The following is a 113,636-nucleotide window of genomic DNA, read 5'->3' as shown; positions in this document are numbered from 1 at the left end:
TTTCCTGCTCTTAATTTAAAAGGCAGATCGATAAAATGCTTTATATTCTTTGCTTAAAACAAAACAAAGCTAAGTTAAGTTGTTCTTTGTTCATGTGGTTCTTCTTGCTTCTTTTTTTTTTCTTTGTAGGAAGAAAAGGTTCCGCATCCCCATTCCCTTAATTGACAAGAACACTTAATTCACTCACTGGCCCATTCATTCAGTTAATTATTCACTAAGCAGCTACTGAGCCCCAGGTGTGTGCCAGGCATTTTGCAGGATGTGGGGGACATGTAGATACACAGAGCATCATTCCTGCCCTCAGGAGACTCCTGTTTGGTTGGACAAATGGACTTGGGTACTCAAAAGTGCCAGAAATGTTAGAGGTACTGTGTCAATGTGTAACAGTGTTGGATGTGGCACGAGGGAGGGAGTGGGGCAGGGTCCTAGGTGGAGAACAGTTTGGGTTGAGAATTAAAAAATGAGTAGGTGTTTGATTTGGGGTCACCCAAAAGCAGATCCTAAGATAGGGAAAAGAATGTAAATAGTCAATTCTGGGGGAATCCCAGGAAACACTAGTAAGGGCGAATGGAAAATAGACATGGAAGGAAGGGAATCAATGAGCAGGTTGCCACTGAGCAACTGGGGCTCACTCCCTCTGGGAATCTTGAGGAGATTGTGTAGAACATGCCTCAGAGTTGTTCCAACTGAGTGGTGAAAGAGCCGGAGTATTTATACTCCTCCAGTCTCCCATCAATCATTGCCAGGAGGGCTGCTTGGGAGTTACTCACTCCGCGGTACACCTGGCCTGCTGTACAGACGGCAGACTGGACTCTGGTGGTGAGAGAGAACCTTCAAGCCAAGATGCAGGTTCTCAAGTTGGGAGTCAGGCCTGTGTGCCCTGAAGCAATCAGCACAAAGGACACAAGATCATCTGCTGCTGTAGGTGTTGGGGATGGGGAAGGGCAGGCCAGACAGGTGGCAGGTGTGAGCAAAGCAAAGGGTATAGTGACCCCAGGAGCTCACATCTGTTTTTGGGTGGTTCCAAAATTCAAGTCCAGGAAGTCTGTCTTTGCCTTGTCTGGGCCCCAGTTTCCTTATTTATAAAATGGGGGATAAAAAAGACCTTCTCAACTTACCAAGGTGATTTGCACAGACCACCCACCCACCTCCAACTTGGACCTGAAGAGCCAACCCCAATTCAATCCTTGCCTTGAATTTCTCCACCTTACCTCCCGCCAGCCTCTGAAGTCCTGGATATGCGAGGCTATTTATGATGCCCTGTCGATATCTGTCTTGGCGGAGGAGCGTGGAGGGGGACGGATGGAGCCTGGGGTCCTATCCATCAGTCACTTGGCTGCAATCTCTAAAGAGATTTTAATTGTGAGCTCAGATTTACTCCAGTCATCAGGAGCGCCCGCCCGCCTCTTTACTGGCGGAGCTCAGGGCCTGCAGGCCCGCTGTGGTTTGCCAAATGGACGTCTTGCAGCAACGCTGAGGAAATATTTGCTGCAGTGAAACAATGTGCCTGGCGGAAAGCAATCGCCCTAAATCGCCCCCTGACAGCCTGCCAGAGCTCTTCCGGGGCTCCTTCCGCTGTACTCACAGCTTTCTTTCTAGAGTTCTACCCTTGCTATCCACCTAGTGAACAAGGGTGACGCCCTAAAGAGAAACTGAGGCAGAGAGCTACTTCCCCTTTTCTGAGGCATTTGGAAGGGGGCCAGTAGGAGAATAAGTTGGTAGTTTGGGATGGTGTGGTGTGGGAAAGAGAACCTTGGGGTAGGAAGACCTGTGCCAGGCCCACCCTGGGCAAAATGTACAGTAGACATTAGGCCCGTTCACAACTGCGGACCAGAGGCTAAGGGAAGTGGGAGATGGGCCTGAGATAGCATGGCAAGTTATGATGGAAGCGGCTAGAAATCTCAAGCTTTGGTCTCTGATTTAATCATATAGGTTTTGTCATTGGACTCCTCAGCATTTCTTTCTTAGCAATATTTCCTGTGTCTCAAGGTTTCCCAGGGACCCGTCACTCCCAGAATTTGCTTTGGGGAAATAACCTACTTCCAAGGACTTGATCCTCTGAGATTAAGTGACTCCATCTCCTAGAGGTAGCCGAAGTCTTCTACCTGGGGGTAAAAATACTTGTATCCTGATAAAAACAGAACCTCTGGAGGAGAGGAAGAGGAGGGACTTTCTAGACTATGAAGTCACTCAGATAAAGGGCCTTCTATTCTACCCTTGCCGCTCAGGGCTCAGGAGCAGATATGGCCTCCGTGTCATACCTAAACCCTGACGCAGGCCTGTTTTTGCAGAATTTATCCAACAGAAAAAAATAAAAACAAAATTGAAAGAAAACCACTAACTCCTAAAAACCTTGTACTTGATGTCTATTGCCACATTGCTGATAGCAGTAGAAAAAAGGGAAACTTAAATGCCCACAAATAGGAGAAATGGTTGAATAAATTGTCATCTAATTTTGGAATATTATGCAACTCTTAAAAGGAAGTAGACCTAATTTTTGACTTGGAAAGTTGCAAATGAAAAAAATCAGTTTGTATTTGGATTCCATGTAAAATAAATCTGTATATGCTTGTATTTGGGGAGTAGGTAAGGAAAAGCACATGGAGGGGTGAAAGAATTAGCTTTGAACACGGAAACAATAGCATCTTTTTGTTTTTTTTTTTTTTTTTTGAGCGCTCGAAGTTAATTTAAAATGGAACCAAGGAAATGAGCGCACTCCTCGCTGGATGTCAGTTACCTAAGACTGGGGCGCTCCACAGTGCGCGCGCGCAGGCGGCCAGGGCAGCGCCTCAGTCGGAGGGCGCCTTGAAGCGGTCCTTCTCGCTGCGGATGGAGCGCATGGCCGCCACGGGGTCCGACTCCCCGGCGTGCTGCTGCACCGTCTTCTCCCTCACCCGCATGAAGGGGTTGTAGGTGAACTCCTCGGCGATGGTGGAGGGCACCGTGGGCTCCCCGACGCCGTGCTTCTCCTTGGCCCAGGCCAGCTTCTCCCGCACGGCGCTGTTGTTGGGCTCCACGTGGCGCGCGAACTGGAGGTTGCTGACTGTGTACTCGTGGCCGCAGTACACTCTCGTGTCTGGAGGGAGCCGGCCCAGCACCTCGAGGAGGGCCTTGTGCATCTGGTCCGCCGTCCCTTCGTAGAACTTCCCGCAGCCCGCCACAAACAGGGTGTCGCCTGTGAACACGGCGGGGGGCTCGGCGCTGCCGGGCTTGCTCACGAGGTAGCAGATGTGGCCCGAGGTGTGGCAGGGCGTGGACAGGCACTTGACGCTCAGAGACCCCACCTGCAGGGTGAGCAGGTGCGTGGCCTTGTGGGTCAGGGCCCCGATCCGGTCATCGCCCCCATACACCTTCAGCCCTGGCTCCAGCTTGACCAGCTTCTCGTTCCCGCCAGCATGGTCCCAGTGGTGGTGGGTGGTGAGCACCGTGGTCAGCTTCACGCCCTGCTTTCTCACCGTCTCCACGACCTTCTGGGGCTGCACAGGGTCCACCACGGCGGCCTCCCTGGAGTCGGTGTCGATGATCAGGTACATGTAGTTGTCGGTCAGCGCCGGCAGCAGCTCGACCTTCATGGCGCCCTGTGCCACGGTCAGGCTCTTCCTCGCTTCCATGTGCTGGAGCAGGCGTCCCAGCAGGGCTGGACCCGCGCCCAGGCCGGCGCAGGCGGCTCCCAGCGCGGCGAGGCTGCGGCGGCTGGGCAGCCCGCGGCCCAGCACCATGACCGGGCCAACAATAGTATCTTAAACAAGGTAAAGTTTGCTTCTCTTTCACTTGAAGCCCTAGATGTTAGGGGCTCAGGGCTGGAACGGTAAGTAACTCTACTGCATGTTTCCTGTATCCACCATGAATAGCCCAAAGTCACCTCATAGCATAAGATGGCTGTATTAGCATCAACCGTCACATCAGCATTTCAACCAATAGGAAGGAGGAAGGCACCAAGAGTGGCATGCCCCCCTACCCCAAAAGGTCATGTCCTTAAAGTCTCATAGGTTCATTTTGGTTACATTAGAACCTAGTCCCATAGTCACCCTTAGCTGCAAAGGAGGCTGGGAAATGTAGTCTTCATTCCAGTGGCCATATGCCCAGCAAAAAGTCTTTGAGGAAACAGAGTGTGGATGTGGAGGGCAACTAACTGTCTCTGCCCAGAGGAAGGAAAAAAAAATTTTTGTATTGAACACTCTAGGGAAGGAGTTTGGAAAAGGCCATGGGGAGTAGTTAAATATTAATTTTTATTTTACTTACTATACTTCCGCATTGCTTGGCCTGTTTGAACTATTCTCAGATGACACTTTGCAGATCCCCAGATGTTCTGCACCCTTGCTGTGGCCACACTGTTCTTCCCACTTTTCCCCATGGGCTCCCCACTTCTGTGATTTTGTAAGTTCTGGTTCCTCTTCTTGAAATGCCCAATTCACCTTTACAGATGCCCCTCAAAAGTCATTTTGTAGGAGACATCTCCTCTCCTTGCCCTGAGTGGGGCACTTCTCTGCTGCCTTCCGCCATCTTTTAGAGCACACTGTGCCATCTGCTGGCTTATCTCCTGTCTGCCCACTCTCCCCTTGCAGGAGCTCCTCAAGGGCAGGGACGGCCACTCATTTGTTCATATCCTCTGGCACTCACAACAGCGCTTGTTACACAGCAGGTCCTGAACGAATGTGCCAGATGCTCCCCGGGAGCAATGTCTCTGTCAATCTTCACATTAACCTATGAGGTCACTACTATCATTCCCCTTTTACAGGAGAGGGTGGCAATACTGTGTAGTCAGGTAGGCTGGGGTTCTAGTAATAACACTAGGGTGAATTACCTAATTTCTAAAGTCTCTTTATAGATGGTTTTCCCATTTATAAATTGGAGCTTATGCTACCTGTATAGTAAGCACGCAGTAAGCACTCGATAAATGGTAGTGATTGTTGACTATGCAGTGTCTGGGGCTAGAACCTTTCCATCTTCTTCCTCTCTTTAGCTCTCCTCCAGTTAGGGAGAGTCACAGTGCCCATATACTCTGCCCAGTTCTATGGCCAGGTCCAGGATAGGTCAGGTCAGCTCCAGCTTATCCTCCTACCAACCCTGACATAGAGGCTGCAAGAATGGGAAGAAGGAGGACAGTAATTCGATTGCTACGAGTGGTCATACCTTCCAGTGTGTCCTCCCGCTGCTCCTCCCAGGCCTCCAGGGTCTATACTGTGCCTTTGCCACTGGCTCTGGTTCCCTTCCCAGTGATCAGTTCTGACGTTCTTTACACACAGGTCTTGGGTCCCCTTCTGGGGATGGGGTGGGGGCACTGAATAGATGCAGCTCTCTAGGTCTCTGAAGAGAACAAGTACCAAAGGAAGGTGACCCCCAGTACCATTCAGTACTCACCTCGGTAGGAGACCCCTACAGCCTTTGGCTGGGAAGCCGATACCTGGGTACTCATTCCCTGGGTCTGCCACCCCACGCAGAGAAATCATTTTGAACTCTGGGGAGGGTCACACAAAGACTTTCCATGAGGAGGAGCAAGATTCTGGTCTAGGTGAGGGAATCCTTTAAATCTAGCCTATAGATAACTCTAACTGTAAAACACACACACACACACACACACACACCCCGTGTGCACATATACACTAGCAGTAGCTCCCCCAGGGATGCTGAGTAGTAACAGGGCATCAAGTGTCCCATCCCTCTCCATGATTATAGGCCATGGGGAGAAAAATAGCTTTTCTTCCTCTGGCTTCTTCTGTGTCCAGAGTCTGCAGAGTCTAGTTCAGCGACATCTCCTGGATCAAGTGGCAGCCAGAAAACCATTGCACCAGGATCAAGTGCTGATCTCTCCCACGTGCACACCTCAGACAAAGAGTGGAAGCATCTGGGAGGTAGGAGGTAGGGACTAAGAAGATTCAGGAAAGCTCTTCTAGGTGTCTTCTGAGGTGGATGTTGGGCTCTGTAAGCTGAGGGCTGGGAGGCCGGCCCAAGGTTTATTTTCTCCTTTCCGGCGTGGGGGAAACCAGTGAGCAGAGGCAGGTGACCTGTTACGAGGTAGACCAAGTGACTCCTGGGTACTGTGTTCAAAGGCCTGGCTTCCATGCCAGGGAGTCACATGTTGCCACATGTTTCTCTGCTTCTGAGACTGTGTCTCCATGGCTAAGCCCTGACTCTTTCCCTAGTCTCCTCTCTCAGATGGGTGGGGTTGGACAGCAGTGTAACCTCAGCCTTCTTTACCAGGAAGGGGCCTCCCAAAGGCCAGAACCTGTGCTTCCAGAAGATAAGGAACTTGGAAAAGGCTGGGAGAAGGCCACTCTTCCTGAGGGCAAGATGAGCACTAATTCCCACTAAGTCCCCATCAGACTGGGCACCCAGTCAGTTGGGGAGAGGCAATATGGGCAGGAAGGGCAGGAAGAGACCTCCTGTCCCTGCCCTCTGCCCCCAACCCAAATTGCCTCCTTCACCCTTCCCAGGCTGTGTTTACTTCGGCCTCCTCCCCCTGCCCTGTTCTCCCAGCCGATCTGATTGCTGTAATTAGTTAATCAGTAACTGGCATAATTTCCCCCTGATTAATGCAGGAATAATCACCCGCCAGGGCTGCCAGCAATTTGCTTATCAGAGTCACTCTGAAACAGCTTTGAAAATGAACGATTGGCACCTTCCTCGGGGTTAAAATTAGAGCCCAAGGAGGCGCCCTCTGCTGTGGGCGTCTGGGATGTTGGGAGGGGCCCACAGGGGAGCCCTCCCAGGGTTCCCTGTGTCAGTGTCTCTGGAGGCCTGGGATGGGGTGGGGGTGGGGCCTCATAGCCTTCCTGGACCCTGAGCAGTCAAGTTCCTCATGTTAGCATTGGACTCTGCTGCACCCCAGCCAGCCCTCAGCCTCGGGAGCTGGCAAGTGTCATGGATCCTACGTGAAGGACTCGAAAAATGTTTGCTGGATAGACAGAGGAGAAATGCTCCCTCTGGCCCCCTGTATGGCCTCTACATGGGGATCCCAGAATCCAGGAAGACAGGGCACGTGTCCTTGCTCAATCCTTAACAGCCCGTAGTCATTGTATGGGTGGTGGCTGTGCTGCCTGTGGGCCCTGGGTGGAGCTGGCGGTGGGTGGGACCAGGTTTGTCCCAGTGTAGGAGTGGAAGGGACGGGCTGGGTAATTGGGTGATACAGAAGTCAGAGGTTCTGTTCCAGGTCATAATAATGGTGGTAGCACCAGTGGTAAGAGGCCTACCAACATCCTGACCTTTCGTGGAGCCAGGAATCACTCTAGGTTCTTTAAGTACATTATCTCATTTAATCCTTAGGAGATCATAATAAGCCCATAAGGAGCACTTGCTATATGCCACTTCTGCTGCTTTATTTTTATAATTTATTATTAATTTTGGAAATACTCCAACAGACACGAAGAAAGAATTGTAATGATGACCTCTTATGGGCTTAACACCCAGTTTCTATAAGACAGGAAGGGTCCAGGACAAGGACTGGACACGACTCGAGGACAAAATTTTGCTGTTCCTACAGGCTGGTAGACAAGAGGTTAAATACCTGATGATGCTAGGCCTGGACACTTGCTGCCATAAATTTTCTTGACTCAATTTTTTTTTTTAATCATTTCCAAGTCATCTTTCCTTAGCTTATCAAGTTGGCTGCTATGGGAAGGGAGTCTTGCAACCAGACTGGATCACATGAGCTGTGAGCACACAGCTTCCATGAGATGCTCGCCTTGCAGATGGTCACGACCCTGGACGTCCACCCAGCTGTCCACCCAGTTGTGCTGCCCATGACTGACAACAATAAATGGATTTTAACCAAGTCTACCCTCCTTGTTTTCTCAGCCAATAAAGTCGAATTCTTATGTTCTTAAGCCTCAGGCCTAAAACCTGTCTAGACCCCTAGTCCAGGCACCTTGGTGAGTCTCTCTCAAGCCCGGAGAGGTCTCCCCAGAGCTCTCCTTCCTTCCTCTTTCACTAGTCGATAAACACTGATTCCTTGCCTGCCCTCTGCAGTGTCTATGGAGTCCTCTTTTCAATCTTGACAAGAGGGTCTCAAGGGCCCTCTCCCAGGCTTGGGAGCGGGGCCCCCAGTCCATCTTTCTGATTTCCAGTGGATGGCACAGGGCCCAGTGGCTGGTTCACTCCTGGCTGACCCCCAGGTTCACTCTTGGCTGACCCGCCTGTTAGAGGTGGGATCGCACTGAAGGGCCCTGGGCCCACTCCCTTGTTCACTAACAATATCAGCATTTCATCTAATCTTGTGTCACTTTTCCACCCTCCATTCCTGTCCTTTTTGTTCAAGTTTTTTAAAAACCCGTCCCAGACATTCTATCATTTCACCTGTAAAATGAGATGCAGATCATCACAGCATTATCCTCACGGGGTTGTTGAAGGATTTAATGAGCTCACGTAGGTCCTAGGACACATGCACTCCGTAGACCTTGGGTATTATTAATATAGAACTGGGGAGTGTTCATTTGTTTGCCTGTTTAAATCTGTAAGGTCTAGACGGGAAGCATCTGTGGGATCTGGAGGGCCAGGATGGGTGAGTCTCCAGGTGCTGGTGCAGGAGCTGTTTAGACAGATCTTGGGGGTTATTAACATGATTGTTGTTACCGAGTCCTGTGCCTGTGAGTCACCTATGGAATTATGCTTGGGGACTCAGAGAATGGCCATGGGATGCTGTGGCTTTACAGCTGAGCTCAGGTTCCTGAGTGTTCTATTTGGCTCATCAAGTATATACCTTTCTCTCCAGCTCTCCCCGAGTGTCTGCAAGAGTGAGGGAAAGGGGCAGGCAGGCAATCAGGGGCACTGGAGGACCAGTTTTAACTCCCTCAGAAGGTGGAATCAAGTGAGGGATCAATTCAGGGAAAATCTAGGTGGTCCCTTGAGTGCCCCTATGCATGGGGGTGGAGAGTGGGGGTATGTCTGTGCAGCTGAATTGATTCCAGGCACACCACTGGGTAGTAAAGGCTATAGAAAGAGATGGTAGAAGCCACTGGCCCTGGCCATGAAGAGCTCACCACCTGGTTGGAACATAGTGCGTTAAGCAAAGATTTATAACAAGACACCCACTATCACACATTGGGGTGTGATAGTTCAGATCGGTCCCTAGACCTGACTTTGAGCGTGTGCATGTCCATGTGTGCACATGTGCATGCATGCATGAGACCACACATTTGGATTCACGCTCCTGACTTGCAAATGAGCTGTCCTGTGCACACATTGTCAGGGAACACCTGTCACAGAAAAGCTTTTGTCAGGGTGAGAAATAACAAGAAGTTAATTTAGAAATATTTCTCTGTCAAATGGGTGAGGCTTTATGACTAGCTGCATTAAGGTAAAATAAGCTTCATAAAATGATTTTAAAATGGACTTAATGTAAAAGGAATTGAGCTGTTTTCTGTGCTTGGGCAGCTGCCTTTGACCAGTTTGCAGAGGGTATGGGTAAACAGCTTGATGGATTAGTCATGGAAGAGAATATTTTTGTTTCTGAAGGTGAGACTACTCTTCATACCTCCACGTGTTGTCCCCTGTCTGGACCCTACCTTGGGTAGGTCCCACTTTCTGTGGGCAGGAGCTGGGTTAATCCCCTCCTTACTCCCCCTCACCCAGCATAATATTGACTCTGTATCCATCTCCTTCCTTATCAAAGCTTTCACTGTGCTGCTTTGCTGACATTGAGCTTCTCCTCCCATCTCTTTTGTGGTTCCTCCTCCACCTGCTCCTCCTGTCTTTCTCTTAAATGCAGGCAGCCCCTCTGAGACTCCATCATCAGCAGAGTTCAATTCTGGCACCACATTCCCCCCTTGTATGATCTTTTGTCTTCAACATCCTGATTGCCACCAAGCAGACTCCCAAATCCATCCTTATTCCTCATCCTGATTTTTCTCCAAGGATGCTGGCCAGCAGTTCCCCTTGGTACTGGACATTTTCACTACACTGTCCTGTGGGAACCTCTAATTTAATTTGTCTGTATCAATTTGTCAGTCTTCTCTTGCAAATTAGATTATCCTTCTGCAATCCCTAAACCCTCCACCGGCACCACAGCCCTTTTTAGTTCCTTTGTCCAGAACCTTGGGTTCTTGTGTCAGTCCCCACCACAGTGTGTGGATCCAGGCAGTTCAATCCTGAATGTCTCTTCCTTCTACTGCCTCCTTGTGAACCCCAGTGACCACCCTCCTGGCTGGAGCCTCAGTCCTCTCAACAGGGATTCTGCCTCGTGTCTTGTTCTTCTCGTATCCATTCTCCCACCCCAAACCAGATCACTCAGGTGAGCTCTCTGTGATTGGTGCCAACCAACTTCTACCTCTTCTTCCTGTATTCACCCCCTTTTCCTGAACCCTGCTCAAGCATCACCCTGGGTGTGACAACTGTCCCAAAACATGCAAGACACTTGCATACATTTGTTCCTCAACCAGGAAGGCCCATTCCTGATTTCCATCTAGCTACTCACTTCACTACCTAGCATTAATTTGAGCTGCAAATAATAGCAATTCCAAGTAATAGTGACTTAAATAAGATAGAAGTTATTTCTTTCTTTGTAGAAGTCTAGATAGTGCTCTGGCCCATAAAGAGTTCAGGGCCCTAGACTCATTTCTGTTTACTAATCTCATCCCTAAAGATGTGGTTCTTATCCTCATAACCCAAGATGACAGCTAGAGCTCCAACCATCACCTTTGCACTCTAGACAGCAAGGAGGACAGAAGGCACGTGTGACTACTTTTGTGGGAGTTTACAGGTCTTATTTCTACTTACATATCATTGATCAGAGAAGAATAGAAAATTTGGCCTTTATTTTGAATGATGTACTTGGCTAAAAATCTGACCTCACAAGTCTTACTACTATAGACGAAAGGGAGGGAGGGTATTAGGGAACAAGTAAAAGTTTCTGATATCATCTGACAGAGACCCATTCAAATGCCTTTCTCTTCAAGTACCTTCTCAGATCCCCAGATGGAATCTACTATTTCTTCCTAGATCTTTGCCTATAGTTCTCACCAGAAATCCTCTCTGCTGTCCATTGCAGTTAGTTCTGGAGTTGGTCTCCCCTCCTAGACTGTGAACCTCTGGGGGTTCACAGAGAGGCAGTGTCTTCTACAATGTTGAGTCTCCTCATACCCAGTTGCAAGTGGGGTGGAGAAGGCACTCAGTGAGTGCGTTGACCACATTGATCTTCTGAGCACTTCAGGCCCCTCCTCCCTAGGGACTAATTTCACGGCTTTGGAGGTACCTGTCCAGGATCACAGTCTGGAGCAGGTGCACATGTGGACCTACCCTGTGGCTGTGGGTTATTTGTTTTTATTTACAGTACTGTAATGAGACATAACTTATATACCTCAGTGTGCCCTAATCTGAAGTCTAAGTCAATAACTTTTGACAAATGTATGCATCCATGTAACCACCATACAAAGCAAGAGAAAGAACATTTCCAGCACCTCAGATGGCACCCTTGTGTCCCTTCTTAGTAATAACCCCTACAGAGGTAACTACTGTTTATGCTTTTTATGTGGCTACGATTATTTGATGCTTGTATTAGCTTCAGCAACAACTGCCTGCTGGGTGAGTGCAAAAAAAGCAAGAGCTTGGATTGGGCAATATCAACCTCTTCAGTCCAAGCCTTCTCCCACTGCTCTGTGTCAATCATATTGATCTTTAAATTTCTTTAATGTACTCAGCTTTCTCTGGCCCCAGGGCATTTGCACATAACACTTCATCTTCCTGGAACATTCTTCTCTACGTAAGGCCTATCTAATTCCTATTTGACCTTCAGATCTCAGTTCATCAGACTGTCCCTACCTCACTCAGATGGGGTTTAACATGCTCACTTATCTTGTGCTTTTTTCTTTTGTAACAATCACCCTTATAATTCCTTAATTCCTGCTGTGGCACACACCCCCTTAGATGATCTCTCCATGAGTCACATCAGTTAAGTGTGGGTGGGACCTGTGATTTGTAGCCCTAAAATAATTGACATTGAGTTAATCAAAAAGATTATCCTGGGTTGGCCTTACTAGATGAATGTCCTTTAAAAAAGGGACAATGGCCTTCCTGAAGTTAGAGTCTCCCCTGCTGGACTGGAATGAAAAAGTCACCTTGAGTTCTACCTGAAGGAGGAAGTTGAGGGAGCTTAGAAGCACACCTTTCTCAGTAAGCCTGTAATAAAAATGCTGAGATGACATCCTGGTGGAACTATAAGCAGAGGACCTAAATAAGCTGCTTCTGAACCCCAGAAACTGTGAAGTAAGAAATATATGTTGTTTTAAGCTTCTTAATTTGTTACACAGCAGAAGATAATGAATACATTTACCTTTTCCTTGTTAAAAAAAAGAAACAATTCAAAAATGGAGTTGTTCATGCCAGATCCACCCAGACTTAATACCTAACCTAAATGCAGATTCTGTCTCTCCCACAAGTGTAATTTTAAGCCAACCAGTCTGGAGTTTCCTAGTCAACACTAGCGAGGTAATCTGTGTGATAAGATCCCCTGCCTCCCCCTAGTGGAAGGTAGTTTTGCCTGAAGTAATTCTTTTCTTATGCTAATGACTACATCCCACACCCTTTCTGACTATAAAAACCTTCCATTTGGTGTAACTTTTTTCAGTGCCTTCCTTCTAGATAGGATACCATCAATTCACGAATTTTATTTTTTTCAATTCATGAATGTTTTAATAAAGCCAACTGGATCTTTAAAATTAACTCAGTTGCATTTTCTTTCTTAACAATGCTAGATGATGAGCTCCTTAGGATCAGGGAGCTCATCTTATTCTCTGCTGTGGCTATCCTTGTCTCTGATATAGAGGTTCCCAAATATCCTGGGTTTACATCATCCTTAATGGCTTAATATTTTTTGTGATGCCCCTAGATCAAAAGAAATACCTAGCACTTACATTTATTAATATAGTCATTATATTTATATGTATATATTTATTATATTCAAATAACATAATGTGTTTATCTCTTATCTATTTAGTAGCCATTTGAAATTTAAGATTCAAAAGAAAAACTACTTTTAATTGTTCTCTTAATTATAATTACTTACTTGTAGGATGTGTGTACCTATTGGGCACTGCAAAATTTCTTGGAATCAGTTGCAATCAGGTTGAACACCACCACCCACATCCTTATTTCCTGTTGTATGTTGATTTTCACATTTGTGAAAATCTATCTTCATGAAGATAAGACAATATTAAAAGAAATGTAACGCACTTAATATTTAGTGTTAATATAAAGTATCTCAAGGTAGCAATTTGTATGGTGTACAACAGAAATTGCGGAGATTCCTTTAAAAACATAAAATATTTCACAGTGGCCCTGTGAGTTTGTTACAGGGCAGGGAGAGGGGCACCCCAGACCCCCAAAATCTGCCTGCTCTAAATAGGTTTTGCCATCCGCCACATTAACACAAAACATATGAGACTTTAATGGGAGGGAACTTTAATACAAATAGGAAACAATACAGGAAAGACAAAGATGATAGTTTCTAAATCAAGCAACCAAAGTTACCCATCCCCTTGTGGGTGAAAGTCCATCCAAATGGGATTGGCCAAGAGCAAGGCCCCTAAGCCTGCCACAAGTCTAAAGCATTTTTCAGTGGGGACCCACAGAAAAAGATTAGAAACAACCAGACAAGTCTGGAAGGAAAAGAGCAAAATTACAATTAAGATAAAAACTGCCATTGTCACCTCCCCACAGGTCTCTCACCCACATCTGTGTCACCCAGTCCATGACCAAAAGGCAAGTGCAGTATTTTCACAAGTCTCTCGGCTCCATGTGCCTCCTCCAGGTCTCCTCCTGCTCTCCATCCTGCTTCCTTCCTTCCTCAGTCTCCACTGCAGCTTCTTCTCTCCCTGCTCAGCTCCACCCTCCTTTTGGGTGGGGCAGGAAACCTGGAACCTCCCCCTTTCCTGGGGACCACCCTGTTAAAAGTTCACTGAGTGCCCCAGGGACACTTGTCTCACAGTGTAGGAACCCTGAACATAGCAAGGGACTCAAAGAGTCATTAAATGGGTGACTGCCTGCCTGAATGAATGAATGAATCAACTGTGGTCAGAAGGGAAGCACAGAGTAGAATACAGATTGCTTTGGCGTGGAGAGGCCCCGCATATTAGCATATTAGCACTAGAAAGCTATCTGAGTCCAGAGTCCAAAGAGAAAAGCAGAAGCTGTTCTAGATGTTTCAAACAGGAGGAACTTAATATAGGGGATTGATTATACAAATTATTGAAAAAAAGAAGGTAGATAAAGGATGGTGAGGTGACTCAGAGACTATTGAGAACAGATAACTGCTCTTACCCTAACACTATAAACAAAACCCTTACTTTTAGACAATCTAAGTAAAAGAAATTGCCAGCTGGCAGGATGAATTGCCCCAAGTCCTGTTTGAGCAGGTGGATTAAATCATGGGTTGGCAAACCCTGTCCAAACAATTTGGCCACCACACTGACCATGAGGGGCCGTGCTAGACAAAAAAATTAGTTCCTAACTAGTGATTATATCACAAGTTCCTGGAGGAAGAAGGCTGAGAGCCCACGTGTGCAGCTGGATGTAGCCCATTTGTACATGCCTGCAGGTAGCCCATCCCAGAACAAGCTATGATGCTACTCTCATCTGCCCTGCCTCATGGACCTACCCTTTAAATATCTCCTCCTAGTTTCCTCGGTCTATTAAAAATGGAGCTACCATATGACCTGGTAATTTCACTCCTAGGGATCTACCCAAAGGTCACAAAAACATTGATTCAAAAGAACACCTGTACCCCTATGTTTATTGCAGCACTATTTACAATAGGTAAAACCTGGAAACAACCCAAATGCCCAAAAATAGATGACTGGATCAAGAAGATGTGGTTTATATACACAATGGAATATTATTCAGCAATCAAAAAAGATAAACTCATGTCATTCGCAGCAACATGGATGGAACTAGAAGGAATTATGCTTAGTGAGATAAGCCAGAAGGAAAAAGAAAAATATCGGATGGTTTCACTTATAGCAGGAATATAGGGAAACCAAATAAGACATCAGTGTAAAAAAATAATAACAGTACAAAATACAACAAAGCAAAAACAATTGTAAATCAGAGACATACTGCAGGGGAGGAGGGAAAGAGATCAGAGGGAGGAAGGGAGGAGCACAGGGGACTGAGGTGATGGTGCACGGGTGCATTGGGGAAAGAAACTCTATGGGGACTACACCTAAGGGGGTGGGGGGAAGCAAATATTGTTTAAAAAATAAAAATTAATTAATTAAAAAAATAATAATAAATCTCTCCTAACTCCCCTTAAGGGGTCAGGCTAAATTCTCCTTTCTGGTGCTTGTTTCCTCATGCACGAATCTCTCCTAAAGCCTTGTCTGGTTCAACTACACCTAGTGCTCTCTGGTGAATTCTTTCCCTAGAGGGCAAAGGGCCCACTCTTTTGGGCTAGGGCCTGTAACATAAAGCCAATGGGAAAGGAATTACTAGGCCTCAAGGGAACCACAGTAGGGCTGTCAGGCAGGAGTTGGAGCCATGACAAAGTAGCATCTGCTGAAAATGCCATTTGAAGTGTATATAGAGAGATGAGGCACAAAATACCCTGGCTCTCCCTCTCTTGCCTTCCAACCTCCCATTGGTCAAACCTGGCAGGAAAACCAGTTGGCATAGAACCTTTACAAGTGCAATCTGCAGGAGTCAGCACCTGTTATAAAGAAGAATGAGGGAAGGAAAACATAATGTAGATTGAGGTAAGGGCCTAGGACCTGCTCAAGAGAGATTGAATAAATTGGTTATGTATGGGCTAGCCCATACATAACTAAGGCCCTTACTCTCACTTGGGAACAAGGACCAGCATGTCCAAGACTGAGCTAGAGTGGACACTCTGTATCCTCCCTGACACTGAAGAGGCCCCTCCACCCAAACCTGGGACTGAGACCAAAGCTTTATTATAGAGTTTTGGAAGTGAACCAGGCCAGTGTCTAAGTGACTCTATCAGGCCACTCAACTGCTGTGAACTGTCTCCTCACAGAAAATGAGCATTTGGATAAGACAATCCCTTGGGTTCCTTCTATCTTCAGCATCTTTCAATAAATGACTAGGCCAGACTTGGAAGGTACAAGAAGTCTAAGAAGGCAGTTTGTAGATGAAGGAATGGGTGGGCAAGATGGTGGAGTGAGATTTCCCCCATTTAATGAAGGGGGGAATCCCCCCATATAATAAAGTTGAGACCCCCCTCACCATCTAATAAAGCAGGGGCTAGAGGTGGCTGCCAACAGATCGTACACATCTGAGCTCGCTGGCAGGATCTGGGGGAGCTGTCTTCTTGGAGATTTAGTCAGGCCTAAGACCTTTCTCTGGAGGAGAAAGAAGTCTAGACAGTCAATCCATGACCTTACCTCTTAAAGCATAGAGTTTGGCATCTGGGAGAGGGAATCATCTAATTCTGGAGGCATCGGTGATCTCAGGGAGGGAAAAAGAGTCCAGGAGATAGATTCAAGGGCTTTGAAAGAGTAGAATGAGGATGGGGAGGAGTGGACTGGATAGGAAGTTGTCAAATGACTCCTAGGCCTGGGGAAGATTAGAACTGGAAGACACCTAACACATTACCTAGTCCAGGCCTTGTACTTTACCAGCAAGGGCAAGTAGCTTGTCCAAGATGTTGCATCTATTACCAGTGAGCCTCCTGACTCCCAGCCTGGCTCTTTTGTGAACTCTAAGTATCTCCTACATTACCAGGTCACAACTGACTTGATCTGTGTCTCATTCTCTGAGGGCTCTCTGGATCATCTATGGTTCCAGACTCTGGAACATGGATAGTGATTTTTCATTAAAACGTGAGTCTTATATATGGTCCTACTAGAACATCAGCCCCATGGAGGCAGGCATGTTGCCTTTGTTATCCTTAGTACCCCCAGCACCTAGAACAGGGTTTGGCATGTTATATGATCTATCTCAAAGATACCACTTTGAAATCAGAGTCTGCTGAAGATAACATTCTAGACACAAAATGTACCAAAATGGTGGGCATTTTGGGCTTTGGCTGGGGGAGCTATTTGAGGTTTTCCCTCCAAATCAGGAGTATGCTCCCATGCTCATCCTGAACACCCACCTCACTGAACCCCAAAGAGATTGTTCTATCCTTCCTCAGTCTCCCTCCCTCAGCATTCTCATCTTAGAATTTCTCCAGCTGGATGTGCAAAATCACAGAGCCTCTCCCCTCTTCTCACTGCCAGCCTTCACACTACCCTGCGGAACCCCATGCAGATTAGAGAGAACAGAATATAAGACTCTGTCCTTCTTGGCCCAGTCTGGAGCCATCTGCAGAGCTGTTTGTTCTGAAAATGTAATTTTCAACTCTAAACTCCCATTCTCATGTGCTCATTAGGCATTTCCTTCTGGATGGTTGTTATAAATTGAATTTGGGGCCTCCCTGGTGGCACAAAGGGTTAAGCACAGCACTGTGATGCTGTCCGCAGCCTCTGCAGCAAGAGTTTGATCCCCTGGCCAGGGAGCTACCCACATGGCACAGCAGACCTCTCCTGACTCGCCTGCTGCTCCCCTCAGCAGTACATTTCAGTCAGTCTGCCTGTTCTGTTCCCCACTCTGTCTCTGGTGAATCCGCTAACCCCCTGCACCTCTGGCCTGTACTCCAGTTCTTATATGCATAAATAAATTTTAAAAAATTAGTTGAATTGTGTACCCTAAAAATGATAGACTGAGGGTACCTGTAAATATGACCCGTGAAGACAGGATCTTTGTAGATATTATCGCTACTGGATGAGGACAGGTCCTAAATCCAACAACTGGGGTCCTTACAAGAAGAGAGAATTTTGGACACAGACATAGGGAGAAGGCCGTGTGTGGCCAGAGGCAGAGATTGGAGTGATGGAACTACAAATCAAGGAGCATGAAGGATGGCCCACAGACACCAGAGGCTCAGAACAGGCAAGGAAGGATTCTTCTCCCAAGCCTCCAGAGGGAGCATGGCCCTGCTGACACCTTAATTTTTTTGAACTTCTAGCCTCCAGGACTATGAGTTTACTGTAGCTCCCTAGGAAACCACACAATGGTCTATTGGTACCTCCAACTCAGTATGCCCCAGAGATAACCCCCTTCTTTCTCAAGCTCATTTCCCTTGCAGGTGCCCTTCACCCAGGCTGAAAAAAGCTGAACTTCATCCTCATTCATTCCTGGGCAAATCATCACCAACATCTACTCTTTTGCCCCATTTATCTGCCTTTCTACACCCTCTTCCCTGCAAGTTTCTTAGTTTAGGCCTTCATTCTGGGCTTTTATAAACTCTTCTCCAATCCATCTCACATAAGATTCAATAAAGGACTTTCTGCAATACAGCTGTGGTGTGGTATCCCCAATGCCCACAGCTAAAACCCAAAATAACTTTCACCAGGGCCCCTGCTGATAGCCCAGCGAGGCTCCCTTCCCTGGCAGGTGGGCTCATCCCCAACCGCTGTGAGTGCTGACTGATCATAACTCATAGCTGTTCCTTCCTTGGAGAATCGCTCTGTGTCAATGGGAGTTATCTTTTCTAGAAGGTTATGTCCCAACCAGGGGCAGCCCACGGCCAATGGCTGACTAATGCAGAGATACGAAAGGCCAGCCCTCTTGCCTCAAAGGAAGCCTAAGTCTGTGGTGTAATTCATTGTCCAGTGCTTCCTGGGGGTCAGGCTGAAGCCAGACTCTAAGCTGAGACTACTCCCTGCTCCTGTCTTCCCCTGCCCTTTCCTGCTTTCCCCTCCCTTTCTCCTGAGAGTTTCCCTCAATAATCACACCACTTGAATACCTATCTCAGGCTCTGCTTTCAGGGAGCCCACCTAAGATGATCCCCAATAAAGCAATGGAATTCCTTAGTGAAAGCCATACTTCTTCACTTGGAAGGCCTTCTGTGAACAAGCCCAGAGCACCCACTTCCCCACCCCATCCACCATATCCCCCTTCCTTTGCTGGTGCTGGCATTGAGCATAGTAGATCTTTGAACTGCATCCTGAGTCATGTTCTTCCAGTTCCCACCTTTAATGATTTTTTACCCTTTTCCTCCTGCGGGGCCTCCCTCTTCTGCCTTCCTCATCCACCAAATTGAAGTGCTATCACACTTCAGTTGCCACTTCCACCACAAAGCCTTTGCTGCTCTCTGCCTCCCCCTTTGACCTCCCAGAATGCTTCCTGTCTCTCTCTAAGGACACGAGTCACTTTCTGTGCAGTAGATCATGGGGCAACACCATGTTAAGTGGTGCCATTTCTGTCTCAGTTGAGGCTCCAATGTCAACATTGGACCCACTAGTCCATATCCAAAATGAGGTGCAAGATCACTGCCACAGGCCTTTCTTCACTGCCCTTTCTTCACCTTCAGGCCATCAGAGAGCTTGGGAGGCTGAGGGAGCTGGAGGTCAGAAGGACAGAGCTATTGGTGAGCTTCCCATATGTGGAGGGTGGGAGATAGAGCCTGGCTTTAGGACTTGTACCTGGGAACCCTAAAATGTCAGGGGCTGCTGTGGATCCCCTGCTTTGATAGCAGATAAGTCAGTCTTTATAGGGACACAGGATGCTGAGAGTTTCTGGGAGCCAGCTAGGATTGGCTTGTCTTCTTTCCAAAGGGGTGAACCAGCAGATGCCCAGAGTTTGAGGGCAGATGAAATGACAGCTGGAGAGTGCCACACCATGTCAGGGAGTGATGACAGGTAAGAAGTGAGTTGGGGGCCTCCCCGGTGGCGCAGCGGTTGAGCGCTGGGTTGCGAAGCTGCCTGCAGCCTCTGCAGCCGGTTCGATCCCCGGCTGCTCCCCGGCCACCGGAGGAGGGTCCCACATGGCGAGCAGACCTCTCCTGCCGCCCACTGCTCCCCTCAGCAGTGTGCTTCGGTCCTTCTGCCTGCTCTGCTCCCCGCTCTGGCTCTGGTGAATTCTCTCACCCTCCCGCACTTCTGACTGTACCCAGTGCATGTATAAGCCAAACAAACAAACAAATAATAAATAAATAAATAAGACATGCCTCTAGAAAATTAAAAAAAAAAAAAAAGAAGTGAGTTGGGAATGGGGTGTCTTCAAAGAACTCATGAAGACCCCATGAAAGAAAGAGGCAGTTTTGTATACGTGCCAGGCTCAGGAAGACTTCTGCTAGAGTAGGACCAGGCAAGCCAAACTTTTTCTCTTCACCGCCCCTACCCCCCAATCCGGAGGGCCAGAAGTGGCCTGGTGAGTGAGGGAGGGGATAGAAGTAAGTGAAAACATGTCCTGCCCCTTTCCCATAACAGGGGGCTGGCCAGAGTCAGGTCCCACTTGGGGTGGACAGCCAGGGAGAAGCTTTCAATTTATATAATGGCAATGCATACACCGGGCTAAGAAAACAACCAAAACAAGCTTGAGTGTGGGGATTTTCAAACACGATCCTACGTGGCCTGAGAAAAACTGCCAACGGCCCCCTGCACCATTGCTCAGCTCAGTCACCAACACAGAGCCAGTCTTATTACTCTGCACCCCCACTTGCCCCCTCCCCTTAATGGACTGGTCATTTTAATTACCAAATATGAGATTTTTTTCTTTACACCAGGAAATGAGAACTTTCTACTGCCTAAGAGTTGTTTTGGCTCTATGAGCCCTTGGGAAAGGCATTTCCCTCACTCTGCCATAGTTCCTCGAGGTCATTATCCCTGTCCTTCTGGTCTCATGGGTGATGCCGGCTGTTTTGTTCCTCTGGGAGTGAGGATGGGGTGATGGTGAAGATGACGATGAGTTCCAGGGCCAGAGAGTAAATGAGCAGCCTGCATGTGGCTGGAGAACCAGTCCTGTGCCATTGGAGTGTGGGGGCTACAAGGTTGCCATGTGGGTGGAGTGTGGGGCCATGTGTGCTGGTGAGTGCTGGCGTGTGCGGGGTAGGTAGGTCGGAAATTGGGTGGCGTGGGGTTGGCAGCAGAGGATGGCTAGGGGGTGAGGGGGTGAGGGTGTTGGCTGTTTCACTCTGGGCTTGGGGTATGTAATGATTTATCTGACTTGCCCTCCCCTGTGTCTCCCCTCCCGGCAGTCTACTGCATCTCATACATACCAAGGTTCTTATCACATCAAGAATTCATAATCATCCCAAAATATTCAATGGGGATATGAAATATTTACACATGAGGCGCCAGACGATGAAATGAAACGAGCCCATCCCCAAATCCTGGCGGAAACCTCTTTCCTGCAGGGACAGGAGCAGGGCTGAGAAGTGGGGGTGTTTTATGGATCCCTGTTCGCCCCTCCCAGAGCTCTGTGGCCCCCAGGGCGTATTCTACATGTCCTTGCTTGATTGGAAGAAGCAGATCTCACATTTGTCCCTGCTCCCTGGACAGGCCTCCCCACCCAAGCCTTCCCCAAGGGGAAAAGGTGCCTCTGCTTGTGAGGGATGACTGGAGGAGAGATAGGAATGCAGAGAGGAGCTTGTCCTATATCGCAGGAACCCAGAATCTTGCTAAAGTTAGCAACCTCAAAATTCATTCACCCTTCCCTCCACAAAATTCTCATTTATCTGCTTGCTTAACTCCAACAACAGGGAGCTTACTACCCTCCTTTAATAGATGGTCTTTAGAAAGCTCTCCTTGTATTGAAATGCCTGCCAACCCCACTTGCCAGCCCTCTTTAGCCAGACAACCATTCAGCTCCCTCTGAGGGTCACCTTGTCCATCCCTCTGCCAGGCTGAGTCCTCAATGTCTTGAGGCCCCCAGCCCTGGCAGCGCCCTGGGATGCCCCAGAGCACAGATGGACCCCTGAGCAGCCATAATGGCCTCGTCTGTTTAATTAGCATGCAATTAGTCTAATGCATATTTTAACATCTCACCATAACTGCTCATCAATCATATGAAACCAGGGACAGACAGACAAATAGTCAACCTGCAGAGCTGGGAGGAAGAGGTCTTCGCAGTGATTTTTCAGGGGCACAGCACCCTCAGGGGGAGACAGAGCAGCCTGGAGGGTTGTGCTATGTTAAAACACCCAAAGTCCTTCCCTCCAGCTTCTAGGGCAGGAAGATCACGCTCAAGTCTGTTTTCCTGTTTGTAGCTCTATGTCTGCTTGGACCAGCAGAACTGGCTGTGACTTACTGCTAGTAATGTCAGCTCCTGAAGGATACTGACTCCCCCATCAGGCTGGAAATCCTTGGAGAACGAGAACCTTGTCTTCTCTTACTTCTCCTCTCTTGCCCCCATTCCATCCAGAATTGCCAGTTAAAGACTATGATCCGAAACAGAAAGAGCATGGGCTGGGAGTCACCAAATGTGTATGTAATAATAACTGAGCTGTGTCTTCTGGCACAATCTGTTTTCTAGGAGTCTACTTCCACCATGGTGAGTGGAAAGAGCAGAGGCTTGCAAGATAAATCAGTGTTCATTTCACCTCTATCTGAGACTAGCTAGCTGCGTGACCTTGGGGAACTGTCTTAACCTCTCTGAGCCTCTATTTGCTCAAATGCAAATGGATTTTTAAAAATACCTACCCTATAGTGCCTTGGTGGCAGAATTAAACAAGTTAACACAGTGTCCACTCTTCTAGATATACAAGACATAATGCTTTCTTCCCTCCTTCCCAGTATCTCAGATTTCTTGAATTCAATTTGTTGGTGGAGAAGGAGGATCCCTGAGGAACAACAGAACCCTCATTGTCAGTGCTGGGTGGAGAGAGAAGTGGGGGAGCGAGGCTTTGTGCTGAGCGGTGGGATGTGGCCTTGGGTGGGTGAGACAGGGTGCTCTTGATTGACATGTCTTCCATGAGGATAAACTGGAATGTGACACTGTTACTGTCAGCCCCACAGCAGCAGAACACGGAGAAGCCTAAATATTTCATGGTCAAATTCATCAATAATGGAGACTGAGACTAAATTACATAACTGTCACCTTTCTGTTAAATAATATTTTCTGCGGGGGTCTGGGAGGGGCCACCGAGGGCTTTATTGAAAGTCATGAATGATTTAGGCCAGCAAATAAAAGGGATCAGGAAAAGGAGAAGGGAGAGGGATTTTTCAGGGATCACCTCCTAACTCGCCATCAGAGGCATGGCTTGAGAGAATGTGCAGGTGTGAGGGTCCTGGAGGAGAGGGTGCTGGGTGTACCTCCAGGAAGGCTTTGGGGTGGGGATACGCCTTCCAGAGCTGGGTAGGGTGACTAACAGGTTAACCTGAGTCTCAGTGTCAAGTTGCTCCTTTTACATGGAGATGGACAGAAAGTTGCTCAGGGACAACCAGAAATTAGGGGCAATGTCTCTCCATCCAGTAGAGTGCAGGGGCTTGATTCCACCATCAGACCAGGGTCTCTTAGGCAAGGGCTTGTCTCTCATCAGTCCTGAGACAGCAACTATGTCTCTTTCCATCAGAACTGGATCCCTGGGAGGTAGGACTGTGCCATCTTCCCCCCACATCCCCGTTAAATGGACTGTTTCCAAGGCCAGGGCCTCTGCCTTCCTTAGAGCGTGCTCCCTTTTCATCAGATGTGGGGACCCTCAAGGGCAAGAGCTGTACCTTTCCATCTGACCCAGCACTCCCTGATGGCTCGGGCACAATTTGGTCTCTGATCCGATGTCAGACCATTCTGGAGGGGAGGCATTCTGAATCCTGAAGAGAGGAATTGTGTACCCTCCATTTGACTGGCGTCTTCCTGAAGTATTGACTATTTCTTCTCCACTGCACTTGGAAACCCTCGAAAGCAGAGGTCATGTCTCCTGACTCAGACTGGAGGTGCCTAAGTCCTTTCTCCTCATCTTTCTCCTTTGCTCGACAGAGGAGGAAAGGGATGAGACCAAGTGTCCCGCTGTCACGGGCCCGGGGCAGCAGGTGGGTGCTCCCCTCCCCAGGAGGGCATCTCAGTGGGCATGTATGCAAACTCCCCCTGCACCGTCAGCCCTCCGTGGGAAGGGTGAGGGCTGGGAGTGCTGTGCCTGCTAAGTGTATAATTACACAGTACTTGGGGTAATTTTCCTCTTCCTCAAGAAGCACACGTTGGCCCTGATTTTCCTATCTGCAGATTGTAAGCTCATAATTAGCAGCAAATTACCCACACAAGTGACAAATTTTTGTGCTTTCAAGTAAACAGACAAAATACCCACAGTTCATAAATTGCCTCTCGGTGCAGCAGGCACCTGGCTCCCAGCGATGCCCAGCCTGCCCACACATGGCAGGGAAGGGGGGCGGAGAAGGCCGGGGTGCAGTCAGAGGGATTAAAGGGAGACTAACTTGCCTTTGGCATCAGTTCTTCCTTCTTGGTGACCAGTGTCCACAGGTCAGAAGTCTTGGTCCTTGTCAGCTTCATGGATCCTGATGAGGATGGGGAGCTCTAGGGTGATGGCACTGGTCTTGAGGACAAGAAATAGCTAAGATCCCATGCCCCCCAATCTGTCCCCAGGAGCTCACTGAAACTGGTCCTGTGCCTTCTCTCAGCCAGTACCCCTCTTGGGGTACCACATGCCAGCAGAGCTCTGCCTCTTTCTTGCCTTTGAAAGGGGATTCTTAGCCTTTTCTGTGCAATGGAGCACACAAACATAGGATGTTTAAGGAGGTAATTAGAGTTAAATGAAGTCACAAGGGTGGGGCCCCGATCTGCTGGGATTGGTGTATTTTAAGAGGAGGAGGAGAGACCAGATCTTTCTCTCTCATTCCATGGGCACGCAGAAGAAAGGCCAACCAAGGACACAGTGAGAAGACAACAGTCTGCACCAGGGAGAGATGTCTCACTACAACCTACCCTACTGGCACCCTTATCTGGAAACTTCAGCCTTCATATGTGTCAGAAAATAAATTTCGGTTGTTTGAATTGTCCAAACTGTGGAATTCTGCTAGGCTGACACACCACCTAACTTCTCTGAGCCTGTTCCCTCTTAGGTAAAACAGGGATGATAACTGAGCTCTCACTTGGGCTTGTAAGGATTAAATGAGGCACAGAGTCCCTAGCACACAGTAAGAGCTCGATGGCTGTGCTGTCAATATTTGTGGATTTTGGTGAGTTTGTTCTCACTCTTTGCCCTTCCTCTTCATGTTCATTCATGTCATCTCCACCCCACTCCCAGATTTGATGATCATTCGTTTAATATTAAGAATCAATTTCCTGGACCTCCCCTGGTGGCGCAGCGGTTGAGCGCTGGGCTGCGAGGCTGCTTGCAGCCCCTGCAGAGCAGGTTCGATCCCCGGCCACCGGCGAGGGTCCCACATGGCGTGGCAGACCTCTCCTGCTGCCCGCTGCTCCCCTCAGCAGTGTATTTCATCAGTCTGCCTGTTCTGCTCCCCGCTCTGGCTCTGGTGAATCCACTCACCCTCCTGCACTTCTGACTGTACCCAGTGCTTGTATAAATAAAGAAATCTTTAAAAAAAAAAAAAAAAGAATCAATTTCCTGTGCTCCCCATTCCACCCAACATCCCTAATAACATCCAATGATTGTAAATGCCCCTACCCTCCTGCAGTGGAGATGCCTTGCTTCTGGAAGCAGCTAGGATCTGAGACTTACACACTTTGCCACCCTCTCTGGCCTCAGGGTCCTCATGTTCTCAGCGGGCTGAAAAGGGGTAATATTTGCAAACTGCTTGGTCCGCATATCCGGTCCCTGCAGGCACACTGTAATAATCGCAGTGATCAGTGCTGTTGTCCCTGGTACTCTTACTTGGGTAACAGTGTGCACATCTGCAGCAATCACAGCTTGGGGACTCCCTTCCCCTGTGATTCTGGGCTGGCCTGAGGACATTCGTATATGGGAGAAGTGATCTTGGGCCAATTTCTGGCCTTATCCTTGAGAAGACCTGGCAGCCCTAGTGTGCCGGAGCTGGCTTGCAGTGGCTTGCAAGAGCTAATTGTTTTAAATTTTCAGGAATTTTATGAACTGATTGACTTCAATTGGTAGCTTGCAATTAGTCTTGGTGGAAATATTTACAACCTGGAAATTGGTAAATAGTACAAATCTCCCTCCTTCCCTTCCTCCCTTCCTTTTTTTTTTTCCTCCTCCAAAACTAGTTACACACTGCCTGGCAGCTTCCAGTTCAAATTTTTGTGAGCCTTGAACTTGAACGTAAGAGTCCAGCTACCTTTCAGAAATGGCTACCACCTGGAAAAGCCCCATAGAGAGGAAAAGTTCCTGAGACTACCTGAAGGAGAACCAAGAAAACTAAATAAATGGCCCAGGCCAGCCAATCCGGCCATTCTAGCCAGCCCTCTCCTAAGAAGCATCTGACTTGCCAATGAAGAGGTCATGGACAATAAGTCTCAGGAGATGTTGCCACATGGATCAGAGATAAGATGTCCCTGCTGTAACCTGCCTGAATTCTCGACCACGGCATTGTGTCCAAGTGAACTGCTTGTGATTTAAACCATAAGTTTTGGGGTACATAGGATGCATTGATAGATAGAACTGCCATTGATCCTAAAACAAACAACCAGTCTCTTCATTATGCAGTTTCTCATGCCTTTCTGCAATACCCTGGTCCCAGGAAGCCCAAAGGAGGGGGTCAGTGCTCTTTACCCCAGCAGGGGTAGTAGCCTCACTTGCTCCTGTACCACCCTGATCTTCCAGGGACCCCAGAGGGCAAGCCTACTCACCCGCTCCTCTACCCCATGTAAGCAGACAGGGAGACTGCAGTGAAGAATTCTGCTGGGGAGGCCGGGATGGAGTGAAGAGAGAAAGACATCCCCCTCCCTTCCCTATTGACATTTGAAAAGGACAAAATTAGGAGGAAGGTAAATGTTACTCTTCTCTTCTCTGGGGATGAAGGAATAGGAACGCAGACCCAGGGTTCTGATTGTTAAATGCATGGTTTATTATTACCATGTGCAAATATTTTTGACAAGATTATATATTTCGATGGCATATGAAATTGCTTCCTTCTTGTATAGACACTTGATAAGAAAAAACATCAAAATAAAGGAACATTAACATAAAATTAATGACAAGTAAGCCATTAAAAATTGGAAAGGTAACACAAATATTAATATTTAAAAGTTTTCATTCGTAAATCACACATTGTGAAATATACAAAGCATCAACTGACCTTGACAATCTTGTTTTGCAACACATATTCCAGACATAAAAGAAATACCTTTTGTTTTGGCCTCATTTGAATTGTCAAGCAAATGTCCAAAAGTATCTTCAATTTGAGTGTTATGGCACACAATGCTTCATATAAGCTCATTTTTTTTAAGTAATGAAAATACTTTGTCTGCATGTCCTGATTTTTTTTTTTTGCCATTGAAATTGATATTACTTTTGCTCATTCAGACTTCAGATCAGTTTGTGATTTTGAGTCTGCGAATTCTACCATATTCTTATTTTCTTCTCTCTGCATTTCTTCCATAGCAAATACTCGAGCACAGGAAAATGCCAGTGACCATAACTGGGTAGTAGGTGAAGAATCTAATATTTGGATCTTAGCAAGGTTAACAGCACTACACATGCCCTAAACTGTCAATTTAAGGGGCTTATTTTGCTTCCAAAACTTATTTCCTGAAATACTGTTCATAGAATTTGTATAAAGTATACAATGCATATAAACTTATTAATATTAATTTTATTCATAAGAATGACTCATACTGGCAGCAGACAGGGCCACAAACATACTGGTATAATGGCAACAGTGACAGCAAGACCAGCTGACTAGATGGTGAGATTCTCACCTATATGGTCCTGTCTCAGTTCCTGGGCATGTTGACATTAACCTCCTACTCCAAGTATCAGGGTTTCCAGCTCTTGTTTTCTTTCTTTCTTTTTTTTTTTTTTTAAAGATTTATTTATTTATTTATGCATACAAGAGCTGGGGTACAGGCCCGAAGTGCGGGGGCGGGGAGTAGTGAGAGGAGTCACCAGAGACAGAGTGGGGAGCAGAACAGGCAGACTGACTGAAATACACTGCTGAGGGGAGCAGCGGGCGAGACAGGAGAGGTCTGCTGCAACATGTGGGCCACTTCCTGGCTGGCCGGGGATTGAACTCATGCTGCAGAGGTTACAGATAGCTTCACAGTGCTGTGCTTAACCCCTTGCGCCTCCAGCAATTATTTTCAACTTGACATCAGCTGTTCTCTTCAAGCCAGCAACATTTCTGTTGATTATGAAGCTTAAATTCCTAAAGGAGGATTATAATACTTTTCCCATTTCATAGTTTTTTGGACTGAATTTTCTTGGGATTTTGAATTTGAGCAAGGGAATTCTTGAGAAATGTAGGGAAGACATTACTGTGTTCTAACACTATGTCTACAGCTGGGCTAAGGGCCGTGAGCTCTATTGAGGAGGGTAGACTCTTGTCACGCCTGCTCCTGGGTAAGACGCTGTTGCCCAGAGGCTGGAAAGGTTATTTTTTTTTTTAAAGATTTATTTTATTTATGCAAGAGCCAGGGTACAGGCCAGATGTGCAGGAGGGTGAGAGGATTCACCAGAGACAGAGCTGGGAACACAACAGGCAGACTGACGGAACACATTGCTGAGGGGAGCAGCGGGCAAGACAGGAGAGGTCTACTCGCCATGTGGGTTCCTCCGAGGCCGGCGGGGATCGAACTGGCACTGCAGAGGCTGCGGACAGATTCACAGTGCTGTGCTCAACCGCCTGCGCCACCAGGGAGGCCCTGGAAAGTTTATTAAAGAGAGAGCTGGACTCAGGTAAAAAGACCACCCAACACTGCTGGCTCCCCCATTCCCTGCCTCCCTTGCTGAACTCTCCGAAAGTCTTGCTCTCCAGGGAACCTACTTGTTATTCTCTTCTTATCTTCATCTTCATGTTCTCTGGGATACCCCATCTGTGATGCACTGCCGAAACCAAGTTCACATCTCTAGCCCAGACCTAAACAAACTTGCAATTGAGCCTTTAGGTAAAAAAAGCAGAGTCCAGACTTCTCCTGCTCTTTTATCCAAAGACTACTTGCAAGGTTTTGCTTCCTATTCACATGACTCACAACTGTGATGGTTTAGAAGTTTGAATAACCAAGGTAGGGATGCTTCCAAAAGAGGACAAAATGGTTCCATTGACCCAGAATGTCAATGGACTTTTTGGTTAAAAAAAATACCATAGGGATTATATTGTTGATTGGAATGATTAACCCTAATTATCAACAGGAAACAATGGGGCAAAGAGCTGTATGGAGCATCTCCTAGGGCTTCAAGGTCAGGTGATGTGAAAGGACCACAGCCACCCAAACAGGCATTGCCACCAAAGGCTCAACTTCTCCAGACAGAGACTGAGACTGCCCTACCAGAAAAAGAATTCTGACCCGCTGCTACACTTGTGAAGGGCAAATGGAACATGCATGAATTGGCAAATAGCAACAATGGCCTTGTGATTGGGTGCAGAAACAAAAACTAGAGTGCCCACCCATGTTATACTCCTTGCTTTGTGGTTGATATGTTCACTTGACTCTAACAAAGTGTCCCTTTTTCTCCCATCCTTGTCCCCTATTATTTAAAAAAAATATTTATTTATGCATACAAGAGCTGGGTGCAGGCCAGAGGTAGGGGGCAGGGTGAGAAGATTCACCAGAGACAGACTGGAGAGCAGAACAGGTGGATTGACTGAAATACATTGCTGAGGGGAGCAGTGAGGAGACAGGCGAGGTCTGCTGTGCCATGTGGGTCACCTCCCTGGCAGAGGATCAAATGCCTGTTGCAGTAGTTGCGGATAGCTTCATAGTGCTGATGCTTAACCCCTTGTGCCACCAGGAAAGGCCCCTTATTATTTTTTTCAAAGATTTTTATTTATTTATACAAGAACTGGGGTACAGGCCAGAGGTGCAGGGCGGGTGAGAATTCACCAGAGACAGAGCGGGGAGCAGAACAGGCAGACAGACTGAAACACACTGCTGAGGGGAGCAGCAGGTGAGACAGGAGAGGCCTGCCATGCCATGTGGGTTTCTCCCTGGCCGCTGGGAAATAAACCAGTGCTGCAGAGGCTGAGGATAGCTTCACAACACAGCACTCAATCCATTGCGCTACCGGGGAGGCCCCCTATTATTTTTCATATAGGGATGTTAATGATGGTTGTATTTGCAATTTGTTGTAGGGATTATAGAATTGTGATGGAATTAGGAGAATGGAATCTTCCAGCTATCCTGGTATAACTACTGATATGAATTTGGGTTGCCCCCTTTTGGGAGAAAAGGGTAAGTTTCACTTATGAGGAATGGTTACATCAGGCAGGTTTTGGTGGTGGTTGTGAATTGGAGAATGGAGGAATGGTATATGTTGATGTCAGGGAGCCAAGAAGTGCACTGGAATGGACATCTGTTATTCTTCCTGGCTGTTTAGAGCCTTTAAGTCTTCTCCCTTTATTGGGAACCTCCATACCTTGTGTGTCTGTCTTTTCTTTAAGTAGAAGCCAGAGCTCACTTCCCCAGGGTGTCTCGCACCAGGTAGGTAATTTTCACAACATTGAATGGAGGGACTTGGAATAGTCTGGAGGAGCATGGCCCGGAATCCATTCGGTGATTGTAGCAGCAGAGGCACTAGCTTTCAGGGCCTCTGCTGGCAAAGGTGGACTGTGGGCAGAAGAGTACAAACACAAGCACAGGTGGCCCCCTGCAGTATAGGATGGGACTGGGGGGAAGAAAAAGAAAGGAGAGGGGGGCAGGGGCTCGAGGTTGACTCTGTGTCATGCCACCCTATGGCATGGTTCTGAGGAATTTGAGGATTCTAACTCTGAACCTGACCTTCCCAGTTAATAGAAAGGTATATTTATCAAAGTGGGAGAATATGTGGAAGCTTATATTTTCCAAAAATGCTAACAACAGTATTTCCTGTCCCTTTTGCTCTTTCAGATCTTTCTTCTTTGCCACCAAGAGACAGGGGCTATTTTCCTTCCCCTTACACCTGAGTAGGACTTGGTGGCTGCTTTCATGAATAGAATGTGGCAGAAGTAGCATTGCTTGACTTAGGATACTAGATCCCAAAATGCAATACAGCTCTCTGGGTGTCCCTTGCTAGGACTCTTGCCATCGGTACTCTTGCCATCCACCTTGCTGTGAAGAAGCCTAGCCCATGTGGAGAGGCACATGGGAAAGTCCAGATGGAGAGAAACTGAGGCCCCAATCAATTCCCAGACATATCAGTGGACACACCTACAGATGATTCCAGTTCCCAGACTTTGAACTTTTCATCTGAAGCTTCAGACATTATGGGTCCCAGATAAACCACGGAGGTTCTTAGTTCTTGATCCATAGAATCTGAGAATAATAAATGTTTGTTTTAAACCAGGTACTAAAATATATAAATTTTGACATGACTTGTTATGCAGCCATAGCAACTGAAATGGCTTTGAATATACTTCTTTAATAGGTTGTTAGCCCTATAACTTTAAAATATGTCGCTAGAATGTACATGGACCTCCATTTGCACTCTTGCCCTGGGTCCTGCAAATGTTAGAGACATCTCTAGTATTTGGAGCCCAGTGTCGTTTGTACAAGCTGCAGGATGTGTGCCTGGTTTTGGAAGTAGAGGGGTGTCCACTGCAGCAGGTCTAGGGTGTTATTTGGATACTGCATCTGGCACTGCGGTCTCTAGGTGTAGAGCAAGGAAAAATGTCAGGCTTTTCTGCCCTCCCGCCATCAGGATAGATGATGGATCCTTGCGGTCCTGAATGCATGCCTGATGGCGGGCACCTGGAATAGGCTGTGGGCATAGGTAGATGGGATTCACCTGGGCTGAGACGGTGCTTTTAAGGGCAGCATAACAGGGACGCCAGCAGAAGAGGCCAAGAAGCCAAGAACGAGCAGAAGCCAAGAGAGAAGCAAGAGAAGCAGAAGCTGAGAGAAGGCTGGAGAACCCAGATAGAGTGAAGACTTGCTGGGGGCCTGGGAGGCCTGCCAGGCCTCCCGGCCCCCCAGCACCCCTGCCTGCTGTGTACCTGGTAATCCCAATAAAAGACCTGCAAAAAAAACCACTGAGGACTCCGACTCCTTCTTTACCCGGTCTGCTGGATCCTAGAAAACCTGCTCAGTGGTCATTCCTGCCTCTGCACTAGGCCATGTCCTCTTGTCTTCCCAGAGGTTTCATGAAACACCTAATATCCATCATAAATTCCTCCTCTGCATAAAGCAGCCAGAGTGGTTTCTGTTGCTTGCAGTTAGAGACCCTGATTGAAATGGAAATTGGCTCCAGGTTATTTCACTTTGATTCAGTTCCTCAGACATTAATTGAGTATCTGCCGCATGGCTGGCCCTATTTTAGGCAACAGTGATACAAAGATGAATAAGACAGAATTTTATCATTAGATAATTATAGTTAACATTTATTGAGCACTTGGATTGTGCCAGATACTGTGCTAAGCACTTTTCCTGCTACATCTCAATTCTCATTACTTTGTGTTATGAGGTAGTAGCCTCATACTGGAGATAAGGAAACAGAGGCTCAGAGAGGTTAAGTAATGCGTCCATGACCACACAGCTAGTAAATGGGGAAGCTGAAATTAATAAGTAAATGTTGAACGTGAGATGCCCGACTGCAGTGACTGTGCTCTTAACTTTCTGCCTCTGGGTGATATCTATGTTTGGCGGCAGAACACACAGATGATGTCACTGTAATTTCAATGTGTTAAGGGCATTGCTTTAGGGAGCATGGAGGGGGTATACTTAGTGGAGGTCCAGGAAAACTTCCTAGAAGATACATTGCCTGAGCTGAGTCCTGTTGGATGAGGGGAATTGGTTAGACAAAGGGGGATGCACAGGGCACTCCAATTTGTGGGAAACAAACTGGCAAAGCTGGAGTGGCCATTTTGCCCTGAGAGATGGGGGGAGCTGAGGAAGGTGGGGGCCCGGGTCCTTCAGAGTACAGTGTATTAAACTGAGGAGTCTGAACTTATTTCTGAAGGCTGTGGAGAGTCACCGAGGGATTTTGGGAGGATTTTGCACCTTCCTGGTAGAGTAGGAGGATGGTTGGCAGAGTGTGTGGGCTGGAAGAAGGGAGCTGTGGAAGTCTATGCATAATCCGGGTGAAAAAAGAATAGGACCTCACTGAGGTGACGGGGAAGAGGAAATGGATGGGGGGAGTGAGTATGAGAGATGCGGAGGAGGCAGACTCTGCAAGACTTGAATGTGGATTGTAAGAGTGATACCGAAGGCCTGAATGTCCAGTTCCCTCAGCCAATACAAGGAACAGTTTGAGGAGAAGGAACATAGTTTAATTTGTTGACAAATTGAGGAGGGCAGCAGACTCATGTCTGAGACTACTGTTCTGCTCTTTGGCAGAACGCAGGGGTGTTTATCCAGAGTTACAGGAGAGTAAGAGGGGGGTGTGGGCAAGGGTCAGCATGTCCTTCTGTAGGGAGCGGGAATGACCACTGAACAGGTTTTCTGATCCCATGCAGACCGGGTAAAGGAGGAGTCAGAGTCCTCAGTGGTTTTGCAGGTTTTTATTGGGATTTACCTGGTACACAGCAGGCAAGGGTGCTGGGGGGCCGGGAGGCTGCCAGGCCTCCCAGCCCCCAGCAAGTCTTCACTCTATCTGGGCTCTCCGACCTTCTCTCAGCTTCTCTTTCGTTCTCGGCTTCTGCTGCTGCTGGCGTCCCTGTGACACTGCCCTTAAAAAGCCCAGTCTTAGCCCAGGTGAATCCCATCTACCTATGCCCACACCCTACTCCAGGTGCCCGCCATCAGGCATGCATTCAGGACTGCAAGGATCCATCATCTATCCTGATGGCGGGAGGGCAGAAAAGGCTGACATTTTTCCTTACCCTATACCATCCTTGCAACACAAGCATCTGGTCTGGAGGTTTCCATTGATGCCAGCTTGCTTTGCTATCATCTGGTGATCAGCAAGTCAGATGTTATCTTTTCTTTTCCCTCAGAATGTAGGAAAACAGTTTGTAAAGCCTAGAGGGTCAACAAGGGCAATGGGAGAGCTTATCTGGTGGGACAGAAAGAGAGACAAGTCCTTCTTTCGTGATTCAAGAAGAAAAGAGGAGCGCAGGTGTCAGTCCTGCTGGTGGGAAAGGTGAGCCATTCCTGAGATAAAACAACAACAACAAAACTCAGGCGGAAGAATGAGGTTGTAAGTTTTAAGCAGAGAGGTGGGCAGCCTCAGGGAGATCTGGGCTGAAGGTGCAGCTAATAGGAGCTAACAGTTACAAAGTATGTACATATAGCCTCCAGGCCCTGTGCTAGGCGAAGGCTCATAGAAAACTGGTGAAGATTAAATGAGTTAAATCTCAGATGAGGTTTACACTACTGCCTCTCACAAAGGAAGCACCTGGGAATAATTTGCTATTATCATTACTATCACTGGCCATGTTTTACAAGGAAATTGGGGCATAGAGAGATGACTTGGCCTGCTGGTCATGCTGGCCTGAGGACACACTGACTCTAGGGCAGTGCCCCTGACCTCACACCAGCCCAGTGATCAGGGCTGTGGGTAGATGAGCTCACATGGGGGGTGTGTGTGAAAGAAATAAAAGTGGGGGTCAAGAGCCAAGGCCTAGGAAATACTGTCTATGCTGCTGCCAAAGATGCTGGGTCAGACCATGTGCCCTCGGTGCCCCTCTGGTGTCGGGCTCCAACACACGCTGCTCACCCTGGAGTGGTCTTAGCCATACATTCCTGTGCTCCACCCCAGAACCTCTGCTTCAGTCATTCTGGAAGATTTAAGGTTCTGGGCTGACCTCTAGAGACCCTGGTGCTCATGGTGAATTGCTCCAACACAGGAACAAAGCCAAGAATCCCCCACTGAAAGGCGGGGACAAAGGTAGCACCTCTCTTAAAAGGCTGTGATGAAGCCTGAGATAATGTGCATGTACCACATGTGCCCCGGCAGGCTTAGTCATGGATATTATTATTATTATTGGCCACTGTCATTATTATTACTGTGCTTGGATTTGTCTCTCTAGGACTTAGTCCGGGATCTAGGATTTCACAAACACCTGTGGAATAAATGCATTGCAACGCCTCATACTAGTCTGGCTTCCCCTTCATTGGAGCCTCAGTTTCCTCATCTGCAGACTGGAAACACTAATCCCCACCTCACAGGATCCCCAAGACAAAAGAGAGAATACAGGAGGCTTGAGGCTGCGAGGCACTCTACAAACATAGTGCACAGTCATGCTCCATCTCCCCTCCCTGGAGCGGTGGTGACAGACTGATAAGGGAGAGTGGGAGGCCGACTTGAACTGGTAGGAAGCTCAATTCCTTGCCAGACAAGTGGGGAGAAGATGGTGGGGTGACTGGGAGGCCACAGGTCAGGTTGGGGCCGCCACCACCTCTCCAGGTCCAGGAGGGATTGCTGAGGCTAATGGGCCGTGGCCTCCCCTGTGCCTGCCAGCTTGTGTCTGATGGTTTGGCATTCACAGTGTTGCAGCCTGGATGCAAACTGGCTTCACACGTGTGTGTATACGTGTGTGGGTGTGCACACTTGGGAGAGGCTCAGCTAGCTCCCAGACTAAGGAGGTGGCAAATATGAAATCTTTGAGAAGCCTTCTCTTAGGTGCGGTAGAGATAATTGGAGAACTTGGAGTGTTTTGGCTTGTTTGGGTGTCTATTCTGATAGCTATAAGAAAAGTACAAGCTGGTGTGTCTTTCCAGGCTGCTTAACAGTGCCAAGGAGCCACACATGAAAATAGTGATGGGGCCAGTGGTGTTGGGGAGGCCAGCCTGGTGGTTTTATACCATGTTGGACCCCGGTGGTAATCATGGTGGTGATAGTGCTGAGGGTGGGTTGAGCGTGGCCTCGTGACACCCCTTTCACATGCTGCAGACATTTCCCTATAGCCCAGGCCTTCGTTGAGAAGCAATGCTGATGATTAGGCCCCTAGGAAAAAGAAGGATGAGAAGGGACCTCATTTCCCAGGACCCAGCTTCAACAAACAACCTCTTTCTAACAATCCAGCTCTTGAAACATCAATTTTTCCTCCAGAATGCTCTGTGATTCAGGGGGTGATGGGTGGGGCCACCTTCCTGCCATGGCGTTTTTATCTCAGGGGGACACACATGCTCTGCCTGGCCTGCCCTCGAGACAGGTCCTTGCCCACCCACCCCCAAACCGGAACACCCCCTTTCATGTTGACATCTCACCTATCCCTAAAAGTTTGGCTCAAACAAACTTCCTTGATCAAGCTTTCTTAGGTCTCAAGATAGAATTAAATTCATTGTCAGTACTTGTAGGTTGCAAAGACAACTGGATATATAGTTCTGCGTGGCTCTGAGGTCAACAAATCTGGGCAATGGGTCCATGTCCTTCTCTGCTTTAGACTGTAAGTTCTTGGGTTTTATCCTCGTGTGGCCTGAAAGCTAGGTGTGGGTCTGCTAGACTCAAGCAGCTGTTAGACTTAAGCAGCCTGTTCAGCCACCATTGTGGTTACCTACACTCCTGCATTCCTATACAAAGGTCAGAACTGTCCAGTCTCAGTCATATGAGCCAAACCTTACAAGGTGCCTTTCATATCAATTAAGAGCAGAAAGCTTGATCACTCTGGGAAGGGTATGCATCAAGAGGTATGACCGGGAACGCCTGAGGGGCCGAGGACTGATGTATGACAAGGGACCCCAGAAGCTGATCAGTGGAATGCCTTGTTGATAAGATTAGGACCATGGCTGGGGGTCTGGGGTCTAGTTTCGATTACAACACTTGGTCATCAAGCTGATAATATGGTGAGCAGACTCGTGTCCCCCAAGCCCTAGATAACATTCCTGAGTTTCACCCATCCTGCCTCCTTGTCCTCCTAACACACGTAGCTGATGCTCTATGATTATTTGATCAATAAAAAAGGCCATGATCTTGCTCTCAGCAGCATCCTGCCATGTGCAGCCTGCTCCATGACTCCAGTGTCTTTATCAGTGTGGTGTTGCCCAACACAACAGCTAGGGCCTGGTACAATAGTGTGTTGGTGATTGTTAAACAAACAGCTCTCTGGGGAAAAGGCCCTGATTTGTCATACTTACCAATTTCCAAGGTATAAAATACTCCCACTGATAAAGCCACCCACGGAACACCACTGAGGGTACAGTTGAGAAGAGATGTGCACAATCAGCAGTGTGACCTGGTTCCAATCCACACTTGTGGAGTCATGTCTATGCTCCAAAAATATTGGCATCAGCTAGTGCCTGGCACAGAGTAGGTCCTCAGTACATGTTTGAATACATGAATGAGTCATTGAATGGATGATTCAATGAATGAAGACATGAATATGTGCATGGATGAATGGGATGAAATGCTGGATGAGTGGTTGGAATTACTTAAAGTAGCCAGGTAACAGGGTGGTCCCCAGGAAAAGGGGAGCTTCCAGGTTCCCTGCCCCACTCAAGGAAGGGTGGGGCTGAGCAGGAAGGAGGAGAAGCTTGTGAGGAAACTGGAGAAGGAAGGAGAGGGAGAAGAGCAAGAGGAGACCTGCAGGAGGCACATGGAGCACAGAGACAGAAGAAGCTGCGCTTGCTTCTGGGCCTTGGACTTGTACTAGGGCCTTGGGGGCCTTGGAAGGAGACACTTGAAACAGATGTGGGTGAGAGACCTGTGGGGAGGTTAACAATGGCAGCCTTTATCTTGATTTTGATTTTGTTCTTTTCCTTCCAGTCTGACCATTTCTGTCCCTTCCCTTTGGGTCCCCACCAGAAGGTGCCTAAGACTTGTGGCAGGCTTTCAGGCCTCAATAGCTAGGCCTACTTTGTGCCAACCTGTTTGGCTGGGCATTTACCCAGGAGGGGATGGGTAGCTTTGGGTGCTTGATTTGGAAACTATTTGATCTATTCTTTCCCTTCCCATCTTTTTATTGTACACTAATTGTATGAAAGTTCCTTTCCATCTAAGCCCTTATGTACTAGAATATTTTGTTGAGATGCAGCAGATGGCAGAACCTACTTAGAGAGGGCAGGTTTGGGGTTCTGGGGTGACCCTCACCCTGCCCAGTATCAGCCAGAGCAGTGGTGACTTGTGGCTGGTTTGAGGGGCCTGGGGGGGTGGGAAGAGAGAAGAGATTGTTCTGTGTTGGGTAGGGGCATTGGTGGCTAGCACTAGGCTGATCCAAGGTATCCCTGTTCCCCACCCAGAGGGCCTTCCTGCCTCTCTCAGGCTTCCCCCAACTCCAAGGCTGCTTTGCATTCTCTCATAAATAACCTGTAATGCTGCTGAATGCGGTTTTCTTGTTGGGGCCTTTGTTTCTTCAATCATGACAAAAGCCGCACTAATGAGTTATTGGAAAAAACGAAGCCCTGCTCCAGGCCAGAGAGGCTGGGTGAGCACAGAGGGGGAGGTGCTGAGCATGGCAGCCTGGGCAGGGCAGGAGGCTGAGCAACTCCCTGAAGAGCGCTTGCAAGCTTCAGAGAGGGAATTTAAAAAGCCTGAATAGCTCACTGTGTCCAGGCTTTCCACTTCACATAGTCTTTCTCAAGTAATCCTCTCCACAACCTGCTACCACAACTGAGGTGGTCCCACCTCAGGGCCTTTGTCCTTGCCATTCCCACTGCCCAGTCTGCCCTTGTCCCCAGATAGCCACTTGCCTCCCTCCCACCCATCACTCAGGTTCCTGATTGAACTGAACGGCACCTCCTCAGAGGGGTTGTCCCAGACCACCTTGTCTAAAGTGACTCCTCTCCTTGATCTCCATCCCCTTGTCCTATTTTAATTTTGTTTTTATAGTACATCATCTGATGTGTTATGTTGGATTTCCATGGGAGAAGCCCCCCAAGACTAGGATTTAGATCAAGACTAGGATTTCCTTGGGAGAAGCCCCCCAAGACTAGGAAACACTCATGGGAGAACGTGGAAGTGATATAGGGAAGGAAAGACAACTGCATTAATTATCCAGTCACCACTGTGGGGAACTCAAGCCAGTCCCGCTGGGGAACTCTGGGAGCCAGGGAGCACATAGGCTGCTGAGACTCCATCCCAAACCACCTGCCCCATAAATACTCCTCTGCCTTGGCCTGAACTGACAAGGAGAGGCCTGAGCAGCCTTCCCTTGAGGTTCAGGCACGATTTGTACAGCCAGGTCCTGTCCTGAGATGTGATTTTGTGTTTGCCATCTCATCTGGAATACTGACAGACCTTTCCCTCCAAGAGAGGAACCAAGGTCAGTATCCAAATAAGAGATTTCTGGCCTCTAGGAACTACTCTGAGTTTTGTTTAGAGAGCAACAAGGATACCCCCCACCTCCATGTAGGCTTGGGAGGTAGAGGTGTCTTGATGGGAGAGGAAGAGCGAGTAAACTAGATAAGTGCTCTGACTCAGACAGAAAAGGGATACTGTCCAGTCTGGGAAGGGACAGAATCTTGGGGACCTTGCTTGGAGCCTTGTGTCCCCCTGGCCTGCAATGCCAGAAGGTGATATTTGTGGAGGGGATAAGCGCTGAGGGCTGGAGGGTGTCTGGGGTTCACTTATGGTCATTGAGAGGGCTGCCGTGGCGGCCTCTCAGCCTGTCCAAGGCAGTGTGCTGACTGAGGTCTGGCCCAGAGTTCAGGAGCCAGGGAGACGGGAATCAATTACCATGGCAACCACAGGACCCAAGGCCTGTTAGGTCCCAGATTCTTCTATGACCCTGGAGACTCCCCTCAAACATAACTAAGGCTGATTTCTCAGCACTCTGGCAATTGGAGACTTGGGATCAGAATTTATTTGACTTGAAAAAATAAAACAGTATGACATTTATTGCATGTGGATGTTGCCGAGTAAATTCTAGCCCACTCCAGAGCAGAGGGACCCAAGGGCCTCTGAATGAAGGGCACACACAGGCCTCTTGTATGCTAGCAAGCCTGACCACGCAAAGCCCAACCCCAGGTAGGGCCTCCTGACTGCCTGAGGGCCGAGGAAACCACAAAGGAAACACTTTATTTTTAAAAAAATGTACTTGAAAATAACATCCCTTGATTTCTGATTGAAAAAATAATTCATACTGCTTCTAGAATATTGGGGAAGAACAGAAACATAGAAATGCAAATCATCCATAATCCTATCACCCACGATAATCATTAAAATGGTATTATCTGTCCTTCTCATCTTTATTCTACACACAGCTTTTTACATAATTGAGACCATACTAATATTATTAATATAATTTATATTCTATCTGTAGCGGACAACAAGTCCCTGAGCTCTGCACGGTGAAGAAATGAGGAACACACACATACAAACACTCCCACAAACACACAATGCACTCACACTGATTTGCACAGAGGGTAGAGAATGGGGCTGGGGAAGGAACACAGAACAGTCATAATGTAATCTGTGGCTGAAGCCAAAGACTGTTAGAGCTAGTGCCCCCTGGAGAGGGGTGCTGGTGAGGATGGATAGCCCCAGGGAAAATGTGAACACAGTATTGGTGGGGGTGGAGACCCCTCTGATAAGAAATAAAAGGGACTGCAGAAGCAGCCCCCAGCATTCAGTGTTCAGGATTCAGCTTCTCGGGATTTCAGCATTTTCAGATACTCAGCAATTCCAGGGTCAACGATTTCTGCCCCCAACAAGTTGATCTTCTAGAAGGCTGTTGTGGGCTTCTGAAGGACATGGAGAGGCCTCCAACTACCAACCTCAGAGAAGAAAAGTTCAGAGGATTTGCAAATGGCAAAGAGACTGAAACTGTCCCCAATTTTGCTGCTGTTACAGCCTGGCAGGAAAGGTGAAGACCTGGAATAGGTGCCTCGCTGAGCTACATGAGTGTAGGCTGTTTATTAGGTCTTTCATTCGGCTGCTGTAGCTGCTGTTTTGAGTGTTGCTTGTCTGGTGCTGTGCTAGGGCATATAAGTAGCTCTACGAGCATCTCCTGCTGTGTCTTCTGCTGTCTTGGTGAGTTGGATCCCTGCGCCTGTTGTCTGGCTGCCACTTGCTCTAGGCCCTCAGTGGGGGGAATACGCCATCTTGGGAATGTTTGTGTTTAGACTTAAAAAACTGGACACTCCTTGGGCCTCCCTGGTGGCTCAAGAGGTTAAGACAGTCTATGAAGCAATCTGCAGACTCCGTAGCACAAGTTCGATCTCTGGCCAGGGAGCTACCCACATGGCTCATCAGGCCTCTCCTGACTCGCCTGCTGCTCCCCTCAGCAGTGTATTTCAGTCAGTCTGCCTGTTCTGCTCCCTGCTCTGTCTCTGGTGAATCCTCTCTCCCCCTGCATCTCTGGCCTATACTCCAGTTCTTGTATGCATAACTAAATAAATCTTTAAAACAAAACAAAACAAAACAAAAAAACAAAACCTGGACACTCCTTTATGGGAGGTAAATGACAATATGTGGCCTCAGTAACTTTGTTTTTCCCTGATTTGTTAAATAAATCCCATTACTGTTGATCTCTGAACCTGAGTAGTCTTGCAATTGTGCATGTGGATAAACAACTCAGAGGGTGACCAGTAAACTATTTAGGCAGTGTCCTTGGCCAGTTTCAATGTCCCTTGCTGCCTTGTATCAGTAAGTCCCTGCTCTGCTTCCAACTAAGCCTCATCGTGATACTTTACCATCTCTGCCTTAATCTGTAAAACGGGGCTGAGGAAACTTCTCAGCATCTTTAGGACCTCAAATGCGTAAGTCCTTTATCAACAGTAGTGGGATCACTCGGCCACATGATGCCTCCAAAAAGAATTAGAAGCCCCAGCTTTGGCAGTTAATCTAGACACTTTGGCACCGTGATTTTGAGCCAGTTCCTCAGTTTCTCTGATCCTTAGCTAACTACTTAAATGAAGGACTATATCACTATAAAATGAATAATTCATAGACTTCTATATGCCAGACAAGTACCAAGCATTTCATGTGCATTTTCTCATTCTATCTCCCTAAGAGCCCTGCAAGGTCACTATTGATATTTCAGGGTTTTGTTTGTTTGTTTTTTAAAGATTTATTTATTTAACATACAAGAATTGGGGTATAGGCCAGAGGTGCAGGGGGAGAGAGGATTCACCAGAGACAGAGTGGGAAACAGCAGGTGGATTGACTGAAATACACTGCTGAGGGGAGCAGCAGGCGAGTCAGGAGAGGTCTGCTGCGCCATGTGGGTAGCTCCCTGGCCAGCTGCTGTGCTGTAGTGGCTATGGATAGCTCCATAGTGCTGCAAGTTAAATCCTTGAGCCACCATGGAGGCCTACTATTGATATTTTGGATGAGGAAGCTGAGACACAGAGAGGTTAAGTAACTTGCCCTCAGTTGCGCCACTAGAAAGCAGTGGAGCTAGGAGTAGAAATATAGACTCCTGAGCACTGTGGTCAATACAACTCCATGGTGACAGAAATGTCCTATGTCTGCATTGTTCAATACAGCAGCTGCTGGCTGTGTGTGACTGTTGACCACTTGAAATGTGACTAGCGTGACTGAGAAACTGAATTTAAAATTTTACTCTACTTAAACTTAAATAGCTACTAGCAGCCAGTGGCTGTGTGTGGGATGCTAACTTTTGGCTCCTCCTTGATGCGAAAGGCAGCACCAAGTCCTGGTGAAGAACACAGACTCCACAGTCTCTGGAGCCAGCTTCTCTGGTTTGAACACCAGATTTTCCACTTAATAGCTGTGTGATCTTGGGGACGTGAATGAACCTCTCTGTTCCTCAGTTCCTCTCTTTTGAACACAAAGATGATAAAGCTCCGTACCTTGTAGGGTGGTTGTGAGGCCAAGTGGCCTAGAGACTGGGCATTTTATGATTGTTTGATTATAAAACACACGCACACACACACACACACACACACACTACACACACACACACACTCCTTCAGCTGAGCCCTGGGTTAGGAGGTGGAAAGGGTGAGAGATGGGGCCAGAGTAGGCAGATCCCTTGGGGCCCCCCCATCAATGCCTGTCAGTTGGGTGGGCATGGAGGATCCCCAGGAGAGGCAAAGAACCAGATAATAAGAGGGATTAATTTTAAAAAGCAGTGAGTCCCCAGGGTTCCCTGCCTGTCCTGAACAAGGAGCCTGGGGGGAGGGGCAGCCCTGACCAGGCCAGGGGTACCCTCCAGAATGGCAGGCCTTGGGAGGAGCAGGGGGCCAGAGGCAGATGGGGAAGGGTTGGGAAGAGGAGTGAGGGAAATGAGGTGCAGTGTAGCATGACACCAGCTTGCTCTAGGGTCTTATCAGAGCAGAGGGAGTTGCCTTTTGGCCACCCCACAGCTCACTGGGGGTGGGGGTGGGGGTGCGCCCTCCCTGTTGTATTCTATGTGCATGGCGCCCCCTGGAGTTTATGGCTCTCAGCGGTCCTCTCTTTGTGTCTAGGATTATTCCACTAGAGTTCCTGCCCCTCCAGCCCCTGCCCCCACAGTACATGGGTCAAAAAGAAGTGATGGCTAAAGGAAAAATAATTTGCTAGGGAAGGAGGTTAAACAGGGAGCATGGACAATCACGGGCCCTGACCCTCAACCCAGCCCCACCCCCCTCCCCTCCCATGAACTCAGCTTCACCCCTCCCTCCCCCTTCCTCCTTTCCCATCACACCCCAGCCTGTCTTTTCAAGCCCTAGAACATTTGATCCTGCTTTGCAAGAGCTGCTCTGAGTAGGTAAGAAAGACCAGCTCAGCGAAACCTGATGCCTTCCCTCCCCACCTCCTCCCAGCTATTGGGGCTCTAGGGGCAGATGCCTGAGGACAGAGCCACCCATGGCCAGGCAGAGCCCCCACACCTTTGGGAAGCCAACCTGACTCTCCCCTCCCGTCCTAGAAAGCATCCAAGAACCAGGGAGATCACCTCCTGCTGCCACTTGTTTATATAAGGGTTTCCTAAAAGATTCTGTCCCCCACTTGCCTTCCCTGAGAATTGGCTTCCCCTCAGCTTGTACATAACTCAGACATTTTCATATATTTATTATTTCTTTTTGTCCCTGCTGTACATATTATTTTGATAATTTGGGCCTCTCTTAGCCTGATAATTCAGGGCTTGGTCCCAGGCTGCTTTTGTTTGAGTTGGTCAGTGCAATCCAACTCACTTCACTTACTTATTTATGCATACAAGAGCTGGGGTGTAGGCCAGAGGTGGGGGGTGGGGGGTAGAGGATTCACCAGAGACAGAGTGGGGAGTAGAACAGGCAGACTGACTGAAATACACTGCTGAGGGGAGCAGGGGGGCGAAACAGAAGAGGTCTGATGTGCCATGTGGGTAGCTCCCTGGCTGGCCTGGGATCGAACTCTGCTGCAGAGGCTGTGGGCAGCTTTACAGTGCTGTGCTTAACCCCTTGTGATACCAGGGAGGCCCCCAACTCATGTTTCTTTAATGAGTAGAAGTGGAGGGCTGCAGTGTGCTGAGTCTTGCACTGGCATTGTGAGCATCCACACAGGAGGAGGCCCCACGTGCCCTGGCCCAGCACGCATGGTGACAGAGCACACTGCCCACACAGCACACAGGGGTGACACAGGGCAGCTGATCTCCAGGTGCTCTACAGGCCCCTCAGCCAGATGTGTCTCCCTAGAGAGGCCAGGGCAGTGAGGCAGGGGTGGGGTTTCTTGCCGGGGTGGGGCCAGGCCCCCAGAGAGAGTGGGTTTCTTTCCCTGCCTTCTGACTGCTGCATGCCAGCTTCACAATCTCACCTCCGAACAGCCCTGCCTCCCAGGAGCCCAGAGGGACATTTGCACTGGGAGAAAATACCCAAATAAAATACTAAGCTGCTTTCCTTCGGTTTGGTTGAAACTTGAAAGGTTGCAAACAACTAGGGTAGGGGATATTTCCTCTACAAGCCAAGAAGTCAGAGTTACCAGCCCTAGGCCTTCCTTAGCCCTCAGCCCTCTCACCCAGGCATTGAATATTTTATTACTGTTACCATGTATCTGTTCCTAGATCTATATCCTAGCTCCATTTTTATACTTGGATCTATAACTCTATAGTAGCAGTTTGGTTTGGGACTCTGAGGCTAGGGACTGTGTCTTCTCCATTAGAGTGGGGATCCCTGAAGCAGGGCTGTGTCTCCCCTCAGCCTGGGGCTCCCTGAGGGCAGGGCTGTGTCTCCCCTCAGACTGGGGCTCCCTGAGGGCAGGACTGTGTCTCCCCTCAGACTGGGGATCCCTGAAGGCGGGGCTATATCTTTATTTGTTGGATTCTTCAGCAGGGTGCCAGCATGGTGTAGTTCCCATGGCTGGCTCAGGAAATATTTGTTGAATTAACAAATAAATAGTCCAGAGAATCCAACTTTTCCAGGCCATTCACTGACCAGCAGGGAAGCAGAGCTGGGTAAATCAGCATTTCTTACATGCTCACAGGGGGAATATCATGTGTTCTCCAAGCCAGGTGTTAAAACCAAATTACTTTTGATCCACTGAACCATCAGCTCAAAAAAATTAAACAAAATCTCCCCTATTCCAACATGAGTGTGTACAAAAGGAGCCTGGAACAGCCCAGGTGACCCACTTTCACTTGGGAAATAGTGATGTCCAGATGTCAGGTCTTGACATAGCTCACTAGGCGTTGCAGGCTGGGCTGGGAGCCCTCTCAGAGCGCAGTAGGCACATCTGCTCCATATAGTAGTGACTCTGGAGCCCAGAGAAAGAAGATCACACCGGGAACTGGCTGGATCACGACACAGTGGCCAGACTGAAGTGGGGGACTCCAGTCTCTTTTGTACCCCCTACCCCATCATCCTAGAACTGGCATTTTTAGCAACTCACCCTTAAGCCGGCCAGGACACTCTCTTCACATCTGAAAAACAGAGGAGTCCATGTGACTTAACTTACTTCACAAGGACATTTTAAGGACCAAGGAGGGGCATCATGGGTTTGGAATTCCTTGAAAGTTCAAATGTGAGACCATCCTTGGTGATGGTTGTAAAACAATTTATAAGAGAATCCAAATAAATTGGCAAGCATGGTTCCCTGTCTCATAATCCAGCCGCATCAATATTCATATGATAAGCATTTGTTGAGTACCCACTAAGTGCTCAGGTGCACTGTGCCAGGTGCCAGGGAGCCTGCGGCACCCTTTCAATCCATTCCTCATATCAAGCCAGAGAGCGCCTGCTAAATTAGAGTCAGACCCTGACCCTCCTCTGTTCAAGACCCTGCCTGTTTACTCAAATCCACCTTTCTGCAAGAACCCCAACACCCATATGACCTGATGCCTTAGCCTCTCTCATCTCAGCTCCTACTAGTCTCCCCTCATCTACTCAGTTACCATCAAAGCCTCCTTAGGGCCTTGGCACTTGCTGCCCTTTTACCCTACAATGCTCCTCCCCCAGATGTTGGCACAGTCCAGCCCTGCCCTCTTCCAGGTCGTGATTTGAATGTCATTGGCTCATCTCTGGACACTCCCTGATTGCAGCACTCACATTTCCTATGCCTCTTCTTAGCTTTAGTATTTTCCTCACTACCTAAAGTTTACTTAAATTCCTGATATAGTCTATTGTTTGTCTCTTCACTAGAGTGTAACCTGTGCGAGAGCAAGGGCTCTTGTCTGTTTTGTTCACATTGAATCTTCAGTGCCTAGAGTAGTGTCTGGTACAGAGTCCAGGCTCATTAAATATTGGTTAGTGAACAAAAGGGAACAGATAAGGTCCCTGTTCTCATGGCCTGCATCGCATTAGTGGAGGGGCTGCTGGGGGTATGGGGTAGAAGGAATGGAGAGACTACGGTCCCTGGTGACAGAAGCCTCTGGAACTCCTCTCCAAGGGTGTCATTGCAGGATTGCATTATCACTAGTCTTGAGCAGCACGATTTATAACAGGAGTTAACTGCTTACTAATTAGCAGCTGGAACCATTAATTGGCTATTTGTTAGAGCCTGAATTAATAAACTGGTCTTTCAGTGGGGTCATAACTCTCCCTGCTTCTCACCCCCTCCCAGCTACCCTTCCCCCACCTGACCAGAAAATGTCTTGCCCTGAGATTGAATCGATACTTGCTAGTGTATGATTTTCAAAGACAATTTCCCTCACAAGGCAAGGACACCATCTCTGCAAAGACTCTAACTCTCTCCTCTTTGGGGCTCTGGCTTGCCAGAGGCAAGTAGCAGGAGGAGATGGGGGAACTTTCTAGTAACATGCTCTTAGAAGAAAAGCCTGCAGCTGCCCTGTTTGACTAAGGTTTGAGGCTCCTGATTCCCTGACCTGTCACCCTTTCTGTCAACAGCTAGTTCCTAAGGCGGTTTGGAGCCCGAGGGCTGCGTTTTTTTTTTTTTTTGCTCGGGGGGAGTGTTTGGCGGGGAGTGGGGGGGTGGGGGGAGTGATTTTTTTTTTCTTAGAACATCTTGGGTAGTCCACAAGAGTTGGCAGTGGGTGCTGACCACAGAGGCACAGTCTGAGCCTGTGCCTGGCAATCTGCTTCCTGGCTGCCTCAAGTCCAGTGGTTTATCTTTTATGTCCCACCCCCCAACAGCCCTATTTGGGAATTGGAGAATTGTTCTCTTCTTATGAAGAGTATAGGAAATACTTCTTGTGAAAACACTTAGACCCTTAGGTCTTTTCAGTGAAAACAGTGGTTAAGAGCCAGGTTGAACAACAAAGCTATCTAGGTCAAAGCCTAGTTCAGCCACTTAGCAGCTGTGTGAGTCACTAAATCTTTCTGTGTTATTCTATGAGGAACAGCCCTATAGAACTCATAGTTGTTATGAGTGCTAAAGAGTTAATATACATCAAGTACTTAGGACAGTTCCTGGCCAATGGTGTCATTATCACTCATGTCTCTCAACCTCTCTGTGAGACCAGAATCCTACTCACATTGCAGCTGGGGAAACTGATGCCTCCTGAGGTGAGGACTGGAATGCAGGACTGGAAGCTCCCATTGCTGGTCTTTCCCTTCTCCCAGCTTGCCTCCCACTGTCAGATACAGGATTCTGCCAGAGGCAGCAGGCAGGGCACACACGGGGAAAAGAAGACTGAATTGCAGGCACATGCAAACAGGCTGTCAGGGTATTTACACTGCATACAATTAGCTGCAGAGTATTCACAAGTGGATTAGCTACAGCAAATGCTCAATCCTAGCCTGGGTCGAATGTGGGCCTCTGCTTCCCCCTCTATGGGTCCCAACCTATCATGAATCTCCCCTCTTCCAGATCAGTGTAGGTATTCAGAGTAGGCAAACTCAAGAGAATGTCAGCTGTCCCCCAATAATATATCACAAAGTCAAAGAGGGGCAACTAACTGTTATTTGGGGTTAAATTGATTAACTGGAAGATAGAAAGGCAGTTTCCCCTGACATGGATAAGTGCTCATTCAACTCAGGATGGGCAGGGCCAAGAAGAGCAGGAATCACTATGACCACTTTCTGAGAGTTTCCTAAAGGGGGTGAGGAATTTCTAGGAATCTTCAAATAATGGGAAAAAGATGACAATAAAAGAAACTACTCATCATCACACTCTCAATTGGTGCCACTTCCTTTTCAGGAAGGAGAGAGGGAGGTGGAAAGTGGTCTGATAGCTACAGAGCTAGGGTACCCCACGTCCTCCCTCAGCTTGCCCTTTCCGGGTTCTGTCTCCCCTCAGGACCTCAGGCGCCCCCAAGCGCCCTAAGGGCAGAAAATGGGCTTTTCTCTCTGGGTAATTGTTGGAGGGATTAGAAAGGATGGCGGCCTCTGGTATCTGACCATGATGGACATCATTCATTCAATCATTTAACAAATCTCCAGCTGGCATCTGCTGAGGGCCTGCACTAACCTGGATCTGGTTCCACTTATTCAGACTTGGACCCACAAGAAATGAAGGAGAGAGAAAAGTGGGGAAAGTGAGGGACACACGACCAAGTGGATGATGTGGGTTGTAAAATAAGATTCTTCAGAGGTCTTGCACTCTCCACGATGGACAGGAAGGAAGCTGAGGAGGTATCTATCAGCTGGTGGTACCACCACCATGCCTTTTGGCATTTCTCTCGACACCTCCCACACCTGCCAATTCGTCCCTCCTCCGCCCCCCATTGGGGGTGGGTTCCCGTGGGGCGTCAGCCCCTGGAGGGTCGGGGAAGAAGGAATCCGGCGGCAGGAAATGGGCCTGGGGAAAGGGTGGTTTATTATGTCTTAAATATTTGTTTTAATTTCGGTACTGAAAAAAATTAATAGTTTTGATCTAGATTTTTTGAATTTTGACAAATGCATAGAGACGTGGAACCACCATCGCAGCCAAGATACTAAACAGTTACGCGGGAGGAGCAGTGTTTCGGGGGAGGGGGGTTTATAATCTCCCCGCTAGTTAGCTGCTGCGGCTGTCCGCGCTCCCACGGGCCGTTCTAACACAATCCCTTCGTACACGCCGAGATAAATCTTGGCGACAGGTGGAGCAGGTGAGATTAGCAGGCTCGGGGAGGGGACGCGATCGCGGGCTCGGGGGAGGTCGCCCGTCTCGCTTGCCAGCCTCCCCCCCTCCTCACAGCGCTCGGGAGAAGCGCCCCCAGTCTCCTCCTCTACCCCCAGCCCCCCAGCTCCGGGAGAGCCGGGTTAGGGTAGCTGAGCACAGAGTGCCAGATCCCCGTAGGTGGAGCGGGCCCCGCGCTTGGCTGCGGGAAAAGAGTGCGCCCTTGGGGCGCTTGGGGGCGCCTGAGGTCCTGAGGGGAGACGGAACCGGGAAAGGGCGAGCTGAGGGAGGACGTGGGGTACCCTAGGGAGCTCCAGCAGCAGGGGTTCTGCGGACAGACCTGTTGGCAACCTGTGGGCCGAGGCTAGCGCAGAAGCTCTAAGCGCGCGCTCTCCGCCCCCAGCTCCGCCAGCTGCTCCGGCGGCGGCCCCCACGCCCCACGCGGGGAGAGACGAGGCGGCGGGGCCAGGGGCGGGGGCCCGGCCGGGGCGGAGGGACTCGGGGGCCGCCGGCAGCCCGCAGCCCGACAGCTGGCCGCCGCCTCGCGCGCCCGTAGGACCCCAGCAGCCGCGGCTCCGGGCCTGTCCCTCGGATCCGCTCTTCCGTCTCGCCCTCCCCTCCGCCGCCAAAGTGCAAAACATTTACAAAGTGTGCAGCGCGCCGCGGGCGTGGGGCCCCGGGGCGAGCGGCCCTCCTCGCCCGAGAGCGTCCTGGGATCGCGCGCCCGCCCGGGCGGCCCGCTGGGAGCGCAGGGGCGGCGGAGAGCGAGTGTGCGGGCGCGCGGCTGCGGAGCCCGCGCTGAAGCCCAGTCCCCGCGCCGCTGTCCTCGGGATAGATGGATCCATTTCTGCTTTCTGACATTTTCCTGCCGGGGTGGGGGGTGGGGGGTGGGGGTGGGGGGTGGGGGGGGGGGCGGAGCGGAGCGGGGGGGGGGGAGAGAGAGAGAGAGAGAGGGAGAGAGAGAGAGGGAGCGAGCAGTCAGCTTCCCCCAGCCCTGTTTTGTTTTCTCTAATTGGTCCTGGGGGAGGCGAGGAAATTGGACAGAGGCTGGGCCGCGCGAGCTGGGCTGTGTTTAATTGGCTCCTTTTTTTAACTGGAGGGGAATCAAACAGGAGAGCTCGCGACAAAGGGTGGGAGAGCGAGAGACCGAGCGGGGAGACGCGAGGAGGAGGAGGAGGAAGGAGGGGGGGGGGAGCGCGGAATGAGAAGCTCCGAGGGGGGAAGCTGCACAGCAAAGCCCAAGTTGCGGCGCGAGCGGAGCGCTCCCGCGGCCCAGAGCCGAGCGGCCGCGGCGCCCCGGAGCCCGGCCCGGCCCCGCCCGCTCGGGGCCCCATCCGGCCGTGGCCGCCGGGCGGGGCGGGGACGCCCAACTTGGGGCGCGGCGCAGCCCCGCTCTCCCGAGAGCGCCGAGCCCGGGAGCGCCGCGGCCGCGGCCAGACGGCGGGAGCCGAGCGCGGCGAGCGGAGGTGGCTGGCGGCACCCGCGCCGCAGCCGCGACCTCGCCGTGAGCGCGAGTATTTTTCAAACGACTCAAACTTTCCTCCTTCCCCCGCGTGCTGGGGTCCCTCTTGACTGGAACTGCTCTGCTGGCTCCCGCGGGGCGCCGGGGCGCGATCTCCAGCCGGGGCTGCCCGGCTAACTTCGCGGACGCGGGGATCCGCGGCGCTCGCCGCGGCCGAGCCCAGTGCACGCTGCTCCCCAGCTCGGGAGGGCCGAAGCCGGGGCTCCTGCGTCTCAGCGAAGGCGCCTAGCCCGGCCCCCGGGGTCCGGCCGCTGAGCCCCCAGCGCCCGCCGCAGGACTGGAGACCGCGGATTGAACCGAGCGGAGCCCCGGCCTCGCGCCCCAGCTCCGCGGAGGGGCGTCCCCCGGGCGGGCGAGCGACAAGTTTGTCAGTCGCCGGTGGCCTGTGGGCTCGAAGCGCCTCCGCCTCCGCAGAGGGGTCCCCTGCGCCCGGCTCCGCGCGCGGACGGCCCCGGGAGCACGGGGCGGCTCGGCAGCCGGGCTCCTCGGGCCGGGGCGCTGGCTGCTGAACCTGGCGAGCCGAGGCACCGGGGGCCGGGCCAGCGCCCCCTGCGTCCCCACGCGGGCAGCGGCCCCGCCGGAGGAGAAACCCGGGTTGCTGCCACCGCCGCCCGCTCCATCTCCTGCTCCCCGGCGCCGCCGCCCTCTCGGTCGCCCCTTGGGAAAGGAGGGGACTCGGGGGCATCGCGGGGCCCCGGCGGATGCGCCCCCCGCCGCCTTTCGGGCTGCGCCGCCTCGCGGGGATGAAGCACCGGGCGTGAAGATGGAGGTGACCTGCCTTCTACTCCTGGCGCTCATCCCCTTTCACTGCCGCGGACAAGGCGTCTACGGTAAGAGCCGCGTCCCGCTCGCGCCGGCTTAGCACCGCGCGGAAACTTTGCAAGAGGCGCAAAGTGCGCGCTGCCGGGGTTTGGTGGGGACCAGGTCTCGGACACGGGAGTGGATGCCCGGGTCCCCGCCCTTTCCAGGGCGCGAGGATGTCGAGCCTGCTGCCTCCGAGCTCCAGACGGGTCTCCGGGTCTGGCGTGAAGCCGGTGATTCCAGGGGGACGCCCTCGATTTCCCAAGCCCTGCCCGGGGCGGGAGGGACTTAGCTCCCTTGAGAGTACCCAGTCAGCTCGGGAGACCCCGGCGGACCCCAAACCCCGGGCTGGGCCAGCAACTTGCTCTGAAACCTCGTCCAGCCCCTGCTCGGCCTCCGGAGTGGAAGCCCAGCGATGCCCGATTCGGAGTTGCGCGGCGTGTGGGCGAGCTGGTTGCCAGCGCCGCGGCCCGCGGGCGGGCTCTGGTTCTCCGCTGCCTGGGCGGCTTCGCTTCTTTCACTCCCCTGGTGACTGTGGGAGAGGATGCCGGCATGCCTTGATGGGGCGCTCGAAACCCGGGCATCCCTTTTCGGACCTCTCCTGAGTCAATTCTTCCCGTCCCCGCTCCCAGCTGCAAAACCTCAGCCTCACCTTCCTTCCTTCTCCCTGCGTGCGCGCGCGTGTACACACACACACACACACACACGCGCACACACATACATTCAGCCACGGCCCCCAGGACACGCAAACGCCGCACGCACCCATCGGGCTATGTGTCCAAACTCTGCCTCCTGCCACCCAGCATTTTCCCCACTTCCCCACGCCCCGCTTTCAGGCGCCAAGGGGACTCTGATTTCCTCTTCTTTACCCCTAAACGTTTCCCAGGGAAAGGTCCTGCCCAGCGTGGGCATCAGAGCCGGATCGCCTGGGCTCACCGGCTCAGGGACCTTCGCTCCGAGTTTTAGCAGCCTGTGTTTCCCGTCCCCACAGGACAAAAAGTCAGTTTGCCTGGCCCAGTAGCCCTTACTTTGCCTTCTCCTGCGTGTAGGGCCGTGGGTGTAGGTGACTAGTAAGGTGTGTGATTGGAGTGAGAAGGATTCTCTTTGCATTCTTTCTGGGCCCTAATTATTTGTTTTTAGATCAAGGGAGAGCTTGACTTGTCTGTTGCTGGGGAGAGACATTGTCTCCTTCTCCACTTCCAGCCTCAAGTGCTTTTTTCTGGGGGTGCCTTGCAACTGGGAGGGGTGTCTGAGAGGTGACTCGCTCCTGGTCCTACACAGCTAGCGCACTTGGCCGTAATTCCCCCGGGAGGCTGGCTCAGGCATCTGGCCAAACTCTGCTTCTTAATTAGTTTGTGTGTCTCTTACCGCCTGGCCGTTTGCAGAGGCAGAAAAGGAAGGAAGGAAGAAGAATGCAGCAGGCGCAGAGAGAGACCGGGTTGGGGGGAGGAGCCACTGAGCTTGCCCCAATGGTCTCCCCAGGGCAAGGAGAGATGCCAGCAGGGTGAGGGGCTCTCTTTCTTCTTTCTTCCTACAGCTTCACTGCCGCCATAAAAGGTGGCCTAAGGGAGGCCACTGAGGCCTTTACCTCCCTCACCAGAGCCCAAGGGGCTCAGGAGAGTGACAGAGAACACTGTTTGGTCCTGTCCTCCATGCCACCCCTCCCTCTGAGGCCCCTTGGCAAAACTGACAAGCCCATTTCCTGATCATCCCTCTCCTCCATTCCTCCCAGTTTCTCCAACCTTCTCCAAGACTGCATGGGGCCTCTCTTGAGGAAGCTCCTCAGAGCCTGGATGGAAACCTCAGCCATGACAGTGGGAGTTGGGGATTGGGCCAGGGGTTTCTGAGGACCTTGATGTCAGAGTAGTTGGGGACCAGGATTTAGCCTTTGGTTAATCTGCTCCCTTTTCCCTATGTGTCTCCCGCATGTGCCAGGTCCCAGCCGCTCTCATTCTGAGCAAATCAAGGTGGTTTGTGTGCCCTGGACGGGCCCTGGGCTCTTGGGTGGCATTCTTTCCGCTTTTGAGAAGGCCTCAGGGGAACTATGTGGTGGACTGCATTAAGGAAGACGGAGAGAGAGGACAATACCATATGAGAAAGAGGATGGCAAGAGGCTGCCAAGTTCCCTGTGATGCTAGGAGCTTTGGCCAGATACAGCAGAACCCTCGTGGGAACCCTCGTGGGGATGGATTAAAAAGTAATATGGGGAGCCAGTTCTTGGCCACCCCCAGCTTCCCTCTATGCCCAGAGCAGAGGAAGCAGCTTGAGATATACAGGTGAGGATGGTCCTGTGTGACCATCATTGTACCCTGGCACCCAGCATGGTGCCTGGCATAGAAATAAGAGCTCAGCAAATGTTTGTTGCCAGATTGAAAAGCTATGGTTTTGAGGGGTGGGGGGCGGTAGGGAAGAAAATTCTCCTTGAAATTCTTTCTTCCTGAAAAGTCATCTAGGGTAGTTTCCAGCAGGGCAGAGTGAGCTACTCTGAAAAGGTCTCTGCTTAGGGAGTCATGAAGTCCTAGGCTGGCAGCCTTAGCGGGCCTCAGGGAGGACAAGAAAGAAGAGCCTGGAAGTCTAGCATTGCCCTGGTGATGAGAAGGGAGGCAGGAGGTTTTATTTGAGGTGCAAAGGAAAAGTATCTTGTGGGGCAGGAGCCCTAGCTCCTTCTCCTCTGTCCCCAGCCCTGTGTGGTTGAGAGAGGGGCAGGTTAACTCAGAGTCTGAATTGAGGATAGGGAGGAAGAGCAGGGTGGGCCAGGCAGACGCATCTGGATCTGGCCTGGGTTGTGGGTCTTTGTGGAAGCTGGTGGCGGGAGCCCTCTGTCTGGTTTCTCCATGAGGGGCCTCTTGCAAAGTCCTTTCCAAGATCCATTGTTACAGTAGAGCTGGGGCCACACTCTTGATCTAGCTCAGACTAGCCAGGTGGCTTTGCTCTTCTTTGGGGCACAGATGCTACAACAGCCGAGTATTGGACCAGATGGTCCATTTGGAGACAGTCCCCTTTTTCTTCCTGCCTCCCAGTCTCTTGGCCCCATTTGTTGTGCTTTGGGTTAGATCCTGTGATCTGTTCTCTGGCAGGCTAGTGGGTGTGTTGACCCCAGAAATCTGGTTCTGGGGCAAAGACATTAGCTAGGTGATGGAGGAGTACCCTGCGTGTGGATGGCATCAGAGAACACCTCCCTCTCCCCCTGCCAACATACATACCTCCATCCTGGCTTCCTCTCCTCTCCCCATAGTTCCCTGGACTTCCAGGCAGGGGCAGGGCAGTAGAACTCCTTTCCCTTACAAAAACACAACAAACCTCTGGATTATTTAATATGCAGGAGTGGGAATTGACATTATCCTTAAGACAGGTTGTTTGCAAGTTACTGGTGGAAGTCAAAATATTTCACCAAAGGTGTCATCAGAAACTACTATCCTATGCTAATTTTTGTGGGAACATGAAGACAGATGTTGAATAATTTGACAAGAGCAATATAGCTTACAGAATTATCACCAAGTCAGGTTTTTCCCCCCTCATCTGAGGGGTGCAGAGAGGGAATTTCAGGAAGTGTGTCTTCCGGTGCTATTTTCTGGGTGTTGATCTGGGTATGGGCACTCTTGGGATTTTTCACCAAGGCTTCAACCCCATGTCTTGAAATGAGTTGTCCATTTCTGACTCTCCCCTCCTGGAGAAAACTTTAGTCTCTTAGGACAAACAGAAGGCTCTAATGTCCTCAAGAAGGTCCACACCTCTGTCCCTTCTCCCTTCTCAGTTATAGAAGCTGCAGGAAGGAGAGAGAGGGCCTTGTGTTTGCCACCCAAACTGATTTATTTTCTCTGCCAGCATTGTTTGCCTCCCCCTGTCCCCACTAGGTTGATGTTGGATCCTGAGCCCATTGGAGGGCTCCCCAGATCTGGCAATTAAGTCAGAGAGCACCCATAGGGTCAAGGTCCATTTGATGTCCCATCCAGCACGCTAGGCTGCCAATTTGTGTTTCATACAGGGTGGGGCCCTGGAGAGGGGTAGGGATGGCTAGAGAGGATTTTATTAGCCAGAAAAGCACCCTTGAGGGAAGGGTTGGGGATATGCCAAGGGCCCACTTGTAATTGGCCAGGCTTGGCTGTGAGCTGCTGGGGTGAGGTGGCAAAGCCTCATTTAGAGCCTGGTATTAGCTCTGCTTTGCTGGAACATGGAGGGACGGGCGGGGGGCTCCATGGGGAGAATGGAGGGAGCTAATCACAGCCGCCAAGGCCCGGCAAATGAATGATGCAGGAAATCAATACCTGGGGGCGGGAGTGGAAATCCGGGCAGTGGTAGCAGCCCTGGCTTCTCCAGCTGCCCAGCAGGCATAGGCAGGCCTGGGGGAAGTGAGACAGAGGCAGGAGTGTGGAGGACCCTCCTCTCCCCTTTACATTCTTTTCCCACCCCAAATCTGCCTCCCTTCCCCCTGCTTCTACCTTTCATCTCCTTGTGACGGGGCTTAGGTAGGTTGGGCCAGGAGATGCCCCACCTGGCAGAGGCAGGAGACCCAGGAAATGGGACGTTTGGCCTGTCAGCCCTGCAAGAGCCCTGTCCCATCTGCTGCCTGTTTCGGAATGTCTGGGCCTGACCTATGGCCCAGTGTCTGTGCTGCCTGGGGACTCGGCCCTGTGTGCTGGCACTGCCACTCCAGATGTGGCCAGCAGGGGGAGGGCTTGGCCGCTTCATTGCTTCTTGCCTTTCCTAGGCTCCTATGGCCTCATGCCTCCGGTGGGATATGAGTTATTCTACAGCCCGAGTCCCAGGGGAGTTCCTGAGGGCCTTCAGGCCTTCTTCCAGCTCCCACATGCCCACCCTGCTATCCCAGGGCACTCGACTGTGGCCAACACTATACTTCCTGCACCTTTAGCCAGGAACTCCGTGGTGGGGCTCAGCTTGGTGGGCTCCTGCCTGGGGTTATGTGCAGAGCAGGGGCCTGTGCCCTTACAGAGCTGCCTCTTTGTGAGCCTGGAATGTGGCCCCTTTTCTTCTTTCCCATCATCTGTGCAGGTAGCCAGCTGCTGTTGATGGGTACTAGGTACTAAGGGGTCCTTGTCTCATTTAAATGCTGATGTAGGAAGCAGGAGTAATGCTTAACTCAAAGGGATGAGTCTTTTTTTTTAAGATTTATTTATTTATACAAGAACTGGGGTACAGGTCAGAGGCACGGGAGGGCGAGAGGATTCACCAGAGAGAGTGGGGAGCAGAACAGGCAGACGGACCAAAGACACTGCTGAGGGGAGCAGCAGGCGACACAGGAGAGGTCTGCTGCGCCATGTGGGAATCTTCCTGGCAGGCCGGGAATTGAACCTGCACTGCAGAGGCTGTGGACAGCTTCACAGCGCTGTGCTGAACCGGCTGTTCCACCGAGGAGGCCCTCAAAGGGAGGAGTCTTTTAAAAATAATAATAATAATGAAATCCCCGTTTTCCCCAGGTCTACAAGTAACACATGCAAAATAATCAGAGAATATATTAAGGTATAAGGAAGAAACAAAACTCCCTTGACATCCGCATGCATTTGGTGATGGTTCTTACAGAGAAGTGAACTTTTTTGGAATGATCCTTGGTTCTAACACAGTCCCTTAAAGGTGTGTGGGGCCATGTGCCTTTCCCAGCATTTTCATGCCTTCAATTCTCTAACGTTCTGAGAGGTCAGCAGTGGATCCCATTGTCCCTACTTAACAGGTGGGGTCATCGAGGTTTAAGTGACCTGCTTGAGATCACACAGCTGGTGAGACGTGGGCCTGAGACTGGATCCCAGTGTATCTTCTGATTTGGGGGTGGGAAAGTAGTGTGATATCCCCTTCACGATCTGTTAAATATTTACTGAATTTTCCCCTGGAGCAAGGCCCTGTTCTGAGCATTGACAAGGAAATGGAGATAAATAAGAGGGAAGTTCTGCTCTTAAGGAGAAGGGGAGGGGAATCAAATACAAGATGGGGTCCCTTGAAGGTCTTGGTATGTCTGGCCTTGCAGGGTATGTAAAGGGCTGGAGTGTGTGTGGAAGGGCTTGGAATAGAGTTGGAATAGTAAAGAAATAATAATTAAATCACTAATGTTTACTGCCCAGGCTGAGATCATGAATATGCACAGTTTTCCTTAATCCTTGCTGCAGCCACGTGAGAGTCATTTATCCGCCTGTTCACTGATGACTGAACTGAGGTTCATAAAGATGAAGTCCCTGTCCGAGTGTCACAGCCCTGCTGCACCCCACATCTGCTAATTGCATGGCCTGTGCTGGGGGGCGGTGGCGGGAGGGGGTGCTACGTGGGAATTCTGGGTTTAGGAGAAGCTGTCGGGAGGATCTTGAACAGGCAAGTGAGTTGATGTGAGCCCTACTTCAGGCAGGGTAGCTGTGTAAGGATGTGTTTGAGGAGGCTGTGGTCAGGAGGAGGGGGCCATACAGTTGTCAGGGAAGTGAGAACTTGATCCAGGGCAATGGCTGTGACAGTGCACTGCAGGGAGGGAGTGCATGAGCTTCAGCCATCCAACAATCATGAGTGAAGAAGCACTTGAGATACTTGGTGAGAAAAATAAGCTCTTGTTCTCCCTGACTTTACATTCAAATGGAGGGCAGACAGGCAGGAAACATGTCAGTGCATGGGTTTATAATGCATCTTATGGTTATGAGGTCTATGTCAAAGGGTAAAGCAACTAAGGGGACAAGCAGAGTGGCTGTGGTTCAAGTTCACATATATATGAAGTTTATATATATATAAACTATATGTACACACACATTATACTATATACACTATATATACATACACAAATGTAACTCTCTGTGTGTGTGTGTGTGTGTGTATATAGTGTGTGTGTGTGTGTGTGTGTGTGTGGGGCGGGGGGAGGTCCTTGATGAGGGACCACAATAGCACACCTGAAGCTACTGAGGGAGGAGGAAGAAACCTGGCGGCCCCTTGCAGGAAGCATATTCCAGGCAGGAGAACAGCCAGTGCAAAGGCCCAGGGGTAGGGACATGCCTGGTGTCTTTAGCAACAATGAGGAGTCCATTTCAGCTGAAGCAGAGTGAGTGATGGAAGTGGAGTAGCAGGTAGGTTTACAGAGTTAGAGAGACCAGATTGTTTGCAGCCTTGAAGACTATGTGTCAGTCCTTTGGGTTTTATTTTGATGAGGTGGGGAGTCATGGGAGGATTTTGAGCAGAGAAGTGTCATGAACTGACAGCTTTTTAATAGTGTCCCTCTGGCCACCATGTAGACAACAGATTGTCCGAGGTTGGGTGTGGGGGGAGGGATCCAGTTATAGACCGTTGCCAAAGGTGAGAAATGAGATTGAACAATCATTAGGTCTTACAAGTGCTTCAGAAAGAACACACAAGGGAGAGGGCCTGAGCCAACTGTGGCTCAGTATCCTCTTGTCAGATGGACGGAACTGTACCCCCGTGGGAGGCGATAAACTTGCCATGGACAGTGCCTGGAAGCCCTGAGCACTGGGCCCACACTTAGCAAGGCTGCAATAAGTGCTTTTATTTTAATGACAATATCAGCGCAATTTTGAATTTCATGGGGTTCTGGTGCTGGGATGTCTGGATGTCTGTGGACAGGACAGGTAGATCTGAGTGTTGGTACTCAGGTGCTCCCTTCTGCAGAGGTAGGTATATGCATCTGGATTTATGTCCACAGGACCCTGTGGGCTGGAAGCATAAGGCAGAATGGGATTCCAGAGAAGAGAGTAGAGTGAGAGGAGTACTGGGCACAGACCAGCGCTCTGGGGGTGTGAGGAAGAAAAGGGACAGGACAAGTGGCATCAGGGAAGTAGGAGGTGACTGGAGAGGGGACAGGACGCCACAGCCAGGAGAAGGGCCGGAGCCCATGGTCTGTCAGAGGTGGGGGAGGAGGTGGAGTAAAGGCCATTTGGGGGCTGGGAGGTTGGTGGGGAGGCAGCAGCCACACTGAGAGGGGTTCCTGAAGAGCCAGTGGGGATCCCCTGGGGATTTGGTGAAAAACGAAGATTCTGATTCAGTGAGTGTGGGGCTCAGCTAAGATTCTGCATTTCTAATCAACTCCAGGGTGATGCCTACGATGCTGCAGGCCCGAGGTTGCTCTCTGCATACAGAGCAAGGACACACAGGAGAGGGGACCAGACTGAAAGGAACAGACTTGGGTGGGAGGGCCAGGTGAGCAGTTTGCTGCCTCTGAGGGCCACTGGCCCAGTAGCCTCACCTCTCTGGCCTCAGCTTCCTTGCCTGGAAGGCCGGGTCTGGCACACTCACGTCTTAGGATTACCGACAAGCCCCAGGCGAACTCTGGGGACTCTGTTCTGTGAGAGCAGAGGGGGCGGCAGGCAGATGGTGGAAAACCCCGGGTGTGGGCGGCTTGTGGAAGCAGAAGGTGCAGGCTGTGCATTTGAGAAATGTGGCGGCCGGTGGGGCTGAAGGCAGCTCCCCCTACCCAAGACCTGCCTTCTGCTTGTGGGAAGCTGGGGCTTCCTGGCTGGTGACCTCTGTTGGGGAGGGAGGCAGTGGCGTGTTCAGGCACTGGGGTGCTGCTTGCCTGGCTTTGGAGATTCCACCCCAGGCTCTGCTAGGTTCCTTGCTAGTCCCAGAAACTCCACCGAGGTAGACTTTGATTATCTGGAGGGTGGGAAACTGTGTAGAGAAGTGGTCCTCAGCCTGAGCTTTTACCACCACAGATGCCCTGCTCTGCCTTGGACCTCATGAACTAGAAACTCAGCAGGTGGCTTGGGGGCAGCTGTGGTGGTAAGAGCTCTCCCGCTGAGTCCCAGGCAAGGCTGGTGTAGATTCGCATCCCAATGAGTCGGGTTCAAACAGATATCTTCTTCCCTTAGGTTTTTTTGAGAGGGCATTTCTGGATTTTCTAGGCTGCTGCCCAAGGTTTGTTTCAACTGAGATCATCTGGATCTTGGGGGTCTTTAAATTTTTTTTTTTAATTTGAGCAGGAGACATTCTATTTTAACAGTGCAACCAGAAGGTCCATGTCAGAAGCATAGGAGACTGGCCCCTCTCCTTGCTCCTAACTGGGGGATTTCCAGTTCTGAACCTGGAGAGGCTGCAAGAAACTGCTTCAGAAATGCTGTTTTCATTGATTTTCAATAGGTAAATTCTATTACCTTTTTGAAATGTGACCCTTTTGTTTATTCTCTTCCCTGTTTGGTTTAGAATAAAACGAAAATTTCAGAGCTGCACTACATCTTGTGGCCATTCGATATAAATCAAGTGAAGATTGAATGAGTACCTACTAAGTGTCTGGAAGGGTGGTGGTGCTGTGACTACAAAGGTGAAGGCTAAGGGGTGGGAAATACAGTCTTTTCCAGAACCTTCATTTTCCTGATCAAGAAGCTGAGGGTCAGGTTCAGTGACTCATCCAAGGCCTACAGCTAGCATGTAGTGGAGTCAGGCTTTGAACTAGAGTCTGCCCAGTGGCAGGTGTGGCACCGGTTGCTGCCCCAAGTGTGAGATTCCTCAGGGCAGTCTGGCAATTTTTGGTTCCCTAGTTGGTGCTTTGGAGGATGGGATGGGAGCAGCATGAGGACCCCCAGTCCTGTGCCACTTCGGAATCACATCCTGTTGCTAGAGACAAAGACCTGACCGCAGAGGCTTATATTAATTATAGTTGACTTTCTTAAGTCTGGAGATGCGCTGCCCGTGGCTGGTATCACGACTCCTTGCTCCTTAGAAATCCAGGCTCCAGGCCTCCCTGGTGGCTCAAGGGGTTAAGACACAACCTATGAAGCTGTCCGCAGCCACTGCAGCATGAGTTTGATCCCCGGCCATGAGGTGACCCACATGGCGCAGCAGACTCGCCTACTGCTCCTCTCAGCAGTGTACTTCAATCTGCCTGTTCTGTTCCTCACTCTGTCTCTGGTGAATCCTCTCACCGCCCCACACCTCTGACCTGTACCCCAGTTCTTGTATGCATAAATAAATAAATCTTAAAAAAAAAAAAAGAAATCCAGGCTCCTATCATCTTGTTCCTCTGGTGCTCTTGTTGCAGTGGTACTTCTCAAACGTTGCTGTTTGTTAGCATTACCTGAAGAGTGTTAAAAATTCCAATGTCCAATTCACATATTGTACCAGTTAAATCAAAATGTTTGGGAGTGGGACCCAGGCATCAGCATTTTTAATAAGAAACCCAGGTGATTCTTATGTAGAGACAAGTTTGGGAACCCCTGCCTTAAGGCATTTTTTTTTTTTTTTTTTTTTTTTGCCTCAGAATCACCAAGGGGCTGCTAGGACTCAGCCATCATGACAAGAAAAAAGAGGCATTTCATAGGGCAGTCCTACTGGCAGAATCAGCTTCCTTTAAAAAGCTTTTCCAGACATTGCTCCCAATGAGTTCTGTTACATCACATCGGCCATTCTTACATGCAAGGGAGGCTGAGAAACATAGTCGTAGATGGGTGCATTCTCACCCAAGAAAATATCAGGGTTCTGCTAGAAAGAAGGGGAAAATAGCATGGGTAGGAAATGAGCAGCTTTTACCACAAATCCCACCTCAGGATCGGTTGGCAGTAGTTGGAATGAGAGAGGATTTAAAACGATAAAAGCAACTACTCTCTTGCCCACCTTCCAGCATTCTGCCAGCTGAGCTCAGGTGGAGTGTGGGCTCTGGTTGCTCTGAGGATGCCTAGAGGAAGCTTAGAGAAGGCCCGGAGCAGGGAAAAGACTCGCTTGGGGTGACCCAGACGTTCACGTAAGCCTCCCGTCTGCCTCCCCCACACCACACCCCTACTGAGCTTGCTTCCATGAGTTTAATTTCTGCTGGTGGATACCTTTCTCCATTTGCTGTGGTTTATTTTAGTCCCAGCCATGTGGCCCCTCCTGATTTGGGGAAACAGAAACTGAGGGCTGTGCTAGACGTCACAGGCCAGAGAGTACTGTGGAGGTGAACCTTTGCACTTTCTGCCTCTCGGCAGGCCCACCCCTGCATGAGACCAGGCGGTCTGTGTGTGCTCCACTGTGTGTGCTCAGCGCCTCTGATCCTTCATTGTTGGGAAGTTATTTTCATTATCTGACTTTATTTCAACTTGCTGTGGCAGACACTTATCAAAAAAGATTCAGGAGTTGTGACTCTAGAGACTTGGTCCTGAGACTTTCCCCAGGTGATTCTTAAAGAAAGTCTTCATGAAGGCACTTTCCCCATTGCTGAGAGGGATATCTGGAGGACAGAGACAGGTTGTAAGCTGGACTTTGGTGGCTCATCTCCCTGGGTTTAGGTCAGATGTTCCAATAAAATGTAGGGGCAACATTGTAGAAGTCAGTTTATCTTCCAACAAAATAAAAATCCCACAAAGCAAGCTGAAGTTCTGTGCTGTGGCAAGATCTGGCTCTATTGTCCTTTTTGGAATAAGATCACAGGGTAGACAGAGATGGCTGTGAGATGGGGCTCAAGGGTGTGGCAGAGTGAGATCACTTGCCAACCAATGGTCCTAAGTCACCCAGAGGCAGATCTTTGAGATTCAGTTCAGGAAGAGACTGAGACCAGAGAAGGTAAGTGGCTTGTCAAGGTCACACAGCAATTAGGTGCCAAGTCTGATGTTAAAAACCAGAGGACTCAACAGCTGGATCTTTCTCATCCTCCTATACCATCTTGTAGGTACAGAAGAAGCCAGGACATGTCTGCATGATATTTATAAGCTCATTTTATGTCCATAGCTCTCTATAAACTCCTCCCTCCTACCCCTGTAAAGCCCACTTCTTACTCTCAGGCCTTATTGTACCCAGACTACAGGATCTGGTGCTCATCCACTTGTGGGTGGAGGAAGCAGCGGGCTTGGAGGTGGGGAGTTTGCTCCCAGTCTCCACCATGTCCACCATCTTTGTCACATGCCCAAGTTCCACCTTAGTAATAAGTTAGCTAGCAGAACATGGCCGCTGTCTCCAGAAAGTTGTTCTAGGAATACTTGGTAGCCCCCGAGCCTTTTCCCCATAGCCCTGGTTGTTCGATCAGATGAATTGAGTGTTTGGATTCAGGCAAGGAGGTTTCCAGAGAGAGGGGGGCAAGGCAGGCGAGTCTGGTAGGGCATTGGGTGTGTGTGTGAGCTTGCTAGGCACTAGGAGGGCCCTGGGTTGTGGCCATGTGAGAGCAATGATCAGAATTCACTTATATTTTTAGTTTGGGTTCCTCAGAAGCGGACCCTGAGGCCAGCAGGTAGTTTGTTTGGTAGGTGAGCCTGAGCAGCTCTGTAGGGGAATGAGAATGTAGAGACAGGGAAGCAAAGGGAACCATTAGAAGGTGCATTATCAAGCCAGTCACCACCATGCCCCATCAGGGCCCTTGGGACACTGTAAAGCATATACTTCCAAGTGACCCCACCAGGGTGAAGAGGGAGCTGGGGCATGGAACGCTCCTCTGTCATTAGTTGGGAGCTACTTGTGGGAGTGAAAATTTCTGGGTACGCATAGCCCTCTGCATACACAGGCAGCGCTAGCTCTAGTGGCAGAGAAAGACTCAGGCAGAGAGAAGCAGGTGCTTCTCTGAAATGGTCAGGGGAGGGGATGGGGCTGTGGGCCCCTGACGGCCTGTACGGCATCTCGCCTAAGCCATCGGTCTTGCTTTTTCAGATCCAGCCCGTTGTGCTGAGCTCTTTGTTCTTAGGTCTTATCTCCTGGGCCGCGTGTATAAGCCCTGATTCTAGGCTGAAAACCCTCCCCTGTGGCCACCAGATCTGTGAGCTGCTCATCTACTTCCTTGTAGTCTGTGACCAGAACCCCAGTACATCCATTTCCCAAGACCTTCCTGATAGAATCTATATTCTCCTTGAAGGATTGAGGGGGCCTCATACCTAGAGATGGCAGGACTGGGGGATCACTGAGGACAAATGCAGAGTCTTCAGGGTCCTTTGGGCTTTGCCCTGAGAGGTACGAGTCTTAACTCCCCACCGAACTGAATTCAACCTGAGAGGTGGGGACAATCTCTGAGACTAGAAGGTTACCCCTTCTCTCCAGATGTAGTGTTCTGTGAATCGTGGGCATTCTGTCTTCTCTTTCTGGGCTAGCCTACACCCCTGATTACTCCTGGGCCCATCTCCCTTCTGTTGTGAATTTCCCCATCTCTTCACTACCATCTGGAAGCTGAGATTAAGTAGTTAATTATCAACTATTTATTGAATACCTCTTATGTGCCGGCCACAGTTCTAGGTGTGGTGAGTACAGGAGACAGCCAGACAAAGAGCTGATCTATTGTTGAACCACAGATCAGAGGCAGGAGTGATGTGAGGGCAAATCTAACCATCCGTCAGCAGAGAAACCGGAAGCCCAGAAAGGGTAAGGGAAGTCCTCAGGCCACGTGGATCATAGGTCAGAGGTTATGGGCTAATCACCCTAACTTCGGTTTTGAGAGAAGCAGAAAGCAGTAGTTGGAGACAAAGGGAGACTTGAACCTAGCAGCACCGCTCTGCCTGCCTGTAATTAGACCTTTCTCTTCCACATCTATCTCCCAAGGCAGATCTGGGCTCAATTTACTGAGGGGTACATATGTGACGATGTACCCCAGGAGACATGAGTGACTTTCTCCTTCTTGAGTGGGTATTCAAAGGCTGCAGCAAACCATCCCTCCTGCCTTCCCCGAGCTCCCCTAGACAGCAATGGCCTCTGGCAGAGCCCACTGGCATAGTGGCCTCAGGCAATGCCAGAAGCAGCTTTGTACTGAGGGATGCCCTGATGTGCCAGAAGCACTGACGCCTGTCTTGCTCACTCCCTGGTTTCCTCCGCAGCTGAGGGCGCGAGGGCTGTGAGACTGTCCAGGGTGAGGGTGGGTCTCTTCCCCTCATTCTGATTCTGTGGGAGCTGGCGGTGGTGTTGGGAGTGGCTCCTTACAGGTCCCCCTGCAGAATTATAGAGCCAGGCTGAGGGGTGAAGGGAGGTGGGGCTCCCTAGCTGCTGTAAGAGCTCCGTGTGTATGTGCGTGCACTTGAGTGTGTATGTGTGTCTGTATGGAAAACCATTGTCATAAGATAAATTGCTCTCCTACCTCGATAGGAGCTGAAATGCATTCCCCATGCTCTCTCGACCCAGGGCATCTGCACTTTATCTGTGTTATTCGTACGCATGTAAATAATACGTAAGCCTGCCTGTGCTGAAGGTGTGCATATGTGTGAGGATGCTGCACACAACAATATGTATTTATGCCCAGGGGACTGCGTGTGTGTGTGTGTGTGTGTGTGTGTGTGTGTGTGTGTGTGCGCGCGCGCTTTGCTAGGTCCACTTCTATCCCTCTGGCCCCCCAGGCGGCCCCTGGTTCCCAGGTAGGGGGTGCGAACGGGCATCCAGCACTCCGAACCATCAGCCCACAGCTGATGGCAGGTTGGGTTAGGCTGTGCTCCACTCCTTCCAGGAGACCTAAAGTGGGGGGCGGGGCAGGCCGAGGCTGGCCTGGAGCTCCTGGCTAATTTTCCCGGTCTCCATCGATCCAGCAGCTTCTCTTGAGTCTATTAGCAGTCGGCTAGTGAAAATATCCCCCATCGCGAGCCCTGACCTGAGACAGGGAGGAATCCATAGCAATTTGTTCAAACAGAGGAAAGCGGTTCCCTCTGATTTGTATTCCAATTTATTCCAAGCAGGAAGGGGGTCAGAATGGGTGGGGGGTAAACCCTGGCACGCCAGAGCTGAGCCCAGGCCCGACCCCCTCAGCCCCCATGCCAGCCAGGGTGGCAGCTGGTGCTCCCCATGGTTCCTGGAGGGGGGTGCTGAGGAGGGGAGGGTGGGCCTCAGCAGGGGGACGGGAAGAGAGGTCCGCCAGCCTTCCCAGCAGGCTCTGCTTGGCTGGAGAGCTCAGTTGTGGATTTGGTTTTCACAAAATACAAAGCCACCCGCTTGGAGCCTCTCTCCCGGGCACTGGGGACTGTGCCAGGCGTGCGCTCACCCGCTGCACCAGTGCCAGGGTGGGGGCTGGGCTGGGTGCATGGACACAGTGGCCCCAGCTGGGCTGACTGGCAGGGGGGCCCATTCTTCTCCCAAAATCTCCCAGCCGGCTTTGCAGGAGTAGAATTGCTCAGCCCCAGAGAAAAGCCGGCACTTGAGAAAAGCTCCTGGGCATGGGGAGAACCCCCCACATTGGGGTCCCTAAATGGGTCTCCCTGATGCAGAGCTCACACTTAGTTCCTGGAAAGAGCAAACCGGAGCTCACGGGCATCTTAACCAGGAGGTCTCTTTCGAGCACCTACAATAACGTCAACTCTGGCTTGCATTTAGTAAGCAGCTACTATTTCTCAGGCACTGGGTTAGTGCTGCCAAGTACCCAGGCCTCACAGCTCCCCTTGTGCCTTATTTTCCTCAAGAGTGTCCCCCCCCCACCCTTCTACATATTTTTCCCTCTCCCATGTCTGCCCAGTCTTTCTCTATTCCTCCAGGGAACCTCTTTTGCCTTCTGCCCAAGGGCGGCCCTGGTGACAGGGTCTCAGGACTGCTGGCCCTGTAGTCCGCCTTTTCCAGAGGGCCCGCATTAACAGGCTAGCTGCCTTTCTCCCAGGTTGCTTCCCTTGGCCCCACCTAGCCTCCTCTTCCCAGGGCTCAGGCTTCTGCAGAGGCGACACCATGGCAACCAGAGAAGAGGATTCTGGGAAGGGTCAGTGAAATGGTCCTACAAACCACCATTCCCCCACCCCTCCTTCCCTCAGTGCCCCCAAGGAGGGAAGTAACTAGAGGAGTTCTTCACGCTGAGGTGTCATCAACTAGCAGCTCTGAGGTCAGCTGTCGCACATGATTTGCCAGGCCCCATGACACCATCAAGGTCTAATTTCAGAAGCAAGCAACTAAATATATCAAAGTTGATGAATAATCATCTCTCCCACTCAGGTGGGACTCTAAGGAGGCAGTGTGGCCTGAAGGGTAGGAACAGAGGCTTCTGAAACAGATTTGGGTTCAAGTTCTACCTCAGCCAGTCTTTGCCTGTGTGGTCTTAGGCAGGTGATATTCTGTGCCTCAGTTTCCCCACTTAGAGAACAGTCAGAGTAATAGCAGCTTTTTCAGAGGGCTGTGAAGAGGCAGTGGGGAATGTGTGGACAGTCATTCTTAGGCCAGTGCCTGGGCCACAGGGACTGTGTGACTTCTGCTGTTCCCTCTTCTGAGGCAGCTCTGCTTAGGGCGTAGTCACAGCAAGGTGGCCTGGCTCAGGGAGCCAAGGCATCATAGGGGCTGTCCAAGGAAGTGCATGCAGCACAGCGCTGGGGAAAGAGGAGCATGCCAGAGATCCAGGAGAAAGGGTGGCAGAATTCCAGCCCTCCCATTTTCTTCTTGGGGAAGTTTATCCCAAGAATGTTCCCTTTGAGGGCCTTCCCTGGTGGCGCAGCAGTTGAGCGCTGGGCTGATGCCTGCAGCCTCTGCAGCGCTGGTTCGATCCCTGCAGGGTCCCACATGGCACGCAGACCTCTCCTGCTGTGCTGCTGCTCCCCTCAGCAGTGTGTTTCGTCAGTCTGCCTGTTCTGTTCCCTGCTCTGGCTCTGGTGAATTTTCTGACCCTCCTGCGCTTCTGACTATACCCAGTGCTTGTATAAATAAATAAATCTTAAAAAAAAAAAAAAGAGAATGTTTCCTTTGAGCTGCTTTATAGGGGAGACAGGTGTGATTTGCATGCACCCAGCCCTTTCCTGCCCATTCCTCACTTTCCTCCCCAGAAACAGACCCCCTCCCCCATCCTCAGCCCCTGGGAGCTTCCTAATGAAAGTGACTTTTCTGGCCCTGGCTGTGACTGAACTCTCGTCCAATTGGCCTTCTCCATCCCCAAGATCTTCACTTTTCTCCCCTAACCTACTGGGTTTTAAGTCATTTACAAGTTGTTCAGAGGCTCAGCATTATAATCAGATCCTATGGTGCATGCCACTTATGTGGTTTCTAAAATTTCGGCCCCAAAGGAGAGAAACCCTTCAGTGATGGAAAAACAAATAATAATGAGAATACCTAAGCAGGGAGGCAGGTATTGCATTTCCTGATTTATAAATATACCTGATGCTTAAGAAAATGTGTTCCCAAACTTTATGCTTCCAGAATTGACTCTTTAAAAAAAAAAAGGTTGTTCATCACTTTTAGGAATTGACATGCTGTCCCTCCTGGTGTGTTTGCTTTTTGAAAAGGACACAGAAAGAGAATGAATAAGTGACTACTTAATATGTCGGGGGTGGATGAATGTTGTGAGGAACACGTGTAGCAGGGAAAGTTTGAAAGGGATGGAGGTGGGGAGGGTATGCATCTTAAATAGAGGTCCGGGAAGGCCTCTTGTGAAAGAACTGAAGGGAGTGATGGAGGGAGCTCTGGGAAGAATAATCCAGCAGGCAGCTGTTAGTGCAAAGGTCCTGAGGCCAGCTTAATGAACAGCAAAGAAAGTAGTGTAGCCATAGTGGGTAGCAGAACAACAGAACACACATTGAGGATGGAAGCAGGTGTCAGGAGGTGTAGCCTGTTATTGAATAAATTATTGACTCCAAGTGGGATGGGAGCCAGTGTGGGCTTTGGAGCAGAGGATGGTCGCTATAGTGCAGGCAGGCAGCAGGGCAGAGCAAGCAGGGGGTCAGGGGCTCGGGGGCTGGCAGATGAATTTATTTTTAAAGATTTATTTATTTTTATACAAGAGCTGGGGTACAGGCCAGAGACGCGGGAGGTTGAGAAGATTCACCAGAGACAGAGCAGGGAGCAGAATAGGCAGACTAACGAAATACACTGCTGAGGGGAGCTGAGACAGGAGAGGTCTGCTGTGCCATGTGGGATTCTCGCCAGCTGGCGGGGATTGAACCAGCAATGCAGAGGCTGTGGACAGCTTCACTGGCAGATTAATCTTGACTCTCTTTGGGCTCTCTCTGGCATTCTCTGGTGGCCTCTTCCTCTAGCTGTCACTTGTCCTCTTGTAATCAGTCTGCCCTCTCTGAGGAACACTGCCCTTTTACCACCCCCCCACCCCCGCCGCCTCCAGACTCAGGAGTGCATATTTGCATGTGTGTGCATATGCACGTATCCACACCCATGCTCAGGTGTCCACCATCAGGCATGCGTGCTCTGAGCCCACGCTCCCAAGTGCCTCCTGCATTCAAAGCTGCAAGTGATAGCCACAGAGGCCAGCGGCATAAAAGCCTGAGCATCTTCATTTACTCTACAGTTGGGTTCTGACACAGCATTGCACAGGATCTCTTTGACTGCTTGTGGAGAACAGACTATTAGGCAAGGGAGGATACAGGGTGGGTCTGTCAGGAAGCTGCTGTAATAATCGAGGCAGGAGATGATGGTGGCGGCTAAGACAAGGGTGGCTTCCTAGGGGTCAGATTCAGGGTTGGTTTGGAAGGTTGAACTGGTTGATTGGGTGTGGGGTGTGAGAGAAGGACAGAAGTAGGGAAAATTCCCAGATTTCTGGTTGATGGTCAGCAGGGCTCAGTGTGTTTTCATTAATGGGAGGGGGCCCTAAGGACTTGGGGGTGGTGGTGGGCAGTACGTGCTATCCTCTTGAGGACAATGGGTATGGACAGAGGCATAGAAGTAATCAGGCCCTTAGATCTCAGATCCATGGCTTTTAAATCTCAGAGCTGGGTCTCCCCTGGTGGCGTAGGCAGTTGAGTGCTGTGCTGCGAAGCTGTCCGTAGCCTCTCTGTAGCCTCTGCAGCGCTGGTTTGATCCCAGCTGGCCGGCGAGGGTCCCACATGGTGCAGCAGACCTCTCCTGTCTCGGCTGCTGCTCCCCTCAGCAGTGTATTTCGGCATCTGCCTGTTCTGTTCCCCACTCTGTCTCTGGTGAATCCTCTCACCCTCCCGCGCATCTGGCCTGTACCCCGGTTCTCGTATAAATAAATAAATCTTTAAAAAAAAGATAAATAAATCTCAGAGCTAATTCTCCTCCAGCCTCCAGAGCTGGGGCAAAGTTCTGGCTTGGAGGAACCACGTAACTCCATAGGCAGAGGAGGCTCTAAGAGGTTTCAGGTGGCCCCATTATGACACCCATAATTCCACCCCTCAGTTGGGTGGGGTGATGCCTGGGAACCCACGGTGGCCTGGAGAAGGGGGCATCAGAGTGTTGCTTGGTGATAGTAAGCCCCCCAGTATACTGTCCTTCCCTCCCCTGCCCATCCGTCCTGGAGTCTAGGCTCCACCTGCTCTCAAATTGCAAGATTGATTTTGCTTTCAGGGTTGTTATTGTTATTATTATCCACTTAAACAACTTCATTGGAAAAAAAGGCACCCAATGACCATCAAACATTAACCATTCATTCGGAAGTCTCTGCCCACACCTGTCGATATATTTTTACATGGTAATAAACAGTGGTTGGTTCTGCTTTCTCCGCCGACTTTATCTCCTGCACACGTCTCCTGGTATTGACCGAGCCCTCAGACCTGTCACTTTTAATGGCCAAGGGGCACCCCCTGCATTGATGTGCAGGCAGTTTGGTCACTGTTTCCCCAATGCCGGGCATGTGGGCAGGCACCAATTTTCCCTTCTAAATAACTCTGCCCGTGAATATCCTTATGTGAATTACTTGCTCCTCTTAAATGATTTCCTTGGGGCCTATTCCCCAAAGTGAGATTGCCTAATAGGTCATAGGATAGGAACAGCTTTATGGTTCTCATTTTGCTCTGCTCAGTTGTGCTGCAAAAAAGTTGGAGCCAGCCTTGAACACAGCCCAGCCACAATGGATTTTATCATTTTAATTTATTTTCACTGGTTTAACAGGTGCATTCTGACCTGCTGCTTAACTTCTAATTTTTATTCTTGAAGCCATATTTGGGTCTTTCGGCACCTAATAATAACAAGACCCTACCTGTGCAGAACAGTTTACATGACACTTTCTGACATATCATCTCATTTAATAAGATACCACCAGCCTGATATCATTGGCCTGTTTGATATGGTGAAATGGGGGGGGTTCAGTCAAGTGAAGTGATGGAGTGGAGTGTCCAACCAGTTCTTGCATGTGTGGGTAGAAAGGACTCCCAACCACCTGTCACTGCCCATTTTTTTCTGAGGACTAGAGTCCCCTGATGCCCATTTCAGCCAAAATCTAGTGCCTTAGTCCTCTTGTCTCCCTTTCGTTCCCACAGCCAGGCCTGCACCAGTTCCCAAGCTGGGCAGTGCTCTTCAAAGATGGGTCCCAGCTCCATGGGGATTGGAGGAAGCCACTGGAATTTTGGATCAGGCAGGGTTTGGGGGTTCTTTGCTTCAGCAAAGTCACTGCTTTCTCCAGTCCTTGGCTCCAGATAGCTCTGTGTAGGCTCTGCGTTCTGGGCTGGTGGCCTGGAACTGGCAGTGTGTTTTGGGTCCCACCCAGGATATCCCTCCTCCCCAGGGTTGGTCACAAGTGCCCTGGAGCCCCAGTACCTGAGCCTTGGGTGTCTAGGGACCAGGTCACTGAGGAGGGAGGGGGCTGTCAGGCTCCACATTGGAAGCTGCAATTCTCAGACTTCTGGGACCTATTCATGGCAGGCACACCTCGATGTGTGGGTTTGTTTTTATTCTGCTTTCTTCTAACTACACTTCTAGATTATCCACCAGACACCACTTGCCGTGTTCAGGGGAAGCCCATGTTTATTGTAGTGAACACTTGCCATAGGAGGCACGCTTATGCCCATTTTGTAGTCAGGAAATGGAGGCTTTTGACCAGAGAGTTAAATGATCTGCCCCAGGTCACACAGCAATTACTGCAAACCCTGGATGAGAACCCACATCCAGCTCTGCCCTTCTCAAAGGCTGAGGCCGATAGGTTTGCTTGGCAGGTGGGGCGTGGGTTATATATAGTGTCGGCCCTGCTGCCAGGACCTGGGGCCAGATGAACCCCCATAACTGGGTCTCCAGACTGATAGTGCTTGGTGGGTTTGGGTGATTGGGACTCATGCAGGAAAATTTTACCTGAGTACCCCATGTCCCTGGGCCCTCCATCCTGAGCCAGGTAGCCTCAGCATGTCTTGGGTTCCTCAAAACCATATCCTCATGGGTGGTGGCACCTCTCTCCTGCCATCCTGACCTTCCCCCACTGTAGTTAACTCTTTTATCTCATCTTGATGTTCTTGTTTCTTGGGATTACAACTCCTGACCACCCCTCCTGGTAGACTTCCCCCCCCCAGTAGACCCCCTCATTCAGTTTTTTTTTTTAAAGATTTATTTATTTATGCACACAAGACCTGGGGTACAGGCCAGAGGTGTGGGGGGTGAGAGGATTCACCAAAGGCAGAGTGGGGAGCAGAACAGGCAGATAGACCAAAGTACACTGCTGAGGGGAGCAGTGGGTGAGTCAGGAGAGGTCTGCCGTGCCATGTGGGTAGCTCCCTGGCTGGGGATCGAGCTCGTGCTGCAGTTGCTACAGATAGCTTCATAGGTTGCATCTTAACCCCTTGTGCCACCAGGAAGCACCCCCCTCCTCATTCAGTTTTACATTTCCCTCTTGCATGCCTTTGGGACAGGTTCCCAAAAGGTTCTGTGCTATACTGTCAAGTGGAAAGGGAATTGACATTTTTGGAGCACCTACTGGGTACTTAGTCATTGTGCTTATGTGCCCAGTGTGATGATCTCCTTCATAATGCCCACAACTCAGAATTTATTTCCACTAAGAACTGGGCTATAGTATTAACCCCACTCTGCAGATGAAGATACTGAGGTTTTGAGAGGTTAAATAACTTGCCCAAGGTCACATAGTCACTCTGTGACAGAGTTCCTACCTCCTGTCCCTTACCCCATGCCATTGGGTGGCCTCTCAGACCAGCATTCATGGTCTTACATCAAGCAGTGCCCAACTTGAGGCACATGCCTTTCTGCTCTCTCTTCCCTGAGTGTCCTGCTAGGTGCCCTCATTGTTGAGGATTTTGATACTGGAGTTTTGGAGTCCAGTAGAGAGAAAATCCTTTCATAGCTTCCCACCAGGGGATCTGAGAGTCCTCAAGTAGAAAGCTTTCCCGATGGCCTGTCCCAGCATCCCAGAGTTTTATAAGTGGTTATATAGCTGAGACTTCATACATAGCCAGTGAAGATTCTATGAGCATAGAATCTTCTGGCACTTTCAAAACCTGCTTGCCTTCCGATAAGACTGGGATGTGGGTGCCATGATGCCGAACATTCCCCAGGACCAGCTGCCACCCTTAGCAGAGAGGGTTATCAAGAATGCCAGGCTCTGCCAGAAGCACCAGGCTTTGCAAATGGAACCTGGACCTGCAAACAGAGCAGGCTCGGCAAGCCGGATCAGGTCTGCATCTGTCTATGAAAGCAGCAGCTGATTTTATGCTCACTCATGGTGACAGGGTGGCAGCCTGTGCCCTGATCTTTTCAGTGATGGCTGCTCTCCATATTCAGTGACATCACCCTTGTACCCAGAGGTCAGATATATATATATATATCTCACCCTTGTACCCAGAGGTCAGACATACACACACACACACACACACACATGCACACATATTCAGATGGGGGGTGGGGAGGTGGGCAGATTTTTGCAGTCAATAGGGAGCCTGGATGAATATGGGTTTGCTTTTGATGAGCAAAACCCTTGTGGTGAGAGCAGACATGAGCATGGTCCAGCAAGGGCAGGACAGAGATTCCTCCCTGGGGAGGGCTGTGCCTTTGGGGGCTGCCCAGCCTAGTGCTGACCTAATGCATGATCACGTTGCACATGTGAGCTGCTCAGGCCACGTGACAGAAGGAATCGGTGACTCACTTGCAAGTTAACAGGAAATGATGTGTGCCCTTTGAAGAGTTGGGAGGCCAGGTAGCCAGAGAGGGAGGATGGAGAGGGAAGCACCTTGGACCTAGGTCTCGTGACTTCAGAGAATGCCCAGAAGCGAGCTGCTGCTGCCCCTCAAGATGACGGGCATTAAGGTCAGCCCAGAGGACATGGTGTGGGGTGGGTGGCAATGTGTCAAACTAGTTTCCCTGGCAGAGAAATGGCACATCCCCCAGACTCAGAGCCCTCCTGAGAAGTCACCAGGTCTACCCAGCTGGCTGTGAATGGATGACAAATGTCAGCTAACTCTGCAGACCATGAGGGCTGTGGGGAAGGCAGGGCAAACCCCACTACAGAAAGCACTGAAGGGTGGGGTTCATTTACCTGAGCAGTCCATGGTCAAAGGCCCACGGTCTGCAGGAGAGACTTGGAGTAGCAGGAGGAACCATCCAGGCTTCTGCCCCGAGAGTCTCCTCCCAGACCCCGACTGCCATTCTCTGATCAGCTAATTAAAAGAGAAAAGCCTGTTAATATTTCAGCACTGTTAACTCTGCTAAATTATTAAGTGTCCATTTGCATTACATGCATAAAAGGATCGATAAACATGTGCGGACCAGGAGCTGGGAGGGCGAGAGAGGTATAGTTTCTAAGGATGCTGCACAGGACTGGCCCAACCAACAACCCAGAGACATGTAGGTCCTGCACTTGAGCCCTGAGTCCCGAGCACCATGCCCCCTACATGGGGGTCTGCACACAAGTGAGAGTCAGACCCACTCCACACCAGCGGAGTGTCCTCAGGCAACTTACTTAACCTTGCTGAGGCTCAGTTTCTCCATCTGAAAAATAAGAATGGTAACAGGCTTGTTGTGAGCAATAAATAAGATAATTGATATAAGCCAAAGCTGGCACAGAGTAAATTGTTGTTATAATATGTCTCTATTGTTATAGGAATATATTATGTATTATTGGGTGGATTGTATTATGTGGGTGGAGGTGGGGGGAGATGTGAGTCATAACAGGGTCTCCAGCTCGGCACACAACCCCTCCTCTCAGCACGCCTTCACGGGCCTTGTCCTTAACCCAGCTCTTCTAGACGGTAAGCGGTCCTGGTGCAGGGCTGGGTGCCAGAGCGCCCTGGATCCCTAGCTCCAAACTCAGTACTTCACACTCACAAGATTTGCTGGATGACTGTCTGGGGGAAGCCACCGCCAGAACACAGATCCTGCTTCCATAGCCCCTGGCCCAGAACACAGTGATACTTGTGGGAGGTGGTTAGGGGGGTGGTGTTTCTCCTGCTCTCTGGTAACCCCACTGAGGTGGGAAAGTCTTGCAGCACCTTCTTCTTTTCTCTCCTTGCCTCCCCTCACCCCACACTCTGCTCTGTTGGGAAGGAGGAAGAGGACAATAGCCCCCACCACGATTCACCTTTTAAGATGCAGGCCAGGGAGGAAAGCTGAAGCAAAGCTTTTAATCACGGTTTCCATCTACTTTGCTGAATGCCTGCCTTATGTGGTTCTATGGCCTACTGACTCCCCACCCCACCATGTGCACTTAACAGCCCTCCTTACCCCTCAGCTGGCAGCTGGGGAGCAAATTCTCTTATGGGAAGATGAGGGTTCTTGGTGAAATTCCCCTTCTTGATTCTAGTGAGAATTCACCTTAACATGAGTCCTTGAGAATTTGTGCCTTCCCTTCCTGGGCTTTAGGGATGCTGGCAGTGCCCACCATCTCCTCCAATTTGGGGTGAACACTTTTTAGGGAATAAAGGAATGAGTTGATAGGCCAGAAGCACTTTGGTTCTGCCAGAGACACTTTCTACCTTGACTGTCCTTGTTAGCATGCCGCCCCGAGGGTGCCATCTCTCATTGCTGCTCCACTGTTCTCCGCCAAGGGGCAGAGGCGGGGGCGTGCTCCATGGCTTACAGCTGTTAGTTTTGTGCTGTGCTTTAGATCAGCATTCTCCACTCATTTTAAAAAGAGCACTTCTATCTTACAAGATGTTAAGAGATACTCTGGGAAGAAAGGCTTTATGGTCAAATAAATTTGGAAAGTACTAGATTCAACCAAGTCACCTGTTTTCTGCAGGACTTTTCAGAGTCTTTAATGATATACTCTGTGCTGAGTCTCTGAGAGGGGAAACATGCAGTGTCCTTATCAGACAGTGAAAGTCTTCTGCGATGGACCGTGGATGCACATTATGCACAGAGGTTTTCCTTATCTGTGGGGTTTGTTGATAGAACTCTGAAGAGTGAAACAGGAGGTCCCACAGACCAGAGGCAGGGAAACATACTTGGCTGCCACCCCTGTCCTTTTCACTGTCCCCCAGGGTGGTGTCAGGCATAGATGTTAAAGTCTAGCTGCGCCCCTGAAATTCCTTGTTACAGACTCTGAGGCCCTGAAGAGCCAGAACCTGTGCATTCGTATAGACCTGGGGCTATGCATTCCAACAGGCTCCTCTGGTGACACAGGCAGGGGTGGGAAGTCTGTGGAGGACTGGGCAGTGCACAGCATCCTAGGCTAGCAGGTGGAAGACCTGGGTTCGAGTCCCAACTCTGCTAGTGTCCTGTCTCAGGGAGTGACTTGGGCAGGGCATTCCCTTCTCTGGAACTGTTTCCTTGATTGCTCAAGGAGACTAAATACAACTTGCCCTTCTGCCTTTCAGAACTGAGGGGAGGAGCCTGGAAATAAGCTGCACCCCAGGAATGGACCAACTCTCATCATCTGTGGCAGCTAAGGCAGTGTCCTTCCATGCAAAGTGTTTGCAGGCTCCTGGAAAAGGGGTTCTTGAGAGGAGGGCAGGATTATTTATAGGATACTATGCTGGCTGTTTAGACTAAGGACCATGTACCAGATGCTGTTTTAAACACTTGATGTGCGTTTACCTATTTATTCCTCTCACAACCCCATTTTACAAGTGAGACAGCTAAGGCTTAAGTAGCTTGCTGAAAGTCACAAAGTAACTTGCTGAAAGCTGAGTGTGCTAGTGTGGGAAGAGGGAAGGTCAGGAAAGGCCTCCATCCCTCTTGTCCTGTTTTCCCATTCCCCGAAGCCCTGCACAGCCCTCAACATAAATTTTGAATATATTCATGAAATATCCCTACCGGGTTTAATATTTGCTTTGAACAACTCTATCCCTGGGACATAGAGGGAACTTCAGAGGGTGGTCTCCTGTCCCCAAATCCTGCTTCCATTTAATCATGCCAGGAGCTGTCACTTATTGAGGGAGCACATACTGCTTGACCATATGTTTTACAAATATTGTATTAAACTCTCATACCAGCCCTGGGAGAAGGCGTCATTATTCCCACTTTACAAGAGGCTGAGATACTCAGAGAAGTTAAGTAACTTGCCCAAATCACCCAGCTAGCAGGGTGGGTGATTAGCGCCAGGAATTAGTCCTAGATGTGGGACTTCTCTGCCCTGCTTTTTCCATCCCTCCAAAGCAGATCTCTCCTCTGCCCACTGTTCCTGGTCACATCGCCTGCTTTAGAGTTGTCATAGCACTCACCACACTCTGAAACCATCTTGTTCATTTCTGCTTCCTTGTTTGCTGTCTGTCTCCCCAACAATGCTCTTTCAGAGCTGCCCTTGTTTGCTTTCCATGACAGTCTCTCCAGCACCCAGCACAGTGACTGGCTCGAAGCATTTGTTGTTTGACCCACTGAATGAAGGGATTATGTCATGGAGCCTCTTGACACACACCCTGGCCTGGTTGCCTTTGGAAACAGAGGATGTTGCCGCTGGCACTGCCTTCCTGGGGTGTGCAGAACTGGAGGTTGAGGTTATGTGGGTGCCTGTGACTTCATAGGGTCTCCATTGGTTCATGGTTCTAGCCCTTCTAGGGTGAGCAGAGTTGGGGAGACTGACTCAAGCTAAGGGAACTCATCAGAGGATGGTGGGCAAGCTGAAATACCAAGTGAGGGGGCCGGTCCTCCCTCCAGGAGGAAAATCTACACCTAGGAGTCAGCACAGGGAGTGACTTTTCAAGGAGGAGTTGGAGTAAAGGAAGTGGAGACTTGTAATGGTTTGTGTCACCAGCAGAAATAGGATCACCCCATAAGCAAGGTCGAAGGCATTTTTTTTAAAAAAATTGAAATTTAACATAAACATGATAAACTCTTAAGTAAATAACATGATGCATGTCTATCCATCCACATCACTGCTGCTCAGTTTAAGATGTAGAACAGGGCCTCCCCGGTGGCGCAGCGGTTGAGCGCTGGGTTGTGAAGATGCCCGCGGCCTCTGCGGTGCCAGTTCATTCCCCGGCTGCTCCCCGGCCACCAGAGGAGGGTCCCACATGGCGCGCAGACCTCTCCTGCCGCCCGCTGCTCCCCTCAGCAGTGTACTTCGGTCCTTCTGCCTGCTCTGCTCCCCGCTCTGGCTCTGGTGAATTCTCTCACCCTCCTGCGCTTCTGACTGTACCCAGTGCTTGTATAAATAAATAAATAAATAAATCTTTAAAAAAAAAAAGTTTCTTCCATTTTCTAAAAAAAAAAAGATGTAGAACATTTTCATTCCACTGGAAGGGGTCCCACCTTCTCCCCAGAAAGTTCATTTGTGCCCAGCAAATAATCTCCCACCCCTTCCCCCACCCAAGGGCAAACGCTGTTTGTTATTTGTTTTTACTTGTGATTTTAAAAATATGGAACATGTCATGAATTTCTATGCCACCCATGCGCAGGGGCATGCTAATGCTCTCCGTTCCAGTTTTAGTGTTTGTGTTGCTGAAGCCATCAAGGGCAACCGCTGCTTGGATCTCTGTTACTGTAAAGCTGTTTTTTTCCAGTTTTGAATTGCAAATACACGAAAGCACGTACTATTTACTTTTTTGTTTCTGAGTTCTTTCACTGAAATTGTGCCTGGAGATTTGACAGCCTCACTGTGTCTATCAGTAGTAGCTCATTTTTAAAAATTTCTGTGTAATATTCCACTGTGGGAAGATACCAGAATTTTTTGCCTCTGCTACTCTTGATGCCTCTTGCTTTTAGCTATACAAATACAGCTGCTATGAATATTCTGGGACCTACTGTTTGGTGGTGATAGCACTCATTTCTGCTGGGTACATAACCAAGAGTGGAATTGCTGGGTCACGGGGTAGATACATTTGTTTTGTCCAGTAGCTCCTGCCCAAATCTGTCCCAAAGCAGTTCTACCATTTTAAAGCTAAAGAGTCTTTTTTTTTTTTTAAGATTTATTTATTTATGTATACAAGAACTGGGGTATAGGCCAGAGGTGTAGGGGGATGGGGGGATTCACCAGAGACAGAGTGGGGAACAGAACAAGCGGATTGACTGAAATACACTGCTGAAGGGAGCAGTGGACAAGACAGGAGAGGTCTGCTGCATCCTGTGGATAGCTCCCTGGCCAGGGATCGAACTCATACTGAAGTGGCTGTGGATAGCTTCATAGGTTATGTCTTAACCCCTTGGCCACCAGGTAACGGCATCAAAAGGAGTTGGATAGTTTTAATGGTGTCGTCATCCATATGATGATGATCACATCCAAATTTGTGAAGGGCTCCACCTCTGTCTCCATTGAGGAAATACACTGTCAGGTGGCCAGAGGCTTTCTGTCAACTGACAAAGCCCTATATTTTCTGACCTATGTTGGCTGGACCCTAAGAAAGTCCAGCTCTTTTTCAATATTCTTTATCGTCACCAAAGCTTGCCCTTACAACACTGCCTGGCCACAGGCAAGTCACAGTATCCAAGATTACAGTTTATTTTCCATTGGAGCCTGTTAAATCAATATCTTCCTTGTCAAGAGGCACCTCAGGCCTCTTGCAGACATTATGGTCTCATCAGCGGCTGGCATGCATGTCATGCTTTGGTGGGTTGCTTCCTGATGAGATTTCCCAGGTCCTAGGACAGACGGCTGGGACAGACGGCTCTCTCTTGCACGTCGTGGTGATACTGGTGTATTTTCATTCAGGGTATGACAGTTTCAGACCCATTCCCCCAGATTCTTAGATGCTTCTTATTTAGAAACTATACCCTGATTACAAAATTCATAGAAAGTGTCAGTTGAAAAAGATCTCAGAGTTCACCAAATCCACCTCCTCTCTCATGTAAAGAAACTGAGGCCCATGGAAATCTGACTTGCTCAAAGTCAGGCAACTTGCCCCCTGACCACTAGCCTACGATCATTTCTCTGTGGCCACAGGTAAGCAGGATGGTCACCTGGACAATCAGACTCTGGGATGGTGGAGTCAGCACTGTTTGCAGAACCTGCTGTTGTTTGCAGACTTTTGTGGTTTACCATGGCCTCTGTCACTCCCAATTACTGTCCCATGAGCTTTGCGGCCTGCAGCGGGGCTGCCTCTATGGACCCACCTCTGCACTTAGTTCACATCTGCCCCTTCAGCTTTGGTGGGAGAGATATTATTAAGGTGCTACTGTGGCATCTGTGGAACACACTAGAGTTCTACGAAGCACTTTTCATTTATCTTGGGTCATTGCCACATGCACCCCGTGAGTTCTCAGCGCTGGTAGCATTCTCTTCCTTTAGAGATGAGAAAAAGAAGGCCCAAAGGTTTACCCCAGGTAATATACAATCTAGGATTCCGCTCTGGCAATTAACATGAAGTTTGCACTAAGGTCTGTTTTGAAAGCTGCCTCTTCCATAGAGTCTTCTGTGATTCTTCCTTCTGTGATGGGGTTGTCTCTCTCCTCTAACCTCCTAGGATCTGTCTTATGATGCTTAGGACCTTCCCCATGAGATATTCTTGTAAATTCATCCATCTAACATTTACTGAATGCCTGTGGCATTCGAGGCCCTATGCTGGAGATACCTAGATGAAGCTCACAGCCTGGTAAGTGAAAAGACAGGAATCCTGAATTTGATAGCCACAAGATCTGATGCTTTGTTGTTGTGTAAGAGGAGCCATGGTTACAGAAGGATGAGGGTACAGGTCAATCATGGAATGCTTCCTGGAGGAAGTTGCACATTTAATGTATAGTTGTCTCATCTCTGTGTGCCTCTTGAGGACAAAGAATGTTTTCAATTGCTTTTGTCCCTTATGCCCTGGATCAGTACTCCCAACTCCACTCTCTCCACCTTCAGACAAATGTGAATTTGAGGGTCTTACCCTCTTTCCCAGAGCCCCAGCTTTGGTGAGCTCGGGGCTGACTTGCCCTTAAGACAGTGGTGATAGACATGAGGGAAGAGCTGTGAACTTTTCCAGTTCAGTCATTTTCCTTTGGTCCCCCTGAGTCACATCCTAGCCCCAGTGCCCCCGTCCTGTCCAGAAAGGAGCCACAGTATATTAAGAGCTTCTAGGTCCCTGTGAGAACTTCCTTCCCTTGGAGAGGAGGCTTGCACAGCCTCAAGAAGCAAGGGGGGGAAAGTAGCAGGCCTTTGAGGGGACGGTGTATCTGTGGTGATCAGCGGGGATCTGAGGTTAGATTCCCTAAAAGTAGAGCAGAGATGGTGGTGGGTGGGGAGCAGGGGGTGTTGGTTCAGGCAAGTGATTGCTGAGAAAATGCTCTCAGGAGATGATGGAAACAACCAGGCAAAGTGTGGTTCAACCAATTTAGCCTCAGCCTGTTCCCACCGGGGCTCTAGAGTACGAATAGCTCCACAGTCATCCCATCTTGAGGTCTGGGGTCTGTGTCCACCAGTCATTGGGGTGTGTGTGTGTGTGTGTGTGTGTGTGCATGCGAGCATTGGGGAAGAGGGTAAACTATAAGGCATTTCTGGCCCAGGCAGTCCCCACCAGCTAAGGGTGATTTCCTGGGGAAGATGAACTCTGTGTCCCTAGCAGCTAACATTCCCAGCAGCTGGGGGTGGGGTGGGTTGGTGGATAGACCTGTCACATACAGGGACCTGGGTCGGGTACCAGCAGCCCCACCCACAGGGGGCTGCCATGACATGATGCCCATTGAGTAAATACCAATCTGCACAAATTACAAAAAGCCTTCACCTCACCAGCCCAGTGAAGAGCACAGATGTCTTGCAAGGCGCGTGGGGTGGGGAGGAACTGCCCCTTCCCCGAATCCCTGGCCCTTCTGGTTCCGGCTTGGAGGTCTGGGAGAGGCGTTCCTGAACTCAGTGGGGTCAGGCCTCTAGAATGGCGTGGGAGGCCTGGGTTGACCCTTCCCCAGTACACTTAGGAGGCACTGAGCCCCACCTCCGACACTGCTGTCTCTTGCTTAAACCTCCTCTCTCTCCCCCAGCTCCAGCCCAGGCGCAGATCGTGCACGCAGGCCAGGCGTGTGTGGTGAAAGAGGACAACATCAGTGAGCGTGTCTACACCATCCGGGAGGGGGACACCCTCGTGCTGCAGTGCCTTGTCACCGGGCACCCTCGGCCCCAGGTAGGTCCCATCTGGCCTTGCTGGGCCCTCCTGTCCTTGGTGCTGCATGCCCCACCCCCACACTGGGACATGAGCTTGAGTTGCTGGGGACTCGAGCTGACAGCAGCCAGTAAACAGAAGACAGGAGATGATCTGGGGAAATAGCTGGAAAATAAACTCTGTGGAGAAGGGCTGAAGGCTGTGGGCTCACTCACCTGAAAACATTGACAGCCGAGGGGAAAAATCAAATGTCACTTGTTCAATTCTCCATTCCATGTCTCTGGTGAGCAGAAACACCTTCAGATGCAGAGTCAACCAAAGTTTGAGGGTGGCCTGTGTGCCAAACACTCTGCTAGGTGCTTTCTCTATTTTTCCTCTTTGGGTCCTCACATCCATGCTGTGAAGGGGCATTAGTGTCCCCATTTTACAGCAGAGGAAGTCAGAGCACAGAGAGGTTGGGCAGACGCCCAAGGTCAATGGCTCCTGAAAGGGAGGAGAAGAATTTGAATCTAGAACCCGTGTTCTCTGTAGCTGAGGACACTTCCTCCCAGCATTTCTAACATTGGGTTGAGCGCTCCAGGGGTTATCAAAGAGAGAATCCAATCTCTATTTCTGGTAGGCAAGCCCCACACTCTTAGAGTTAAAAGACTCACAGTGACTGGAAGGCAACACATGGTGACTTATCTGGAAAAGCAAGGCGAATTTTGTCCCAGACCAAGTGTGAGGTCCAGGCAGGAAGTGTTGGCCGGTTATCACTGAATGCTGAGGCGAGGAGACAGGTAGCGGGGCCTGCAGGGTGGATAGAATTTTTTGGTGAGTGACTATGATCTTCAGTAGCAGCAGAAGAGGTTTCAATATGATCCTGGGAAACACAGTGAAATGGGAGGTCCTTTTTGGGGATAATTTGGGGGGAGGGAGGACCGTAGTAGATTTGACTTTTGTTGAGCAGATGGACAAGGAAGTCCCTAGGGATTATTTCAACCTGAAACTATTATCACCACTCGCTCCTTCTCAAAGGTTTGTTTAGAAGTGAAACAGCGCCGCAGGCCTTCAGGCTCGTGTCCGTGTCAGTGTGGCTACTGCGGCCAGTCTTCCCTTGCACCGGGGAGGCAGCTGGGCCCTCTCTCTCTCAGGCTGCACTGGCTCTCTTGGTGTGTCCCCTTGTGTACCTTGCATGTGTGTTAGCTGTTATTGTGGCCGTTGCGTGTGTGTCGTGGCTGTGACTGTGCAAACGCACACACCTTTTTCTATTTCCATTGTTTCACTTGTTAACTAGGTTCAAGCCTTTCGTTTCATATTGGATCCTCATTCCCCACACTGAGCCAGCCTCACAGGCCTCTCTTTTTATGTCTCTTACATACGTCTTCTCCTCTCTATTCTTCATTTCCCTTCAGTGCTGTCCTTTGAACCATGACAGTGGGCTCTAACTGGCCTCCCATTCCCCCACATCTCCCTTCCAGGCCATTCTTGCACCCTTCTCTGGAGTTAACATCCCAAACCTGCTGTGTCATCTCACTCCCTTGCTCAGAAGCCTTCATAGCTCTCCATTGCTTACCAGATCCAGTTCAGGCTCCCAGAGATGGAAGGGAAGATGCCCACCATCCAGCCCCTCCCTTTTTTTCCTGTGTGGTCTCCCACTACTCTCTTCCACATACCCTGTGCCCCAGTTGAACTTGCCCAAGTATACCCAGTTTACCCCTGCTTTTGGCATTGTTGCTTACCTTTCCTAAATTGGTCTCTAGCTCCTTTTTTTGCTCATTTCACCACAACAAATATTTATCGAGCACCTGCTAGTGCCATGTCCTTCTATGGCCCCTCAGGACATAGCTTCAGTTTCTGTATCTACAGAGCATCTGGTCTAGTAGGGAAGAGGGAATACTGTCTGATGGATCACGCTGTGGTCAGGATTGGGGACTGAGTGGGCATAGAATTCCCAATCCAAACAAATAGCAAGAAAGAGGAGATCTCTTTTTAGGGGCCTAAACAAAGAAGGAATTCAGAGCTAGGGCAATTGAGGAACTTGGTCCTAGGAGGGACTTGGGCTGCATTCTCACCTCAGGGATAGTGGTGTTAAGACACATGTTGGGGAAAGGTATGAGTAGAGGCCACCAGTTTATTCATGTCTGGAACTACCTAAAGCCATAAGTTCAACAAGAGTGGTACCACCTATGAATTGGAACTAGAAGATCTTTGTTCTACAACCCAGAATCACAGCAGGGTGTGGACTCTCTACTTCGGGATGTGGGTGCAGTCATCTGAGACAGAGCTTGATCCCAAGCCTGTCTCTGTCTTGCACTGTCCAAGGGGTGAAGAAACCCTAACATAAGAAACTAGTATAAAATCTGATTGGAATCTGTGAACCTACATATTTTGGGCATCGACAATCATAAAACTATACCACAGACAGACCTTTAAGGGCCCAAGTGGGACTTCCGTGAAAGATAATTCCCACTTATTACAAACCAGTGCAGTAAAAAATTTAAAACACATTTAAAAATAGAATACCAGGATAGTCAGTTCCTTGATGTAAATAATCACACAATTAATATTGGAGACAGCAGAGATGACAGAGCAACTTGACAGGATCTTTAAAATAACTATGTTGGGCCTCCCTGGTGGCACAAGGGGTTAAGGCACAACCTATGAAGCTATCAACAGCCACTGCAGCACGAGTTCGATCCCCAGCCGGCTAGGGATCGAATACACTGCTCCCCTCAGCAATGTATTTCAGTTGATCTGCCTGCTCTGTTCCCCACTCTGTCTCTGGTGAATCCTCTCACCACCCCCCCCAACACACCTCTGGCCTGTATCCCAGTTCTTGTATGCATAAATAAATAAATCTTTAAAAAATAAAATAAAATAACTATATTTACAATGTTTAAAGAGATAATGGAAGGAACAGAATCTGTAAGACAGTTAAAACCTGATCAGTTAGCTATGGAAAAAAGCAATTAGAAATCCTATAAATAAAAATAATACAGTGGTTTGAAAAATTTGACTTCAATACTATAGTGATAGCTAAAGAGAAAATTACTGAACAGGATGATGGATATGAGGAAATTGGCCACAATGCATTGGAGAAGACAAAGAGATGGAAAACTGTGAACAAGAAGGTGGGAGGGAGGTCAGAATGAGAAACTACAACATAAACTTAGGCATGCTGCGAGGACAGACTAGAGATGACTTAGAGAGCAATTTAGAGATAAGAGCTGAGAATTTTGTAGAACTGAGAAAGCCATGAACCAGGATATAAAGCAAACCATGTCCTAAGCAGTACATAAACTTACCTCATCTAGACAAGTCACAGCAACCTACAAAATGTCAACTACAAAAAGAAAATGAAATTTTTCTGGCCTGTTCTCTCTCCAAAACACCTTCTGACCTAAGTGTGATTGCCTGAAACTGCCCGTAGCCTTCCCAAAGTTTTGTAGTCTCTAGGTGGGGAGGTGATGAGTAGCAACACTGTGGCCTGCAGTGACCCCTCCCTGCACCAAAAGTTTGCCCTTTCACCCACTTCTCCCCAATCTTGTTGTTTTTATGACCTATAACTCGATCTGTTCACTGGGATCAGGGCCCTTGCCCTGTCTCTGTACTAAGAAACACTGACCAACTCTAAGATGGGAAGGTCCCCTGCCCTAATCCTTAAGATATTATCTGGAACCAATCTTCTCAGACCTTTGGTACTTCAGGCAGTAGCTGCAGTTTCTGTGTGACCCTTCATCTTTTCCCATTCTCCAAGGCAGTACTACTAATAACAGAAATTTGAGAGAATAATGTACACCAGGCACCACACATACGTGCTTTCTTTCTAAACCTCACAATAACCTGCAAAGTGGATATTATGATATGTTAGTTTTCCTTTTTTAAAAAGATTTATTTATTTATGTATACAAGAACTGGGGTACAGGCCAGAGGTGCGAGGGTAAGAGGATTCACCAGAGACAGAGTGGTGAACAGATCAGGCAGATTGACTAAAATACACTGCTGAGGGGAGCAGCGGGTGAGACAGGAGAGGTCTGCTGCACCATGTGAGTCACCTCCCTGGCCAGGGATAGAACCTGTGCTGCAGTAGTTGTGGATAGCTTCATAGTGCTGACACTTAACCCTTTGCACCACCAGGGAGTCTCTGATATGTTAGTATTCTATTGCTGCATAATAAATACTCCAAAAACATAGGGACTTCAAAAAAAAAAAAAAAAACAAACAAAAAAACCCTTGTTATCTCACAGTTCCTGCAGGATGGGAATCGAGGAGCCACTTGCCTGGCTAGTTCTGGCTCAGGGTCTCTCAGGAGGCTGCAGTCATCTGAGGACTGACTAGGACTTGAAGGCTCCACTTCCAAGCTAACTCCCCTGGCTGCTGCCCGAGGCTTCTGTCCCTTCATAGGTGGGCTTCTTCACAGGGCTACAGCTGGCTTTCTCCTGAGCAAGTGACTGGGGATGGCGACCAAGATGGATATCAGTCTTTTATAATCTGATCTTGGAAGTGACATACCATCATACCTGGCCTGTCCTACTGGTCACACAGACCATCCCTGGTTGAAAATAGGAAGGGATCCCTGAGGCAGGCATCACTGGGGACCATCATGGAGGCTGGCGACCATACAGACTCTTTCACACATGAGAAATCTGAAACTGAGTGATGAATAACCTACCCAAGTCCCCTAAGCTAGTAAGTGGAATGATAGAACAACTATATTAAGTTAGTCTTCCAGGCGCTAAGTATATACTCATTTACTAGTAACCCTCGGAGCAGGGCAAACATTTTACAGAGGAGGAAAGGAAGACAGAATAAATTAGGTAGCTTGCCCAACCACCCACCATCCAACCACTGCACATACTTTAAAGCCCTTTCCATCTGACCCCAGATTCCCCAAGCTCTTCACCGAGCCTCCTACACCACCTATGCAACCCCAAGAGTCTGTTCGGCTTAGCTTCCTAGGCCTTTGTGTGTCCCCACACAAAGAGTGAAAAGAGTATGGGGCAGAGACAGATGCAGGGCCTTCACCCTGGAGACCCCACCCTCACACAGTGTCTGATTCTGCCCCGCCCGGGGCCAGGTGCGGTGGACCAAGACGGCGGGCAGCGCCTCGGACAAGTTCCAGGAGACCTCTGTGTTCAACGAGACGCTGCGCATCGAGCGCATCGCGCGCACGCAGGGCGGCCGCTACTACTGCAAAGCGGAGAACGGCGTGGGTGTGCCCGCCATCAAGTCCATCCGCGTGGACGTGCAGTGTGAGTCCTGGCCCATCCAGTCCATTCCCGGGTCTGGCATTGGCCCCCAAGGGGTTAGGTAGTGAAGGAGGAGTTGAGGGGAAGATGCAGAAGCAGCACCTTGGTAGAAGACATCTGTAGAAGCTCTTCAGAACTAGACAGGCATCTCTGCTATGTCTCTCACATGGTTCTCTGTGAACCTGGCTACATCCCTCTGAAGTGTTAGGGAGAGCAGGGCAGGATTACACCCATTCCACAGATGAAGAAACTGAGGTAACAAGGCATGGAGACTTGCTCACCCACAGGTCTCCTTATGGTCTGTGTCCTTCCCACAGTAGTACAAGTGTCTGCTTTTGTCCCAGGAGCAACCCAGAGACTTCCCTATGCCACTACCTGCAGGACCAGGTACCCTTCACCCCTTGCTGCTGGTTGGATGCGAAGCCTCTAGACCCTACCTGCTCCATGGATAGTCCCTTTATTTCCAAAGCTATCTCCCCATCCACCTCTATGCCCATCCAGGCTGACCCAGGTACCCAGAAGATGTAAGGCCAGGCTCCAGGGTCTATCTGACATTTTCCTAATGTCTGCAGCAAGCCTAACCATTAAACATTCTCCCCTATAGAGTGGTGAGCACTGGAACCCCACACCTGTTCTGACCTTAGTCAGACACCCAGAGCCCTGCCAAGCCCTGGAACTGAGAGTCATTGGTTCACTACTGTAGTTATTGGAGCAGCAGGGGCTGGTGGGTATGGCCTGGGCTTCACCTTCTTTGCCCTTGGCCTGGTCATCACTTCTGTCCAAGTGGCCCATGTAAGGAGGACAGATTGTAATGGGATGATGGGACATTTGTTCTAGAAAATCAGAATGTGGAGTGTTGGTGCCTCTGGCTCACAACCCTGGCTGCACATTGCAATCTCGAGAGGATCTTTCAAAAAACAATTCTGATGTCTTGTCCCACTTCCAGAGAGTCCCACTTCCAGAGATTCTGATGTAATTGATTGGATGTGGGACCCTGACACTGGGATTTTTTTCCTTAAACTTTTTAAAATGAGAGATTAACCTAAATCCAATAGACTTCAATGATCTTAAGTGTACAGTTCAATGAATTCTTTCTTATTGTACACGCATGTGTAAGCACATCCAGTTGAAGATATATAGCATTTCCAGGACCCTAGAAAGTTCCCTCATGCCCCCTCCCAATCAATGATCCCCCCAGACACAATCACTATTCTGACATCATCAGTGAACTCTGCTAGGCATCAGTCTTAAAAAGAAAATCTCCATGTAATTCTCTTGTGCAAACAGAGGCAAGAACCACTAGTCAGTTTATCGGTGACAGACGGGACTTATTCAGGTCACACTGCAAGTTAGTTAATAGTGAACCTGGGATTTGAACCAGGGTTTCCAGTCTCTGACATATTCCATGCACGTCCCTGGGGAGGGATGAATGGAAAGCCATCAAGTCCAGTCCCCTGCCCTTAACATGTTAGTCAAGCCTGCAGGGCTGGGAGAGCATCTGGGTGCTCTGAGCCTGAGGGTGGCTCAGATCTTCCTAGAGGTTACAGGAGCCCAACACCTCCCCCCCAATCCTGGGTCACCCAGCTCTGACTCCATCAGGGCTATGCCCTTGCAGATCTGGATGAGCCAGTGCTGACGGTGCATCAGACGGTGAGCGATGTTCGAGGCAACTTCTACCAAGAGAAGACGGTGTTCCTGCGCTGCACTGTCAACTCCAACCCACCTGCCCGCTTCATCTGGAAGCGGGGCTCCGACACCCTGTCCCACAGCCAGGACAATGGGGTGGACATCTATGAGCCCCTCTACACCCAGGTCAGGATGGGATGCTGGCCTGGTCTCCTCGAGGCCCCCCCCCACACTCTTCTGCCTGTACCCAACAAGGGAGGGGGGCATGGGGACTGAGCCTCATCACCTGGAGCTCTTGGGCTTGCCAGACTCCAGCAGTTCTCTTCTGGCAGAGGCACGCATTCTAGTTGGGCTTCACACAACTCCAATCTGGTGAAATTGGGACAGATCAGAGAGCAGTGGTGGGAACAGGAAGGCCCCCAAGGCAACATGCTCTCCTGGAAGTTTAGGAAAGGCATTCCCAGAGGTAGGCAAGTCCTTTCTACTCACTGCTGGTGGCAGAGTATTGGGAATCCACAGTAGGTGCAGCAGGAGTTGGGAGCAGAGAGATGACTGCTTGTCATAGGCCCCCTGCCATCCCAGGAGATGGTGATGAAACCGTCCTGGGCTTTCAGAGCTCCACATGAGGCTGCAACCTGAGGGCCAGCTCCATGTTTGTGTGGGTTATAAGACAGAGCAAGATTCCCTTCTTACCCCTCCATTTCCCAGAGTGGAGAAACTGAGACCTGGTCCTGGTTAGGGGGCACCTCAGACCCAGAGAAGCCGAGGGAATGGAGAGTGTGACATCCACCCCAGGCTCAGCCTTCCTGGGGATAAATGGTGTGGAGGTTGGGAAAGAGAGGGATTAGAATAGACATTTGCTTTAACCTCTCGTGCTGGGTGAATGTGTGTGGCGACCCAAGCAGACCCCTCACCCCAGTGGTCCACTGCTGCCCAGGGGGAGACCAAGGTCCTGAAGCTGAAGAACCTGCGGCCCCAGGACTACGCCAGCTATACCTGCCAGGTGTCGGTGCGCAATGTGTGCGGCATCCCCGACAAGGCCATCACCTTCCGGCTCACCAACACTACAGGTAAGGGTACTTCCCCACCCATACCCCTGGCCCTGCTGGACTGACTCCCCAACCAGGAGTCACTGCCCCACCCGTGCCCTAGGCATGGCATCACTGGTGCGGCCCCTCCTCCCCTCTGCATGCTCCCTGCCTTCTCTCCTCTTTCCTCCCCCCAGGCCTTCCCCAACTCCCCTGCTTCCCTACCTCCCTCATTCCCCCACATCCAGCCCTGCTTCACAGTCCCCTTAGACCCCACTCATTGTCCTCTTAGCACCGCCAGCCCTGAAGCTGTCTGTGAACGAAACTCTGGTGGTGAACCCCGGGGAGAATGTGACGGTGCAGTGTCTGCTGACAGGCGGTGACCCCCTCCCCCAGCTGCAGTGGTCCCATGGGCCAGGCCCGCTGCCCCTGGGTGCTTTGGCGCTGGGTGGCACCCTCAGCATCCCTTCAGTGCAGGCCCGAGACTCTGGCTACTACAACTGCACAGCCACCAACAATGTGGGCAACCCTGCCAAGAAGACCGTCAACCTGCTGGTGCGATGTACGTGGCTCCTAAGGGGTGGGAGGGAACTCACAGGGCAGATAGGATCCCCATCCTCCAGGAACTGCCAGTGAAATGGGAAAAGAGCATCTGCTTCCCCTTGGTAGGCGAAACACGCTGAGGAGGCACAGTCCACTTTGATTTCCCTGCAATTCAGGTGTCTGCCAGCAGATGGCAGGGCTAAAATTTGTGTAAAGTTTTATTTACAGTTTGCAATCTACGTTTCCAAATGTAACCGCAACAGTCCCACCCAGGAAGGGCTTTGTAAGAAGAAGGAAGGGCTGGTGTTGGTTACCTACATTTTTTTTTTAAATTGAGCAACTGAGGCTGCAGAAAGCTAAACGTGGGTATGCTAGTCTCCAACAGAAACTTCCTGACTTTCTTCCTATATAATGGTTTCTAGATGATTAAGGAAATTAAAGTGAAAATAACACACATTTCCACATACCTTATATGTAAATCTTTATCAACATTCATTTCTATGAATCTGAAGATGATAACCAAATGTAAAAATGATACAAAACTTGGAGCATGATTAAAGAAATACACTTTCCTTACTAAACTTCAGCCTCACTAGTTAACATTACCTGCTCAATATGATCGTGATTTTGCCACTCTGCTTAAAAGAGGAGAGTTTACATTCTCTCATTTGTTCAACTTTAGGATATTGTATATTAATTAAATACAACATCTGTCAAATTCAATTAAGAGTCTTCTTATGAAATGGACTATGTTCATCTCTCATCCACCTGTCCCTGACCTTCTTCACCAAAAGGAAATACTTCCCTATGACTTTTTACTTAATGGGGGCGAGAAAGAAAGTAGTCAGATTTTTGTCTCTGATGACTACCTTTTCCTTTGGTGGTACTTTTCCCATCAGATTATTTTTCTCCACCTGATTCCATTTGGCCTTTACAATCTGGGTTGATGGCATTGGCATTTCTATCAAATACTTATGGTCACCTCTTAGGGTGATATCCAACCTGCTTTGCCGGGCAGATTTACGGCTGCTGTGCCACTGTTCAGTCCAGTTAGCACCCAACATTAAGTCTTCTCTTGGATTACATCAAATAATATTCAGATTTTTAAGAGGCTAGACTTAAAACTTTTGCAAACTTGTGTTTTTATATAAGTACATGTAAAATAATATTATTTTTATTATGAAATATCACAGACTTTAAAATTGAGCAGACTGGTTGTCAAGAGTCAAACAGGGATAAAATGTGCAAATCAAAATTTCCCCTTCAGGGTCCTCCCCTGGTGGTGCAGGCGGTTGAGCACAGCGCTGTGAAGCTGTCCGCAGTTTCTGCAGTGCCAGTTCGATCCTGGCCAGCCGGTGAGGGTCCCACATGGTGCGGCAGACCTCTCCTGTCACACCCGCTGCTCCCCTCAGCAGTGTATTTTGTCAGTCTGCCTGTTTTGTTCCCCGCACTGTCTCTGGTGAATCCTCTCACGCTCCCGCACATCTGGTCTGTATCCCGGTTCTTGTATAAATAAAAAATAAATCTTTAAAAAAAAAATTTCCCCTTCAGTTTCACTCTCCAGGCAGAACCGCTGTGACCTTCTGTGGCATCTTTCCAAAATTTGTATTTTGCATGTTCAAGGTTTAAAGCAACAATAAAAATAAAACAGTGTAGTGGGTAAGAGAGTAGGCTGAGTTTGAATTCAAGGTTTGCTACTCCTCTGGGTAAGTTAATTAGCTGGTCTGAGCCTCAGTTCCCTCCTTTGTAAGATGGGGACAATAGAGTGCCTCCCTCAAGGAGAGTGGGATGGGTTAAATGAGTAAACCTATGCAAAGTGCTTAGAACAGTGCCTCTCACATAGTGTGTGTTCAGTCAGTAGTAACTGTAATTATTTCTAATGCCATTTTTCTATTTGGAAATGCAACTGAGAAAAGAGAACAATTTCCAAGCCAAGAAAATAAATTAATGTTTCCCCCCCCGGGGGGCAAAGGGGTTGTGACCCCCACCTTCCAGGAGGGCCAGGTCGAGGGAATGAACTAGATTTGGCAAGGGATGGGTCATACCCTCCCTCCCCACCAATTTTGGTCCAGCTCCAGCCACCCTTCCCTTCCCATCCGCCTATAGCCATGAAGAACGCCACATTCCAGATCACCCCAGACGTGATCAAAGAGAGCGAGAATATACAGCTGGGCCAGGACCTGAAGCTGTCATGCCACGTGGATGCAGTACCCCAGGAGAAGGTGACCTACCAGTGGTTCAAGAATGGCAAGCCAGCACGCATGTCCAAGAGGCTGCTGGTGACCCGAAATGACCCCGAGTTGCCTGCTGTCACTAGCAGCCTGGAACTCATTGACCTGCACTTCAGCGACTATGGCACCTACCTGTGTGTGGCTTCCTTCCCAGGGGCACCTGTGCCCGACCTCAGCGTGGAGGTTAACATCTCCTCCGAGACAGGTAGGCAGCTGAGGGGTTTTGTGAAGATATGAGGAAACTGGAGAGACTCATGGAGGGGAGGTGGGGGCAGCAGTTTGAGAACAAACGGAGGTCACCATTTGCTCATGCCACACACATTTATTAAGTGCCTATTTTATGTCAGGCACTGTATTAGGTGCTGGGTTAGAATGGTGGGTAAAGCAGGACTGCCTTCATTGAACTTATAGGAAAGTAGATATTTTTCATATATCTCATAAATCAACATATCATGGCAAACTATAATACATGAGGGTCAGGAAAGAATCTGTGGCCTGGCATATGAAAGAGGAGCAGGAGTTTACTAGCAAAGGAAAGCAAGGGAGAGTGGAAGAGAAAGGCAAGCCAAATAATCAGCCTGTGCAAAGGCACTGAGGCAGGAGATTGTGTGGACTATTTTGAGAAATGTAGGAAGGAGAGTGTGGCTGGGAGAAGGGAGTGAGAGTAGAGGTTGACAGGGGCCAGATTATGCCGGGGATTTGGGCTTTAGTCCAATAATACAAATAATAATGGAATAAAATGGCTAACATTTATTGAGTATTTACTATGTGGGATTTCATATTTATCTCATTTGTCTCCATGATTTGCCTTATAAGGTAAATCAATTTATTTTCTAATTTTAAAGATGAAGAAACGTACCCAAGGTAGCACAATAATAAATGGGGGAGCTGCCATTCAAACCCAGGCAGTCTGACTTCAGGGCCTGTCCTCAGCAGTCCCCTCTCTCCCCCACCTTGAAAGGTTTACTCTGAGGATGACAAGAGCTTGGAGGGAACGACTTTGGGGAGGGCCTCTAGAATCTCATCTCCAGCCCTAGCACCTTGCACTTAGGAGCTACCTAACTTTGGCTATGCTTCTTCAACTCTGTGGGCCTCAGCTTCTCCATGAAAGACTGAGCTGGATAGCCTTGGAGATCACTCTCATCCTGACAGCTGCACAAGGAGAGGCCAGGTGAAGCTGCAGGAGTCAGGAAAGGCTTCCAGAAGAGTGACTTGGGGTAGGGTTTGGGAGTGAACCAGGCCCCCACAGAATCCTCAAACCCATTCTTCAAGTCTCTTTGTGCCAGGCCCTGTGTAAAAAGCTTGTGACTGAGATAAAGACACCACAGACTCATCCTCAGAGTTTCGTCCCTAGCTAGGGAGACAGATCTGTTGGGAAAAGATGGGGTAAGGCAGGAAATGGAAGGGCAACCCTTGGAAGTAGGATACAGGGGTTAAAGGTGGGTCTGCAGAGCATCCTGGGAACACTAGAGGAAGACCAGCTGCCTGGGGGCGCCAGGAAAGGCCTGTCGGAGGAGGCTTTTCTCTTTGTGAGCATTTGCTGGGTAGGGGAACTAGCCCAGGAGAGAACAGATAGAGGGCCCCCAAGGTATATGAGACTAGCATGTCCAGGGAGTGTGTTCCTTACAAGTGGATCTCATGGCTGGGACATGGGATGGGAGAATGAAGACAAGGCTGGGGGTGGCAGAGGTCATAGCATGAGGGCCTTGTTTGCAGAACCAAGGAGGTTTTAACCTGAAGGCCTTGTGGCTTCAGGCAAGAGATTGGGGGGTGGGGAGATTCAGAAGCGTTGGGAGCTGTGATGTTTTAGAAATAGGACAACCAATAGGGCACAGGGCCATTTCCTCTATTTGGCTCATAGATCTGATCCCTAGGGCATGAACACATTTTAAGGATTTGTGGAAATGGTTTAGATCTGGAAAAATAAACTAATTGGTGCCAAAATACAAAGAAAAAACTGCAAAATTAAAGCCAATGAATGTGTATGTGTTTACAGAATATAAATTATAGCCTAAATATCAATATGAATAGCTAGCTAAATAGCTGGGCCTTTATTGTCTTGTCTTACAAGTTATATTTAATATGAGATATTTAAATTTGTTGGATGTAATGTAGAATGGGACCCACTGAAGTCTTTCAAAGACCTTCTATTTGGGTGATGTGTTGGGTTGGATTCTGTTTGGCTGTGAATAACAGAAGAATCCTATATAATAGTGATTTCATCACACTTGATGTGTATTTCTTTACGTAAAAGTGAGCAGTCCAGCCTGGAACAGCAACTGTGCTCCACCAAGTTCTCCAGGCCCCAGGCCCCACCTTGTCTTGTTATTCTGTATCCTCAGTACCTGCCAGTTGCAGCTGCATTCCAGCCTGGGGAGAAATCAGAGCGCGTACCTCTCCCTTAAAAGATCCTTATTTTCCTTCACATCTCATGGGCCAGAATTTAGTCACATGACCATAATGCACGTTGAGTGAGATGTTCTTTAGTCTGATTGTGTGCCTTGCTAAAAACCAGATATTCTATTACTTTGGAAGAGTCAGAATTTTGGGAGACAGGCTCTCTGTTTGTGATTACACTCCAAGAAGAAGGTGGAGGGCAGACCCAGTGTGCAGCAGAGAGGGGTTTGAGAGGAGAGATTAGTAGAACTGTTTAAAAAGTGGAATCCTCAACATCAGTAATACTGGGATAAGGTCAAAGAAGGAGTAAACCAGGACAACTTCAGCTGTCTTTCTTAACTGGGAGACTAAGAAGTAAAGACCCAAGAGGTGGAGGAGGATTTGGGGAGGTGGGTTCTGCTTTGGAGATACTGAAGGTTCTATAGGGAACACCTTGGGGTGAGAAGGGAGGCTGGAACACAGGGGGAGAGAATTAGAAGCCCAAGAGCAGAAGCTACGGAGGAGCTCTAACCCCTCCCCTACCGCTCCCCCCACCTCCTGCAGTGCCGCCCACCATCAGCGTGCCCAAGGGCAGGGCAGTAGTGACTGTGCGCGAGGGCTCACCCACCGAGTTGCAGTGCGAGGTGCGGGGCAAGCCGCGGCCGCCTGTGCTGTGGTCCCGGGTGGATAAGGAGGCTGCGCTGCTGCCCTCGGGGCTGCCCCTGGAAGAGACTCCCGACGGGAAGCTGCGGCTGGAGCGGGTGAGCCGCGACATGAGTGGGACCTACCGCTGCCAGACCGCTCGCTACAATGGCTTCAACGTCCGTTCCCGTGAGGCCCAGGTGCAGCTGAACGTGCAGTGTGAGTCCCATCGCCCCAACTTTTGAGCGATCCATCAGGGTTCCCAGCCAGGCTTGCCCCTAGTCACCTCTTCACCGACCTCAGTCCAACCAAACCCCCTCACCTACTGCTGGTATCTCTGCTCCTTAACACCTCCGTGCCCTAAGACATGGAGGTCTGTGGCCTTGGACTTGCTCCCACCATCAAGTGTCTCACCATCTTCATTCCCAGGGACCCAGTGAGCGAAGGCATAATCTGGACAGGTGGAAATGGGGGTTTGAAGGAGGAGGAAGGACAGTCAAGGGGAACACGTTGTGTCTGCTTGTGTAACCATGAGTAATCGTGTGCTGACCCTGTTCTAAGAGCATTTCAAGGCACCAATTCATTTACCTTCCGTAGCTTTATGAAGAGTTCATATACATATAGGGAAACCGAGTCACAGAGAAGTAATTTGATTAAGATCTCCCGGTTAGACAGAAGCAGAACTGAGATTTGAGCCTTAAACCACCTAGCTCCAGGAAACCACCTCTAAACCCCACCATTAAGCTGCTCTTCTTGGGGATGGGAGTAAGGGGACCGCTTAAGGCAAGCACAGAGGCTTGGGAAGCGTGGCTGAAGGGAATGCCCGGAGGGAATTGCAGATCTGGGAGGCATGAGTGTGGCGATCTTGAGTGTGTTTCGAGTGTGTATTTGCCCTGAAATGCTTCCAGGCTGGGGGTCACGGGAGTGGGGGCTAGTGAGTCGTCTCTCGGCGGGGAGAGGGGGGCAGCTGTCAGAACCCTGGGGGGGGGGGGAGGCCCTGCTGACCGCCGCCCCCGCCCCTAGTCCCTCCGGAGGTGGAGCCTAGCTCTCAGGACGTGCGCCAGGCGCTGGGCCGGCCCGTGCTCCTGCGCTGCTCGCTGCTCCGAGGCAGCCCCCAGCGCATCGCCTCGGCCGTGTGGCGCTTCAAAGGGCAGCTGCTGCCGCCGCCGCCCGCCATCCCGGTTGCAGCCGAGGCCCCCGACCACTCCGAGCTGCGCCTCGACGCCGTCACCCGCGAGAGCAGCGGCAGTTACGAGTGCAGCGTCTCCAACGACGTGGGCTCCGCCGCCTGCCTCTTCCAGGTCTCGGGTGAGCATCCGGTCGGTCCTTCCCCGCTCAACTAAGCTCGCAGCGAGGACCAGACTCCGCCCCGACTCCGACTCTGCCCACCCTCGGCCTGGGCTGCGCCCCTTTGCAGCCCACCTACACCTGCGCTAAGCCCCGCCCCCTTTAGCTCAGCCCTCTTCCTTGACCTCTGACAACCCTACCCCTTGCAAACCCCTCCTCGGTTAAGCCTCGGTTTCACCTCTCTCGTCCTGCGGGCGCAGGGTCCTGTCCTTTGGCAGCACATTCACGCGGCGCCGAGCCCCGCCCGCCCACCTGAGGCACACCCTCCAGTTACGTCCAGTCCGGGCTCTTGGCTTCAGGCCCCGCCCGACGACGGCACCTGTAGCCACGCCCACCAATCCCCGGGCCCCGCCCCATATCCGCTTTCAGGCTTCCAGCCCCTCCTGCTCCGCCCTTGACCCCAGAGATTTAGGACTGAGACGCCTCTCTTTCCGCTTCCCCGGTCCCAAAGAAGGGGCCTGAGCTGCAGCTCAGAGGAGAGAAGACGGCCCTGAACCGCTTCTCTGGAATGGCCTGAGGGGCGCTGGGCCAGCTAGCGCACCTTTCCCGAGCTGTCCCCCAAGAAGCCCAAGCTCCTTGGTGCCCAGGATTCCCTCTCAGCCCCATCTCTCCAAGTCATTCCCCGGTGGGCTGATTGGGGCTTCAGAAAGGGGTGCAGGTCGTGGTCAGATGGAGGGGACGGAGGGAGGCTGATGGAGTTACTGACGCCCCTTTCTCTTCTTCCATTTGGGGAGAGCCGGCTCCCTGTCAGAGCTGGTGGCAGTGCCCCAGGAAGAGAGCCCCACCGTGCTTGTTGCCTCTTCCACCGCACCCCCAGCTCTCCCAGCAGCCCCCAAGCGCCTGGGGCACCTGTAGCTCTTGTTTGGATCGCCTTACTCAGCAGCAGGGGCCAGGACCCCAGCACTGGCCGCCTCCCCAGCCCCTCCACACCCCACCCAGCCCTACCAGCTAGAAGCCCCTGTGACATTTCCCACCTCCTCCCCTCTCCCCTCTTCTCCCACACTCTCCCTGTCTCCCCACCTCTTTGCCTCTCCATTCCTCTCTTCTCATCCTTTCTTCAATATCCTTGACTTCTCCTGTCTTTTCTCCAATCCTCTTTCCCTGTATCTTTCTAACATTTCTTTTCTGTCTCCCCCAAATTCCCTTTCCTCTACCTTTGCCTTGCCTCTGTTCTCGCCAATACACCTCCCGGAATTCCCCATCTCCCGCCTCCCCACCCCACCCTCATTCTCCCCAATCGCCTCTTCTCACACCATCTCTCCTCACAATATTTCCTTTCTCTTTGTCTCCCCATACCCTCTCTCTGTCCCACCCTCTTCGGTCTCCCTCTCTGGTGCCTCCTCTCTCTGTGTCTCTCCCCACCCCTCTCCCTCCACGGCCCCATGCCCCCCATCCCCACCCTCTCAGCCAAAGCCTACAGCCCGGAGTTTTACTTCGACACCCCCAACCCCACCCGCAGCCACAAGCTGTCCAAGAACTACTCCTACGTGCTGCAGTGGACCCAGAGGGAGCCTGACGCTGTCGACCCTGTGCTCAACTACAGACTCAGTGTCCGCCAGGTGGGCCGAGGGCTGGGGTGGGAGGCACGGGCCGGGTGCAGGCTGACCCTGGGAATGCTCATCAAGCCAGGGGGAGAGGTTGGAGACAGCGCTTGCACCCCTTGACCCTCTTAGAGACAACACTTCAGAGTGAGAAAGAACGTGTCCTGTCCACAGCAGCAGGAGCTAGGGTCACTGGGGACCTGTCCTTTCTGGGCCCATGCTCTGAGCACAGCCTGAGACTTGGGCAAGAGTCTGCTGGGTTCATGGGAGGAGGAAGGGGGCAGAGCCAGCTCTGCTCACACACTACAATATACTTCCCTTGGTCAGGAGTTTAAGGCTGGAGCTTTGTCTTCTCCCCAGGGTCTCTAGAATGCGAGACGAGAGCCATTATGCTGGCCTTGTGTCCAGCCTTATTTTCTGTGATTCTGCCAGTGCAAGGGGTAGTTGGTATGGAGATTAAGGGTGTGGCTCTAGGGCAGACTGCCTAACCCAGGAGCCAGCTCTGGATGACCTGGGGCAAGCTCCATCTGTTTGGCCTCAGTTTCCTCATCTGTAAAATGAAGGTAATTATAATATTCTACTTTATGGGATTATTATTTGGGGGGAAAAGGAGTTAATAATTGCAAAGCACTAGGATAGTACCCAGCACATGTTAATTGCACTGGATGTTTTGCCATCGCTTTTTATTAAGATCACCCAGGCAGGTAGGCATGGAAGGGATAATGGCTCTCCCAAATGAGGAAACTGGGGGCCTGGCTTCTTGATTCATTGCTTTCTCTGCTCCCTGAAGCTGCCCCCCAAGTCACGCCAGGGCCTGAGATGATGCTCTGGTGGAGGGTGTGGCCTGTTTGCCTCTGACAACTCCCTGTATCTACAGTTGAATCAGCACAATGCCATGGTGAAGGCCATCCCAGTGCGGCGTGTGGAGAAAGGGCAGCTGCTGGAGTACATTCTGACTGACCTCCGCGTGCCTCATAGCTACGAGGTCCGCCTCACGCCCTACACTACCTTCGGGGCCGGGGACATGGCCTCCCGAATCATCCACTATACTGAGCGTAGGTGGCGATGGGAGGGTGGGAAGGGTGGGTCCATCTCATGCCCCAGGGGTGCCTCCACCCTGCCCATATGGTTCCTGAGCTTGGGGTTTCCCACCGTGCAGTGTCCCACACTATCACTGCAGGCCAGGCCCCGCTAGCCCCCCTGTCCTGACTCTGGGCACCCTGCCTTTGGTCCCAAAACCCTGGCTCTCCCTGCAAACCCCATTTGGTTTCATTCTGACGTGGTTTTCCTGCTTTTTTTTCCTCAGCCATCAACTCTCCCAACCTGTCAGGTGAGATATCCCCCCACCCACTTCTCCTTCCTTTTAGGGACACAAAGCCTTCCTTGGTGGAGGAATGGCCCCCTAGAGATTCCTGGAGAGAATGGGGTGCCGGCCAGCAGCTGCAAGGAGAAGCAGAAGGCAGCAGGGCTGGGTTCAGAGATATTTGCATCCAGTATTTTTTCTGGGGCTTAAATATAGGTGAGGGTTTTTAGGGAGTGGAGAAGTGATGTCCGGGACCCTGTCATCCTAACTTGGGCCCTGTCATCCTCACTCTGCACCAATCACTGTCCCCCAAAGAAAAATAGAGGCCAATCCTTATCTTCTGTTCCCTGGGGTAGGAGTCCCTCAATGAAATCATGGCCCCCAAAAGATGTGTGTACAGAATTCAGGGAGCCCATGAACTTGAAACCTGGAAGGGCATACAATTACTTCTTTATTTTTCCTGATCTGTAGCAGAAATTTAACATGTGCTTCAGTGATGAATGCAGGCAGCATACCACAGAATTATACTCCGTCCCCGTGACTGTCTTCAGCAGAAATCCGATGTTTCCCCATCACCTTAAAGTTGTTGCAACCGTCTCTAAATATCATTTACATTCATTAGTTTCTCAAAACTCTGGCCATTATTAGACCTAACACTAGATCTTGTGATTTAATTAGATAATGGAGAAGCCCACTTATTATTATATGAAAAATTTGTTTTTTAAGTACTTTGAAAGCTATGTTGCAACATAATTGATTTCCTTGTGTATTTCACCGTGTACATCTAAAATCATTATTCTGAGTTGGAGTCTGTAACTGCACTAGCTGCCAGAAGGGTCTGTGGCACAAATTAGTTAAGCAGTGCTGTTCCAGAAATGAATTTATCAGGGTCTCCATTGCCTGGTTTCACGAGTGCTGATGGCTTAGGTGCTTGGGAGCTGCCTCAGAGGTGGCCAGGAGGGCAGAACTGGACCAGGGGACCTAAGCAGGCTGACCCTCTTTGTCTCACCCCTATGCCTCACCCAATGCAGACAACACCTGTCACTTTGAGGATGAGAAGATATGTGGCTACACCCAAGATCTGACAGACAACTTTGACTGGACGCGGCAGAATGCCCTCACTCAGAACCCCAAGCGCTCCCCTAACACCGGGCCCCCCACTGACATCAGCGGCACTCCTGAGGGTGAGGACTTGGCCTGCTATATTTAGAATGGAGGACAGCTTCAGGGGCCTATTGCCTGGGATCTATGTCTAGTCTAAGGGCAGAGGCACAGTCCTGCCCTTAGAGAGCCCCAGTTTGAGGGGGAAGATGGTTCTGCCCTGACACAGTGTCAGGACGAAGAGGAGCTGCAGCAACGCTAAGAACTAAGCCAAGAACATTGACCTGGACTTCTGTTTTGGGAAGCAGGGAGGACAGGGTGGGATAGGGTAAGGCTGGGATTCAGACAGCTGGGGCTAAGGTAGAGAAGGAATTGGGTGGAAAGAGGCCCAGGTGGGGTGAGGTATCCCTGTTGGCACATCTCCCCTCCCCTATAGGCTACTACATGTTCATTGAGACATCAAGACCGCGGGAGCTGGGGGACCGAGCCCGGTTGGTGAGCCCCCTGTACAATGCCAGCGCCAAGTTCTACTGCGTCTCCTTCTTCTACCACATGTATGGAAAACACATTGGTGAGTTGGGAGGCCAGCTAATCTGCCCCCAGTGTGTGCTGGGGCAGGGAGGCGAGAGGCCTTCTACAGGAGGTGAGGGACTGGGTTCCCAACTCAGCTGAATCACAGATCCTTGGAGGGCTGTGGAGAGGGGGCAGGGAGGAGTCCAGAGCCAGCACTACTGAGGTTTGATATAGCCTGAGTCTGCAAAGAAAATGGCTCCAGCAGGATGTGCTGGAAGTCTTGGAGGGGGTAGAGAAAAACAGCCAAGAAGCTACATGGATTGAACTCCTTTAGGGGGTGGGGGCATCTGATGTACCGCACGTGGTACATCTGGGGTCTCCTTAATCCTCACAACCACCAGGCGGAGGAGGAGTTACCATATACGTTGTGGAGGTTAAGCATTTGCCCAAGACCGCATAGCACATTGCAACCCAATTCTGTCTGATTCCCCCAAGCTCATGAAGGGTGCTGTGACATGAGCTGTGAGAGTGTGGGTGTGAACCTTTGGGAAGAGATGGCACTGGTAGGGGTGCCATCTATCAATGGCAGCCGTCACTCCCGAGCCCCTGCCCTGTGCCAGGCACAAGGGACAAGCTACTGTCCTCTTGGCACCTTGGGAGAGATGGACATTAACCCCAAGTTGAACTGTGACAAGTCATGTCCACAGCAGAAGGAAGGGGACAGCACGGCTGGTAACAGGGAGACCTCTGGGGAACTGGCTAGGGAAGACTCCACTAGCCAGGAAATGACCATTTAAAAATTATTTATGTACTCATTTCTTAATTTATGGGAAAGGTAATATATTTTGCATAGGTCAAAAGGTAATGGAAGTGCTGTCCCACCCTGCTCCTGCCATCTAGACCCCTTCCCTAGAGGCCATCACAGTGTCAGAGTTTTGGGGCAACTTCCCAGAAGTACTTTATGCATATAGAAGCCAGCACATATGTGTTCTATTTCCCCCATCTTATACACGCTGTTCTGCCTCCTGTTTGTCTCTGTATGTGTTTCCAGTCATGCCTTATCAGACCACAAAACTTCATTGTGTCTCTGGATTAGACAGGAGAGGAAGTGATGTTCATTTAGAATGAATCTAACGGCTCATTATGGAGAAAACACCACTGCTCACAGGATAGGTCAAGCTGACCTGCTCAGCTAAAATGGGATGGGATGGAAAGTTTGCATCCAGGGGCCCCAGACCATCCACACAAACCAGTTTGCCTGTGGCCGGGTCTGGAGTTCAAGAGAAGCCTTCCCTGGGATAGGTGAGGGCTCCCCAGCTCTCTTGTTTCCAGCCCATGCAAACTAACTCTGGTTAACCCTAGTTTTAGCACTAAAGAGTCCCATGTCTCAGGCAAACCAGGACAGTTGGCCATTTTCCCCCCAAGTCAGGAATGACACTGGGGCCTTAGCTGCCAAGAGGAGTCTGCTGGGTCTAGTAAGGCCCCTGGAGATCAGGCCTTATGAGCCGGGATGCTGGATACCTGGGAATGGAGACTGCCCTGGGGAGCCAGAGTTTCTGCCATGTTCCCCTTAGAACAAATACCAGTAAAATTTTCTGGAAGGAAGATTTGAGTTCAACCTATGGAAGACCCTGAAAGTATCAGAGCAAAGGAATGGGCTATCCTGTCCCTGGCCTGGAGACCTGTCCTGCAGGGATGCTGTGGGAGGGACTGTTTCAGTCCCCTTCCATTGCCATCTTCTCTAGCCCTCCTATACCTAATCCCACCCTGCCTGCTTCTCTGACTTCATTTTCTACCCCTGTAGAAAATGCCCTGTTCTGCTAGCACCCGACTGGCTCCAGCACACTGGTCTCCTTGCTTTTCTTTAAATACTAGAGTATTTAAATACTTTACTTTTCTTTAAATACAATCCCTACCTTCAAGACCTTTGCTCATGGTGTTCCCCCAGCCTAGAATGTTCTTCCCTTGCCCACATTCATGTCTCCTTAGCAAACACCTCTAAATTATCTCTCTATCCCTTTTCCTGTATGATTTGCTCTGTAATGCTTACTGCCAATAGAGTGTAAGCACCAAGAGGGCCAGGGTCTCTGTCTTACCTACCGATGTATCTCTAGAGTCTAGGACAGTGCCTGGCATACAGTGGTGCTCGAATAGTTGAGTGAATGGATGACTGGATGAATGAATGATAGGGAGGGCTGGATGAACTGTGAGGTAACTTCTAACTCTGAGATTCTATGAAAATCTTTGATGGTAGCCATGGAAAGTCTTAATTTGTTAGTTGACTATTGAGAACCAATAGCAATTTGACTCAGACATTCCCTCTAGGAGTCAAATAAGGAGAAGACATAAATTCTAGTAACTGACACAAGGCAGAGCAAAGGGTAGTTTGGGCCTCAGGGGCTATTGTAAAAAGACTGAGTCCACAGGAAGCATAGAAGGCTTCTAACTCCTGCCTGGGAAGACTTCTTGGAGGAGGTCATATTTCAGAGAGCCTTGAAGGATGAGAAGGAGTTGGCCAGGGGAACACGGTAGGGGAAGCCATGCCAAGCAGGGGGGCAGTTTGAGCAAAAGCCCAGAGGCAGGGAAGCTGGAGCACATCCAGGCTCCAGCATGTCATTAGGTTTGGCTTTGAAGGTGAAAAGGAAGATGGGGAAGAATGTAGTGAGCAAGCCTGTTGTTAGGAGAGGCTGAATTTCTTGAATGCTCACCAGGGCTGACTCTGGTGACAGGCTGTCAGGAAGCCCTGAGCAGGGAAATCCGGCAGCCGATGGGATGGATGCTCAGGGAAGGGCAGAAATTCAAATTTTTGTTTGAGCAGTGAAAAGCTGGGGTTCCCCCTTTATGGTCCTTGGGTCAGGATGGTAGAGGAGGAAGAAGAAGAATTGAGGGAATTGAGGCTAGATTTTAGGGGGTTGGAGCAGGGGGGAAGAGAGCAGACTCTGAATTGGGCCCTTGCTGAAGCCATCATGGCACCTCCGGGCTACTCTGGGCACCTTGGGGGTGCCTGCAGCACTCTCATGACCCCATCTGCTGGTGAGGGTCCCCCACCCCAGCCTGGACCTGCTGCTAGGGAAGGGGTGTCTCTTGCTGTCCTGCCCCTCCTCTCCGCACCCCTCACACCCCTCCTGGCAGCTCTGGGCACCAGCTGTCCCCAGACCTTGTGTCTGCTGGCTCTCCTTGATCCAAGCCAACTCCTTTCATCTCAGCAGGTAACATTTGGTGGCTCTCCCCCACCAGGGGCCTATCTGGTATCACAGATGGTGTGGCTTTGTCTATGGGCAGCGCCATGGAAATGCCAGCCACCAGGCACTGTCTAAGATTGATTCCTCTTCCCTCCCACCCAGAGCATTCGTGTCAAGGGGGTTTGAGGTGGGCTGGAAGAGCCAGGGAGGGGACATGGTATTGGCTGTCTCAGTTAGCTAAGCCATGATCCCCTCCCTCTCTTCCAGTCCCCTCAGTACCTCCAGAATTCTAGAGCCCTGTGGCTGTGGGAAAATGGGCTAAGCACCCACAGGCTAATGCCACCAAAATTGCATTGTTGCTGTTTTTATACTATTTTTAGCACATATATAAATACCTTTCTTTAACTCAACTTACTCTTTTTTTCTTAGCTTTGTTCTAAGCATCAATGTTAGAGAAATTGTGGGTTTAGAGAGCTAGCTAGGCACCTCTTAAAACACACATAGAAGTGTGTTTTCAATTCAAAAAAATTTAAAGTCCATTTCTGAGCATCCAGAAGCCATCCATGCGTCGTGTCCTACCAGGCATTGCATTTTGTGCTTTGGGAATCGTGTTCCTTGTTCAGGCACAGGCCCCACTACCCTGAGACAGTTCCCTTCTCGAGGGGAAAGGTTGGGATCTGGGGGGAGGGAAGGGAGGTCAGGGGGTAGGCTGGGGAGGGATTAACTGATTAGGAAGGAAGGAAAGAAATGAAAGAAAATGTGCAAATTATCCTGATGAACTAAGTCTTGCTGCTGCCTCTGTCTTTCCCATGTTGGGGTTCCCCTGGGACACTGGACTAGTCTGGGATTGGGGAGAAGGTCCTGTCCAGTAGGGGCAGTGGGAGGGGAGGGGCTTGGTGAATGAGGACGGATGGGGTGCCCTTGTCTAGACCTCACTGCCCCTCTCTCCTCAAACCTACACAGGCTCCCTCAACCTCCTGGTGCGGACCCGGAACAGAGGGGCCCTGGACACACACGCCTGGACCCTCAGCGGCAATAAGGGCAACGTGTGGCAGCAGGCGCATGTGCCCATCAACCCCAGCGGGCCCTTCCAGGTGAGTGAGCCTCTGAAGGCTCTCCCAGCCCCTGGGGGATTGTTCTGGTCAGGAAAAAGGTAGGAAGGCCTCGTGCTTGTTCCTGGGAGCTGAGGAAAGGTGGGGACCCCTAGGTAGATTGAGGGGAAGGGGACCTTCGGTGCCCACAGAACTTCCCTAACCCTTGCTCCCTGCTCTCTGACCCTACCCCAGATTATTTTTGAGGGGGTTCGAGGCTCTGGCTACCTAGGGGATATCGCGATAGATGACGTCACGCTGAAGAAGGGAGAGTGTCCCCGGAAGCAGATGGATCCCAATAAAGGTGCAAGATGGGAAGGGAGTGGAGGCACCTGGCCTGTGGCGGGCAGTGTGGGTGGCATCTTTCTGTGTCGGGGAGTTCTAGGGTTTCTGGGATGCTTATATCTGTGAGAGTGTGAACACTTGAGACCCCTGGCTCCAGCTATGGAGCCATGAAAAGACCATAGAGCCCTTCTGCGAGCTTACTGAGTTATTTATACAAAGTGCCTCAGGCCTGTGTCTGAACACGTGTCTGGTATGTCTGGTATGTCCAGATGTGAACATGCCCCGTCCCCACCCCCAAGGCCAGGTATTTCCAGCGATAACAATTCGAGTTTACTGAGCTGTTACCAGTGTATGTCTGGTCTCTAATCTTCACAGTGGTCTTTGAGGCTCTTGCTTACAGTTAGAATCATTTTACAGATGAGGAAGCTGAGGCCCACCGAGGTTGAGTAAATTGCCCGTGTCTTAGTGAGCCGAAGAGCCAGGATCTGGAGCCCAGCAGGCCAAGTTAACCTCCAACCACGCACCTCACATCTGTGCTTATAAGTGTGTCTGATGAGCATTGATGGCAGTATCCACCCTCAGCCCCCCACCCTACCCCGAAAGAGAGAAGGGAGAGTAACCCGCCAGCCTATGACCTGCCTGCCTGCCTGCTACTCCCTGGGCCTGCCGAGCTGACGAGAGCCCTGGCCTGTCTCCCTTCTCTCTCCCATCGCAGTGGTGGTGATGCCGGGCAGTGGAGCCCCCTGCCAGCCCCGCCTGCGGTTCTGGGGGCCCATGGCCATCTTCCTCCTGGCGTTGCAGAGATGATGAGAGCTGCGTGGCCCCTACCCCGCCCCCGGCACACCAAAGTGTCCGCATCGTACCAAAGACTGACCCCCGCCAGCTGGGGTGCCCAGGGGCAGGGCTGGCCCACCAGGAGGGGGCTTGCATTGGCTTCAAGGACAAGCAGAGGACAAGGACGGAGGCCCAGCACTAAGGCCCTGGGGACGGTCGTTCGACACACGCACACACTCACACACCCACACTCACACACACAGAGATATATTAAAGCACAAGTTTCTATCCAACCTGCCAGCACCTTCTTTACTGCGGAGACAGGGGACTTCGCCCAATTGGCGTCTGCCACCCCAGGACCTTGACACGACCTAGGCCTTGTCCTGGCTGTACCTGTGGCGTGTTTCTGACCTTCCCCTGACCCCAAAGCCCAGTGGCTTTACCAGAAGGGAACCTAAAGAGAAGGATACATGGGGCCCTACCCTTGCTGAACTCGGGGACTCCCTGGGATGAGGGCAGGCGGGACCAGGCAGGACTTTGTGAGTTCTTTGAACGTCCCAGTGTAGGGGACAGCATGGGAGGTGAGACACCTGCTGCATGCCCAGGGTGAGGGCCGGAAGGTAGAGACCCCAGGTCACCCGGACCCCCTAGGTTGTTTCTGGGATGTCATATTCCCCTTCCCTCACTGTGTGCTCTTTGAAGGGACCCAACATAGGGTCTTGAACCTGGGCATTATGAAGATGGACACTTCTCACCATCCTGGCCCACCCCACTGCACCCCACCCTGCAAACTGCTGGATTGCTGAGACCACAGTCCCCTAGTCAGCTGGTAACTTCAGCTCTGAGCTGTGTCTCCAAGGAGCCAGAGACCAGCCTTCTTCTGGGGTGAGGCTTGACTTTGAGAAAGACAGAAGAGAAGTTCTGCCTTTGCAATTTTGTATCCTCATCTCAGATACTGAATTTGGGAGTAGAATGGAGCCTCCATTTCTTATATACTTGGTTTGAAGGTGTTCCTGCATAGGAAGCGGTGGGTAGGGACTGTCCTTGTCCCCCACTGCGAAGCATGGTCTAGTTGATGTTCTCTTCCCTGCCCAGGATCAGTATAGAAGGGGGGCATTATAGAGTTAGAGTGGGGATAGGGTAGTTGGTCACAATGTTCCCTGGGAGCTTTGCGAGGCCTCCCTGTCCTTGGGGCCTGGGGTAAGAGCCTGAGATGGGTGTGACCTCTGTTCCTCAGTATCACCCCTGAGCCCCAACCCAGCTGTCCATGGGGGAGAGAAGGCCCAGCACTCTCCAGGGTGAGTCTTCCTGCGTGTGTGCATGTGGCCCTGTGTCTGTGTGTTTGTGTGTGTCTGTGTGTGTGTCCATCTGTGTCAGTGTGGTGCTGTGGGTGCATCTCTGGGCGCAAGTGGGTGCAGATATGTGTCTGGGTGTGTGACTATTCCCACGTGTCTGAGACCAGGCTGTGCACGAGCTCTGTGAGGGCCTGTGTACGTCAGCATGCATGTCAATATTCATGAGTAACATGAATGTTTATAGGGTGCTGGCCAAATAGACTGCTCCCCGCCCTCCTCTCTGATCTCAAGCCGCCTGCCACCACATGAATTTCTATCTGTCATCCCCTATAGATGACAAAGAGCTTACAGATAACCCTTTTGAAATGTAAGCACTTCAGTGTGGGGGTGTCCCGGCCTTCTCCTGAGCGTTTGGTGGAGACAGATGCAGACACAGGGCAGCAGTGTGATGCCAGGCAGGCAGGGAACCAAAGCAAATGCTGCCCATCTCGCTGCTCTGCCAGGTCTGTGTTATCATCATCAACAGCTGCTGTGTGGCCGGGCCAGGGCTGGAGTGGGGCCTCCTGAAACCCGACCAGTGTGGCTACTTTCCCGGCCCAGGCAGGACCTCTGTCCGAAATGTGTGATCCCAGGTTTACAGAACAGCCTTCTGTTGTGCCTGCTGAGTATTGTTCCCTAATTGTCCCATCTGTGCCGGGTCTGTTGCCCCAACTAGACTGTGAGCTCCTCCTCTGAGCCTTCCAACCCTCTCCCCACCCTCCCCAACCTTGTGCCCAGCACAAGTGGGCATGTTATGGAAATCACTCAGCAGGCTTGGCCCAGCGGAATGAGTTCTAGAAATCCATGGTTCCCAGACCTGGCTGTGGAACAGGACCACCAGAGGGTCTTTTAGAAAGCACCAATGCTGGGGCTCCACCCAGAGTTCCTGATTTAATTGGACTAGAATCAATCTGGCAACAGAAATGTTTAAAAGCATCAGGAAAACCTGAGATGGGAACACTGGCCTCTCAACCTGTGGGGCTTCCTCTGCGGCCTGTCATGTGACTTCTGCATGACTGGACAGCCGGACACAGAGCCCTGTGCCTCCTTTCCTCAAATGGCCTATGAATGTACCCAGAGCCCTGGCTGCTCCATGATGGGAAATGTCTCCCCTGTTCTCCTCCACATCTTTGGTGTATGTTGCTGAGATGAACAGCATACACGTGGCCCCCGAGTTGTTCATCTGTTTGGAGAAGGGGGCATAGTCACATGGGCAGAGAGTGCAAAGTGATGGTGAGACTGACTCGAGGGTGGAGCGGTCTGGATTCACAGTGGCCCGATGAGATGCTGAGTCCCAGGTCCTCGTGCGTGTGTGTGTGTGTGTATGTGTGTGTGTGCATGCGCACATGCACATCAGCGGGTTTGTAGGCAATATGGGTGTCGATGTGTGTAAGCACTCAGTGTGTGATGTGTGTGCCTGGAACTGTGCCACTCTGTGGGACTGAGTGAGTGTCTCTGGTGACGTATGAGCCATCGTTTGTGTATCAGTGAGTCAGCACCTTGGTGCCAGTGTCGCCTGTGCTGGGTGTCTCTGTGCCAGCGCATGTCAGCGCCTGTGTGTTGGTAGGTGGCCTATGAAGAGCCCAGTCCGGGGAGACAAGACTGGCTGGATCCAGTGCATCTCCCCGGTGGCAATCTTCCCCCTGTGTCAGGGTGGCTGAGGCATTTTGTGGCCTTAAAATGAGGAATCCAGGGTCACCCTTCAGTGTCCCTTCACTCTGACCCCCTCCAGGTTGGTTTCTGGAGGAGAAGAAACTCCTGGGGCCAGGTATGTACAGGTAGGAGGAGAGTCTTGTCTTAACTGTCCTTCCTTGGGACCTGGAGGTGCAGGGCTGTCAGCAGACCAAGCTCCTCCTTCTGGGCCCTCCTCACCTCTCTGGGATGGCCCTGGCTCCTCTTTCCATTTTACTTCCCTTTCTCCCTGTGAAAGCCCCTGTCTCGGCTGTGAGTGTGGCGTGGGCCCCAGAGGTCCAGACTCTCATGATGTGATAGGAAAAGTGAAGCCACGAGAGGGCAAGGGACTGACTCAAGGTCACACAAATGGAACCAGCCTTGGAAGCCAGAGCTTATAGCCTTAGGGGTGTCACACCACTGAGCAGAGCCCCTGAGGTCTCCTGCCACAGGCCTGCTCAGACTACCCTGTTGATGGTACAGATGTTGGACACCTGCCCTGGGCTTGGCACCATCTCCTTGCCTCAAATCCTGGATTCTCATCCCAGGTCATTTCTGGGTGCCACCTGAAGGCTGCCTGTTCCTGCCCTATGCCCACACTGGCTGTAGCCGCTGCCTCCCGCCCTGGGCTCCCTGACAGAAGGGACTCTGTGTCCCCTACCCTCCCATCCCCTCTGTCTCACAGAAGCCTGGGCTGGGAATGAAGGTGTCCTGGTGTCCTCATCCTGTTGACACCCCCCTAAGGATCAGGAGGGCCTGACGGAGGAGGGCTAATCCTTGTGTTTTCTTCTTGGACAGCCCAGGTGGGGGGCAGCGTTCCCAAGGTCTGTCCCCAGGGAAAGGGGTGGGTGAACCTGCTCTGAAGAGTCCCCGTGGGACCACTGCTTGAGGTTCTGGATCCCAGGGAGCCATCCCCATTTTCAAAGGCTGGATAGCATCCCTCTCTGTTGAGTCAGTATGTGTGAGGGTGTGTGTGTGAGGGTTTGTATATGCATGAGGGTGTGTGTGTATGCATGAGGGGGTGTGTGTGTATCTGTGAGGGTGTGTGTGTGAGGGTGTGTGCTGGAGCAGAAGGACCACTCTTTCCGGAGAATCCCCGGACCCTTAGAGCTGGATGGGACCTTAGAGACCATCTAGCCCAGTGCCCCCGCTGCACAGGTGAGAAAGCTGAGGTCCAGAGAGACAACACGTGCCCATGGCCACCCTGTCTCCCTCGTGTCACCTGCGTTCATTTCCCAGGGGTCCTACTGGGAAGACCCTTTGCCATTAGCCACCCACATAATCACCATCTCAGCCCAGGTCTGCTGGCCCCTCTGCCCCAGTGGTCTCCAAGCACCGTTCCTGCCCCCCCGGTGGTCAGCTCACCAAGGCCTTTACCTCCAACCCAGGGGAAGGGGTAGGGAAGGAGGGGACTGTTCCAGCCCTGAGGCCTCAATGACTTGGGAGAAAAGCCAGCCCTTCCTGCCCAGGTCCACCCCACCACCAAGGTAAAAGCACAACAGGAGACCCTCATTAACGGGTGAAAGGTATTGGGGTTGTTTTAATTACACAACCCTGCCCTCACCCCTTTGCCTTGTTCTCTGTCTCCACCCCAGTCTCTATCCCCTCTTTGTCCCTCTTTCACCTCACCCCCAAATGTAACCTCTAGTTGCGGACGCGGTTGTTTCAATCAATAAAGCTGCAGTGTTCTAGCATTCTGGGTCAGGCTGTGTGTGTTGGGGGCAGATAGGCCAGGGATGAGCAGGGAGGGCAGGCCAGACTGGGAGGGGGTATGGGTGAGAGGCTGGCGGGGGGGGGTGCCTCTCAGCCCCCTGGAGCAAGCCCTTCTCATAGCATCAGCTACCACGGATCCAGTATCCTGGGCTCCAATCCCATGAACCCAGGTGTCCTCATTCATCTGTTCTTCAGTGAATATGAGCCAAACCCAACCTCTGTGGGGCTCCTGTTTAGTGGGGGAGATGGATACTGAGGTAACAATCATTCCAGGACATATGTCATTACAAATAAAATTGGTGCAATGAAAGAAGGGAAGCAGGGGTTCTTATTTGGGTTGGAAGTTATGGGGAAAACTTCTCTAAAGAGCAGACATTTAGGAGAGGTGTAAAGAATGGTGCTTGTCTCCTGGGGCAGAAGGAATCTTCTAAGCGGAAGGGAGACCTAGAAAACTTGAGATAGGGAAAAAGGACAAAGAAGGAGAAATAAAGCTGGTTGGCCACTCCTACCAACTTTGCCCTTTCTCTTCTCAAAACCCCACACCACCAGCCTCCTACACGCACTGCCCCCCACACAATCTCTGTGTTCATGTCCACTCTGCATTCTACTGGGGAGTCATGGATATAAATATCGCTGCCTGGGGCCTGCTGTCTCTAGAAGACTTGAGAAAATTCACTCTGGAGGGGAAGAGGGTTGGCAGGCACTAGGAACATATTCCTTGGTTCTTCTGTCCATCACCCCTCTGGCAGTCCATCCGTGCCCAGGGCACAGCTGTGCACAGCGTGACAGTGACCCCGCCCAAGGGCAGGTTCCATGCAAACAACGCAGGCTGGTCTGGGAACTTACAGAACACAGTCCTGTGTTACTCACAGTCACTCCACCCCGCCCCCATTTTTATAGATGAGGAAACTGAGGCTCAGAAGGTGCTGTGGTTATCCACACTCATAAAACTAGGAAGGGAAAGAACCTGGAGGCCCATCTAGCCCGCGGCTCTGGTCCAGTGTTCCTTCACAACAACCAGATCCTCTCTTTCTCTGCCCCTTTGGGGTCATTGAGCTTTTCTCACCAGTGCATCCCCAGGGGATGGGGGAAGCAGGGTTCTTTGCCGTGTGGCCCTCCGCTTCACGTGGGAATTGTCCCTGATCCTGTTTTTCTATTTCTAGCTGACTGACCTTTTTACATATGTCCTCTGTGGAAATCTACCATAACACCTTTTCAGAGAGAGGCTGTGTATAAATAAATCCAAGAAAAAAGTCAAAATTTTTCTCCTTGAAGTCACCCCAACCTCGGGAACAGGCATCCCTCCACACTGCTTCTTGAACCCTCTGCTCCTAAATTCATCTTTCCAGGGCTTGCGGCCCTATCAGTGCTCAGCATGTCTCCCTGCTCTGAGGTCAACTTGGCAGGCCCCCCAAATGCAAATCCTACCGCTGAGTCTATCACCCTGTCTCTTTAGCAGTTTAGGTCTTTTAAAAAATGCTTTGATCTTCCCATTTCTCTAAGGCCCCATGAGGTCAGTGAAAGCTCAGCTGGGTGGACTCAGTACTCTGCAAAGCTTCATTCCATCTATACAAACTACCTGGAACTCCACTCTTGGTACCCCACCCTTGCAGAGGCCCCCCACCACACCAATATACTCTCATCCAGGAGGCAGAAAGAAATGGAGAAAAACCTGAGTGGGACAGGCTGAGACTGTCAAATACCCACAGTGTGGACAGCCTTTGAGTGATATCCTAACATAACGCTGCGAGGGAAAGACAAATTAGAAGGGATTCTGCCTTTTACCTCATCTTTTAATATAACAAGACATGTATGGATGTATGTGTGTGTGTGTTTTTTAAGTCTGAAAAAATATTCACTGGGATATGAGCAGTAGTTATCTCAGTGGTGAAGTTCCAGA

General features: G+C 50.4%; 2 protein-coding genes and 1 pseudogene across 3 annotated transcripts; 1 reads left to right on the top strand and 2 right to left on the bottom strand.

Annotated features, from left to right (window-relative positions):
• Positions 1-2,524: 2,524 nt before the first annotated feature.
• LOC119253304 (hydroxyacylglutathione hydrolase, mitochondrial-like) lies at positions 2,525-3,949 on the bottom strand. 2 transcript variants are annotated; one of them, XM_037520885.2, is made up of 2 exons: positions 3,285-3,949; positions 2,859-3,175 (listed from the first exon to the last, which is right to left on the bottom strand). In XM_037520885.2, the coding sequence occupies exons 1-2, from the start codon at positions 3,717-3,719 to the stop codon at positions 2,891-2,893; spliced, it is 720 nt and encodes a 239-aa protein (XP_037376782.1). In that variant the 5' UTR covers positions 3,720-3,949; the 3' UTR covers positions 2,859-2,890. The 2 variants fall into 2 exon arrangements, with proteins under 2 accessions (XP_037376781.1, XP_037376782.1); XM_037520884.2 differs by having other exon boundaries at positions 2,525-3,948.
• Positions 3,950-50,127: 46,178 nt separating this feature from the next.
• Positions 50,128-111,785, top strand: MDGA1 (MAM domain containing glycosylphosphatidylinositol anchor 1). The gene is made up of 17 exons (XM_037519630.2): positions 50,128-51,346; positions 82,086-82,225; positions 87,264-87,438; positions 89,051-89,247; positions 89,999-90,131; positions 90,382-90,651; positions 92,739-93,068; positions 95,804-96,100; positions 96,905-97,189; positions 98,636-98,787; positions 99,647-99,824; positions 100,076-100,099; positions 101,104-101,256; positions 101,610-101,744; positions 105,832-105,962; positions 106,155-106,263; positions 106,960-111,785. Exons 1-17 carry the CDS (start codon positions 51,280-51,282, stop codon positions 107,049-107,051), a joined length of 2,868 nt encoding a protein of 955 aa, XP_037375527.1. The 5' UTR covers positions 50,128-51,279; the 3' UTR covers positions 107,052-111,785.
• On the bottom strand, positions 78,548-78,645 carry LOC119253612 (U6 spliceosomal RNA; annotated as a pseudogene).
• Positions 111,786-113,636: the final 1,851 nt, after the last annotated feature.

Source organism: Talpa occidentalis, unplaced genomic scaffold, assembly GCF_014898055.3.
Source record: "Talpa occidentalis isolate TD23 unplaced genomic scaffold, MPIMG_talOcc4v2.1 talOcc4.2, whole genome shotgun sequence".
Lineage (NCBI taxonomy): Eukaryota > Metazoa > Chordata > Mammalia > Eulipotyphla > Talpidae > Talpa > Talpa occidentalis.
The sequence above is the reverse complement of the archived record's forward strand: the minus strand, read 5'-3'. Positions and strand labels throughout refer to the sequence as shown.

Coding starts and splice junctions, on each gene's coding strand:
- LOC119253304 (XM_037520884.2), bottom strand. CDS start 3,719: ATGGTGCTGGGCCGCGGGCTGCCCAGCCGCCGCAGCCTCGCCGCGCTG.
- MDGA1 (XM_037519630.2), top strand. CDS start 51,280: ATGGAGGTGACCTGCCTTCTACTCCTGGCGCTCATCCCCTTTCACTGC. Junction 89,248..89,998: donor ATGAGCCCCTCTACACCCAG/GTCAGGATGGGA, acceptor ACTGCTGCCCAG/GGGGAGACCAAGGTCCTGAA. Junction 100,100..101,103: donor CAACTCTCCCAACCTGTCAG/GTGAGATATCCC, acceptor CACCCAATGCAG/ACAACACCTGTCACTTTGAG.